Source organism: Ylistrum balloti, unplaced genomic scaffold, assembly GCF_031769215.1.
Source record: "Ylistrum balloti isolate Yb309-2 unplaced genomic scaffold, AGI_CSIRO_Ybal_v1 Utg370470, whole genome shotgun sequence".
Taxonomy (NCBI): Eukaryota; Metazoa; Mollusca; class Bivalvia; order Pectinida; family Pectinidae; genus Ylistrum; species Ylistrum balloti.
Window position 1 is genome coordinate 331,833 of NW_026782309.1, and position 124,969 is coordinate 456,801.

The window sequence follows — 124,969 nt, forward strand, 5'->3', positions numbered from 1 at the left end:
TCAGAAGTTTTTACCTGTAACGAGGACAGGTATACTGATGGGATGAGAAGGGAGGACATTGATAGAGGGTGAGAAGTTTTTACCTGTAACGAGGACAGGTGTACTGATGGGATGAGAAGGGAGGACATTGACAGAGGGTCAGAAGTTTTTACCTGTAACAAGGACAGGTATACTGATGGGATGAGAAGGGAGGACATTGACAGAGGGTGAGAAGTTTTTACCTGTAAGGACAGGTATACTGATGGGATGAGAAGGTAGGACATTGACAGAGGGCGAGAAGTTTTTACCTTTAACGTGGACAGGTATACTGATGGGGTTAGAATTTATGTTCTTGACGGAGGAAAATGACATTAGCAGAGGACAGATAAACTGAAGAAGTGAGAATTAATGACATTAACAGGACAAAATGATATGGCGGGAAATTATATCATCAGAGGTCTCAAATTTATGTAATCTTTGATCTTGAATACAAGGAAATTGATTTTAATAAATTTGCCAGCCTTCTAACTAAGCTAGTTATTGTATATTGGTTCTCTTACAGCCATGAACATAGGTAGAAGTTTAATCCATCACAACCCAAATAACTGTGGACATGATAATCTCAATTTAAATTTTTTAAAAATATTTATAAAAAATGTGACTACAGTGAAATTTATATGTACCAGTAAGTTAAATTGCCCTATCATACAGCAGTGTTTATACATAAAGATGGATACAAATAACCTGAGGATTACGGAAATGGAGTAGAACATGATATTCCACACAAGGAGCCTAGTGGTCTTGACGGTCACCAGAGATAAGCAATATTGAATATAAAGGTTAAAGGATAATCATGAAACAAATGATGACACTGAATATATAAAGTCACTGTCAAGACATGCATACCATCTAAACTCTCATCCTATACTTATAATTCTTACAAAGTTATAATAACTAACGTTATGCTCAAAAATGCTATTTTTTCTATGAAAATTATAATAAAGTCTTAAAACAAATTCCGCCCCAGGAAGGAATGCGAGACTTATTTTGGTAATTAAAGCACCTTAAGATGCTTCCATTCATGAAGAGCATTTGAATTAAACAAATTGTCTACCATATCAGAGCCGAAATTCACTATTTTGGTAAAGAGGTAAGTCAGGATTTTGGCCCTGCCCATCAGCCCCTGGAGGTCAGCAAGGATCAACATGGGCATACCATCAAGCCATCATACTTCACTCATAATTCTAAGTTTGAAATATTTCCAATGGAAAGTAAACAAATTATGCCCAAAAATCTAGTTTTCCTACATAAAACGTAGCAAGCTTTACCCCCTCCCAACGGGGATATGTGAACTTGGGCCATGAAATTCACTATTTTAGTTAAGCACTTTAAAGATGCTTCCATTCATGAAGAGTATTTAAAGAAGATTTTTGAAATCTAAGTCCTTTAGACACCGTTTGGCCCCGCCCCACAGGCCCCTGTGGAATGGGGACGGTATAATTCACAATATTGTTTCATCTTAGGCTAGGGAAAGTTTCTACAAAATTTCAATGATATCAGATCAGGGTTTTTTGAGAAGATGTCTAAAATGTTAAATTGTTTACGAACACATGACTGGTGCTCCAGTGGTGTCAAGACCTTTTGCATTAATATATGTATGCTGTTGCAACCAACTTGAATATGACAATAATCTGAGTTCAGACTATTCACAACTTCATGATGAACACAGATTGTGTCATTTGCATTCTTAACCACAGTGTACATAGGGGTGTACAGATTAACAATACAACATATAAGAAATGAGAAAAGTCAATAGCCCTGTTCATTTAACTTTATTATAGGTTTCTGTACATATACAAAAATGTTTTAGGTCAATATGATAATGTAATTTTATGATACAACGATGGTGATTTCTAGGACAAAATTGATGCTGGTCATCCAAAAAATAACATCACTTTATAAAATATTTATGAATGTATCAAATGCACAATAATCCAGGTGTTCTCTTGAGTATAAAATATTTCAGTATTAGTACAAACAGTGCTTTTTCACAACATAAATTACTACAGCACTTCTCACTTGTTCTGTTTTAACAGCACAAGATCCACATCTAAGGCCACAAAACATACATGTTAATTGTTCGCTGGTGAAGAAATATATGTGCACAAAATTGTGTGTATGTAATATTAAATTTCCTTCATTTCATCATTTTCTTAATTCTTTTATTTGAATTGTATAGATGCTGAAGTTTTTCCTCTTCTCACCACAATAATCTGAATAAACACTTTCCTGATTAAAACAAGGATTATCATTTGAAAAGGCATGAAATTTCAAATATTTGTTTTCTATTTATAATTTCTAAATACATGTATGCTTTCAAAGTCTTGAATCCTCAAAGCCTTAAGTGCATTCAATATATGCATAAATAATATGTCTATGTTTATATATGATGGAAATGCATTTTTAAATTAAGTATGAGGAAAGATGAAGACGAAATGATGGGGAAAAAATTAACATTTTTGTGTAGGAGTAGCTACATAATATATGTGTCATACAAAAATGTGATTGGAAATAATGACTGTCTATGAAAAGAAAGTCCTTCAGTTTCTCTAATACAATGATAGTTATATCCTAATCCAGATAAAACTTATAAACAAACAATTCTTTACATAATACAACCTTATTTACATTACTTCCAGGTATATACAGCATGTATAAAAATAGTGTTAAAATGTATGGAGGAATATGTGCTATACATTTATACAGTGAAACAGAAGTACATCTAGGATGTGTACCATGCATAAAATTATGAAATATTTATTCAATGAATATGTTGCTTGTACATGCACTTACACAGCACTTTCATTACCTTTCTGTTTAATTACAGAAACACCACTTACACCAGCCTATATATGTTACTATTGTATCTTCTAGAACTGTTTACAACTTCAACTTTGTGTTGATGACAACTTTTTAGATTTCATGACTTAACTCCTCTATATTTGCAACTTTATATAATCATTTACTTTTTACAGGGATATGCTTATCAGACTTCAGTTATGCTTTATTATAATTTCTTTTTTTTTCAATCTAGGTTATACTTTTCATAGTTATTTTTTACCGTATCAAAGAATAATGACTGAAGTTATGCAGAAACTGCCTTTCATTCAATTTCGTAAACAGTTTCAAAAACAGGGCCTTCTTGTATAATTTTAAACATTTTAGTTAAAAAACAAAATACATGTTAAGTATGCTGTAACATCCCTGCAGAACATCTGATGTTTAATATTATCACTTAAACACAACAGCCAGAACCATACAAACTATGATAAAAATCCTCTCTGTTTTAATACATATAGCTCATGTACAGGTGGACAGATTGGCTTGTGGACGCAATGATTCCATGTTAATATATCAAACTGATGAAGTGTCCATACATACAACAGTACTTAGTTACAACAGAGAAACACCAATACTGTCTTCATACTCTCATTCCAGATATGGTCTATGTAGTTACAACAGACCAACACCAGTACTGTCTTCATACTCTCATTCCAGATATGGTCTATGTAGTTACAACAGACCAACACCAGTACTGTCTTCATACTCTCATTCCAGATATGGTCTATGTAGTTACAACAGACCAACACCAGTACTGTCTTCATACTCTCATTCCAGATATGGTCTATGTAGTTACAACAGACCAACACCAGTACTGTCTTCATACTCTCATTCCAGATATGGTCTATGTAGTTACAACAGACCAACACAGTCTTCATACTCTCATTCCAGATATGGTCTATGTAGTTACAACAGACCAACACCAGTACTGTCTTCATACTCTCATTCCAGATATGGTCTATGTAGTTACAACAGACCAACACCAGTAATGTCTTCATACTCTCATTCCAGATATGGTCTATGTAGTTACAACAGACCAACACCAGTACTGTCTTCATACTCTCATTCCAGATATGGTCTATGTAGTTACAACAGACCAACACCAGTACTGTCTTCATACTCTCATTCCAGATATGGTCTATGTAGTTACAACAGACCAACACCAGTACTGTCTTCATACTCTCATTCCAGATATGGTCTATGTAGTTACAACAGACCAACACCAGTATGTCTTCATACTCTCATTCCAGATATGGTCTATGTAGTTACAACAGACCAACACCAGTAATGTCTTCATACTCTCATTCCAGATATGGTCTATGTAGTTACAACAGACCAACACCAGTACTGTCTTCATACTCTCATTCCAGATATGGTCTATGTAGTTACAACAGACCAACACCAGTACTGTCTTCATACTCTCATTCCAGATATGGTCTATGTAACATGCAAATATCAGAAGAATTGCAACCAAAAAAGTTGCTCTCTACTCTATGTTATTAAGTCACCTTTACAAGCTAATGTTGCTTGAGGTGAAATCATTACCAATATGTGTTATGGAAATCAAATAATTTCAATGTGAAATTGGACAGTGTTAGCAATGAGTATTTTTAAAAATATTTGCTTAAATCATTCTTAAGATTTTGAAAAATGCCACTACCTATTTTTTTAGCACAGGCATAAAATCCACCAGCATAGGAGTAAAGCTAGAGAAAATGTACACCCCAGCGATGAAGATAAATTACAAATGGTTTTGGTTTGGTCCTTGTGGCTATGGATAGCCTTCTACACTATGGTATCTATCCTATCAGTGTTCTAAAGTCTGTACAGTAGGTATGTACACCTCATACCACATCACTAACACTACTGCTATGGTGGACCATGGCAAGAATATGATTTTATCACAAATCCAGTGATAGCGTAATATCACTGTCATCACAATCGGCCAGACATTGTATAAAATAACTGAGAGCACATGTACTAAAGGTGCTCTAATTCACTCATTAAGAAATTCACAACTAACTACCAAAACTACCAAAACCTGACAAAAATAAGATGAGTGATTCATAATACAGTGTAACTAGAATTTCAAAATATTGTTAAGATCACAGTTATTAAATGTATACTGACTATGTATAAATACAGATTCTACAAACTCAAAAATCCTACAATGTATTTCATCCACAAGTTATCATCGTTCATTTTAAAATCAATCTTTCATCCACAAGTGTTATGACAATCTGTATGTAAAATGGTCATTTGTGTCCAACATCAATTTATAAACTAATTTAGATTGGAATCTCATTCCAATACACATCATCACAACCGCCACTAAATAAAGGTTACACAATAAAAAAGAAACCATCGGTGATGTATTTAGATCATCAGTTGGATGAAACACACTCTAGAAATTTAACTTAAAAAAAGGTTAGCAAATACTGGCTCTTAATCATAAACCATAGAAATTTCATGAATACATAGACATGTACTGATGATCACATTTTTATTACAACCAATGACAAAAGTAAAAATATCGATTGTTCAGTGAAAGACTTCTAGTTTCTCAAGTAATTTGTTCATTACCAGGTCAAAGGGTTCTTGAAAACATCTGAAAGATTGAGATTTTTTCTGATGATTCGTTGAAACATTAGAAAAATATACTGGTAATTCTATTTTCAAAACAGCCTTTGCAGAGAACGAAATATATATATTTCAACAACTAGATATACACTGCACTGTCGGAAATTTCCATAATATCACTTTTGATAACATTCAAAATGAAGAAAGAATATGAGGTTTAGTACATCTTGGTGCTGTATTTAAACATCTCTAACAATTTAATCTTTATCAGCCTGTTGATTTCATATTATGTACTGATTTTTTATCCACTATCAACTAGTACAATTTTACCCGATTTATTCAACATTCCCTAGTTTCAAAATTATCAAACACTTCTTGCATAGATTTTATATTTATGACAATACAAATCATCTCTGATATTGTGTATTTCAAGACATGGAAAATGCCATATATCAAAATCAATATAGTTTTTTTATTCAACCATCACTTTACCAATTGACCTGGTAAAATGTATTGATTTATCATGTGTACTTAAACACAGAGTACTTACGCACCCTTTTTATTCATCAATATATTTTGGACAGCTTTGTAAATTTTGCAATTGCAAATATTATAAAGATATAAGAAAACCATATCACAAGTTTCTCCATAGTATTCAGTGTAAGTGTAAATTCCAATGAGGCGTAGTAAAGATTTCTAGTCTCTTTGGGTAGTAACCTGGACACATTTAATATCTCACCATCCAACATATCAGTTTATTTAATATTATTGATATGTTTGTATACTTCATTACAAATGCATAGAGAAACTGGCTTCTATCACAAATACTTGTAAATAAATGTAACAGCATCTATTCAATTTCTGTCCTCAGTTTTGATAAAGAATACAAAAGCAATGTTTTGTTATAAATATAACTTCTGTTATGAGGTTATTTATATTTGTGGATGTATACTAAATCAATTCTTTCAAATCATACCTTTTCCATTTAAAGTTGAAATTCTTGGAAGAAACTATTTGGATTATTAAGTATCCTGTCACCGTAGCATGCTTCAATCTAAATAAGTTATAAAAATAAAGAAATTGGCCTGACCATCAAATCTAGCCAACTCTATACTGCAATCACATGTTGTCTGAGCCTATGATCTGAATCATGAATGCAACATTCTGGTGCTTATAGACTTGTCATCCCAATCTACAACCATAACAAAATAAACTGGCTATACTAGTGTATAGAAATATGAAGGGTTTTTTACAGACTTGATATGTTTAGGAGTATATATAGAGAAGTCTATCACAAGCCACTAGATAATTCACTAAAAAATTATAGGTCTTCTTTTCTAGCATCATCAAACCAAGCTGCCAGTTATGACTAAACACAAAAAACAAGGGGCTTGTTTTCGTATCTAGAACTCTTTCTGAACGCGAATGACTTATTTCTGTCCTAAGAGCTGTTTCTGTACCTAAACAAGTACACAATAAAACAAGAGGTTTTTTTCATACCCAGAACTGTTTTTGTACGCAAACAACTTATTTCTGTTCTAAGAGCTGTTTCTGTACTTAAACAAGTAAACGTAAGAAGACAAGACACTTGTTTTTGTACCAAGGACTGTTTCTCAATCCAGCCATGTGGTTTTGGAAAATCCACATCCTGTTACATCCACAAGAAGTGTGCCCTAATGATATCAACAAAATCTGCCAAAATAACTTTTCCTTTGGTCCTGTCACTTTATGTATCTTCACAGGTAAGTGATTATACCTGACAACACACCTAAATACCTGACAACTCTTAAAGCATCATTACCCTATTAAAAACCTATTTCCCTACAAATTCAGGGAACACCAAACAAAAAAGGAAGTTCTGTTGAAATTATCTATAATGGTATGTTGTGGCAGGATTACATATTTCATACTATATGTCATTTCTTTTTAAAGTGAACACTGCATGAACAGTAAATAGCTGAGGTTTTTTGTTTTGTTACAGCTAGTATATCTAGTTTCCAAAGAGTACTCAATTAAAGGACAATTATATTAAAACTGTGTCCAGTCACAGAATTCTACAGTTGGTACCTTTTAAGTAGATCACATATTATTCATTTCAAGTTACAGAATTCCTGAATACAAACATCCTAAAAATGATTGTTCTAGTTAAACAGTATGTTAACAGATATCCCTCCTTTCAAAAGCATTGTGACATATTTTGTTTAAAAAAATCAGATTTACCTCCCTTGGAGCAGGTAATCAAGATCCTACAGATATTTTATAGAAAATTCTTCAATAACCAAAGATTGTGTCTAAACTCCAGCTTATTCCCTATGCAATTGAATTTTCCTATGAACAATTCTCTTTTACAGATCCAACAGTTCAAATCAATCATAAGAGGAAATTTCTCAAAATTCCTGTCAATCAAAGGACGTGCAAGACCCTTGTATAGAGCAGGCAGTTCAACTCAACAGCACCTGCTTTCTTTGAGAGTCAATTTAAGTATACCGAGACTGAGTTGAAAGCACCTATAGGGCCTTCTACTTCCTGGCATAGTCTGTACCACATTGTGTACAGCAGATAGAAAAGATATCATTCACTGCAGACAACTGAGGCATTGTTCACTGTAGAAAGCCGAGTCATCCTTCACTGCAGATAGCGGAGGCATTGTTCACTGCAGAAAGCCGAGCCATCCTTCACTGCAGACAACTGAGGCGTTGTTCACTGCAGAAAGCCGAGTCATCCTTCACTGCAGATAGCTGAGGCATTGTTCACTGCAGAAAGCCGAGCCATCCTTCACTGCAGATAGCTGAGACATCATTCAATGTAGGAAGCCAAGTTTCCTTTGCTGCAAATCAAAAACCTATCCAGTTACTCATTATTGAGTATGCAATGGAGTTTTCCTTGAGGGCTTTTGTGTGAGAGCCAGCTAGTAGGACTCTCATAAGATGGTGAAGGCTTTGACAGTGCCCAGATTCTCTGTGTAGCCCCTCAGTAATTTTGATACTGCTTTCCTCCTTGATAGTTATTGTAGAACATCTGCTCGTCCCGTAGATCCAAGTTTCTCCTACCTAGGTATGGTGAACTCTGACCTATTGGACCATTGGCCATAGGAACCCCTTGGCTTGTGTACCTACCGCCCATTGGATTACTGGGATCTACAATGTAAAACAAGAACAATCAATGATTGTATGTCATGATCACATCTTTTTAATGAATCAGTTAAGTCATTCTCATTTTGTATGGAAGCCTCCAAATTTGTAACAGGAAAAAATAATAAATGAGTAAATTTTGAAAAAATAATATGATTTCAGAATTAAATAAAATCTAAGGTCCTAAGCATAGGGAACTTGAGGGAAAATAAAAATCATCACAACATAACAAATATTGTACACATTAACGAAATAGGAGAAGTGCCAAGTACTTAGGTAAGTTTCGCAAAGATCCCTTCAGCAGTTCTTTAGAAAAAGACCTGACAACTGGATGATTAGACCTACCAAAACTAGGAGGGAGCTTGCCCGTCCTCTTCACAAATAAACGGACTACAGGTCCGCCATTTTGGATGATATCAATGGCTTCAGAATGGGTCATACTCTCTGTTCTACAGTTATTAATCTCCAATATTTGATCGCCAACCTGAAAAATCAATTACTAATTTTAAATATTTTTCAATTGTTACTTAACAGAAATATTAATGATTTCATCAAAATACAATAAAACTAAATACATGAAACATTTAAAACATGTCTTATATCTATCATACACGAAACATTTAAAACATGTATTATATCTATCATAAAACATTTAAAACATGTCTTATATCATGAAACATTTAAAACATGTATTATATCTATCATACACAAAACATTTAAAACATGTATTATATATCATACACAAAACATTTAAAACATGTATTATATCTATCATACACAAAACATTTAAAACATGTATTATATCTATCAAGTATATTGATTAATATAAATGTAAAAATATGCAGACCTTATTTACAGGAAATGTTCATGGACGCTTTCTTGGTCATTTTGACACAAGACATTATGTTCAGGAGAAAAACTTTTAGTGGATATATCTTTACTCTAATAGCCAAATAAATTTTTCTCTGAAGTTTTAAATACTTGTTTATCAACAAACACATCCTGACAATGAACAAGTTATACAGTATCAACCAGAAGTCAAAAATACTTAATATTGTTTGATCACAACAACTTACCCTTAATCTTCCGTCTACATCTGCGGAACCTCCTTCTGCTATCCTCAATACAAACAATGGCATACTGTTAAACTCCCGTCCACCTCGGATTGAAAACCCAAATCCACGTGACCCCCGTGGGAGTTCCACTGTGTAGAGTTCCTCATCATCAGGACTCTGCATGATATCATCATAGAAAACGCAAGTCAACATACAGCAAAAATAACTTCATGTAACAGATAAACATTATTCTTGTAAAATACCCTACTTTATATTGAGATAATGAACAGCCACAACAAGCTTAACTAGTAATGAATAAATAAAACAACCACTTCCGGAACGTCTTGTATAGTAAACGACATTGTTATCACAGTCTACACCTCTCTGAATTTTTTTATCAGATTGAACGTACATGTTGATTAGGGAAGCTTCGTTGTCTTGCAAGTTCTTTCAACCTCTCAGCTGGGGGAGGGTTTCTGCAAATATAAAGATATGTTTGTAGTAGAAAAAATAGCAGTGGGTTTATTGACCTGTGAACAGCCAGGGTCAATTTGGGGTGGGAGTCTTCTTGCTAGCTGGTGGCTACCTATATGAACAATATAGAGGAGGCATGTCGCATGCCATCTAAAGTAAACATCAGATTTCCTCATCTGTAAATATGTTTTTGAAGCATTCATTAAATAAAACAAATAATGGCAGAAATTCTTTCTACTTTGTTTGAATGTTTACAGTCTGGTTATTTCAATATTCTTTGATTTGTCTATTTATTTATTTAATTTACCTTCGTAATTCATTTTCACCAACAGCAGGAAAGGCCATCGCATTTACCATTGAACCCTGTGAACTCTGAAAAGCAACAAATTTTAAATGAGTTTCGGTTCGCTTTAGTATCAATCAGAAATCATTTTTTACCTACCTATCTAGTTTAGATCAGAGAATGTAGTCGAATTACTCGTGGTCAGAGAATGTAGTCGAAGGACTTGTGATCAGAGAATGTAGTCGAAGGACTCGTGATCAGAGAATGTAGTCGAAGGACTCGTGATCAGAGAATGTAGTCGAAGGACTCGTGATCAGAGAATGTAGTCGAAGGACTCGTGATCAGAGAACATAACACAGAAATTCACTAGATCAGATTGCCTGTTAAGAATTAACAAAAACTTACTCTCTGTGATGTTGATGCTGTGCTGGAGGTATCATCTAAAACAAGAATAAAACAATTAAAACACTGAGGTAAGATCAATATGTTGCTCCAGATCCAAAAATCACTTTCTGAATTTTCTTAAGATTTAAATCTGTTTCAAAAGAATGAAAAGTCCTGCCAAATTACTCAATACCTTACTGTAACACGAGCTTTCAATAATGTAATTAATTACTCAATACCTTACTGTAACACGAGCTTTCAATAATGTAATTAATTACTCAATACCTTACTGTAACACGAGCTTTCAATAATGTAATTAATTACTCAATACCTTACTGTAACACGAGCTTTCAATAATGTAATTAATTACTCAATACCTTACTGTAACACGAGCTTTCAATAATGTAATTAATTACTCAATACCTTACTGTAACACGAGCTTTCAATAATGTAATTAATTACTCAATACCTTACTGTAACACGAGCTTTCAATAATGTAATTAATTACTCAATACCTTACTGTAACACGAGCTTTCAATAATGTAATTAATTACTCAATACCTTACTGTAACACGAGCTTTCAATAATGTAATTAATTACTCAATACCTTACTGTAACACGAGCTTTCAATAATGTAATTAATTACTCAATACCTTACTGTAACACGAGCTTTCAATAATGTAATTAATTACAGAAAAAGTTGAAGGACATACTTAACGTTTTTATTGTTTTATGTGTTGAATGGCTTTCTATAAATTAATCCTGTGGAGTCATAAAGGGACTATGACCTCAACAGTATCCAAAAGTCTCATTAGTCAGGATTACAAGGTTATGTAAATATCATGAGTTGTAGGGAACACTTCCCCTATACATACTTCAAAATGACTCTTTAATGTGGTGATCTTTACCTTGTGGTGACCCCACAGTGAGAGTGACCTTTAGACCAGCTTCCTTTATAATATTGACAATGTCCTCGTGGTGCATGTGTGAGATATCTACGTTGTTGACAGCCAGGATACGATCTCCAACATGTAGCTGACCACACCTCTCTGCAGGACTGTTTTCTAATATACGACCTGCAAAGACATTTAAAGAATATGTATCTGGCTCCTATGTCCTATTTTTACTTGAATAAGAATATGATGATGATGGTTGGATGTACAGATGAAAAAGTAGTAGGTTGTAAGTTGCTTCAACAGAATTTATCAAAAGAAAAATAAATGTTGTCTACGCAGATTTTTTCCATGCATTCAATTTCACTTTATGCCATATCTTGGATAGAAAAACAATCAAATACTGCATGATGTCTCACTTTGCACTAAATTTAATGTTTATTACTAAACATCTATTGAGAGCTGATATAGACTACAGTATACTTTGAAGTTTAGTATGTTACACTACATATAATATATCACAGATATCTATATGGATTGTTTTTTCATATCTACATTCATTCAATACAATCAGGAGGAGACAACTCAATGACCTTTGTTAATGAGTTCCCATTAACTACACTTCCAGATTACTACAAACTTCCTGTACATTTTTGTGAAAGTACAGGTAAACCATGCATTTCCCCAAATTGTTTTCCTCTATTCCCCATCTAAAATCTGTTTTGATACAGAGCCAACAATATTTAATAGAGAATCAAAAACGAATTAAAGTCAATATACCCTAAGTCTTATGATCTAGAAATAATTGTTTCATAGGGGATAACACTTCTTAATTCATCTCACAAATCTTTAATTTTGTCAACAAAAATATCACACATATTTATAAAAACATATATTCACAATAAGGGTAATGGTGCATTTTAAATGTGGTCTAAAGTTTGACAAAAAGCACAATTTAAAGTCATGTTTTGAGGACAGGTGCTAGTCATGTTAGAGACAGGGATTAGCCTGGGATGGTTGGAATAAATCATCAGAGTACAAAATTTTGTTAGGGCTGGTGTACAAGCTTGTGTTAGGGATGGTGTTTTGTGTTAGGGATTGTGTTGGGCTGGGAAGGATGGTATCATTTAAGACAAATGTACATCTCACACAGCCAAAACAAAACATGGTGGATTGACACTGTCCTGAGAAGAGATATATATTATATAGGAGACTATGTTTAATCTAGATAGATAATCTACATTCTATTATGGAAGTGAATAAAGAGTCTCTAAGTTACCAAGTATTACTTATATCATATTTAACAATTTGTGGAGATTAAAGCCAGTAATGAAATGGTTTTCATGTGGCAGCTAAGGACCTTTTACTGGTGGTCAGCATGTGGCAGCTAAGGACAGCCTTTTACTAATGGTCATCGTGTAGCAGCTAAGGACTTTTTTACTTGTGGTCATTGTGTGGCAGCTAAGAACTTTTTACTTGTGGTCATTATGTGGCAGCTAAGGACTTTTTACTTGTGGTCATTGTGTGGCAGTTAAGGACTTTTTACTTGTGGTCGTTATGTGGCAGCTAAGGACTTTTTACTTGTGATCATTGTGTGGCACCTATGGGCTTTTTACTTGTGATCATTGTGTGGCAGTTAAGGACTTTTTACTTGTGGTCGTTATGTGGCAGCTAAGGGCTATTTACTTGTGATCATTGTGTGGCAGTTAAGGACTTTTTACTTGTGGTCGTTATGTGGCAGCTAAGGACTTTTTACTTGTGATCATTGTGTGGCAGCTAAGGACTTTTTACTTGTGATCATTGTGTGGCACCTATGGGCTTTTTACTTGTGGTCGTTATGTGGCAGCTAAGGACTTTTTAATTGTGATCATTGTGTGGCACCTATGGGCTTTTTACTTGTGGTCATTATGTGGCAGCTAAGGACTTTTTACTTATGATCATTGTGTGGCAGCTAAGGACTTTTTACTTGTGATCATTGTGTGGCAGTTAAGACCCTTTTCCTGGTGGTCATCAACTGTTTGATTATTGATCTTTTACAGTTAAAAGTTTGATTATTACAGAATATTTACTCAGTTTTTATATATACATTTATAAATAGGCTATATTGTTCAGATTTACTCTCCCTACAAGTTTGATACTGTCTTCCCTATTTACTCAGTAGATCCAGTAAGAAATCTATACTGATCAGTGTTACTAGTGCCGACTATATCGTATAACATGCACAATACATTGTATATATTGTCACATTAGTTGTATACAGGTCAAATCTTGGTGTGTTGTTCAAAGCAAGATAAGATAATAGGTTCAAAGTTCATTATAAATTTCAAATAATTAATAAGTAATATATAAAGATCTTCACAACACATCAGAATTCAGATATGACATTTTGATACATTAAATTGTACTTTGTTTACAATTTCTAAAAAGGTATCTAGTTTATTCTCATGGTGATATACATGATATCTTATCAACATGTGTAAATGAGAAAATCCATTAAACCGAGATATAATAACAAGTTCAGTGTAGCTTAATTCAAGTTTCTGAATTCTGACGAGTAGTTAAGATATTCATTAATGACTTAGAAGGAAGTCATTGCTGTATTATTATCTGTGAGGTGTTGTAAATCTTATTTAGAATACAAGAAGTGTGATTTAAAATTAACAATTAAAAATAAAAAACATCTTAAAACATCAACGTAATACATATAATTAATCAAAAAGAATGAAAAATAAATCTCAAAAATCTACTTTTGGTGCCTCAACCCAATTAGCTTATCATGCCTTGAACAACAATGGTAGGTAATCTCTATTTACTTTTTATTGTAAGCCTGGGGATATCAAACCTAAGATATGATCAATGTCTTGCATTATAAGCTTTATTTTTTTGGTAACATACAAACATTTTTATGACATTCCAAGATAGATAATTATCCATGCTATAAAAGCTACTGATGCTAATTTGGTCTTCCATCACAATATAATAATGATACACCAATATCTCATATACCACTAGTAAATATGTAATTAGGATGACTGCAACCTGGAAATCTTTCAGTGATCACAAATGGATGGTACACAACATACAAATTCTACAATAAGCATGACACATTCCATAAACTGACCAATCAGGAAAGGTGTAACAAATCATATCAAGTATGAGGGATGCAGACAGTAAAATGAGCAATTTCTCACCAATCCATGGGTATTGATTTTTTCTATCTAACCAGTCCTTAACTACCCCTGTGTCTGAAATAATTAACCAATGAAAAGTCAGATGCATTCATACATGTAAAATTAATATAAAGACACAAGTCACCCATAATAGACCCAATTAACCAAAACAAACCCCTACAACACGATAACATCTAAATTTGTCCCTTAACTATTAAAACAAATACTTAATACCCTCCTCCAGCTACTGAACATGTGCCAAATCTGAGAGACCCTTTACATTTATGAGAAAGATTATAAAAAGTTTGATGAAAGAATAAGGAGTACAATTACAACAGTCAAGACTAAAAATGGGGTTTTCTGTATATCTTGATAGCAGCATCAGCATTTTATCTTACTGGTAAGACATAAACATTCTCATTCTAGCACATTCGGATTTCTGGTTAACATGCACAAATAAATGAGATACAATGATAGCAACAAGTCTTTATCACCAATATATCTTAACAGTCTTCATTACCAATATATCTTAACAGTCTTCATTACCAATATATCTTAACAGTCTTCATTACCAATATATCTTAACAGTCTTCATTACCAATATATCTTAACAGTCTTCATTACCAATATATCTTAACAGTCTTCATTACCAATATATATTAACAGTCTTCATTACCAATATATCTTAACAGCCTTTATCACCAAAATATCTTAATAGTCTTTATCACCAATATATCTTAACAGTCTTTATCACCAATATATCTTAACAGCCTTTATCACCAAAATATCTTAACAGTCTTCATTACCAATATATCTTAACAGTCTTCATTACCAATATATATTAACAGTCTTCATTACCAATATATCTTAACAGCCTTTATCACCAAAATATCTTAACAGCCTTTATTACCAAAATATCTTGTCTTTATCACTAACATATCTTAAAAGTCTTTATCACCAAAATATCTTAATGGTCTTTACCACAAACATATTTTAGCAAGTCTTTATCACCAAAATATCTTGAAAGTATCACCAACATATCTTTTGTGGTCGTAACTTTGTATTCAATTTTGCATCAAGATGATAGCTTACTGTACATGTATGCCAATGTAAGTAACAGAACAAAGACTTGCTACCGAGCATTATCCATTCATATCTTGACAAAACAAATTATATTTAGTAGTCAAGGTCTGCAATATCACCTGACACAGCAGCACATGGACCTATGCAGAATAAGACTATTGATTCTTTATAATGACCTTGCAGCTGTATTACATGTATCAAAAATGTGAAAACAATCTACCAATTCTGATGTTCATCAACAGCTACAATCCTTATAAATTTACATCATTTTAAACTTTAATTAAGATATCTTAATAATCATCATAAGATAAATAGATTCCTATAGATTTGCATATGCTTGGTTTTTTTTGTTTTGTCTTTTTTTTGTGTTTTGGTTTTTTTTGCTGGACTTTTTTTTCCTCATATAAGTAATTTCTGTTTTTGGGTTTTTTTTTTTTGTTTTTTTTTTGTTACCGAAAGACAAGGTAGTTACAATAGAATTGTCACCAGAAGACAACTGGTCCTAAACTTAGTTTCAAACACAACAAAGAATTGAAAAAGTATAATTCATTGTACATTCTAAAATCATAGTCAGACACCAGCAGCCATATTGAATTTTGGGTCAAAATGACATGTGAACATGTAACTTACACACAAAGTATAATGATCCATAAAAATCAAAGCATTTCTTATCGTAATACTTCAGATGCTAAACTCAAAGTTAACCATTGAATTCTTGAGCCAGATAATAATCGATACTCTAGCTTACAGCATGTTGAAAGAGAGAAAAAAACACCCTTTAGATTTATTAATATTGACAAGGGTACAAAATATTACAAGAGGCTAATGGGCTTTAATGGTCACCCCAATCCTAATTTAATATCTGAATTTGTTAAACCTTAGTTCTATAAGTAGTACAACCCATTAAACTTCAAATAGTTGTTGTTGCAAGGTAAACACTTTGTATAATTCAAGAACAAAAATCAAATATTTAGGCCGGAAAAGTGGAATAAAACTACCACCATCTCTACTGTAATGAGTAAAACATACAAAATGATATAAAATATTTTAGGATTTAAAATAAATACAAAAAGTCTGTAGTGTCATAAATGAAAGCAAATAAATAATACCAATGATAAGGTGCATAATCCGTGCAATGAAATTCAAAATACATTACAACAAACAAGTACAGGATCCGTCACAGTTTGTCCTTCAAACAGTAAAAATCGCCTATTATTCAAACAAAACTCTAAATTATAAACTTATAAAAAAAAATCATAAATTGAGCATTTTTCTCTAAAAAGCTTAGGTAACTGTGAATCATTCCAGTTAAGAAACAATTTCTGATATAAAAAAAAAAGACTTCTCCGAAATGTGGCATTTAGTATTGGTACATTCAGCAAATTAAATTTGGTTTTTCATTTAATTTTTCCTTTAATAGAGTTTATTTTTTCTTCTTTTTTTTTTCTAAGAAACCAATGGAATTTGAATAATACGCTTTGCATTTACACACCATGAAATTTGACCCCTAATTGACTGACCAACCCCCAGCCCCTCTACTGTGACGAACCCTGGCACCTGTGACAACCAAAACTATACCAAGCCTGTGAGTGACACGTACCGATGAACTCACCTATGGTGGACCCCGATTTGGTTACAGACGAAATTATTACAAAACCAAACCCTTCTGTTGGTCGTCGAGTAACTGTCACCTCATATGGATAGCTGTCAGCCACATTGCCATGGTGATCTCCTATGATTCCATAAAGAGAGAAATGAAGACTCCAAATTGAGACAAGAAAATCATGGCATTATTTTTCATTAAACTTTCTAATTATTTCTTATGATTTTGTGTAACATCAGTTTGAGAGAGTACTATGACATGGTAATTACATTTCACACAGCCAGTACCTACCACCGTGGGGGGCCATTTGTCTCCGTATACTCAAAGAAACACGCCCGCCAATCCCAGCTCGACTCATCAGTTGTACTACCTGGTGGTGAGAACAGTTCACCACACAGAAATTATCCACATGAGTAATTTCGTCACCAGTGCGTAATCTCCCGTCCACATCAGCCGACCCACCTGGCACAATGTGTCCAACTGACACCTGAGGAACGATAGATTGGAAAGTTACACTAAACAGCAAGAACCTCATATACCAAAAGATTCTCTAACATAGATCAATCATAAAAACAAGCAATCAAAGCACAAAACCAGCAAGAACTACTTATGGCTTGCTTTATATAAACCTAGTTTCATTTCATTGGTAAACAAGATGAGCAGTTTTAATCTATTTGTAATTCCCTCAATACCGACTGCAGCAAAACAAGAGCAGAATTTTCCTATAATTCCCTGTTGCTCTCCCATTCTATTTCAAAAACCATTCCAATAACAAATACAAACCAGATGATTTTTTAGAAAATTGCAAAATCAAGAAGGAACAAAAATAAGAATAGATTTTTCCAAAAAAAACCTTAAGATTAAATTTAATCTAGCACCAGGTTATTTTCAAATAAGACACAAAGGCTTAACATAGCTACTATTAAACTGGTAGAAACAAATATACATCTTTCTATTAATTTATACAACATCCCCATTATGTTAAGGCAAAATTTCACATATCAACTTCCATATCCTTTCAGTTAAAGGTTTGCACCTACCTGAGACCCTTCCTCTGTTCCACCGATAATTCTGAACCCAAATCCAGTTTCCTGGCGCTGCAGTGTTACAGTGGAAACCATGTAGCCACTATCATCATTAGGAAACCGCGGCGGTATTCGTGGTGATTGATTGAGAGATGCTTGACTGTTGAATGAGGAACTAGACTGCAGAAATTTCCTTGGTACTCTCATTAGATTACTAGGAGATGGCTCAACCTCCTCAAAAGAGGTACTCTGCCGTGGTGGGCGTCCTGCACCCATTCCAGAAGAGAAATTGTTCATGCCATTTCCAAATGGTCGATTGTCAAATGTGTCATGTAATCCATCACCTCTTCGTTGCACTGGTGGAGAACCTGGATAATCCACAGAACTGTGATGGCCCCACTGTGGCCTCTGGTAACCAGAGTAACCACCCTGTCTAGATGTCCCATTTATCCCCATTGAATTGTGATTTCTTGAACCATGCATTAAGAAGTCAAGGTTACCCCCATAGGTCATGCCTGGAAGTGGGGTTTTACTCCTCATATCCTGAGCAGTAGGAGTCTTAGGTCTATTTGTATCACTTCTGTAGTCTGATCCCTGTCTACTATTGAACATTTCAGGGCCAGGTGTCCGACTACGTAGCATACCCGGCTTTATCTGATCCCCGCGATCAAACCGGCTATCTCCACGGTCCCTTTCTTGATGACTATAGTTATTATTGTGCATAGTGTGATTTTGTCTTGAACCGTCTTGACGACTGTGTGGTCGTTGATGGTCGTTTCTCATCTGATCATATCTTGGTCCAGGTGGAGGCCTGGAGTTAAAATCATAGCTCCCAGAATTACTATAAAACTCAGAGGAGGATCGAGATTGATTTAGTTCCACACCCTGAGAACCAAAGTCTCGAGAACCATCATCATTTGATTGAACACGATTTTGCATTTCTGATAATGGATGGCGACTATCAACATTCGATTTATTTCGATTATCAATATTAGGTCCCATAGTCCTTGTGGGCGTTTTAGGCCGATTCTCATTCATTGACGGAGTCTTTGGTCGCCCATCATAATGAGTTGGTGTTTTAGGACGTGTTGAGGAATCCACATCATCTCTGTTTTCTGTAACATACACACAAAGATAAGGTTCCCTTCTGATATCAATGCTGCGTAAATTCAAACAAATGGGAGGTATTTTATCCATTATGTTAGGACAGATTAGCATCTAGTGATAACGAACATCAGTACTGTCACATCCAACTCCATGCTGATCTATATAAATGTACTGGTCAATGAGCCTTCTCAAATGCTTTCTTGACAGCATACAGGTGACATACATATGACAAACACAAAGCTACAGACAACAGGTCTGTCGGTGTCAGGTAAAAGTTGTTCACTCATCAAAAGATTGTCAGGTTTCTATACATTGTACAGCACACTGTTATAACCATTGTGATTAGTTCTGCAGAAGCAAAATTGATTTTAATTTTTTGCAGTTGCTGCTAGGATTTGTAGTACAGATACTCTAATGAAGCCTTCAGACTGCAGGATCAAATCTACATTTATCTACAAGTTCAAAGGTCAAGTTACATAGTTCTACCTGCTTGTAGGTTAAAACCTACAGATACAAAATGTATACCTTGGCTTTTATAAATATCTTACCTTTCTCTGAATGGTTTTCATCTCCACCAATCATATTTCTGTTATTTTTACCTAAGAAATGAAAAAAAAATGTTGTTAATGTCCTCATTTACCTTATTTTTTATTTTTATTTTCATGTGTATACATAAAAAAACAATGTCTACCATCCTTGAAGCTGACCTACAGCACAGCCTTATCACCTTACAAGAACAAGCACCTGCTATTGTGTACTGAAACGTGCCATACAAAGGGCATTATTGATTTTCTCCAATGACAAAAAGTCATTTTATTGATTTAGCTGACTTAACCATCAAAAGATTGCTGTTTGTGTGTTCATTTGTCATCAAGCTTACTGACAGCCTAGTCAACAAACATTAACAATATGTTTTTAGCAAATCATATTTATGTATCTTTATCCATATAGTTTCAATCCTTTACAAATCCTTTTGCTAGATTCCATTCAAATAAAATTCTGGTTTTATTCCTAATTCAACCATAAATAGGAGCACATTCAGAAAATTGAATACCTTAAAAACCTGTGTAATGTGCACATCTACTTAATGTGTGCAGGTACTTTTTGGGGCTTAAAATGGTAATGTGTGCACCCCAAAGTTCTGTCAACATCGTTCTCCGGGAGCCAAAAAATTGATCTCAGAATGTTCAAAATAACACATCAGACCAACGATCAATGAAGTCCAAAACTTGAAAGTATTCTCTTCAAAATTTGTTTTCATCTCATTTACTGACTTTTAATAACCTTCTGTTTAATTACAGCCAAATGTTTGTGCATCTTCTTTGTTTCTTTGACACGTCTTGCTGTCATTCACTTACCAATTATCCCTTATTTATCTTATGTACACATGCACTTGTCTTTACACTTGCCCTAATCAACAGTGTTCAGTGTTGAAATCACAGGTATAAGTTATTATCTACCTATTCATGACCAAACCAGGTAAATACAATCTCCCCAAGTCAACTATTATTTCATGTCTCGCTGTCACATCGAGTGCACGCCAGTTGACATAAATTGAGGCCCTAAATCTGTATATGTAAGCAATCAGTATACAGAGCACAGAATGGAATAACATGGAATGTGTTCTTTCAAAAGAAGAACAGTGTTTTATTACACATGTTGTAAGATAATCACACAAAGACTATTCCCTCTTAATCAGACAATATAAGCTTCGTAAGCATCAATAAGATCAATATTAATAAATAATGAATTAAATCCATAGTCCGACGACAAGTCTCAATCAACAATTCGCATTGATATGTCAACGCTAACTTCCACTAATACGAAAACAGACATGTGCTTAGGGCTTCTACTTCATCGGGATATCCAAAAAAAAAAATAAATTGAAAGCTGTCAATTTCTTAACAATTGAACATAAAAGTGTTTCAAAGATAATCAAATTACAATCAACATATTTTTCAATGTCCCAAACAGGGCACTGTCTTTGCATTCTGTTAGTTTTCTGTTTTTATTAACATATACAGTAATTATTTTATTTGTTATTTTTGTTCATAAATAAATCGTCAAATCCTTTTTAGTCAGTTTTGAGTACCAGATAATCCTGACAAACAATGATGGCAGCCTCAGTAAATCTTCGATTTTCCATGAAAAAAAACCCTTGAAGATTTTAACATTTGTTTTCTCAAAAAAAACTGTGCACATTACATAGATTTTTACAGTACAAGTTCCAAATATTGAAAAAATTATCAGAGATGAACAATGATTAAAATACGAAAGTACATTTAGAAGAAGTTAGCTATCTGACATTTCACAATGAACGCAATACAGGTAACTGTCTTTTTACCAAGTACTGCTACTGAATGTGTTGTTGAGCATCCCAGAAAGTTCAACATATATTTGGAAATTGCTAAATAAAAGTTCACAAGGCCTGTATCACTCATGTATCAATGCTTCATCTTACACACAACAACAGATTCCCAGGTTAAAAGTTCCAAGGAAACAGGGTTGAAATTTTATCTATAGTATAAAGGTGTATGCTGTGATAGGTGACAGTGTGGAATTCTCAATTATTTGATGTTATGAGCTTTGGGTTGAGTTGATGGGAGTAAACCCAAATCTCCGATTTTTGTATCATTATCATTATTGGCAACATTAACAGAACATGTGTTTCTTCATGATTTCTATAATATTTCCTCATCAATTATCAACCAGTAATATATGTGTATCCTGCAGACGTAAACACTACGTTAACATCAACTATTGTTGGTTGAAAATGATGTGACAAATCTTTAGACAATTTTGATAAATCAGTTTGAAACTTTACCTGACATATTGCTAGGGTCCCCTCCATTGCCAAAGAAGTAGGCTCCTGGTTGAGAATTTGGGAGACTGGAACCATCGTCTGGTGATCGGGTCTGTAAAGAACAAGTACTTGAAAATATACTGCTGTAGGGACTACCGCGTACAAAGTTTTAACAGTTTTAATCCGACAACATCAGTTTATCTTAAGATCTGTTCAGAGATTTTCAAGATTTAAATATGTCATGGACTTGAAACAGGACTTGTGTAACACAATATCTTCTACCCCACCCCCACACCCCCCCCCCCCCCCCCCCACCACACCCTACCTGTATAATAGCTTGCTCAGACTTTTATATGTTTGACCAGCTGATTGACTCTTCAATATCATTTATCAAAACAACTTTATCAAGGACAAATCAATTTATTTATTTCACTGAAGATTTCAATGACATACTTACAGGTTTCATAGGTTTTTTACTTTTCATAGGTAATCCTGAAAAATAAATAAATATATAATTTACACTCTGATCTTAATCCTCATATAACCTTTTACCAATTCCTGCTTAAAATGATGACAAACTTCAATGTACAGATGACTTTCATAAGCAGTTCTCTACAATCATCAAAACCTTGGTCACCACCAATCAGGCAGTAGGTCTAACTTTAATCTCACTTTGGACATCAGTTTTATAAATGGGTCTTTTCTTTCGATCCATTTTCACTTTGCTCAGTCGCCTCCAGGGTTTCAACAATTTAAGCCCCTAATAATTAACCCAAAACAGCTGAATAACCAATTATTCTTTATCTGGCTCTAAATTTTTTTTTTAATTCTGATTTTATTTTGAAAGCTGCTATTTACTTATGTTTTTATGCAATCTATGTATACCATGTAAGTAATAATTCTATATTCAACAAAAATAACCTTGACTTTAAAAACCTTGACCTTTGAATTCCTACATCAATATAATCTTCATTACAACAAATATGTTTATACAACTAAACAGCAAAAAATCAACATCAGATCTGTTTATACATATAAGTAAAGCAGGGTCATGAAAGTTAATTAATGTCAAACAGAATTAATATAATTCAAGATAACAATACCAATTAGTTATAAAGTAATAATATAAATTAGATCATGAGTTCCTAAGGCCAAAACACATAAACTTGACAGTGGAAGGATAAAAGAATTTCCTGATCAATTTTCAATGGAAAACAATCAAAGCTTTTCTTTTAAAGACAAAAAAGTGCAACTTAACAAAAAGGGTTCAGATATAAATATATATATATATATCACTTTCTTCAAATATCAACCTTTGGAGCAATACATATTAGTAGCAAATTACTTCACATTTTCATTTTAACAAACATTCTTCATTAATGTAAATTGAAGCTTACCTCCCCTTTGCACAATGATTTTTGTTTCCTGTCCTTGTGGACATTCCTTGAGAACACCTACAATTTCACTGTGTGACATGTCCTTCACATTAACACCATTAATTTCCTGTAGAATATCACCTTCCTGTAACGTCTTACATCGAGGTTTGTCCAAAATTTGTTTCACTTTTTGTCCAAAATGACTATCAGCAATCGTAAAACCAAAACCCATTTCCCCCCGCACAATATTCATTGATAATATTACTGGTCGAGAATTAAATGAAGTCAGCACATCTGGCGTAATATCACTGTTAAGATTACCACTGTTACTGTGTGTGAGAGCATCTGATGAATTATTATTTGTAGACCGTGTAAGGTCAGGCAGCGATTTTAAACTTTTGGCTGAGGTATTTAAATAATCAAAATCATTAGCTGAGGAATACGAGGGCGGAGCACTGCTCGTGGGCGTGTCGCCTTGAGGTAATGTCACAGCAACAGTCACAATGATCTCTGTATTAGGATCTTCTGGATCAAATGGTAGAGAGTACCCTCGGCAGATTTCTAAATCCACTTTCTGGTGTGGAGGAATGGTTTGGAACTGATTTACTATGTCTTGATGAGTGTATCCCAAAACATTGTTGCCATCAACATAAACTAGAACGTCCCCTGTAACACAACAATCACATTCAATATCGTAAGTCAATAGAATATCAATTAGGATCCAAAAAGGGTTTAAACACTAAACAATGTTATGAAAGTACAAACCTGATTTAACATCTTTATTACTGGTCAGTCATTTCCTCTCTCAGTTTTATAGTTATTAATCTTTATTACTGGTCAGTCATTTCCTCTCTCAGTTTGATAGTTATTAATCTTTATTACTGGTCAGTCATTTCCTCTCTCAGTTTGATAGTTATTAATCTTTATTACTGGTCAGTCATTTCCTCTCTCAGTTTGATAGTTATTAATCTTTATTACTGGTCAGTCATTTTCTCTCTCAGTTTGATAGTTATTAATCTTTATTACTGGTCAGTCATTTCCTCTCTCAGTTTGATAGTTATTAATCTTTATTACTGGTCAGTCATTTCCTCTCTCAGTTTGATAGTTATTAATCTTTATTTCTGGTCAGTCATTTCATCTCTCAGTTAAGATAATTATTTACCTAGTACTCTCTCAGTCAGATTTATAAAAACTTAATCTTTATTTCTGGTCAGTTATTCATGATCATTTTGACTCGTATCTAATTAATATTTCAAAGTCAACCAAATAAAAAGTAGCAACTCAGTTAACAAGTTTCTATCAAAAACTGTATCATTCTGATATTCAATGGACGAATTTGCATTTTATCTATTTTTTTGTGGGTGTTTAATCTTTATGCAATCCTTATTTTATGATTGTAGCCAGAATGAGGAAATGATTTTTGTATTTTTATCTACACACCTGTTTTGAGCACACCATCTTGATGGGCGGGACCATTCTCTACCACTTTCTTTATCTGTAGAAACTCTTCATCGGCACGGTCTCCTCCTATAATTGTAAAGCCTAACCCACGTATACTTTTCACTAAAGTGGTCTTCTTCATTTCACCCTTCAGTTCCGCTGGAATCTTTGTGAACCTCCGTTCTACAATTTCCAAAATTATATTTTGATTACCGTCATTTCATTAGTAATTTCACAACAATTTAAAGAAGGGATTTAAATCATAGCTGACAACAATATTATGGTATAGGTATGTTTTATTGAATTCATGAAGATAGAGAACATTGATGAAGATAGGGTTGATATAAACATCAGTATTGAAACTATGTACATCTCTATATCAACATTTTGAAGTTCTTGTTTCATGCAAAGAAAACTTCTATTGAAACACAGTTTACAAAAGAGGGTAGAAATAAATGCAGAGAATAGCAGAAAAGTCCTTGCCAAAAAAAAGACTGATTCAGCTAGCAGGATTTAGCAAATATTTTTAATCTCAACTCTAAATATGACACGCCTGTCATATGCAATGAGCTCTTAGTTGTGGCAGCCAAGTGTGCCAGTATAACATGGCATGGAGATATCTTAAAGGACAAATTCCTTGTAATTGTAAGTAGTTTTTATTTGAATATGGGCATATTATCTGGAATACTTTATCCTTCAGTCTAAGTACACACTACTGGCATAGTATATTTAAAGTGATATTGTTTGTGCACCTAGTATCTGAGTATGTACTGTATACCCGGAGACTTTCCCCAACATTTAAATTTTGGCATTTTCACCTTATAAGGCGAAGACAAATTTAAAAAACAAAACAAAATTTCACGCTCAAACACAAAATAAAGAATGTTGATATTCAACTCTATATAAGTGCAAGTTAAGTTTTTTCTGAGAAAATTGCTAGAAAATTGTAACAAGCTGATCAACCATTATGAATGTTGCCTGGCATATCACATCCAAACAACCAAATATTCCAATGATTATGATGAAGCATCTTTCTGATAAAAAAAGAAACAATAATATGTTGTGTCCCAGCATGAATTTTACACTGGGTGAAAAAGACCTCTTATTTTTCAACAGAGGTTGAAAGTTTCCAAGTATATAGGATTGCATGTGTTATTCAGTCACATGTCCTATAGATCATGTTAAACGATGGAAAACCTTAGTCTTAAATATGGAACATTACACTACACAAAGTAGGACTACAAAATCCTAAATCTAATTGATCTCTGCAATATAGATGTGACACAAACCACAATTCATGTGGATAGAGATCCTATGGTAATAGGACACTAATTACATGAGTATTCAGTATAAATGTGAAACTGACTGTAATGTAGGTAAAATACAGATCCTATGGATAATGTAAAATTAGATATATTTAACCTGTAAGTATTCAGTATAAATGTGAAACAGACTATAATGTAGGTATCACAAAATACAGATCCTATGGATAATGTAAAATTAGATTTGTTTAACCTGTAAGTATTCAGTATAAATGTGAAACAGACTATAATGTAGGTATCACAAAATACAGAACCTATGGATAATAAGACTAGATACACAAACTAATACTAAGGAATGATTAAGGACTGATAGCAGGACACACCTCTCCTCCTGCGCCCAGCTCCAGGGTGATGGCTGCTGTAGTCTGTAGGAAACAAGGAGAACAATCATGCTGGGTACCAGCTAGGCATGCACAGCCAAGATTCATCAAAACATTCAATCTGATTGGTCATACTTCACCAATTAGTATGATTTGATTCATAACCTGTTTAATAATTTAAATATCTATATTTTAATCTGTCAGACAAAATCAATATCTATTGCACAGCACGGCAACTGCTAGCTCTATCCTGATGCAGTGAATATCCAAATATTTATATAGATTTGCTAAGTTTTTGTAAATATTTTCCAAATTTCATTTCTAGTAAATGCTTTTCTATTCGGTGAATATTAAGGTCAGTAAACAAAAACTTGTTACTAACAGTTAAATTGTGATCCTTGTTACTAACAGTTAAATTTTAATCTGCGTTACAAAGAGTTAAATTTTAATCCTTGAGAACAACCATTTAGATTTTGATCCTTGAGAACAACCATTTAGATTTTGATCCTTGAGAACAACCATTTAGATTTTGATCCTTGTAACGATGAGTTCAGTTTTATTCCTTGTAACTAACAGTTTGAATTTAACCAAGTGTTCATTTTGATGGTTTTGATTGAATTAAATTTTCTTCATTAGCATGCCAATGGTAGTACAGTAAAACTCACACATGTGTTGAACACCCTTGAATAGAATACATCGGATAAGTCTAATGCTTTATTCGCTCCAAATTTTTTTCATCAGTAAATTAAACATGGATGATTTAACACTGTTGAGTCGAATACTGTGTTTATGTCAAACATATTTTGTGGTCCATCCCTTTTAAATTCTACCAAAATTTCCTTTTTTTGTATGGAACATTCAGGCATCACCTTGTCTCAGGTAAATATTTTCTGGCTTCGGTCCGAATGACCGAGTGTGATGAGTTAGCTATATCTTTGTTTTGTTTTATTCTATTTTACGTTTACAATCTGATGTTGTTGTATGTGTAAAGTTATGCTTCAGTGACGTTGCCACAGCCTTCAACTTTTCATAACACACCTCAGCGCTATCAATGTTATATCATTGTAGAATGTTCATAAGTATGTACTTATTGGGTTTTATTTTAAAATGTCGTTGATGGGACTCGCTATTCATAGATATAAATGTGAGTACAATATTTGTATTACTTTAGGTATCAAATTCACTAAGTTATGTGTATGAGAACTGATGCATACCATGTGTACTGCAAGTCAATGACAATTGTTTCACATTACATTTTTTGTTTCATATTCATACTTTGTAACTGTTTATTTAAAGAAAAGATATCATTAGTGTATAAAATTACAAAATACTTTTATTTCTTTTCTACTTATTATTATGGTCATGCCATGCTGTATCAGGTAAACAACCAACGAAAAGAGGGTCAATCTTTGATGTAAAACGTCTCTGTGCACAGAAACATAGCTAAGTTGAACCATCCGATAAATCAAATATTTCATTTGGTCCCATCAATTTCAACTTATCCTTGTTTTACTATACATGAATACATGAATTGGGGGATTCCATGGTCATTATAATACAGTAATCTGTTACAAACGTTGTGATGAATCTGTGGCCGAGTTTGTCAATGTTAAAGTACAACAAATGATAAGGACAGTCAGGCTATTTTCTCAATAATGATACAAACGATGTTATCCTCAGAATTTTTATATAATTATATGTAAGGATACAATTTTATCACGGTATGTGAAAGAAACCGAACAAGAAATTTAAAAAAAAAATTAAAGAAAAGCATTTTTGGACAGAAAATATATCATTAACAATTCAAATTCAAAATATTCTATTAAAACAATTTTTGTAAAAGGTCTGATGTACTTCAATATTTTGGAAATTATGGAAAAATTAGTAAAAAAGAATTTTTCAGAATTTAATACATAGTAATTGGTTTTGAATAATTTTCAAAACATGGATAACTTTAGATCAAATAGACTGTGCTGTTCAAACACCTGTTGGCTTAATTGATACTGAAGCAGAGCAATCCAGATGTAATATGCAGCGCTCCAAGCCCAGAGGGCTAGAGTGTAACATGCTGTCGAGATTAATCAATCACAGTCGACACAGTAATGTTCAAATACATATTGTATTATTAGCTAAGTCTACGTAGTCTGATTATATGGATAAACGCATATTCTCAAGAATAACCAGCACATTCTCAAACTTACAATTCTTGAAAATTAGTTATAGACATTTTGATAGTAAAGTTATTAAGTGACTAACATGTTGTAACTTATTATTTATTAGTTCTTTTTATTTTTCAGAATTAAAGACATGATCAAGATCAAGATTGCATTAATGTCTGTTTAACTGTAGCTCAGTCAAAAACCAAAAGCAAAAAGCAGGACCTCAGCAAACAGAAGTTAACAAGTCTGAGAAAAGACATTTTCAATGTCAGTCTCCATGCAGTCTCTTCATAAAACTGATTGATCCCCATAAATCACGTACATAATATTGACTAGTCCCTGTAAATCCCTGACATAATATTGACTAGTCCCTGTAAATCCCTGACATAATATTGACTAGTCCCTGTAAATCCCTGACATAATATTGACTAGTCCCTGTAAATCCCTGACATAATATTGACTAGTCCCTGTAAATCCCTGACATAATATTGACTAGTCCCCATAAATCCCTGACATAATATTGACTAGTCCCCATAAATCCTTGACATAATATTGACTAATCCCCATAAATCCTTGACATGATATAGTCTAGTCCCTAAAATCTGTGACATAAAATATTGACCTCCCGTAAGTGCATTATATTATTACAAATTCACAGTATCTTATCAAACCATCCACAAAAAGTCTTGGTAAATATTTTCCAATCACTACAAAACACAAGAGACAAAGAATCACAAGTTGACATAATATTGACTTATCTCCCCTGCTACAATCCCTGACATAATATTGACAGACTGATCCTGACTTTTCTTTGTGCGAGGTAGTGTGCTGTTTAAATCATTTCCTGTGAAAGATATATCATATTGGTAAAAAGATTTCCTTTAAGCAATCTGTTTTTATTTGAATTCAAACAACCTTGTTCCTAGTACCGTAAAAACCCACGTAATGTCCGCATCTGTGTAATGTCCGCACCCCTTTTTTGACACAAATATTGAAAAAAACTACCTTCCATGTAATGTCCGCGGGTAAAAAATATTGACTAGATTTCCCATAAATCCATGTCGCATTGTGACATAATATTGACTAATCCCCATAAATCCTTGACATGATATAGTCTAGTCCCTAAAATCTGTGACATAAAAAACATGACTTCTCCCCGTAAGTGCATTATATTATTACAAATTCACAGTATCTTATCAAACCATCCACAAAAAGTCTTGGTAAATATTTTCCAATCACTACAAAACACAAGAGATTATTTATTTTATGTAATATTCTTGTACATGTTATTTATTGTTATTTTGTAAATAAAATGTAGAATGAAAATGTGTTATTTTGTATATGCTCATGGGTATGCTTTTTCAATGGGGAAAGGGGAATAACTCTAACTTTATTCATGTGACAGAGTCAAACAAAATGGCTTCCTATTACGAAGGAAGACACAATACGAACCTGTAACGAAAAATTGGAAGGAATTAACCATGGAAACTATAATAAATAATCATAAATAATCATGTTTGGTTGAGGAAACATGTGAAAAAACCATAGAACGATAATATCAGGTATGCTTGGCTTTTAAGAACACAATTCAAGGAGATATATATGAATTGTCGGAAGGAAAAAAGTCATTTTCTATATCTCTGTAATGTCCGCACCCCCTTTTTTTGATTTTTTGAAAAAAATTCAAACAACCTTGTTTTACGGTAAGTAATAATATCAGTGATCACCTTTGAAAACTTCCAGAAATCTGTCACACAAGTAATTTGGTCAGGTTCCGTATATTGAAACCAATCAAATGACAGTGACCCTTCAATACTTTCACAAGGAAGCAGGAAAGATTATAGGTGTATGAGTGACACAACCCTTGGATTTAATATAAAGAATAAAATGTCTTCCTGTATTTATATCATATAAGCCCGTATCTGATATTAAGTTCATCTCTAATTAGTCCAAGAATGATTGAGCCCTTAACCTTCAGGTTTAAATCAAAGTTGACATAACCAGCAGTAGAGGTTTTCCAGATCATTATCACCTACTGTGGTACCATGTTGGAAGTACCACGCAGTTAGGTTTTCTGGTTTCTCATCACTGTGGTACTATGTTGGAGGTACCATGCAGTTAGGTGTTCAAGTTTCTCATCACTGTGGTACCATGTTGGAGGTACCATGCAGTTAGGTTTTCTAGTTTCTCATCACTGTGGTACTATGTTGTAGGTACCATGCAGTTAGGTTTTCTAGTTTCTCATCACTATGGTGCCATGTTGTAGGTACACGATAAACATCTTCTCAACTTCACATTTTTTAAAGAACACAGCAAATCTGCCTTTTTCTTCTTTGGAAACATTACCAGTGATAAAGCCAAAGGTAGGATAGCAAAGTTTTTTTTTCATTGAAACATTTCAAGGCTAAAAATCTACCGGTATTAAAAAGCTACAAATCTAGGGATATAACAAGGCTTCAAATCTAGGGATATTTTAAGGCTACAAATCTAGGGATATAACAAGGCTTCAAATCTAGGGATATTTCAAGGCTACAAATCTAGGGATATTTCATGGCTACAAATCTAGGGATATTTTAAGGCTAAAAATCTAGGGATATTTCATGGCTACAAATCTAGGGATATAACAAGGCTTCAAATCTAGGGATCTTTTAAGGCTACAAATCTAGGGATATTTCAAGGCTACAAATCTAGGGATATTTTAAGGCTAAAAATCAAGAGGATATTACAAGGCTAAAAATCTAGGATTTTTTAAGACTAAAAATCAAGGGATATTACAAGGCTTCAAATCTTGTACACATGCTTAAAAGACTTTATAAATTTTGGAATGTAAACTCAAATTAGGTAGTACTGATAAACTGTTTCTCATTGTAGAGAAATTATATTAATGATGTGTGTAAGCTTATTACCTTGTTGCTGTTTCTTAGCTGCAGCCACTGGGTTTTCATACTGTGTACGTCTGTTGACATGGCTGCAAAGACCAGAAAATGAATTTACAATACCTATCAAATATTGCACATATTCTTCTGTCAATAGAAACAGTTTCAATACACACACAGATTAGCAGAGTTTCTAATAAAAGTAAACAAAGAAGTTAATGTGGTTTTTTAAAATGTCTTTATATTCATCTGTGGCAGCACTGTACAAAAGAAGAATAAAATTTAAAACACAAACATAATCAATCCATGGTTCATGTACATATCCACTATGAGGTGTGAAACTGATCTTTCCAAGAGGTCAATCATATAATCACATCAAAACCTTTGTTATAAGATGATTTTTAAATTCCTCAGGTTCAATGTTTGTTATGAGAGGCTGTGGAGATATATGTTCTACAACACAAGGTTCTGATCTACACACCTATATCTCCAACACACCTGGAACCCTAGATAGACTTCTACAACATTAATAATTGACACCTTTACCAATGAAATTCCACATGGTATAGATTAGATACAGTAAACTAGGAAACTGATGCAATCAGCACGACAGACATTCCAATCAGTCTTCTTTGTTCTTTTCTATAGTATTTTTATATATAGAACCTGTTGCTGATGGAGGAATTCTCCTTTCATATTTTCATTGGTTCATATCTTTCCTATATGAGGAAAACCATAGAAAAACTACAGTACAAAATGTTTTATCATCTGAAATAAGACCCCAATAAAACTCAAAAATATCTTTTGTATCTTTTTGATATGATCGTTAACATATTTCTTAATTTGGATCATTATAAAGAAACATGTAGGCATCATATTGACAACAACAGACTTAGGATTTGTACTTTCAATACTTATCGATAATGATTTCATTCTGCTTGTAACCTTTAAAAAGCAATCAAGAGAGCCAAACCAAAAATCTGTCTAAATCTGTGCAGTAACTACAATTTTGGGCAATCAAGGTATAGAGGGAAACAAGATCAGGAGGTACACAGAGCTACAATAACACACTGATGTGTTTATATCACCACTTACTGGCTATCTATATAGCAGCAGTTGTGTGGTATACCTGCTCCCAATACTACACACCAACTGTTGTTTTGGCTGCCATCTCTAGTGCCAACATAGATAGCTCTAACTACCTTGTGATATAGACTACAATACATCACTTCTCAGTTGGCAGACCATCACACTAGGTGCCACTTAAGTTTCCTTTGCAGCATACCTGTACTCATCAGCAGTATATGTCTGTAGGCTATACAGTCTACAGCTCTATCAAAGATCAAAATCAATCTTGTTGACATGACTTGTAGTTTTTGTTGCAGAATGTTGTGTGATTTATTATTGGCTCTGATTGAGACTCAGGGTCTCTGTTGGGATTTTTCATTATGCCAAGGAAGCAATCAGAGCCCTTACGGAACTAATTAAGCACTTAACCGCATATTTACACTCAGACATCACGATGTCCTGATGACAGATTGTCTTCTCTTACAAAATGAGGTTCTGATGACAGATTGTCTCTTCTACAAAATTATGTCCTCATGACAATTTGTCTCCTCAGACAAAATGATGCCCTGATGACAACTTGTTTTCTCAGACAAAATGATGCTCTGATAAGAGAACATCTCCTCAGACAAAATGATGCCCTGATGACAATTTGTCTCCTCAGACAAAATGATGCCCTGATGACAATTTGTCTTCTCAGACAAAATGGTCAAGGTGTTAAGCACTTTGAACTGTAATAGTTTAAGGGAGTAATTAACATCAAACTTTTATCACATTCAATTACACCACAAGGAAATTAAAACTTTGTATACTACAGTGTTATCTGTCAGATATCTAGTGTCATTATGGTTCTAGATATATCCATTCCTTTCACTCATTCCTGACTATTCCCTCATTCTTAAGTTCAAACTTTAGACATGCAACTCTTCACATCACTGTTGTTGTATCTTTCAGTCCCCCTCTGTTCCTATAATATAGTCCATCCTTATCCGTTGGCTTAATTCTGTCCATCCTTAATACCTGCTGTCACAGTTCTGCTTCCTTTCAGGAAACCCTAATTCAGTCCACCCTCTGAGTATTGCCCTAGTTCAGTCCATCATTACATGATCCCTAATTCAGTCCATCCTCACTTGTCACAATTCAGTACCCCCTCTCCTATTGTCCTTATTTAGTCCATCCTTACCTGTTGCTCTAATTAAGTCCAACCTCACTTGATGCCTAATTCAGTCCACCCTCACCTGTTGCCTTAATTCTCTCCACCATCTACTGTTCTTCTAATTCAGCTAACCCTCTTGGAGACCCTTTTCCTTGTTTCCATGCCTGTAGCCCTATTTTAGTCCAACCTCATCAATACCAAATTAAGTCCACCCACACCAGTTGTTCTAATTAAGTCCACCCTCGCCTGTCATCTTTATACAGTCCATCATCACCTGTTTCCCTCATCCAGAAAATTCCCCCATTACATTCCAGTCATTTGGTTTAAAGAAAACCACCTTGAGGCAAGGAAATCACATCAATATATGTTTTTTACTAACCCCCCCCCCCCTCCCCAACATCGAAAGCTGTAATTCTTTTAATTAATATCCAAAAGAGCCCATTAGTAGACTGACAAAGGCAGATTTATCTCTGTATCCTTTTATCAAATTAACCAACATCTGTTCTTAATTAGTTAAAATATAAAGTACCTGTGTACTGAAATAGCTAGCTAGGCCATGGATTAATTAGGTGATGGATTGTACTTCAACCTAACAGTGCAAAAGGACAACTGGCTAGAGTAACAATAAATAGTATAGTTACAGGATATGTTATAGATACAGGATATGTTATAGTTACAGGATATGTTATAGTTACAGGATATGTTATAGATACAGGATATGTTATAGATACAGGATATGTTATAGATACAGGATATGTTATAGATACAGGATATGTTATAGTTACAGGATATGTTATAGTTACAGGATATGTTATAGTTACAGATATGTTATAGTTAAAGGATATGTTATATACAGGATATGTTATAGTTACAGGATATGTTATAGTTACAGGATATGTTATAGTTACAGGATATGTCATAGTTACAGGAGATGTCATAGTAACAGATGTTATAGTTACAGGATATGTTATAGATACAGGATATGTTATAGTTACAGGATATGTTATAGTTACAGGAGATGTCATAGTAACAGATGTTATAGTTACAGGAGATGTTATAGTTACAGGATATGTTATAGTTACAGGAGATGTCATAGTTACAGGAGATGTCATAGTAACAGATGTTAAAGTTACAGGAGATGTTATAGTTACAGGAGATGTTATAGTAACAGATGTTATAGTTACAGGAGATGTTATAGTTACAGGATATGTTATAGTTACAGGAGATGTTATAGTAACAGGAGTCAGGAGATATTATAGATACAGGAGTCAGAAGATGTTATAGTTACAGGAGTCAGGAGATGTTATAGTTACAGGAGTCAGGAGATGTTATAGTTACAGGAGATGTTATAGTAACAGGAGTCAGGAGATATTATAGATACAGGAGTCAGAAGATGTTATAGTTACAGGAGTCAGGAGATATTATAGATACAGGAGTCAGAAGATGTTATAGTTACAGGAGTCAGGAGATGTTATAGTTACAGGAGATGTTATAGTAACAGGAGTCAGGAGATGTTATAGTAACAGCAGATATCATAGAAATGTAACAGTTACCAGAGATGCTATAGGAAATGTTACACATGTATCAGAAGTAGAGCCAACACCGCTGCTTCTATATAGGTAGTGAATCAATGGGTCCTACAACTTTCACCTGGATACCCGAGGGTATACAGTGGATTGATTAGAAAGGGTGAGCTTAAATCAGGAAGGATCAATCTCAACAGGCTAAACATACTATCTCATACAAGATTGAAGAACCTGCCTCTAGCCTCTTGAGATTAATCCTTCCTGATTTAAGGAAATGTTATAGTTAAGGAAATATTAAAGTTACAGGAGATATCATAGTTACAGATATTACAGTTACGGGAGACATTATAGTTATCAGAAACGTTATGATTAATCTAGGAAATCCAATATTTAAGTATATCTCATCACACTTCTTTTTCTTATAATGTAAATCAGGGCCTCTGGAAATATAGTTCTGGATCCCAGTTGTTGACTAGCTAATTAGCTTACCACCAAATTCAGACAACTATTCTCTGTTCTCAATCATTGTATATGGGTATCATTGTTTGATAAATTTGCAGAAGTTGTTAGATGTGACCTTTGAACCTTTAACCTTGCCTGACGACCACATATGATATGATAAGGGATAGACCTTGATGTTTTGGTATTATGGGGGCAAATAGGAATCAAATCTGTTGAGAAGTTCACAAGATATGTGACAATGATGTGGAACAGACAGGATGGACGTCATATGCACTGCCTCCTCTCTGGATCATGTGGCAAGGACATAAAAAGAATTCTGTGCATTCTCAAAATCATTAAAATTTTGAATTATAATGAGAAAGATAAAAGATTACTTTTAAAACTTTCATTTCGAATATTATACACTGAAGGTTTGCAATACCTGAGCTATGGAAATACAAGAGATGCTTACACAATGTTGATACAAGAATTGTGATGATATTGCTACAGAGATTACAAAAGTTATCTATCACAAAGAACATCAGTGGTAGAAACGGTGATATTAGCCTAATACCTTCCTCCACTATTATACATGTGTGTTGAAACAAACAACATCAGCAGATTATATCAGGGACCAAGTTTTGGAGTTTTTATGCTGCTGACAAGTCACAGATGATAAAAAGATTTACTATTTTCACCATACGTAGATCATAAACTATTCAGGAGCCCATGTCACAGTCTGTACAGCACTTAATATAATATCTGATCACCAGTCTTGTATAATGATAAGTATCACTGATATAGTACAGAACACTTGGACCATTTAGTTATCCACACACAAAGCAAGTAAACTCTACAACGGAGATAGACTTGCAAATACTTTTTATGTACTGATATAACACAACTCATTATATGAAGAAGAAATTAATTACCGGTAGCTAGTTAGATGTCTACTTTGTTGATGTTATTTCATTTCTACAAATATTACATGTATATATAGATAAAAGACACTGCTAAAGTTCTACAGAGAAAAAAAAATTGTTTACTTACTCAATAAAATATGTTCCAAAATGTGGATCCTCAACTTTCTCCCATCCAAATGGCAATTCTGTAAAATACAAGATGGCGATTGGTTAGAGCTATATCTGAATCATGTAATCATGCCTTCTTTCTCGTACATGAACCATTCACACTTATTTACAAAACTGTAGGAAGCCTGTTTGTTTATATGCGCTACTGCTGACGAAGATGAGGCCAGCAGTACAGCCAGAATATATTGAGCATCTGCCCTCCCTCAGTCTCACCAGTAGGGGCATATAGTGTTAGTATGTGTATATATATGCATCAGTGTGCAGTTATCCTCAAATCAACCTACCCCGTGGCAGGTTAAGAATTCAATCAATCAATAGTTTATTCAATGTTTCTCTCATTAATGGCAGATGATTATAAAAAAAAAATTTATCAGACCATCATTTCCATTTTTAACAGAAATGAAATTGTTACGCATTTGAAGAAACATGCAACTCTGTCAATAAACAAAACATATCTTCATCTATATCATTACATGAAGGTCAAATGAAGACCTTAAAAACAGCCATGTAAAAATTCAATACCCATTCTGTAAAAGTTCCTAATAAATGTAATACCAGCTGTATAAATAACTACCATTTGTAACAAGAAAAGATCAGCTGTATTTATGTTATCTCCATTGCTTTTGGACAAAATAAGGGTTTTGTGTACATGTATCTAGCTAAAACTACACATCTCCCAGATGGTATCACCAAATCGTCTGTTGTTTTCTGCTGCCAGTTGGTCCAGAACCTGATTATGAGGTGTGGAGTTGAGAATGTGAGACCATTAGCGTTGGGAGTCAGACAAGAAGGGGGAGGACTGCAGGAAAATATATCTGGACTCGTAACTAAGGGGGGATCAACGAGACATTTCCAGCTAACGACACACTTCATTTCTGATATAATCATCTTTAAGACAAAAGAAAGGAGTAACACATTTTGGAATGCTTGTGTTTGTGAGCGAGTGACCTGATCTGTTCTGAAAGTTCCTCTGGGGGTCAAACTAAAGGAGCTAAACATCATATAACATATAAACAGCTGGGAACCCCTGAACGTACATCTGTTGACTTAACAAAGACATATCTTGGAGAGTCTCTACACATACAGTTGAACCCTGTTATATGTTTCAAATCAACACATTTTCAGCAATGACCAATTAAAAGTGGTGACAAAATTAAACATATTCACAAGCATACACAAAACATAAAAATGTTCTCGCTCACTTTTAGGACATTCACATTTTAAGGAAAATAAACTGAATTTATCATACGTGACAAAAGGAGGGGCAGGAGGGGAATGCTACATACTCATAAATGTAGAATTTCATCACAAGGTTTTGTTTTTGCATTTGTGATTCAGAACCCTTTGCGGCCAAAAGCACTCAAGCACACATAAACAATTGTGGAACATCAAAATTACATTGTTCCTAGTCATCAATGCCTTCTTGTGATTTTTTTAACATCATGAGCAATTTTCATTTCAATAAAATATCTCCGAAACTTGGAAAATATTCACTTTTTCATCTCTTCACCTCGCTATTACCTAACACTTCATTCATTCTATCACGATAGTTTATTCCCAATCTTAAATTTCAAATTTGGAATCCAATTTTAGACTGAGACTCCTTGTAGTAGCTGTTGGCTACCTCCATGAACAACATACAAGAGGCCCATCACAAGCCATCCAACACTATTGGGTTAAAAGTGTCTTGCCCAAGGACACAACCACAATATCACAGAACAGTTTGCTTTTCAACTTTTTAAGAAACACAAATCACTAAGGGTAAGGAAGCTTTGAACCACACACTTTGGATCTTCACAAGAGGTTGAATCGTTTCTCAGAATATTAATTCAAATGATTCAAAGTTTGATCACAGAAGTTTTCAAATTAAAGAATATGAAAAAGCAATAACCTATCATTGCTTAAGGCCAGTCTTCACCTTTCAATCAATCAAAGTGGTATTTCAAATTTACCAATATATAAATACAAAGAAGGCTTAAAAATAGAAATTCTGTTTAATTTTGAATAAAATAGTTTTTCAATATATCTGAGTGTCACTATGTAATTCTTGCACCATATCTACATTCTTATGATGCAAATTAACAGCCTTCCAAATCAATTACAACTATCTCGGATCATCATTACATCATAAATGTTAATTTCTTCAGTATTTTTTTCTGATTTTTAACATCCCATGATGTCTGCAAAACAATGACGTAAAATTTAAACACCACAGTACAAGGTAAGGACAGGAACTTTGTACCTTTTTCACAATGAATATTTACCCTAACAAAATAGAAAGAACACTATTTTAACTTAGACTAAAGGCTGTCTCTTAATATACACGAGCAACTTGGTAACATAAGACCTCTGTGTACTCTGCCAAAACACTAATTCAACAGCGTCTGTACCACGACAACATAATTTGGAGAGGGATCTAGTGTAATTATATAGATCAGTCACATTTCATAAACTCCACTACATGTACCACCCATTATACCTTAATTAATATCAAAAGAAAATTAGATAGAATTCATTCAAGCAAGTAATGACCCCTTGATAACTACAAAAATTTAATCCAAATAACTTCTAAACATTTAATTCACAGATTAAAGCAACGTAGACTTCCAAACAATATGAGGATCTAGGAAATGGTAAGATTTACTAATATCTTCTGAATGGAATACCATGGTAACTTTACTAAACCTTCTAATGAATGGAATACCATGGCAACTTTACTAAAATCTTCTGAATGGAATACCATGGTAACTTTACTAAACCTTCTAATGAATGGAATACCATGGTAACTTTACTAAACCTTCTAATGAATGGAATACCATGGTAACTTTACTAAACCTTCTGAATGGAATACCATGGTAACTTTACTAAACCTGCTGAATGGAATACCATGGTAACTTTACTAAACCTGCTGAATGGAATACCATGGTAACTTTACTAAACCTTCTAATGAATGGAATACTGTGGTGAAAAATTGACTAAAACCTTCTAATGAAGGAAATATGAGTGGCATTAAATTTAATAAAACCTTCTAATGAATGGAATACCATGGTAAAATATATTAACATCTTCTTAATGGAATATAGAATATATGTAGTGGAAGTGGAATACCATGGTAAAATTTACTAAAACCTTTTTAGTCTTCATAGAATTTTTCATAATTATGAAAAAATATGATTGTATAAAGGTGTAATGGCCTTCACAAATGGATTAATTTGCTCTCTATGTTTGATTTATATAGAAATCGAAGGTCCATTATCAGCATAAAAATTTCAACAAAGTTCAACAAAGAGCACTAGACAACTTCTGAAATACTGAGAACAAACAACAAGTGTGTAGCTACGTCAAAACTTCAATAGAGCCTGAAAATATAACTATATGAGAGAACAGCAAAGAAAGTATCAGAGACCTATCAGATTAAGATTGTGTGCGTCATACACATACTGCACATCTTATACAATTTTTAACCATCCAACAGGAATGGGATCAAACACATCTAAACTTCTATCAAAATGCACCATCACAAACAGGCTAGCTGAGACTCCAGTAACGATGGGTAAGTCTGGTTAACTTATAATGAAATGAAAACTCTAGAGACTTACAACAGATAAACAAGTCAGGTTAACTTATAATGAAATGAAAACTCTAGAGACTTACAACTGATAAACAAGTCAGGTTAACTTATAATGAAATGAAAACTCTAGAGACTTACAACTGATAAACAAGTCAGGTTAACTTATAATGAAATGAAAACTCTAGAGACTTACAACAGATAAACAAGTCAGGTTAACTTATAATGAAATGAACACTCCAGAGACTTACAACTGATAAACAAGTCTGGTAAACTTATAATGAAATGAAAACTTACAATGGGTACACAAGTCTGGTTAACTTATAATGAAATGAAAACTCCAGAGACTTACAACAGGTAACCACACCTATTTAACTTACAAATGGACTGAAAACTTCAGTGGTTTAATTAAGTGATGGGCAAAGGGTTACCAAACCTAAGTGATTGGCAAAGGTGCAACATGATTCCAGTTTCCTTACAAATGGAGACATTTAGTGATCAAAATTTAAAGAAAGTAAAGTTAACAGTAAACAACAAATGATGAAAAAAATAAAATTGGAACAAACAAAAATTTTGTATTTTTAGGCAGTCAGTTTTAAAGAAGCCTAGCCTTAAGTATATCTAATGACAGTTTCTATGTATAACACATAGCATGAGGTCAGAGGAAAGTTATACACCAGGAGGCTACAAGATGAGTAAGTGTAAAACAGGTGCAAGATTTCTATTAATTAAGTAACCAGATGTTACGTGAACTTGGAGCAATAGAGCACATATATAGAGTATACATGCTTCTGAATCAAAACACTTGGTTGCACTCTCTACATATCAGGGAATATCCCAAAAGATTCTACTTTTTGAGTGGAATTCTTTTCACATCAAGTCAACTTTTTAAACCTAAAGAATGGTCAGTTGTACATGTTTTGTTATAAAAGTTCAGTTCTCTATGGTTTTCATGCTTACAGGAGTAGGAAAAAACATTCAGAATTTTAAAAAAAAGTGACATAGTTAAGTGCAAAAAGTATGTGAATGCTTATGAAAAGCAGTGATATCATTGATGTGGTAATCTATGCAATATGGTCAAGTGCAGAAGCTGGGTAAACTTTGAGTCCAACAACTCCGGGTAACATTTAACAGAAAGGGTTGTAAGTACACTCTGAGCCGAGTCACTGACTGTAAGCCAGAAAGCTATGTAGCTTTGAGTGAATACTGGGCATACTTTCAGTCAAAGAAAGTTGGTAACTTTAAGTCAAAAAAGCTGAGTGACCATCAACTGATGCTGAAATATTTAATGGACTCTTGTACAGGCAAATGAATGATATTTACATTGTAACTTGTAGAGAGATTATTTGCCAAAATAAAGCAACAAATATTACTGAAGAAAACATAAAAAATTTACAGAAGAGTGTTCTGAAACAGAAAACTAGAAAATGTCTGTAAGACATACATGCCACTGCTGCCAAGTGAATCAGTATTCTATAAATTTATACAACCACTTTGATGTTGATATCGTTAACCATGCACTGAAAATTGACCTTTGCATAATTTTGACCAGACGATGCTAGGTGTTTTCAATGAATTGGGACATGATGCAATGCAGAAGACGGACATGGGCAATGCTATATATCCCCTTCCCCACCCCCTCCCCCCCACAAAAAAAAAATTATTAGGGGGAGGTGGGGGGGCACATGAAAATAAATAAAACAACATATATAATGTTGAAAAGTTATGACTTGAAATACAAAAGTCTGACTCTATAAGTCATATGATGACCACGTACTCCTCAAGCAGTATTTGTTAAACTGATAAGCAATTCTTGTACACTACTATCTTCAATGTAGTGTTTCAACTAATAGGGCATGATTTAAAACAAAACAGGAATTTACATCTAGATACACTGATATACTTGTGTCTACATCTAATTAGACTAGTTCTGAAACCAAAATGTTCCCTTGTTATCAGATACAACAGTATACTCAAGGCCATTGACACTGGTAGAAACACCAAGGATACATCTTCATCAACTTTTTAAAACAAACACATTCTATCTGGTACTCCTATTGACTTTCAGAGGTGATGGGCCAGTATATAGATAATAAATATACTTACTGTTGATGGACAAGTCAGTGTGGCCTTAAATAGCCCCAACCTTTCAACTTGTGAGCTCACAAAGCAAATTCAAAGTAAATCCAAGATGGAGGTTTGTGAAGATTCTGGGGATAATGAGGGGAGATACAGAGCTATCTGTGTATGTCAGATATAAATATTGCTGTGTAAAAACAGCTCGGATCTGTCAGTTTGTGTTAGTGGGGAGGGAGCCTGCCTACATCAACACAGAAAGGCCTGTATAGGTTCCTCGCAGCTTTACCAAGTAACCCAATCTAGAGCAACTAAGGATGGAAATGCTTGCTGTACCTCAGTAAAACAGACAATATTATGAACAAACCTGATATAGAATTACCACGATATTTAATGATCTAGATGGATTTTTCCTTTTGTACCTAATCTATAATCTATATTTACACATGCTAAACCTGACTGTATGTAACACCAAAATAACCAAGACGCTGCACTATATAAGATACACCTGTAACAAAACTAACTATTTGCGTGAGGAAGTGTATTGTACATGTTTCAGATTATGATACTCTCATGGCAAGGTGGGCTTCAGATTTCAATTACAACAGTCAGAGTCAGCACACAAGTTTCCAGTAAGCAGTTATCAAAGTCTTTTGTACACGTATAATGACAAAGGATATTAGCTTGATAGAAAGAAATATTTGAATATTCTTTTTCATATTCCATATGTTATGCAACTTTAAGAAGACAGTCGTTCAACACTCAGTGTACTGGTAAAGATTGACCAATACAGAACAAAAGCATGTCTGCAGTGGTTTTTTTTTTTTTTTTAATATGATGACCATAGCACTCAACTAGTTTAACAGAAAAGCTAGTATGACTAAATAAGATCAATTTCTAGATCCATTTCTCTGGCTTATGAACTTAGGTTTTAAAAATGCAAAAATAACAAAGAAAATGGTAAGATATGAAGACACATATATATCCTCTCATATTCTAAAACTCCGAAAGAAAGAATTGTTTTTAAAACATACAAATGACTTATTCAATAGAATAATCATCACAGCACATCAAAACATAAATTGTTTCACTATTCACAAATATACAAAAATAACCCTAAATCCACATCTGGTACAATGGTGGCCTGTGCTATTAGACCCAGAACAACAAGAAGTAGAGCTAAATGTTAATGAAATGTTGAATGATTCCTCATACAACAAATCTTTTTGTTGAAAGAACTTTTCTCTAGTGTGTCAACATTGTCATCATCATTCCTGAAGTACTTGTCGTCATTGTGGCTATTAAAATGTCTTTAGGACAATGTCATTGAACATTTAACTGTTATTTTATAATTACTACCACTGGACTGTGCTTTGATCTTTGTTGTTCCACACGCATGGGGTGTGAAACATACCTGGATAGGGGGGACATCAGGCCCTGAGCTGACATACTTGGATAGGGGGAACATCAGGCCCTGGCTGACATACTTGGATAGGGGGGACATCAGGCCCTGAGCTGACATACTTGGATAGGGGGGACATTAGACCCTGAGCTGACATACTTGGATAGGGGGGACATCAGGCCCTGAGCTGACATACATGGATAGGGGGGACATCAGGCCCTGAGCTCACATACTTGGATAGGGGGGACATCAGGCCCTGAGCTGACATACTTGGATAGGGGGAACATCAGGCCCTGAGCTGACATACTTGGATAGGGGGGACATCAGGCCCTGAGCTCACATACTTGGATAGGGGGGACATCAGGCCCTGAGCTCACATACTTGGATAGGGGGGACATCAGGCCCTGAGCTCACATACTTGGATAGGGGGGACATCAGGCCCTGAGCTCACATACTTGGATAGGGGGGACATCAGGCCCTGAGCTCACATACTTGGATAGGGGGGACATCAGGCCCTGAGCTGACATACTTGGATAGGGGGGACATCAGGCCCTGAGCTCACATACTTGGATAGGGGGGACATCAGGCCCTGAGCTCACATACTTGGATAGGGGGAACATCAGGCCCTGAGCTCACATACTTGGATAGGGGGGACATCAGGCCCTGAGCTCACATACTTGGATAGGGGGGACATCAGGCCCTGAGCTCACATACTTGGATAGGGGGGACATCAGGCCCTGAGCTCACATACTTGGATAGGGGGGACATCAGGCCCTGAGCTCACATACTTGGATAGGGGGGACATCAGGCCCTGAGCTCACATACTTGGATAGGGGGGACATCAGGCCCTGAGCTCACATACTTGGATAGGGGGGACATCAGGCCCTGAGCTGACAGTAGGCTAATTTATGTCATGTTGAATTATATAGGCATAGTTATATCTTGATGTTTTAGAGGACAAAAATCTCTTAAGGATAAAAACTTACTTAGTCAACAGAGAATGGATGGATTTAGCTATCTTCCAAACGTTGATAATTAATAATAGTTCAAATGAATATATTCAAATACCACCCTACCAAACCCATGCTCAAATATTTGAATGTTCGTTGACATTTAGACTCAGAATGTACAGATAAATAATATCTATACAGATATGTTCAACACACACTTGAATTGTCACAGGGAAACTGTGAAGCAATTAATATTACACTAGGTCAGTGATCCTGCAACATGTATATACCAAGATATTTCAGGGCCAAAAAAAAAGGAAATAATACTCTTCATGAAGGAACGTTCATGTAATATCTAGAAATACACTAACAAGTATTCTTTAGGATAAAGGATTTAGCTACTACTTAATTAAAACCATTTACACATGAAAGAATTGTATACATTTTAATAACCTGGATACTTCAATATAGAAATATGAAGCAAACTAATATTTTAAATACAATTTAATCACAAGTGAAGTGCTGTACTCCTCAAGGAAAACCATAAAACTATTGTAGAAATGTCAGTTCTTAAGTAAGTCTGTCAGAGTTAACTCCCTTGACAGCATTGAAGAATTAAAATTGCTCATCACTGCACGATGTATCTCCACATGAATATTAGAAACATATCTAAGAACATCAGAACACCAATTGCTTCCAAGAACAATAAACTCACAAAAGCAAGTTGTGCTTTCTTCTAACATTAAATTTAGTTTTTATGGCCATGGAACAAAGCTTTGTTATAAATATCTGTTCCTGTTTGACAATAATAAACACTGGAGTCCTAAAATCGGATACTTTGGAGTATACCTACATGAAACAAAGATGTGTACAATGAAGCCAAGTCTAGACAGCTGTTGGATCAAAAACTCTCTGTTATACATGTGTGTGTGTATATTAATGACTAAAAAAAATTCATATAAGCATGTTTTATTAATGAGAAGTATCAATTACCTCAAAAAGAAAGACCAACATATCTGTTTTTCCTGTACTCATTATTATATAAAAAAAAGGTAAAGCTTTTCAAATTGTAGTACCAAAACTAAACTTGGGATTACAAATTAAGCATCTATCTACCAATTTACAGGGCACAGGAAGAGATATGGTATAACGGCTCCATTCCACTTCAACACACACATGAAACAGGACTTTGTATCAGTAACATAATTGGAAAAGATATTATGAAGAATAATTTCTGAGCCCCAAGCGAGAAGATGAAGTCAGTTGCTAGAATCCACAGATGAACAATTTGATAGGTTTATGTACAATGAAGTTACCAAGCTTGTACAAATATCCATGACATTAATCAGCCAATATAAATCTCGCTGTAGTACCCTTGAGTTATCAGTGTTAAATTCACTGGCACATGTCACGCTTTTGCAAGAATTAAATTTTCTCTACAATATGCATATTTTATTTACAGACTGAAGTGTGTAGCTTAGAATATATGTCTATTTTATCTTTAAAATTGCACTACAAGTGTTGATGCATTGGTGGATTTTGCAGTTTCTGCTTAAAATATACGTAAAACAAAAAAAGTTTTGTTTTCATAACAGAATTACATGTAGGTCTTTCACTTAGGGTTCCTTTATTTACAAGCACTTCAGGTTTTTATATTAGTTTTTTATCTTTGTTTATCAAAAGATAAGTTGACCATCATCAAATTACAAACATTAGGAACAGAAAAACATACAAAAAAGTTTAATCTAATTCCAAACCTTGATTTTCACAATTTTCTTTCAGCAGGTGTGCTATCAAGTGTTATATAACAGAGGCAGCTATCACATAGACGTCATAACACATGTTAAGACAGATAACTTTCCTGACGTCATAGCACGTTACCTGATAAACTTAAACCTCAGATAAAGACCTTCATCACCACTAAACATGTCAGTGTCAAAGTTCAAGGTCAGAAATGGAACATGCTGCTTACAAAGATCATCCAAATTCACAGGAAATATAGATAGTATCATGAGAATGTTACAATTTATGGTCCGAGTAATTAAACATCACTATCTTCACACAAAAGTCGAGCAAGGCCTAAAACAAGATGAGTGAAGGTTATAGTTCATGTTTCATCCTATGTATTTCATCAAGATCTCCCCTGGAAGTATACAATTGCACTATGATTTTGATTATCAAATATTCAAAACAAGGTCAAAGTTCAAATATCTCACGTGAGCAGTATGTCACAAGCATAATTTGAATCAAACATGTTACCAAAAAAGAAAAACAAAAATAAGATAATAAAAGAACATGAAAACACAGGTACACCTTTAAAATATTTGAAAAATACTTACCTTTGCACTGCCGAAAGATGACCTGGCATTTGCAGTTCTTACTGAGATCCTTCTTATCACACTTATGTCCTTGACCTTGACCTTTGGTCAATGTATTGGTTTTAGGACTGTCTGATACGCTGAGAGCTGACGTACCCTTGGTTAGGGTGCCAGACTTCGACATGTCAAAAACACTTGTGTCTTTGGTCAGTGCACTGGATTTGGACATATCAGACACATTAGTGTCTCTGGTCAGAGTACTTGATTTGGACATATCAGACACATTGCTATTTATAGATGTTTTACTACTGGACAGGGTAGCGTTGGATACACCCTGTAGGAGCACCATATTGGCTTAGTGATGGTTTCGGCTACAACCCTCTGATCAGGAACTGTCATAAATATCCTCCTGCCTTTGTCTTTCCAATTACACATAAATACTATATTAATAAAGGTACAAATATGTCAGGTAAACATTTCTTCAGTCCAATTCATAACCATGTCACCAAAATCTCTATTTCTCTTATATATAATCCACCAAGCAATAGCAAGATTATCTTCTGCACACTAATTACTTAATCCAATGATAAATTAACAAGATTAGCAACACACACTAATCTTATAATCTACCGTTTGTAAATCCCTTATCACAAAATATGTTTAAAATACTACACTGCTAATGTACCACTGGTACACACAGTAAATCACACTGGGAGGTTCCCTCTCACCATCAACACAATTAATTTGAACTTGTACACCTATTAACTGTAACACAATCAATCATCATCACATTATAACACTACTGAGCCACAGTGGCCAGCTGTGGTGGCTATTATGTGACCCCAGGAGCCTGGAATCTGTGGCCCAGGGTCCTGGTGGCGAGAGTTTTTTGGTTCTGTGTATCTAACAGTGACTGTTAGGGAGCAAGTGTGACCAATTGCCCACCAATCATCCAGAACATCACTAACACATGTTGAGATAGGCCTATTGTTTCTGTCTGAGGTTGGATACGTTTGTTGTTTTACCTGAGTGATGAGTCTGATGAATACATTCCTAGTTACACAATACTGATGTTACACTCTGTAAATATTATTATAACAGCAGATCCATACATCACATGGGCCACAATGTTATTACAGTCACTGAGGATTTACTACACCTATTTATAGAGCACAGAATCCTTCACATTTAGGTCAGTTTTTGTTATTATCCAATCTTCAATCAACACAATATCATTTGCATTTGTTGAAATGAATTCCAAAATAAACACATCCAGGATGAAAGCTAACAGTAGCTATGTTGTCACCGATGAAATATCACTACCCAGGGAAGTACCTTTTAGTTTCTGTTTCACTAACAAGACAAAGAAGATCACATACTTATCTTGGTAAATTCCATAAAGCAGGGACATCAAGAAAACAGTCACCAACTATATCAAACCATACACTCCACGTCAAGTCCAATCAATGTAAAATCTCCAGGAATTTCTGAGCTATCTGACATTGTGTTCCATTTTATCATTCCTTGGTTCAGGTATTCAAAGGTCCAAATGTTCAGAGTAAAGAATTACACTCTCTGTGACAATTGATAGATTCACAGAAATCCCATGGTATCTGGAGATGATAAATGCTTCACGCAGTTTCGTGTTTTATCTTTCCATTAAGAATGTGAGAAAATATCAACAGATGTAATGACACAGGACTCCCCAGTAGCATTGGCATTGCTATAAGTTGTCCAGATGATGCTGAGCCTAAGGGGGAATGTGTGACTGGTGTCTACACCCCTCAGCTGTTGACTGGTGCTATGCTACAATAGCTCCTCCAGGGTAAGACTAGGTCGTAATGCTGCTGCACCCAGAGGTCATGCACCCCATCTGTCGATGACACTTGGAAGGTTTTTTTTGTTGTCTGAGCGTCAAGTGAGGAGACGTTGACAGACAGACATGTACTCTGCACAGTACTACAGCATGTGACATAACATCACTTCACCAGTCTATCTGTGATCAACAGCTGTGCCATAGATTCATATCCGATCATTTAAAAATAAATCTCTTTCCTCTCATAAGTCATCCAAGGACAAGGAAAAAACCTGATATTCTGAGTTATCAAATTACCCAAAATTATATCAGTGCTGCAGTATCCAATGTACAATTACAGAACATATGACTGAATGTGACATATGTTAAACTTCAGCTCCAATTTCAACAACTTCAAAAACTGAATGATTCAACATTATCAAGAAATGTTTTTCTGCCACTAGAGCTGTATGATATTTGTAATTAGAAAAATGCAAAAATGAAGCCAGTCAGTGCAATTAAATAAAACTCAGATTTTTGTTTTATCACAGAATCACATGTAAGTTTTTTTCCGAAGGGAATGAATTCACTGTCCAGTATAATCTCTAGGATACAATATTTTGCAGTCGTGCCACATTTATATATCCAATCACTTTTCAGCTATGAAGCTCCCCGAGAAATACCAATGCGACTAATGTTCCAGTTCGATGGACAATAATTCTGCTGCTCCTGTAGAAGTGACTAGTCATCAACACGTCCAGCTAATAAATTGAATGTATTTTCACCAATGATGAATACATATCCTGATAACCTAACCTCTACATGGTGTTTACATCGGTCTAGTTGATACGTCACAATGACCTTATCTGATACATGAAGGATAATACATTGATGAAGTTATTCTAAAACAGAATTCTGATGAAAATGTTATTTGTCTGATTAAGTTATTCCAACTGAAATCTCCAATTTCTTCCAATTTTTTTTTTCCTCAATGTCTCTCATCTACCAGTCTCTACTACATGTAGAAATTATTGAGTAACAAGAAGACACCCAGGACTATACAATCCATGTTATCTCTCATGTCTTTTACACAGAACTCTGACTGATAGTACTGGTACCGGTTTGTAACTCCTGGTAACAGAAGATGGTAAAGTCTATTTCACAAAATCCAAACAAGTTGATTTTACAGAATCCTGATTGTTAGTCCTTTAAAAGTAGAATTTCAAGAGCAGATAAATATAAACAATAGCTGATTTTGTAGAGTAAACAATGCCATCAAGTCTGCTTTACAGCAGGCTGTTTGATAATCTAATTCCCCTACAGTCCAGCAGTTCCTTGTCAGGGAGGAGTGGTGAGACTCTACACGATAACATTAGCACTAGACACCTCAGCTCTGTCAAAGGTCCAGCCCCTATCTCCAGCTTTCAGATACACAGAGAAAGTCTTCCCTCAGAAAGATCACATTTTACATTGTTCTTTGATGCAGGTCAACACCATGCCAAACTTCTCTCAGCATTAAACAGCCTACTTCGAAATAAAGAGATAAAACAGCTCTCTAGTTCTTTCAGCGGGTAAAAAAATGTAATTCTCTGCTCATGAAAATGCTTTCATTTCAAGGTCTGTTCATCATATATGAAGTATGAATGCCACTTTACAGACCAGATTGTGTATAAATGTGTAGAACAAGAAGTCTTGTGCTTAACTCCAAACAAAATCCGCTCCCGCTCCGTTTTCTTCTCTACACATTTTTTATATGTCGTTCATCACATTTGTAGCGTAAACATTTTTAAGTATCCATCACAAGCTTCTGATTTCCAGTATACAGTACATGGGTCACATGCAGTTTCAAGATTTAAACCTCTTCAGAGAAACGATATTGGCAAGCTGTAATGAGAATTAACCCTACTTGAGAAGTTACATACCCTCTCCAGACAAGGGTAGTACGCTAAGTGTCAATGACAAGGTCCTCTGCCATATAATCTGTTGCCGAGGGCCTTCTTGACTCCAGGTCAACGTATAGGGTGTTCAACACAAAGAAAGTCAATAAGGCAATGTGCTGTTTTACACATATTGGGATACTTTGGTACCACTTGAGTTTCGCAGTGGAGTACCCCAGAAGCTAGACAAACAGTGTGTCTCACTTTACAGTTTACTGGTTAACATGTGTATTGTGTATTCCTCCAAGTCTGAATAGTGTCCTCCGATACCAGCTGATTTTGACAAACATTCACGATCGATGAATTATTTAGATTCCGTACAAAGAAAACTTTTAGTATTTAAATTTCCTTTGTAATTTTCAGTCTTTGATAATTCTTTCATTGAAATATTCACTCTGTAATCTATGTTCAGTCTACATATGGCCAATATTGAAAGAGCATAACTTGCTGTTATAATTTGTTTCCAACAGGTATTGTACTTCATCAGCTTTGATGAAATCTTCCTTTGTAGAATTCCCAATCTATCAACAAGTATAAGATATATTACACACAGTTTAACATTGTTTCAAAATTAGCTAAATGGCTTCAGTTTTATATCACAAATTCAAAACACTTTTTGTTGCAATGTCCTTCGAGACAGGAAACACTTGTTGAATTAAAGATGACATGTATTCTGTGTATTTCCTCATCACCATGGTAACACAGGTGATACAAGTTAGGTAATCTATTCCTCAGAAGAGTGATATTAACACTGAGTAACTTCCCACTATCACTAACATTGACAGGTACAATGAAGGAGGTGTAAGGATATCACTCCCCTACTGCTCCAGCTAATTCTCCTCTAACTAGCTCTAGTTATCCTCTTAGCTAGCCATAAAGGACTGTCAAGGTGCCCTCGCAGTATCTACTGGTGTGTGACTGATACCATGTGAGACCGACTATGACAGGTGGGCTGCCTGATCCTAATCTTAAGACTCCCAACTATTTTCTTTTTTCTATTGTTACCCCAGCACATTCCAACAGAATCACAAGTTCACTTTTTCAATGTCATGATGAAAGAACAAAATTTTGTAAACTTCCTTAGATTTTTTTGTAAAACATTCGTATAATCCAACATATAATACGGACAGCCTTATACAGATTGCTGTTTGACTGCTCCCTATGAATCTGAGGAGTCTTTAAACACTTTCTGCACCAGCAGTATAACTGCTGCAATATATAGTCGATAAGATCACAAATACAGCCAGTTAGTCAAAATCCACCCCTTTAAAGTCACGTCTTCATCTCTTACACAATGTTTACGCTCCATTCTTCATCAGTCAAGCAGGCAATGTTTATCTCATTTGAATGTATACATAATGTCCCATTACATTGTATTACATATCTACCCGGAATCGATCGTTTTGCTAAACAATTAGTGCACAGGTGTATACAAATCCATAAAGTCTGCCATTAACTCCCAGGTAAATATACATAGGATTAAACTTACAGTACTACCTTACAAATTTGATAACACCTGTGGTGTGCTTGGTCGCGGTTGAGACTACAGGGATGTGTATTGGTCAGTTCTGATGTACATCAACATCAATATGTTACCTAGAACGCACTCTAACGTGTCATATTGATTTGATATACAATTAAGTTTGTCTATATTGGATTGTTGGACCGTCTGTATAAACATACAGTATAAAACACAAGTACATTATGTCCAAGTAATACTATAGGAATACAGGAGTAGTTTATATATGTCAATTAATGCTGTCTTTTTATCCATCTCAATTAATTAATCCAGCCCTCTATCGTTTACTGTTTCATCGAACACAGATGATAGTGTATTGGGTTTTATTTGGTATAAGAACACTCCTCTATATCAGAGGATAGATCTAGCTAATCAAACCAATATTTAACTATCTCTGGTTTCAACATTTTTTATCTCACAAGTACCTGTTTCACATGTGACTTTACAATTATACACAGATCACATATGAACATTTTTATCTAAATTGGATTAAACAAAATCTCTCATATTTCATAAACATGGCCCTTACTGTCATTGAACTCTGACTGACCAGTCCAAATATAAACTTTCTGCCAATAACTGACCAAAGGAATTATGGAACTTTTGATCTTTGACATGATCCTGCCTTTGGCATTTACATTATGGTCAAGACTTCTGGAACCAAATGTGCTAAATCCATCGCTCTGTTCTGGTTTTCTAGTCCTTTACTGTATAAACATTACCCTATCAAGTTCACAAATTATTCTCATAATCTCCCTCAGCTGTTTTCAATAAGGATCACCTATTGTACATCTGACCATCATTGGTTTCTGTTCAGAATAGTAATGTATATGTATTGGTATACCACCAACGAATCTGGTTCTTCTCCTTCAGTGCTTTAGGCAAACAAAATCCACCATCTGTATACTATAGTAAAGCATCAAATTGATATACAGTACTCCTTCTTCACTCGTGTCACATTCTAGGTAATCCTACTTTTTGAAGTACACATCATTTTAATCAACTCCTCATGTCTGATAAAGTAAAGTTAATTTCTTGTAAAGATAAAATAGTAATTTCTTCCCTATGGGAAATAATCCCCCATGGTATCAAGCAGTGCTGCAAATGTATGTTAAATGTCTATTACTAGATCCTGAATTCTGTATAGTTAGCCACCTGGAATTTAAAGGAAACAATTTTCTGCAAAATTGAAATTCCTGATCATTATTAGGAATGTTGACTCTGAAAACTGGGTCTTTTAAACCATTTGTGACAAATTATCTACCCTTTGGTGTGAATCTCTCCTTGTTGTTGGGAATACTAATCAACATTCCAGTTTTCAATACGTCTGATGATGAAGACTTTTTTTTGTGCTCTAGCACTGGTGCCTCGCCTTCACTATCATTACCAATCTTCATTCCATTAAATCGCCTTACACTGTAATAAGTCTGTGGTTGTAGTCACTGTTTCATCAGCTAGCCAGCATGCAAGGTTACAATTAGAGGTCACTTCATGCCGTACCTGACACCTCTGCAATATCGTAAATTAACACCTCGGTCCAGAACAAAAGATTCTATCCTTGTGATTGGTTCCTACACAGCAGTGAGACATTCCATTTGTTAATCACAGGTACCAATTGTGTCGTTACTATAAACCTGTCAGAAAAAACTCCCACTTACTAAGGACACCAACACTAACTCTAAACCAAATCACCACCTTTAGCAAAGTTGGTAATGAACACCTTCATGCATGCAGCAATATTCTCATGTGGACTAATATTGGGTATTAAACACAAGTCTTATATATGATGTATTTTGATATGAAATTGAGAGATAAGTTGCTTATTTTCCAATAAATGATCCTGTCCAATGATAGGTCATTTTACATATACCCTGCAGGCCTTATAAATATGTCATATGCTCAAGTTACTGTAATAATTTTATGACATTTTGTCTCTAAAGGTTTTCTAAAGTTATGTTTCATTTGTAAAGGGAGCAGGACTTACAGCACAGACAGCTGTCACTTGCTACTGACAAACAAGCCTGTTATTGATATCTGTAAAGGAGGAAAGGTAGCAGGACCTATGAGAATAAGATTATTCATATTTAATGGGAATGTTATTCTACTAGTCCAATACAGTAACAGCGGCAGCTGGACATTTGAATTTGAAACACTTAACACGCTTATACTCCACTTTAATTCCCTGTCACTTTTTCAGTGCTGTCAGTCAAGGTCGTTTTTTTCATAAAATGTGTTTTTTAAAATGTCTTATTCATCCAAAACTATATTCATCGAGAGACACTGGTTTACACATGGCTGTGCATTCTATCCTACTTGTAAAGTTCAACACATGTCTTAGATATTTATGTTCCTAAATCTACAATTTAAAAAGCTAAAAACTAATTGAACACAAAGAGATGTTGCCAAAATGTTAACTATCACTTTTTATTTTTAAGCTCTTGAATATAATGTAAACTAATACTTCCTTGAATATGTAACAATTTTTTTTAACATTTACTTGCATATTCTAGCTTGCTGTACATGAGACCCTATAAGCAGGAATGCTAACCTGCCATGCAGCTTACAGAATCTTGGATATTTGATACATATGACCCCTTTGTCCTTCAAAGTGGGTAAAGGTTATTCATTTGGTCACACTTTGTAGCCCTTCATCCCAGCTTGATACTGACTACATATCACTTCTCTCAGCATGTAGGGTCATGAAAATTGGGTTGTTATAATGCTTTTTGACATATTTCACCCCTCAACCTTGAAAGTAGGTTAATATCATTCATTTGAACAAACTTATAAGCCCTTCATCCAAGCATACTACATGTCCAATATCAGTGCCCTGGGCCTAGAGGTAAAGAGTACTACAGTGTTCATGTTTTGGAATAATTCACATAAAAATCTTTCTTTATACAAACAATTATATATAAACACAAAACCTCACCTTTAGTAACTTTTTTTATACGAACAACACTGAGGCTGTGGTGGATTTTATTTCGGATCTATAAACTATGACTGTTCAGCATCCTTTATTATACAACCTGTAACAATGTGATGTCAAGTCACCATTTCTATCTTTCACCATACACCAAACATAATGCACCTGTGAAGTCTCAAGTGCACTTCCAGTTTAGTACTAATTTTAGCTACATACAGACTCCGTGCTTCGGTGAAAGCCTATTACAAACGTTTAAAATCCATCTTCAGTCTTGAGTGACTATTAGTTTCAATAGATTCTGTAGTATATCACACTAATGTGTTTCTTTATCACAACATTCAGTCCTTACTGTAGCACTACAGCACCCATCTAACTTCATAACAAGGTAATTTTTAAATCAACATTCCTCATACATTGATAAATATAGTTCAATCAGGCGGTTGGATTTTCTGCCTCATGTCTGACTGTTGAATGTCTTTTAATTTTGGCAGCAGGTTATATTTGAAAAAGCCACCTTAATGAAATAAAGAGTTTTTGATAACTGTAAATTCACAAAGAAATCAAAAGACATCATAGTCAAAAGATTTGTATATCCACCTCATGGACAACTTAGAAATTTAATCACTCTGATACGATTACATCTAAAATGATAGATACTTTCAACTGTCACAAATTCACCAGAATTAGACATCAAGCACAAGTATGGTGAAAATGAGCTTATTTTTGGCATAAAGCATTACATTTATCATCAATAAAATGTACTGATAGGCCAATATATGTCTGGAAAAACAACACCACCATCATCTGTTCATATAACAATAAATTTGATATCCTTATTCAACAAAATCATTGAATAATTCAAAGTTCCATATTTATAATGTTTTCCTTGTATATAAGAATCAATGTTTGTGTGCGTTTCACCTGTTTGAACATCAATTCAGACTTGTGATCAATAAATAAGATCAAAGATGTGAAACAGGAAATTCTTGTATATCCAAGAGGCTAAAAGATTGAGACTTCAAATAAGAATGATTCAGTATTACTCTGACGAGAATGGAAATAGGAGAATTAACCCTGCTGTGACATCTATAACCAGTCTTCCATATCTCAGCCGTGACGATAGTAATGGATCCATTGACAAGTACCAATGGAGCAGCAACACCTAAATAGCTGTGTAACTCTGGATCAATACAGGTACAACTTTATCCACACAATAACCCGTACCAAACATGTCTGATTACAGGACAATACCAACTCTACCTATATAACAAATATAGCTCCACATTTCAATGTAGACTGACTTTTCAATAATGTGCTTCCTGTAATTGAAAATACCCAACAATAAATTAGGTTAGGCTATATAAAATGTTTGCTTAAATGCAAAAAAGAGACTTTCCCCTTGGTGTATAATCAATACTATAGATTTCTGAGTAATTATCATTTCACATGGCTAAAGCCTGATGTATACATTTGTTATACAGAAACAAGAGATATTCTGTATATCAGCACCATGTTGTACAATGGTTCAATACTGATACAATATTTAACTTAATAACATACATGTTCTTGATAAACCCCTGGTACTTTAAAAATGTGTCAGATTCTATTACACATAAATACAATTATAGAGAGAGTGTATAAAGTTCTATGAACATCGTTTAAATGAAGGGACAGGTGGCAAGTACTGCAAATCAGTTATATTTCATATGGGATTTATTTGCAAGTTAATATGCAAGAACAGACAATCGTAAGTTCAAATCCCTGACAACTTTTTGTACAAAAATACCCCAATGATATTCATCGTATTTCGGGTAACGCTATTGAACTCTTGCAAAGTCCATGTCTCTAATAACTCATCAATCACAAATTAATTTCTAGATCACCATTCATGTCTTCACAAATATGTCTGAAGAAGTAAGTTCATTAAATCAAGTGATTTACACTGTATTATCATCAGCACCCAACCTCATCAGACCCAACCTAACACGTAGCAGAGAGAGTCAATTTAAAATGTACTATGATCTCATCTACAAGAAGCCTATGAAAAAGTTGACTCAACAGTGATTCAGAGCCTTCCTCTCAGTTCAGACTTGATAATTCTAATTTATAAAACACATCAACTGGGTCGAGACATATCCAACATTTATCAGTGAGATTATATTCAAATTGATGCAACATGGAACACAAAGGCACTTGACATTTTAATTTTATCCAAAGAACATTTACCAAGACATCTGTATTCATAGCAAAGTTTAAATCTCAAATGTTTATTTAATTTTTTATATTCATGAAATGCTAACAAGTTTGTAAGTGTTTGGACTTGTGGGCTATCTTTATGTAAATCTTTCTTCCTCTTTGAATAAAAAATTCTAAATCCATATATTCTGAATTATACAAATGACTATGAAATGTGGTGAAGTCTTGTTCACACATCTGTTTTAACTCTCCAGACACAAAGGGTAATAGGTTGGAATCTTTCTTTGTCTCTTGGTGTTTACATCACAGACTATATCTAGACTGTTACAAGTGTGTACACGATACTGGGGTAATATTACAACCATCAGATAATCATAGACTTTTTTATCAGCACATCACAAATTTCTGTCTGTACATAAAAATATTAAGGTTGACCTACCATTTGAGCTCTAACTTCAGGAGCTGGGTCATAAAAGTGGCACACATTGGTAATTCATTTTCCTTATCTACACTTCATCAAAGATTTGAGAATAAAATAGAAATAAAAAATTGATTTAAAATGTATTTTCTCATTTATAGAAACTAAAATGGGAGAGATTGTAATGGGCATGGATATCTCAAATGAGGAAATTTCCAAAAATCATAAGGATTAAGAAGGCATAGTTCTAACTTTGTTTTCCTTGGAAATGAAACCTGGGTGAAGTGGTTTTATTACTGAAGCATGACAGACCCTTTTTGTAAGGGGAGATAATACCATGATAACACATCTCAATTCTCTCTGCAGCACACAACCATACAAACACAAAGGCAAACTTGTACCACACACAGCTGGATTATCAGTGCCCCTCCCTTACCACCACTCATAGCCTGACACAAGGATGTTGTCTGGTCAACAGAGAATCTATATCTTACTTTTCCATTTGACTGATATGACAAGCTGTAGTTATTCTTTACACAGAAAAGAGATAATCTTGATGCTTTCCACTGTGGCTAGATATCTATATTTTTGTGCAGAATCTACAACATAACAGTCCCTGTCCATACAATCCTTCTTCTCTCAAGAGGACTAAATGTTCAACTTTATGAGGAGACCATTTCTCTTCCTCACTGTCCTCAAAGCTACAAAAGTTACTTTTGCTCAACATCACTAAAGAATACTATCTTTCACACAATGTAGACCACTTTTGCCCTGTTCTGATAAGCATGGTGTCCAGTGACTAAGCCTATAACTAGAATACACCAAAGCTACAAAACTGTCAGAAATATGGCTCCTTACAGAAATCTTCAGGACATCTACCAGAGATGGAGCCAGCACATATCTTGGTAGTAGGAATTTTATCAGCAGGCATCTGACAAATTGAGGTACAATGAAGAACAGTGACTAAATCTCTGTCGATTCTGGTCAGAAAACATTTCATCAGTTCTGACCATGTTAATACAGTAGATATCCACAGGTTTTCCCTCCGCACAGGTTTTCAGCTAACTGGTAATATCATCCAAAAAATAAACAACTACAAACTGTAATTGGCCTTCATATTAACTGACAAATATGAGCAGATTTTGCAAATTTGAGCAACAATTACAAAGTTAAGTCAATAGTTTGAATTTCAACATAAAGAGTTTTTATCCGATACATTTGGGTAACAAAATATAGACAGCATATACAGAAACAAGCGATAAATCTAACTGTACACCTACTATCTTTTCAGTTCCTCCTTATAAATGTAGATATTGGAGTGTGACAAAAAATCAAAACCATGCCTCCACCAGGGATTGAACCGGCCACCTCCACCTTACCAGTCCGTAGCTCTTCTGATGGAGCAAAAAATGATATTCTATCTAGCATGAGGTTAGAAGGAGATTGAATCTGTATTCAATTAAAACCCACCACATCAGATAACGTCTCACGACAAACAGATACAAGACCAGGATCTACCACAGAAGATAACGTCTCACGACAAACAGATAGAAGATCAGGATCTACCACAGAAGATAACGTCTCACGACAAACAGATACAAGACCAGGATCTACCACAGAAGATAACATCTCACGACAAACAGATAGAAGATCAGGATCTACCACAGAAGATAACGTCTCACGACAAACAGATACAAGACCAGGATCTACCACAGAAGATAACGTCTCAGGACAAACAGATACAAGACCAGGATCTACCACAGAAGATAATGTCTCACGACAAACAGATAGAAGACCAGGATCTACCAAAGAAGATAACGTCTCACGACAAACAGATAGAAGATCAGGATCTACCACAGAAGATAACGTCTCACGACAAACAGATAGAAGATCAGGATCTACCACAGAAGATAACGTCTCACAACAAACAGATAGAAGACCAGGATCTACCACAGAAGATAATGTCTCACGACAAACAGATAGAACATCAGGATCTACCACAGAAGATAACGTCTCACGACAAACAGATAGAAGATCAGGATCTACCACAGAAGATAACGTCTCACGACAAACAGATAGAAGATCAGGATCTACCACAGAAGATAACGTCTCACGACAAACAGATACAAGACCAGGATCTACCACAGAAGATAACGTCTCACGACAAACAGATAGAACATCAGGATCTACCACAGAAGGTAACGTCTCACGACAAACAGATAGAACATCAGGATGATGGGGAAATCTTTCTGTACTGTTGGTCAGCTTATCATAATTGAACCTGTTTTATATGTGACCTGATCAGTACTGCATGAATACCATAGAAAACCAAAACTCTCCTTTCAAAGAAAAAAATTAAATTCCTTGGAGAAGTTTCAGTCAACGTTCTGTGCTGTCAATCTAGCAACATCTCATTTTATCTAAATAACAAACACATGCTGCCTTGTTCATAACATAAATAAAATTAAAACCAGAAAAAGAACATACTATCAGCATCACTGAACACTGTTATAAATATTGTGCATCAATATCTGCACCAACCAGCTTCCTGTCTCTATAGGCATCGACTCTAGTTAATACTTCAACAGTCAGCCTCGATATATCAACTTGTTGACATTCAGAAAACAAGATATGACTGCAAGAATCCATCACAAGATCAATGATAAAGCATGAAACAGATATTAGTAGCAAACAGAGCTTCACAATATCCATTGATCATAAAAAGCTTTCTCTATATTGCCATGTATATTTTCTTTCTTTATGCCAATACATAAACTATTGTCCATTCTGTCCAAGTTTATCCTTAATGCCCAAAGACCTTAGTTTCTCTTGGTATTTCCTTGACCCACATCCCGATGCACCATTAGGACATATGGGAATCAAGAAATCAATTACAGATTTAAAACTGTTTTCTTCAATTTAACATTAAATGTTGTTTATATTTAACACCTATCATTACTAAGATTGACAGCTATTTGTTAAAATATAAACATTTCATTTGTTTAAACTTTGAGATATGTTAACTTCCAAGCTTTAACACTGATAGTTATACCTTCGTGAGATCAATTATACATCCTGTGATTGACGAGTACTGTGTAGGCGGAAACATTCACAGGGGAGTTATCTGTAATGTCTGTAGGCATCGACACTAGTTTATAGACATACAAATTTTAATATCTGTGACCAAACCTACAACAGGACAACCCTGAAATATCATTCCTGCCAAATTTTAACAACTATATAGTACAAGATATTGTCATGGTATAAATTTTCAATGTAAAACTCCTCAAAATGTAACACAAATATATATATATTTACATACACAATTCATAAACTCCCTGTACAATCCTATATAACCAATCAATGCCTGTCGTACTGTAATATATCAATATCTACATACATAAATCTACCTTTATCTAATATCTTTAATCCTAAACTCCTGAATCAATTTAGATCACTTATCAAAATTTCAAATTTTAATCTGATTAAGATATGCTTATTTTCTATCTTTGAATGAATTATAAGTAAGTTTGAAATCTAATAAAGCATCAAATTGCTGAAATTGAAACTTTATTTTATTTCCTTCCTTATCACAGATTCGTATTTTGTTTCAGTGTATGGTTACTCTGAATGTGCCAGTTGTCTGTTGTATCTATTTGACACTTAACTACCAGTGTGTTAATTGAGGGTTATCTTTCCTACAGCTCATATTTCTGACATGATTATATTTCACTCAAATCTCTGCAAAATGTCATCTTCATCTTAAATAAACAAAACCTGAATGCAGACATGAAAAAGTATACACTGGCAATCTCAAGTCTGTAGTCTGAATGCAGACATGAAACAGTTTAAGGAAATACTCTACATTCAGGACCATCTCTTTTTTATCAAGACGATACCAAACACATGATGGTTCCTTGTGCAAATAACTAGCTTGTATAGGCAGTACATATATACAGGTGCAAGTTATATTTCTGAATTGAAAGATTTGCAGGTTTATCACCCTGTCGATGCCCGGCTGCGGGTCATTTTGAGGCATGGTGTTCTTGTAGTAACTTGTGGCTATCTCACTTGACAACATATGGGAGACCCGTCACATGCTATCCAGAGTAATTATACCTGGGGACAAAACCACAACAGCAGAAACAGATCTATTTCTCAGCTTCCTGAGAAACAAAAACCACCACCAAGAGTTCAAAGAAAGAAAGTAAAAAACAAAATTAATGTTATGAAACTACTTAATTGATCACAATAATTGCAAATTTGTTAACGTCAATATTATGAGATCATTTTGAAGCATGTGAAGAAATGATACTGAGGCAACAAATGTAGATAACAAGTACCTTGTCTGATGATGTACACAACATTCATGATTTCAATCTGTATCAACTCTGATCATAGCTCTAGGCAATGTGAAAAAATCAATGAAGCAGGCTCGTTATTTCTTAAAAATTAGTGATTCCCTGGACATCTTATTTCCTGGATAAAAAGGACTAAAGATATGAATTACATACTAAGAGCTCGTATTTAGTTTGTTGACATTTGAATTCGTGAATAGAGTACCAACAAAATCAATGAAAATCAATATCTCAAAAAAATGTTTACAATAAAGCATTAAAAGATATTTACAGAGAACAGTATTCATACTACAAATATTTCATTGGTGCAGGGAAGTGTGTAGCAGAGTAAATATTCACTGATGAACAGCAGTAAATATTGGTAATAACATGTCTCTTGTAAGCTAGCACTGAGACTCACTTTATGTTATTAAATATGTACTAGATATTTCTTAATAATTAAAGAAAAATTACTTATCTCAACATTGATGCGATTGATTACTTATATATTTAATCATAAGTACAAAATATTAAACCTTCTATACCACTATTACGTTAAATTGAAAATTCTAATATACAGCATACTGAGAGACTAAATACAGCTAACCATTTGCCTAAAACAAAAACTGAGTTACAGGTTGAAATACCATGGTATACATTGTGATATAAGGACGAATCTAACTCCAGACAAAAATAAACTGTTTCATGAGACAGCAAGGGAAAAAATGCACAGTAATAAGGTGATATAAACTGGACCAAAATGGACAGATGGAGAGGCCAGCGGTATACCAAAACAGAATATAAAAGTGGACCACATTCTGTCTATATACAAGAAACATGTCTACTTTATCTACCATTATTGTCAGTAAATGTGATCAAGTTGGAAATGTGATCAAAGGATGTTGATATAGATGGTAATCCTATCTTGTGAGGAAGTTAGTACAGTAATACAATCACAGCACATGTCTCACTGATAATGTAAACTTAGTGCTGGAATACCACAGAACAGCAAGGGAGATAATCTGTATTTATAGAATAAACAAACGGGTATCTTAAATATACAGATAACCAATTAACTCATTTCATACTCTATGAAAGGTGCTGGACCATTCACCAAACATGTCATCTGATATACTTCAGAAATCAACTGATTTACATCACTAATTTTCATTAATTACCTCAACTGAATTAAAATTCATCAATTTTTATCAATTAACTCAAAATAGTATTCTTCATCACTTAACTCATCTAATACACTTGATCAATAGGACAGCAGACAAGCTATTTCCCTTCTTTGAACCTCTTGTCTTGAAATTAAAAACAGATATTTCTTTTCAATATTCCATCTGATTTCAGGTGCATATGTATCTGAACGGTAAAAACCAAACATTTCAACTTCTAAAAATATCTCATATAGATTGAGTACTTCAATCTGGTAAATCTGAAACCTCAGATTCAAGGCATTGTCAATCTCCATTTATAGAAGCTTTTCGTGCCTAAAAATAGGACAAAAATGAAGAAGATAAGATTATCATCACATTTCAGGAGTTTCTCACTGGGATGATAACAATTAATTCTGACATCTGATACACTTCAGTAATAAAAGATGGAAAATGAAATAGTTAAAGAAATTCATGACAAAATATTGTGTTGATGAAAATGTTTAGAACAGCATATACAGTAGTATTTTATCTGGTACACTGTACAGAATTTCCATTTAACAGGAACAATGGCAGATATTTCTGAATATGAAAGGTTGAACAGATATAACACTGTATCTGGTTATACTATAAAGCGACCAGGGTACATGTGTATGCACTATATGAACTGTGTGATACTTAACAGTGATGAAATAAGGGGGAATAGATAGCGTGAATATGTCCGGGTATTGTGTACTGATATATAGGGTATGATTAAGCTTCTCCTTGACAGCATTAACTTTCAAACTATTATGTTTTCATAAAAGATTATGAAAAACCTAACAGTATTTTTCACTTTTTTTAATATTTTTGCTATTACATTAATGAAAGCAAATTCATCTTTTATTTCATAAAATATATAGTAAATTGTTAAAAAAATTTCATATTTCCAGTCAAATTTTGTACATTTTTAATCTAGGATATAATAAGCATATATTATCCGTTTGTATTCATATTTATAAGAAATCTGCATAAAAGCTTTGTCCTAAGGTAGACATGCAGCCATGAGTATATATTCACCTCTAGTAACTACTACTCGGAAAGTTGATCTCACTGAAAAGAATCCAGGGATATAATCACACTTAACTTGTATAACTGAGTTAAATAGTGCACCTGTGTTCTTAAGGAATCATTGTCATTATTGAAACATTAATCTAAAAAGTTCCTTTCAATTAAATTATTTTTAATGCTGAATAAATTTAATGGGAATGAGCACTTAAAGATAAAACAGTACATTTTACACAAGTGATCAGATATGGGTATGTATTCATTTCATATATTCACATCAATTTTAACTTCAAAATAATTTTCATTTAGCAATAAGCCAATATAGTTCTGACATACATCTTGGTATGAAATTATGCTGTATATTTCAATATGATATATCTAGCCCTTTAATATGTTACTGTGCAGTACATTTCAACATTAAATATTTAGCTTTTGTATATGTAATATTGTAGAATAATTCATAGGTTAGAGTTATAATGTACCATTATATAGAGTACATTAAGTATTTTCCCCATGAAATCCTCCTCATCATTATAATCTGGTGTGAAGGATACAACAGTTAGCTACTGGGATGATACATAGACACATCTAGTAGTACAACAAATAAACAGAGCACAATAACAGACAAGTGAATCACAATCAGATATAACCTAACAATGTGTTTTCCATAACAGAAAATGGCCTCACAGAAAGAGAAACCTGATACATGTACCATAACAAGCACTTGTGAATGAACAAATTTTTGAAGCCATGCGAAAAAATAAAACTATGAAAAACTAAAAATATCAAGGGTTTCATTTTGGGAGCTCTTATTGGGTATTTTCATTTGAAGTCCAAAATTCCAATTTCAATTTTCAAGTTTTTAATATTTTGTGATTTGTTTTGTTTGATGATGTCTTTTTTTCAGGAAATGAAGGTTGGAAAACAAAACCCTTGAAAATGTAAATACAACTACTGACCAGCTACAAAATCAAAAATTTTGAAAAAGAGAAAAAAAATGATGAAAAGAATAAAAAATTTGGTTCTTTCTCTGGTAGCCATTTGAGGATTTATCTGCTAATCCATGCCCTTACCTTCCGAGTCTATTTCTGTTGACTGGCCTATATTTGAGGAGAAAAGACAGATGTGAGGGCCAAGAATAGTTCAAGACAAACAGAGTAACCTCCCTTACACTACATTCAGAATACTCCTTAAGTCTGGAACAGTTGTCTCCCCTATTTCGTCAAAATTTGTACCTTAACAGTAGTGCATATACATTTGTATAAAATTTATTTATTTTCTTTTTCTATTCAGTTGTGAATACCAGATATCAGTGCTCGACTCACCTGTAAACAACTTGCTTCTTTAATTTACTTACATCTTTCCTAGTGATACCATATCACAACACTGACTGATATCAATGCAATACAATACCATATTCTTCACCAAAAATCACTTCAGGATCCTTGATGTCCTTTTATCATGTTTTACCAAACACTACTACTCAATTCTCAACATCAATTGATGTTTCTATGATGTTCCTAATGTGTTTTGCATTATTCTGAATTAACCTGCTTGTATATGACATTATATCAAAGATGACAAAATTTCTATATTGTAGTAATGAAATAGGTTTTCCAACCTTTGTTTGATGAAACGTTAAGGAAGAAGTTCAAACTATCATCATGATAAACAGAAAGTGGGAGCAATTGTTCTTGGAAGAGTTAAATGAACACAGCACAGAACAAAGGGAAACTACTTGTAAAAGTTTAGCAGCAGCACAAATGAACTAATGATAACATAGGACAAATAAATTGATGAAAACATAAATTAGTAAAATCAAACCAAATATATCAAACTTTAGATTCGCTATCAGAAATATGACTCTACATTTGTATGATCATAGCTACTAGCATATCTTTTTATAGCTAGGTTAAAGTTAGCAATTCACAATCCAACACTTAGTTACTTTCAGCTTGCTTACCATTGTCTGAGCATTCCTTCGCAGACTGTTTCTGTAGATGGGCTAACCTGGGGTCTAACCAGTGTGTGTTCTCTGTCTCATGGCTGTAAAACATCAAGAAAATGATTTTTCTTAAATAGCCCATTAAAGGACATTTAAAAATAAACAAAGTGGATAAATTATTAGTCTATTACCTAACATTAGTAAACAGAGGCTGTCTTTCAATAGTCAGAGCACAAAATCATTTCACTATATTGCAAACTCTTTCATGAAATTCTTTTCAAAACTCCTTGAGAACATTTCATGACAAAAGACATTGGTATTTCACAAATAAGTATATAATACATAATCTGCTAAATACTTCGATAAAATAGGAGATTTCAATATCAAGATCTGACTTTCTCCCTATTGTGGGCCTCTCCATCTTTTTCTAATATTTACAGACTCTATATTCATACATATTATCTCACTTCTGTAATTTAACCTCGAATCAATGTCAAGATCATTTAATCTTCCAGCTAAATCATCTACAGTCAAATATCAATGGTAGGTCTTACATTCTCAAATCTTATGACAAGGAATGCTTGATGGTCATCTATACACACGAAATATACCTTTAGGCCAAATAACATGACACTCCACAAAGCCTATTTTGGTAGAAATATTCCCTGTAACTATGAATGCCATACTACAAGTTTACTACCAGTCGAACAGCTGTACTCGTGTTACTTAGTGACCATTCCTTTTGATCAGATATTCCTTACAATATTAATTTGACAACTACATCACTGGTAATAAGCCCACCCATATACGACAATTTACTGTAAAAATGCCAGAAAATCAAAATCCCACGAAATGTACATTATATACCAGTACACGTGGAAATAACTTCAGACATGCTCTACAGTGACAGTATACTGCTGTGAAATAACAAAACCATGTTATGTCATTGTCCCTGTAATAAGCCCACCACCTGATTTTGTGTCAGAAATAATGTATTAATCCCCTGAGCTTATTGTAGAATAATTATGGAAAGTTCTTCTGAAAGTGTAGAATGATTATACCATGAAACCTGCTTAATATTATGTTCAATTTGTCAGGGGGAAATGTGATAATAAGCAGAATGTGACATTAACAGTTGACATGTGTTTTCTGGACATCTAAACCCAGAAGTTAATTTTCTGATGCACCAAACTGACTTGTTTCTAACAGATGTTTTTAGAAGACAAGAAATTTGTAATTTGATTTGTTTTTCCCATAAGAACAGTGATATTCCTTAACCTTTGTATATTCCTTGAAATATCTAAACTGCTATCAACAATTATCGTGAACGATCATGTCATATTCGTATGTGACACTACCTTGTCATCAGCTGACGTTTTGCCATATAATTTATTTATCCATTACTGTATAGGCTTCATAATGGATCATCACTGCTGGTATATATACAGGGTGTGTCTCTGCAACTTTTATAAAATGTATTCTGTAAATCGCAACTTGAGCATTGTCGATGAAAATTGCCAACAGAGTGTGAACTGTTCACCTTTGAAACGCCATGTTTGTTTGGCTGTTTAATTAGTGGTTAACTTTAATGACCAATCAGATGTTGTGAAAACGGTATTGGGAACACTCAGGTTTTTTATTATCTTACAATCACCTATCCAGTGCTTGCAAGAAAGATTTAAACAGCATCATTCTGATATTATGACCAATTGTATTTTCATACTCATTCTTTATAATACGTTATTTACCATGAACAAATTGTCAGAGAAAAATGATTATAAGCAAACATGTAAGTAGACTCATGAAGGTTTTAGGCCACGTTTGATAATTTTCTATTTTCAATTAGGCCTAATCCAGACTTCATTTCGCAAAATCAAAAGTTCAAATTGTTTATTTTAGCATCTTTAGTTTTGTATTGAAAATGTGTTCTCGCAAATATAAAATGACAACATTCATTACAACATTGAAATGCCACTGTTTGGTGTCCCATGGGTCATTGTAAAATATAAACAAAACAAATACAATTTATCATAAATTACAGTTTATGGCTGATTATTTTATGAAATGTCTTTGGGCAAAACAATCTTTGTTGTTTTGCAATTGATCCCGCTATGCATACTAAAGACTCATTTTGGCAAAAATCAAATTGCAGCACAATATTAATTTAGAACAAATGCAATGATGACTGTGTATTCACAATAACTCCTATATTCATGATATACAATTGCCACAAAATCTTTTGTCAACAAATGCTTAGATCATATAATCAATAAAATATGTACCATTATGATATTTATCACAAATCTGTTTTTTGTTTCAATAAAATCTACATCCCTTACGGTTACTATTATACATTACATTTTCAGTTGATCTACATAACATATTTTACTACTGTAATGAAGGAACTTCAGTCTTTAACAGAATCCTGATCCAGTACAATGAAATGAAAATCTCAAAATGTCAAAGGCAATTATGTCCCACCTAATCCTAACTTGTTGACTCTGAAAATATCCCATATCAACCGTCAAACATCCCTACCGAGTTTTTGTGTGGCAGCTATAGAATCTGACCAAATCACAGCTGGAGGCAAACACACTGCAGTAAACTTCAACAGATTACGGTGGTCCAAAATTGAAATCATGGCAAATATTTTTTTTAAAAACCCAAACAAACAATTTCAATATACATATCAAAAGAAGGAATAACCTTTAAAAACAAACCATTTTTGGTGTAGAACAGGTTTTACAAATATTAACCAAAGACATTTTCAAACAGTAGTATGCTCCTTTCCAAGTTTTTAAAATAGTTATCTTTCTTCAACATTTGCTCCATTTTAAAATGATCCATTTTTATTTCAAAGTGATGATATGTTGGTGTTTTGCTGTGGCTTTAACACATGGGAATGACATAAATCTGAGCTTGTCCTGTTGATTCTCCAACACTACAAGTTTCCCCTGGGAACATACACATCTGCTATGTAGATCAACTACTGGGTTTACTGGGATCTTTAACATGACCTCTTTCGTTTTCTACCGACTAAATGTCTGCTCAAACATTTAAACCCTGTTTTGGTTTTAGTATTAGTTGATTAATTAAGCAAATTAATTGAAATTCAGTAATTTATTTTTACTTCATTGTATATACTTAAGCATATGTATTCAACACATTGATAAACTTTAGTTTCCAGAAATACAAACTCCAAATATGAAAAAAATTAACTTAAATTTTCCCATATTTTTTCAATAAATGGTATGTTAAATAGGTTAAGATGTTTTTAATGTCCTAATAATTTTCACAGGTCACTATATGATGGCAATATTGATGGGGCAATCATTGGAATACACTGTAATTAACATTACATATTAATATCATGGGAACCCAAAATTTCATGGTCTTCCTACATTGGATAGAATGTTCTCACAAAATCCAATAAATGTAAATACTAAAACTTCATTTCAAATTTAATAAAAAGGAACAGTTAACTAATTTGTATGTCCTTAACTAATTCACAGACATGCAAATTAGAATCCCCTCAAACAAACACACAAATATAACCTCACACATACATACATTACTCAAAGAAAATTAATGATTTTGCATCAAATTTGCACAATGATTTAGATACTAGTACATGATCCTGTTGTTTTTAAGTGGGTGGATACCATCATAATTGTCATTGTAATAGATTTTGTATCTCAAATACATAAATAATATGTTTTGTATCATCAAAATGAAATATGTTTTTTATACAATACGTTAATTTATTTCACATGTTTTCTCATCAGATTACAGCTCTACTCCTGCTCTAAGCAAAGGGAACTGCTAAACTGTTTAGTTTACATCATAACACAAACTGAGAAGATGGTGGAATTAGGCAGTGTTAAACCCAAGAAAAGAACACAGCTACTATGAAAAATGTTGTTTAAACTAAATTTCATGAAAACTACAAGAGCGCCTAAATAGAACTACCAACAGATGTAGAATGTGTGCCAAAGGGATATTCCATACACACATGTACAAGTATACAATCAACCCTTTTTTATTCACTAATGGACAAAAATGCAATCTCATGATGTTATTTTAGACCCCTGGCTTCAGGCTTAATTTAAATCAATAACTTCTTCAACCAATTATCAGACATTTTCTTTACAAAAATACTGATCAAATCACCCATAATTCCTTTCAGAGGATGGAAACAAAAATGGAGAGCCATGAACAATTAAATTTTGCCTCAGGGAACGATCCCTCAAACATACCAAGATCAATTACTAAACAGTAAGAAAAAAAGGAATGTTTTAGGGTAAAAAGGAGCATAATATTCATACCAAACCCAAATAGTGCCTTGGTGATGAAATGTCTGAACTGTTTAAATTTAAATGTTTCTTCCATAAACAAAAGCTGAATACAACATCTTGCGGACATGAACAAAATTCCCAATATCAAACCATTACACACAGGCGATTAATCTTAATAGTCATTATCCCATATCTTTCTTCATTTAGAACAGACGCCCTTTAAAGTAATTCTCAGATAAGTAATTCTAATTACATCTCTGATCACATTGTTCAGCATGCCAAGAGATATGGAGCCATGTGATAGTCACACTCCTCAGAGAAGTTCGGTATTTACCACAATATTACATATATTCCACACTGAAAACCACACCCTGAAGTTTGTTATATGGCTCTATGTAAAAATAGAAATCTTTCAGGAATGAGATCATCAAAATGTTGCTGAGATCATAAGGATAATCAAATGTACAATCCTACTTTCTTATTTATGATTAAATCTACAGTAAAATTTAATCTAGCATCCAGTATTGTATTGTCTGTACCTGGTGACAACTATATAGGTAAATCTACCAACACAAGCTTCAGGCACTATATTGTATAGTCAGGGACAGAAATTCTCTAACTTGTCAGTATCAGATTAAATCAAAATTGTTTATGAATAAAATGTCTCTTTATTCGGCCATAGTGGATGGTTATGTTCCAATCACTCTCAAGCCAATGTAGATATATCGGATTTCAAATTAAATTTCACAAGATAACGTGTTTGTGCAATATCTACATGCTATACATGCTGTTTATATTGAGCTGTTTGATTGATTAAAACTACATCAACTGCTAGCATTGGAAAGCTTAGTATGATTAAATGGAAATTTTCATTTCAGTATATTAATGTATACTTACTCTATAAAATAAGGATGTCCTTCCTCTGTATAAGCCATTTCCCAGTTAGGAGGTAGCGGTCCAAGGTCACCAGAACTATGGGCCTTTTCCAATGACTTTTTCCGATGGGTCGGTCCTGGAGTTTCTTCGTTAAAGGGAACTGGAGATGACTTTGATGATCCATTGTCTGTGTTGCTTCGATTGCGCTTCCGTTTGCCATCAGAATAAGGGAGCTGTCCTGGACCAGTATTTCCTATGGAACCAGATCTCCGAATAGGTCCTGTGGGATCTTTGGGAGGTTTGGGTGTACCATAGTTATTACCTGAAACACACAATACTATAAGTGTACAATTTCATACTCTTACAATACCACAATATATTATCTGTAGAAAGTTTGTGAAGGGGAAACCAACAAAAAATTTTAACTCATAGCAGAGGGTGAGCGTAACTAAGAATTTTAACAGCAGCAGACATGGTTGAACTTGCCATGTATGGACTTCGGGTAGACCTCCAGTTGATTTGAATGGGAGGGTAGGTCAAACATGTGATTTTTTTTAGTGAAAACAATTTTCTATCTAATGATAGTTTGAACCCATTAAATTTCCAACCTTGTTTCAATTTGAATTGTTTAAACATATCATGAGACTGCATGTATAACTGATGATAAACATGTTGGGGTTACGATAATTGCTCCATACGACCTAAAAAACTGTAGGTAACAGACTATAAAAAACTATCTAAGTGATAAATAAAGCCAGATTATACACATTCAGTATTTTTCGACATTTAAGCCACAACATTTTTCCTCGTGAGTCAGGTGTGTAGCTTATATACCTGTGCTGCTAGCATGTTGACGAAAAGAAAAAAAAATGGGCAGGATGAAAAAAAGAAAATAAAAAAAACAGGAAGCATACCAGTAAACCTGTATGAGACGGTATACTCCTATTACATAAGGGGCTACTGGATGGCCATTTTATCATCTGTCATTATTGTGCCAACTGCGACTACACGGCACCTATCATAAGCTTCTCATCACTTAAAACCTCTATGGTAACATTCTTGGAGTAGAGACGGTACCCAGTTATTTTGTGAGTACCTGCCTGTCACATGTTTGTGACTGAAACCGAACATCTAGAACCATCATTTGCAATAGTATACATGATGATTTGAAGATTGAAATAAAAATAATGTGGATTTAATTAATCATACCTTTTAACATGAATCATAAAAATATGTTCTGTTTCGCAGTTACTTTGAAGCCATTGCAGAAGTTTACAATAGCCCTTTACATCCTGGGATCAAAAGGTCATTGGTTATAGGTCAAATTCTAGAATGACCGTCTTGCCTGTTTACGATATCAATGGCTTCGTGTAACTTACAATAAGAAATAATATGGGATTATGAGAATTTGGTCAGCATGCAAGGTTCTTCGTTAATATTTAACAGTACTGACACTGATAGAGAGATTGTTTAGTAAACCATATGTAACGTCAAGCCCCATATCTGTGCATGGACAATCTGTGAAGGCACCCAAGCTAATAAAACACAATATTTGTTATTTTACGGTTTTTGAACTACATCAATAAACTAAAGGTTTATCTGTGTATAATTCATTTGTAATTTATTAAATATTTCACCATCAATTTTGATAAATTGCCTTCCGTTGTCTCTTATATCAACAAACTTTGGTCAATGTTTACCACGCCGCAAGAACTGCATTCTGTTATGTGTCAATGGTATATCAAACTTCAACAACAGTGGTCACCATATCGTAAGAAAGTGTGCGGCTTATCAAATTTTAAAATCTGTAAAAATTGTGGCTTTGCGGCTTATATACTAGTGCAGCTTATAACCCAGAAAATATGGTACATGTCACGTAATTAGCATTTATTTAGTGATTTCTTTCACATCATCCCGTCATGTTGTGCTTGTGCCAGCTCTGAATCACAAGCAATTTATATGTAGACCACAGGACGTTGGCATGTATATTGTCAAAAATCAAGTTTCAATTAACTTCTATCCCAATGTATCAGTCAGGGATTTTCACAAACATTTACTCATGACACAAGTCTCATTCCACACAGCATGATATATGTCAACACTAACTTCTGCCAATACACAATCGCATTGTTTCTTTGTTGTGAGATCAAATATTATGAAGAAAAATATAAAACCTGTGATTTCTTCATAGTCAATTAACATGTACAGTAATTGTTTTAAAAGATAATCATATCATTATTTTTTTTTCTTCAGAAAATGCCATTACCCATCAGTACATTCCTGCCTTGCAAGAACCTTTTTAGACATTTGGTCATGATTTTGGGCAATGTTCACTCTTATTGTTCAAATTTTAATTCATTGTCACAAGTATAATTTTGTATGGACTGACCAGCAACGTGTAATGCTTAATTATTAGACATGAATTATATTTAAGTATTGACAAGTTTTATAAATTTGTGTCTTTATTAAATTACATCATGTTCAAATGCATGCCTGGTAAGATGGCTACATATCTATATGACAGTGAAGTTATATTATAAACCAATGGATTGTCCAATGCTAGTTCATTGTCCTGTGTTATAGTAAGTCCACCTTGTTATTGGCTCCAGCATATCCCTCCTTCTATTTAACTAAATTTGTTATCTATACCTGTCTTATACCACCTGATGCACAGGTTTAGTTTTACCTTTGATATACAATACATTCTAAATTCTATTTGAGGAGAAATAAAATTTCATAATTGCACTTTTTTACACCTTGTTAAAACCACACTGTTTCTCTAAATGTATAATTCATGAACTCTACACAAAACATGTCTGACATTATCTGAGGCACCTTCTACAACCCCAAGCTTTCCTTACCTGTAACATAAAAAACTAAAACCGACATGTTTCCAGAGAGCAAAGGTTTGTGAGAATCTTCCCTGCAGCAAGGAAAAACTCCCAAAAGCAGTTTGTAACATCTGACACAGAATCCTACATGTTAATGAAAATGTCTTCTACACAAAGTTCCTGATTGCAAAAAGGTAACGCTTTACATGATACTTTATCCTGTAGTAACACCTGTGTAGAACTAGTACATAACAACACTTTACAGAGACAGGTAATTGTCAAGTAGCAAAGAGGTAGGCTCTTCCCTGTCTTTCTTTCTCAAGTAATTAAAAAAATCTTTTTTGTGACCACAATGAGACTGAAAAACAATGAGACCCAATCCAAACGATCTATTCACCTCTACAAGATAGCTAGAATTTCAAGCTTTCATAGTGTCTAAGTTCTTTTTTACATTGTAAGTTTATTCATATAATTGAATATGTCAAAATGAAATGAATTATATCCTAAGTTAACATTGCAATTCTGCTTAAATCTAAGATGAAAAATCCAGTGATAAAAAAACACTTGAATAGAAACATTAATGCATGCTGTTTATGAAATTTCAACTTAAAGTTAACCAGACAGAGGTCCCATTGATAGTCAAAGTATAATACCAAACTGTTGTCAACTCAAAATAACAATATCAGTTACAATGGACATATTTACAAATCCACCCCAAGAAGTTTGTAAGGGTGCACGTATAGCCCTGAACCTCTAGCTTTCCTTTTGTCTTGTTTTATAGATATACACACAATATAGAGCATAAAAAGTACACTGAAGATATTCTCTCGTTATAATATTTTCTTCCAGTGTACATACAAACATAGCTGGAAGCTAGACATACAATGAAGAAGTGTGGTACCAGCCAAAGAAGTAAGTGTAACAACAGATTCGGTCAGGCTTGTGCACAGAGGCGTAAAAACCAGGACAAATTTTACACTCTAATCTACAACAGTTGAATATGTAAATATTTATTGTCAATTGTGGTTATACAGTACAAGTAAGCAAATATACAGCTAATGTCACATAAACATAAAGGAGATCATTGAACAAATGGAAACAATTGCATTTTTTTTATCTTGATGCATTATATTACATTAAAAATCTTTCTTGAAATATTACCTGGAGTGATAAATTCAGTAAGCAAATGGCCTACAGCAAATTAGCAATGGTATGTTTGATCCCAAACATGGGTCAACTTTTATCAAATCACCAAATAAGAGAATTTCTTTTATTTTCTTAAGCCTAAAACTGAAGTGAAGGGAACGCCTTATTTTTGTATGAAAAACCTGTTAAGATTCACTCTATTTTAAAAGACAGGTTGATATGTACTGTCTATCAGATTTCTCTATACTATGATCTAGCTTGTAGTAATTACTGGTTGAGAAAAGTTCTTTAAATGCAAATATAGGCAAGAGACTGAGGGACAACACATCACTGCATAAGTTCAGTGGTCCTTCTGCTCAGGTGAGCTAATAAAATCATTACAATTTCAATGACCTTGACAAGCTTGAAAATGTCATTACAGATTTACTAATCAAGCGTCTTTCTGTGGTTGGTGTACTTAAAGAATGTGTACATTTTCATGGCTGATAATGCAGCAGCTTTGACAAAGTTTTGTTGATTCAACATGGTGTAATAAGTGCACAAGAAACACCTTGAATTTATTCAAAATAATAACACTAATAACAAAATATACATAATGCATCATTACTGACCATACCACCATGAATGTTAATATGAGATTTCAAACATGGAAGTACCATATTTCATATTTCAAAACATCCCTCTCCGCTAATGAAGAAAGATTGACGAAAGGTTGGGAGGAGACTTATAATTTCCCTGAGCCTACTACTCTGAAATGATTGTACACTTTCTTGATTAACAATTGTAGATGATTTTGACAAAATAAGACACCAACATTTGTTGAAGAATTCCTCCATGTTGACAATGTTAAGAAACAATAACCACAAAAGAAAAATCAAGTTAACTCCTACATGTGGAGAATTGGTAAAGAATAATTAGATTGGTTGTGTCTACAACAAGTGTTAAGACTAACCCTCAACTCATACAGGTATCAATCAGAAGAGAGAAAGTGAGAAGTTCAGTCGTTGCTTTGCATCACAAAACAAAAGTAGAACACTTGCAATTGGTTCTTTAATTAGATATTCCTAGTAATGATGAAAGGTTTTTGCATGATATTGTGACCTAAAACATGGAGATGATAAAGGGATAAGACTGGGTGGGAGAGATTTATTTGTAGTCAAATAAAGCATATTTCGAATGATGTTTTAATATTTGAGAAAGACAAATGGATTCATCATGGATTAATTCACAAATACTATTCCTTATAATAGAATTCTTGTGAACTTTGTGGGAGTTCATAACAAAGCATGAAGTGGATTCTATCATAATTCATTAAACTGATGAACAACTATATAGCTATACAACATATGTATGGTCATTATAAATATTCATTTAAAGTAACACTGAGTTCTACTTACCATAATAATTACCACTTTCTAAGAGACTACCATTGCGCTCTAGTTCCTGGAACTCTTCTAATGAGAGGAAGGTATAGTCTACTCCGTTGACCTCCCCTGGTTTAGGAGGACGTGTAGTACCTAGTAAGAAACAAACATTATACGAATCAGAAATATAACTTCATTTGCCTTTAAAGCAATTGCAAAGCATGTTTTACACCTTATAATAATCAGTTATGTTGGCTCTGAATGGAAGCACAAGAGACTTTCTGTGGGGAAACCCACATTGTCAGGCAGGTGACCTCATACCTTTTCACATCCATTCTTGGAATCAAATCTCAGACACCTAGGTGAAAAAGGTGTTACCTATGTGCCACCAAATCAACCAATCAGATTGCATTTACTCATGAGTAAGCATGTGCATACACTGATGAATCAACAATCAAGAAATCCTTTTCAGCATCAATATTTAACGAAAAGACATTTGAATCTTCAATTCCTCATGATCAACATAATATAAGTTTGAACTTTTAAAGATCTACGTAATTCCTTCATAATCCTGTGAAATTATTTGAAATGAAATTTCACCAAGATTTACTTTTCAAGTACTACATTATATAATCACTTACAAGGGACGGTACGTAGATACAAGTTGTCTCTGATAGTTTGTTGGAGGTCGTGATCGACGGAGCCTTTCTGAAACCTTGTTGTCAAAAATTGTCGCAGGTCTCTTGGTAACATACCTGTAGTAAAACAGAGAGAAAATTTTGTGTTCAAACTTGTACTTTTTTTAAAAATAAAACACAAGAGTACATTTATACAGCATACACACATTTTTTCTACTTTTACACAGTTGAATATGTAAATATTTATTGTCAATTGTGGTTATACAGTACAAGTAAGCATGTATACAGCTAATGTCACATAAACTGCCAGAGCTGAAGAAGAAGGTTTGTAAGAGTCAGCAATGCACAATAATTGCACTGTTTTTAAAAATGTATATATCAATCACACACATTATGACACATTCAATGAAAAAAGAGTCATCATTTGATATGAGAATTTAAATAATCATTAAACAGCTCAAGTATTTTTCTTTTAAGCAAATAAATAACAACTAAAATGAAAAATTTGTCACTTGGTCATCATTTTTCCAAGAAATGGAAACAAATTAATAGATTTTATCTCAAGATCTAATCAGTATTGTTTGGATATGCATTTTTACATCATCACTGCCACCATCTTAACTCTTCACACTGGTGTAGAACAATTTTTTGTTACTTTAAGATATATATATAGTTCAATCTTCCCTCATGAATGGACATTGTCTCAGACCGTTTTTTTTAACTCTATTACATGATTGAGTGTCCAGCTTGACCAGAAGAATACATCCCTTAAAATGGCGTGATCCTAAGCATAAGCAAGAAGGAGGAGACAATGAATGAATCCTATAAGAACAATGGGTCAGGAGGGGAAAGAGTGATTACTGCCTCTGCATGTTCAGTCCCCTTATACGTAAGGGTACATATCACCATATACTACCTAGTGTACACATAGGGTCCATAAGGTCCATTATATAAATGACCTGATCATGATCTGACTCCTACATACAAAAAACAATAAACAGTACACACTTGTACATTGTTCTTTGTTGCATTAGGTAATTACCTGATCATGAGATGAGGAGGGTGGTAGGGGATATGTAGTCAACATCAGACAACAAATAGTACACAAGTGTCTTTGATCCCACCTCACACATTGAAAGGATGAGGATGGATCACACTCTATACAGGATTTGAGGAGATTTTAAGTCCAAGCTTTGTTTTGCTACATTTGTACTGTTGTGCAATTCAAATAAATATTCTTGTATCAGGATAGTATATACAGGGATTCATTAGCTCATGTCTAGAGACACTCAGCTACCTGGTATGTGTACCCAGCTGTCAATCATCATACATTAAAGGAGATCAACAACTTACATAGGTATCTGTTTATTGGAATGTAAATTCATACCAGTACAGTAAAGACCTGTACCTTTAGAAGGATATTGATATCATTCATCAATGTTTGCTCATTAGCTTTGCAACTGTCACTTAAACAAAACATAACAATATAATTATGCATTTACAAAATATGAAAGCAGGTGCAACAAAAAGAGATAACTTGCTACAGTGAGAATCATTTTAACATGAATTATGGAAAACTTTGACTATTTGAATTAAAGGTAACATTTTAAGATAAATTTGATTTTTTTGGTAACTTTCAAGTAGGAAAGTGAAGTGTTTAAAACATGATTTGTATAATTCATCTAACCCATAGACTGTGTCATTGTTTGATATGAGTCTTGAGACACAAAAAACAATAATTTCAACAAAATTTAAGAGTCAACATATTTAATTTGTGCAAAAGGATGCTGATGTAGTGATTTCATTTTTATTGGTTTAATCTTTCACTTTTATATCACCAACAAATTTTTAAACAAACTTGAAGATTTTAAATCATGTTTATTTCAACCAACTTTCATGCATTTCAGAAATATTTTTAGAGAATCATGTAAATTTCCAGAATCATATTAATTAATCCATTTGCTTGTATTGATATATTGGATCTTTGTGAAGAAATGTCATATGGATTCAGGGATTGTGCAGTTTTGTAATTCTAAAATTTGTCCTCTAGTTATTGAACACGTTCATTTCATTTTGTGAATTAGTTCCGTTCTGGATCTTCATATTGTTTTTAATATGTGTGGCAAAAACAAAAGGGTCTTCAATCTCTGATGAATATCAGGCAATTCACACCTATAACAAACTTCATTGATAACAAATTACCCATAGGTGTCTTAACAACATTTACATTTCAATGAAAACATCAATCACCAAAGACAATAATTATCAAACATATCAATTATATTTAATTCTGAAAAATAAGAAACAGAATGGATTTCATTTAATATCTGTGTTTTGAAATAGAAGATGAGTGTAAAGAGTACTTTTGAACAGTCCCTCTACCATACATCAATGAAATATACTAAATAAATGTACGCCACAGATAATCAACCATTTCAAAATGTCCTTGTTATGACCTAAAACAGACACTATTATACACTGGTGTGACCAGCAATGACAACGTGTAACAACAATAATAGTAATTTAAAGAAATGAACATCCAAACCTTATTTCATGACAGATATTTCAAGAATGTCAGATGCATTCAGTCTATTTTTAAAATCTATAGTGCTTCAATACACTGTGAAACACAAGTCCTGTTACGGGTCAGTAATTTCATTGTGATTGCTGGGGGTCCAATGTCGGAAACATAAACACACTATTACCGTTCAAAACAATTGCTAGTGTTTGCCGGTTTTAGACACAAAGAGAAATATACCAAAAATTGAATTTTTTCTACATCACATACACTCTTTCTATACTTACCAATCTTGACAGTTTTAATCATAACAGGTGCCCCATTTTGGCTAACTTGCTTGAGCCAGATGGTTGCATCTCTCAAAGTGTATCCTGCTATTTTCTGTCCTTGAATTTCCAACAAAATCTCGTCAACATGTAACCTACCACTATGATACGTCAACTGTTCGTGTGAAATGTCACTTATGCAGCAGAACTGCCCGTTATCCGCCCCGCCCGTGATAGTTACCCCCAGTCCCTCCTCTGGCACAGCGGATACCACCGTTTCTTGTATCCGCTGGCTCCAATGTTTGGACTCCTTTCGAGTTTTAGGAGCGACTGGAGGGGGCTGGTCATGTTGTGCATTAGGCCGCGACATGACGCTTCGAGTATATAGGAGCACTTTTCAGAAACTGCATTTGCTTGAAAGTTTTAAAACTTCACACAAATTATTAGCGACAAAATGCAAAGGACACCCGTCATACGAAGCCCATTGGAAAGTCGCCCACCTATCCGAGGTAGGATTAACAATCATACCGATATTCTTCCATGTATACCCATGCCGCTGCTTCCATGAATCATTATCCTCGCTATTTAAACCTCCATTGTGCAAATAAACATCACATTAGGGTAGTAATTGACGATAAATGTCGGTCTTCCGCCTTGGAATACTTTAAAACATTTGTACTACAACATTACCATTACGCATGCGCATGCGTCAATGCCGTAAACAAGATTGTTTTCATTTGATGTCGCAAAGAAAGCACCTGCTAAGATGTATGGTTGCTAAAGACAAAATAATCTTCACACACGATCATATTACACTTTTCTGTATATCAAAATATGATATCAATAATAAGAAATTATTCTAACACAGATTCAGGACACTATTTGTTCTTGTCACTTCATATAACTTGATAACTAATGTTATAACAATACCGGTTTTGAATAGCTATGTTACTATTCAAATCGCATTTTAAACGTTAAAAATTCAAACTGAACTTTTAATTACACCTAGGTATATATGTTTGACAATATGTCAAGCTTTTCAATGAATTGGACATTATACAATGTATACCAATAGTTCTGATTCATATCTTTTGCTTATAGATTTTAAGTTGCTCCATCAATATATGTATCGATGGACTTTATGTGATAATAATATGGTACTTTTAGAAATATTCTTTCATTTTTAATATTCCTTTCTTCAAGTTTTATTCGAATTACCAACATTTTGTTTCTATATGTAGTCGGACTGCAGATTTTATAAAGCATTCTGATGAAATACACCGCATTCGTCTCTCAAACTTGCAAACGAGCTTTCTTCTGGCATCTTGTTCAGATCTTTCTTAAGTTACATACATTTTCTGATCATTGCAAGATATGGTTTGAAATTAGAATGAAATTCATATCATAAAGAGTATTTTTTGCCCATGTAAAGACCTTTCACCATCGTAACATAGTCATCACATCACGGAACCATCTTCAAATAAACTTACACTTTTGAAATTCCCGTATGTCACCAAAGCCAATGTTATAAAATAATCAATAATCTTCTTACTTTCATACAAGTACATCCAACAATTTCAAATATTTTGTAATCTTTATTGGTAAACACTTGATACAAAGCGTCGTTTGCTTGCCCCATTTGAAGAGAGAGAGAGAGAGAGGGGGGGGGGACAGAGAGAGAGAGAGAGAGACCAAAAAAGTATTTCAAGATGGTTTATAAATCCTTTATCTTCTTGAATCTCACAATAAACGTAGAGTTCGAGGTTTTTATTTATTTTTGTTACTCTTCAAAATTATTTGTTAAAGTCATACGATGTTACAGTCGTAAGTATATTATCACTATGAAGTATACTGAATAGTTTTCAAATGAAATCTTTCATTCCAAAACAGAACGTCGACCTGGTTAAGGGAAAAGAGAGAGAGAACGGAAATGAATAAATCAATAAATCCTCCCCCTTATTGTCCTAACCCTATATATAAACCTATATTTGTACTACTATTTTTTCTTCGTTTTCATATACAAAAGAATTGGCTAACGTAATATAATTGTTTTTTCATAACAGAATATTTCTTTCGAAAGCCCGGAGTCATTTTAAAGGCGGGATCACCTTGTAACAGCTGGTGGTTAACTCACTGGACATCATGAGCGAGGCCCGTCGTATGATAGAACACAATCTTGACATCACAGAAAAGTCCGTGATCTAATGTAGTTTCCTCTGAGAAAAGCATAACGCGATATATAGGATTGATCTGCCGCTACTTCTCAGGGACTGGTTCAGAAACTCTCTTAGTTGTGTATACGACACTTTGAGCACGACATAAAATACGACATATCATCTATCAGTATAGACTGTCTCTGTATCATTATATCATGTGACACGTCATCTCTGTATCATTATATCATGTGACACGTCGTCTCTGTATCAATTTATCATGTTAAACCACGTCGTATCTGTATCAGTGTAGCGTGTGACACCTCGTCTCTGTATCAATATATCATGTGACACGTCGTCTCTGTATCAATATAGACTGTGACGTGCAGTTTCTGTCTCAGTATATCACTTGACACCTCGTCTCTGTAACAGCAAATTATGTGAAATGTCGTCTCCTTATCAGTTTATCACGTGACAGGTCGTCGCTGTATCAATATCACGTGACACGTCGTCTCTGCATAATTACTGACTGACGTGCAGTTTCTGTATCAGTATATCACGTGACACCTCGTCTGACTATCAATATATCATGTGAAAAGGTTGTCGCTGTATAAATATATATATATTTATATTTATATTTTGTATATCATGTGACATTTCGCTTTTCCATCAATATATCATATGACACGTCATCTCTGTATCGGTATATCACGTGACACGTCGTCTTTGTATCAGTATATCATGAGACAGGTAGGTTCTGTACCAGTATATCATGAGACAGGTAGTTTCTGTATCAGTATATCGTGTGACAGGTAGTTTCTGTATCAGTATATCGTGTGACAGGTAGTTTCTGTATCAGTATATCATGAGACATGTAGTTTCTGTATCAGTATATCATGAGACAGGTAGTTTCTGTATCAGTATATCATGAGACAGGTAGTTTCTGTATCAGTATATCATGAGACAGGTAGTTTCTGTATCAGTATATCGTGTGACATGTCGTCTCTGTGTCAGTATATCGTGTGACACGTCGTCTCTGTGTCAGTATATCGTGTGACACGTCGTCTCTTATCAGTATATCACGCGGCAGGTAGTTTCTGTATCAGTATATCATGAGACAGGTAGTTTCTGTATCAAGATATCATGAGACAGGTAGTTTCTGTATCAGTATATCATGAGACAGGTAGTTTCTGTATCAGTATATCGTGTGACATGTCGTCTCTATATCAGTATATCGTGTGGCATCGTCTCTGTATCAGTATATCGTGTGACACGTCGTTTCTGTACCAAAAGAAGCTGTGAGAAGTCGTCTTTGTATTGGTATAGACTGTGACACCCATCTCAAACATATTTATCTTCGTGGGTGCGAGGACATCAAACCGATGTCCTCATGGAAACGATACATGTCCTTATCCAGTGGCGTAGCGTCCGTGCATGCTTGCATGCTCAAGCATGCAAGAATAAAATTCGAGAAAACATGTTTTCTTTTTCTCGTTTATTAATCTAATCAAAATACCTTCAGCTGCCGCCCCTGCACCCCCAAGCATGCAATTGAATGAAGGCCTCGCTACGCCACTGTTATCAGTTACGGAGAAGAGAGAAGTCGAAGATATGATTTTACGGGCACTATTGTGATAGTAAGTTTGTTGATACATTAAAAGAAATATTTTTCTTGACATTCCATGGAGTTTCAGTGTGATTAAAGTGACCCCAGTTGTGGGGACATGCAAGAGTGTCCACACAACGTGGGTAAAATCGGAAAAATAAACATTTCCCCTTAACTACGGTTTTACCAGCCCAAGCCCCACCCCTCCCCCCCCCCCCCCCCCCCTCTCTCTCTCTCTCTCTCTCTCTCTCTCTCTCTCTCTCTCTCTCTCTCTCTCTCTCTCTCTGACTGAGACGTATTTGCTATTCCTTGAATTATTTTTGAAACAAGACTACGTAGAGTTTATAAATTCTTGATATTAGAACGAAATCACAGAGACACAACTGCAGCTATCAAATAACAAGCGATCGCATCGTTACATTGTATCCGTTCGAATAAATAATAGAGAGAAAACTTTGGTAAATATCAAATTCATCATCTGGAGAGATATCGTTTTCAATACGGTTTTTCAAGACATAGAGTTGTGTAGCCTTTTTTGCTTCTGTTGATTCATAAACGGTTACCGCGTCTACAAAAACATCAAGAAAATACCAACAGATAACCATAACCATAATCCAAACACACGGAGACTCATGGAAAAGGATAAGGAAAATAAGACCATGCGTTCCGGAAGAGTAAGCGTCTTCTGCTTCATCAACGACACCGCCACGTAAGTATTGATTAATCCAAATAAATAAACTAACTTCTCAAATGAGAACAAGGTGAAAAACAACGTAACCAACAGGCAAATTAACGAGCATCAAACACGTCCAGCGTCATATCAATAATGGAAAAAAGGCCTTGAATATAGGAGCAACTCTGATATGTAAAGACCAGAGGTTGGGGATGCAAGATTGTTGCTATCCAGAAATGGAAAATTCACAGTAGCGAAATTGAAACCATTGCGCTTATCTTACAGCTTGGTGAGAAGCTGTCCATGTTCGTTCAATTGTATCTAAAAAAAGATCGAGATAAACGGCTGACGGACAAAAAAACTGTCGTGTCCTTGATTTTCAATTCTAGTGGGTATATACTATAGAAGTGGTTAAGACATATCTTGTTATTTAATGGCAAGAAGTCATTAGTTTATATGAAAGTGAAAATAAATGACTTTGCTAGGTCTTTGCGACCTTCGAATGAAAACCAAAAAAAGTTAGTCAACAGAGGGGCCCAGTTAGTTCCCATAGGTTTAACAAGTGTCTGTTGGAAGATCTAACCACCAAACTCGACGAACATGTTGTCAACCAGAAACTCGATCATTTGTATGATTTCGTCCTCCGGATATTTCTTCTATAAATTTGACGTAGTTTCACGAAATACATATGTAACTTCGTTCAACTTTCTTGGAAAAGAAAGTTCTCCTAACTGGAGATCGAAGACGTTTTTTTCAGTTTAGGATAGGGTATGGTGGTGGACGGAACGGAAAACTTAAATGTTATTAAACAAGATGTTTTAGAAGAAAGTGTTGAAAATTGGTCAAAATCTCTTTGGAGTTTTTTAAGATCCACACATTATTAATTCTACTTACAAAACAATAACCAAAAACGTTATCAAACAACTGTTTGTTCTTAATGAGGTTTAACATCATTCCGCTATACAATTGGTCACCGTTGAAAGCACGTGAGAAAGTTAGAAAAGTCTTTGTCATAAATGTTAAAAACATTTTTTTTTAAATAAAAAAGGAGACGAAAAAAAAAGGATTAAACTATCGAGTTACTTATTCCCATTTTCAATTTGGCATCGAGTTCCGGAATCGTGAATTTGAAAATTTAACAGTTGTCAATTTGTGTTTAAATTATTTATAAAATATGAAATTAGATATTGAAATTCTCATTTCTAGTATTTCACACACAAGTTATTTTTTATCATGTCTAGAAATCCTGTAAAACAAGATAGTCAATACACAATACAAAATTCATCTACATTGTTTAAATGGAAGCTCACTACATGTGTCACGGTGAAAATCGTATTGACGCATATCAATGGTATGAAATGCATATTTAAGAGATATCATATACAGACATGAACAAAGACCACAGGATAAAGTTAAATCAATTTAATCTCATGAAAATGGCGTAACTTTTTAATATTAGGTCAGTATCAATGGCTTGATTACCTACCGTGAAATCTTTTATGTCCAATAAACCACACCAAACTATATACATGACGTAGTTAAATAAATTTCGATGGCATTATATCTGCGAGAAAATTGGTGTGTGACAACACACGTGGACCAGGCGTTGAGGCGCTATGGGAAAATAAACCACTGTGTAGGGATTAATATCAATGTTTTACATGTTATACCTGAATCATTGGAGTCATATATGGGTTTGACAGGTGTATATCTTAACTAAATGAAATATCTAAAACGGGACTACCGACAATCAAAAATATACATCGAGCCACTGCTCAGTGTTAAAGGGTGACCGAAAAGTGATAGCAAAAGAACTGTAGCACACCGGGCCTGTATTCTAACCAGGAACTCTGATAACAGTGCAGATACGGTAGTCCAAGGCTCCCATGATTTGTGTATGTTTTTAAATTAGAAATTAACAAGGAACGCCAGTTTATCATCATTAATCATCCGAGTTCAAATATAAATTATCATAGAGACACGAATTAGAATCTTCTAGTTAGAACTCGCGATAAAACTAACCAAAATGTCGGAACATTTTGACGTTTGTGTCAATTCCTATGCGTATAGGCGGTAGTCTGGTAATTAATGACAACAGGGAAGATGCGATCAGCATGAAAGAGTGAATGATTTCTTTTTGTTTGCTGGGTTAATCGCCCTCGTGGACAGTCAAGGTAAATTTGAGACAGGCTGGTAGCCACATCACTGAACAGCAGACGGGAGGACCGTCACATGTCATGCCATCTTGATCAGACACAACCGCGTATTCTGACCAAATGAGTGGAGGAAGTTTGGTCTGAGAAAAGGTGTTAGGTACTAGCTTTTTAGATGTGTAGAAGAGCTTGAGGAGGCTCGACAACAACGTTGATTGTAATATGAATCATCTTCGTAAGACCGTTGGTTTTGAGAAGACTTAGAACCCCAAACAACTAGGATTCAGGCAGTTTTGATTCTGATATGCAGATGTTGTCATTTATAATCGTTCCAGGTCCATTTCCAGGCGGTTGGTACATCTTACTTCGCATTAATGTTAGTTGGGTATTCGTCTCAATCAACGTTAACAGATAGTTAATTTCAAAAAGTTAGGTCTAGATACAAATTATCAGAAATCAGATCTTATGTATGTGTTATTTTTACCGGTGGTCAAAGTTGCTAGTTTGACTCACACCACACACCTGTACCAACTCTAAGGCAGTTTAACCCAATAAAGTGAGATCCGACAGAAATCGGATATCCTCAAAAATTACTACAACCTGGTATAGATACCAAAATCCTGACAAAAATGAAATAACATTGGGCCAAAAAAATTGTCGGTTCGCGCGATCTTTCCCAGCAAAATTACACCTTGAATATAAATGTATTTTCTTTCAATATACCTTATTTTTATAAACTAACTATAGAAGTGAGTGTCCCTTTTTTAAACTTGTTCAGAGGAGTTACATGATAGCACTGGTGACACAGAGCCCTACTTGATAGTGTAGATCAAGGCATTGTTATAACACCATGTCATCTCTTATGTTCAATGTATGTTCATGATGATAAAACTTTACAGATTAAACACAACAGCGACCATTGGGTTTTATATTTAATTTCGCTTTTTTGTTTGTTTGAAATTTTCTAGTATATATCTCATTTTAAATTTTGATATCGTCAATGGGCACCTGTATTTTCAGATCTGCCCGAGGCGAAAGCTTGGCACTATTAACTCTATCACCTGGTCGTTCCCGATGAAATTTTGATTCATACTCAAAAGGGCTTTACCAAAAACATCTTGGTGCTTTATTTTTCGTGGAAATCAATGTTTCATTTCTAATGCCATGTACTTTCACTTTTTTCCTACAGTTTCTAAAAATAGAGTAACACCATGTCTTTGTTTCCAGCAACAGTTTTGGCCACCAGGAAGGCTCGTGCAGTGAAACTGCAAACTACATAGCCGGCATACATAGTTCATGGGCAGGCTGTCGTTTGTAGTGAACAAAAAACATGAGCAGTTATAATTAACAAAACCAATTTTATTAAACTTAATAAAAAAGATATAATTTTTCGGTTTTTAGATATCACAGAACTTTGGTAAGTTGTCATATTGAAAATAAGAATGTTAATCTGGAAATGGCATTTTCTGATGTGAAACTGTAATCATTGACGAAGGACTTTAATAAAAATGGTTTCCGGCTTCCATCTGTTAACTTTTCATTAATATTACACGTGCATATTGAATCCTTTGCCATACGTTTCTTTACCAATCAATTGATGCCGGTGTCATGTAAAAACCGTCGTCCTGACGACCAAATCCCATTTCACACAGATGGACATTGTCCACTACCTGTGTTCCAAAGTCCACTTCAGCTTGACCCGAGTACAACCACGGTGATATGTACTTTTTACCAGTTGCCCTGGCAACAGGACGGGTGATTTTCATCACCGTCATATGAGGAACAAAGTCATGGTTGTCACGGATATCTATACCTTCTTCCTTTAAACACAATTTCAAATGTTCCACAAACTGATAAAATTCTGGAGGGCATTCAACTTTAGCATAGAGGACACGATTGAAGAACTGTTCGATACCTTTCATCACAATCGGTTTATCTTTAGGAACAATAGTCTCTAGCTCTGGTTTAATTTTTTTCATGGCTCGGACAGCATTTGCAACCTGTTCTGGTGTGTCGAGTCCCAGGGTGCACAGAGTGATATGGAGGGCGTTAGGAGGAATACAACATTCATGGTACTGTGGCTCATGTTCAAGGATGATATTTTGTATGTCTTCTGCAGTATTTCTGATATCTTCATTAGAAATTCTCAAGGCTACGAAGTGATTTGGCCTCATTTTGTCTCGCCAATATTTATCATATCCTTCTTCATCATCCGACATATTATCGTCTTCAAAATTATTTCCTTCTCCTGTTGGGTCTGCAGAGGCACCAAGAGAAACAGTAATACCATCATCACTATCACTATCGTCATCCTCCTCATCGTCATCATCGTCAACATCTTCCTTTCCATCTGCATTTGTTTTCGCTGCCTTTTCCTCTTCTTTACATTGCTTAATGACATCATAAACAGTAATTTTACTTCCTAAAGACCCGAAAACGTTGTCCAATCTGTCATTTTTATCCCAGATTTTTATGTCGCGATATTTGAAGTATTGAATCCTATGTTTGGGAATTGCTAGTACGGTGTAGTCTACAGAAGCAATGTCTTCCCAGCTGAAGGAATCAAAGTACTTTTCCTGAATTCCTGTGAACCTGTCAATATATCCAACAATAAATTCGTCCTGGGGCAGCTGTCCATCCCATTGTATACGTTTAATTACATCTTCTGCTGTTTTCATGGCTGCCTTTTTCACGTTTTCGGTTTCTTTTTCTTCTATCTGTTCCTTGCGTTTCTTCCGTTTTTGTTTTTCCCCACTTCCTTTAGTGTTATACCTATTTGTTTTCTTTGAATTGTTTTCTTGAATCCTTTCTTCTATAATGATTCCCTGATCTTCAAGCCACGTCTGAGCTTCAGCAGCAAGGACCAGTATGATCCCCGCTCCTTTCATCTGTTCCGCTCTCTCCTGAAGGTGATTCTGAAGGGAGGTAACCTCTTCTTCATCCAAAACTGCAGATTTGATCAAAATCCCTGGTGCGTCATTTGGATAGTTTGCTGTAAAATAAATAAATAAATAAAATTGTCAGTATAGGTAAATGCAAACAGGTCTGGTTATGAGTGTTACAGTGAGTAAAGGGAGATAAACAACACTATATTTCTGACAGAATTCATTTCCAATACAACTTTTCACACCTCAAGGTTTGTTTTTCTTTCAAACATTATTGGTGAAATATGAATGCATCTAGAGCTTCAATGTTGCATGTCAGTTTACCTGTCAGCTGGAATTTAATCACAAGGTCCTTGTCCTTTGGCACAAGAGTTACAATATGTCGGTGTTCGCCTATGTTGGTCAGCACGCGACACTGACCAGTAAAAGTTTGCTTCACTGTGTTAATTTCCAACTGCTGGACGTCACTGTTTTCCTCCACCTTCTGGGATGTCTCAGTAGTTTCAGAAGAACTTCCGGCTGCCGCCATATTCTTTGAAGACTCCGAACAAGACTCTAATGAACTAGATTCCAGGTTATCTGTAATAATAAATTGAAAATACAGGAGGATTCGATGGATATACCTCCCTGAATTGTAAAGACATTCTTATATTGTCTTGTCCGTACTGTTGTATAATTATTGCGATATGGCCTGCTTATTCTTACATTTGAGTTTATTAAGAAAACAGAGTATGTGTACGCATAGCTTAATTGGTATTTGTATAGTGTATATTTAATTAAAATAAGGGTATGCTTTGCACTATACATTACTGGATGGTCTGACTTACTTAAATTAGTTTTAACCTTAACCTTGGCTAAAGTGCACAAGAGATGATTCAATGAAAATTACTGACAATCGAATAATGAAAGTGACCGACATCATAAACAAGTCATAAACACTGGAGGTACATGTATTTTACCATATCAAATCGCTTTTTAAAATGTTTATTTTCCATTAAAAAGAATATGTTGGTCAGTTGAACTGCGAAGTTTATCGAGTAAAGCCTAGCCCTCAGTTGGGACGGATAGGCCATACGAGGTGAACCATTCAGGTACGAAGGGAGGTAACTCGTACGGCCCCAGCTGGAAGGTTGTGTCTTTTCCGTTTTCTCGTTAGTAACGTCTATAATATAATTTTCTACCTATCCGTAGGATGAAATATAAGCAGTTTTATCAGATATCACGCTTAACAACCCTGACTGAAATATTCACATATGGTACCATGCATGTTGTGATGGGCGGTTTCACCGGTTTGTTTACCCGTGGACTTCGTATCAAATCGTCATTATAAAATTGATGAATTACGTACCTGGAGTTGTCTCTGCTACAGTCTAAGAAGATGTCCGGACAGATCGGTCGTTTGCCCTCTTGTCTTTTGATTTACCGACCCCTCTCACACCCTGTTGGGACTACGTACGTTTATATACCCGAGCTTTCCCGTCGTTGTGCAATGCCCACGGTGTATCCTGTGACGACACGAACAAAAATAGAAAATATATAAATAGATAATCATCACGTGACTTTATTGGCCAATAGATTGTCAAGATTTTAATACACCGACACGGAATCCCCACTTTCATGTTTCCGTAAACATGTTACCTGGGATTAGAAGAATAGCATTTGAAAATATTCTGACATCAACCAAAGTCAATTGACGGATGAAATAAAATTTGAAATGGCCTTTCAAGGCAAAATAATGTTTATGTTAGGAAATCCTGGTTACAGGTAAATGTGTCAGTAGACAAATATTAAGACATTTTAAACTAAATAATTGGAAGTCTAAAATTTTAGTTTGCCAGGAAACATTCAAATATCGCAATGTTTTCTATTGAATTATACTATTGCCCATTTCCTTTTTTGGGAAACTGCACTACTTACATCAACACATGGAAGTAACAACCAAGGGATAAAGGAATACGGAAAACAACAAACAAACGAAAACCAGGAACGTATGGTAGAACTATTATAGGACTCTCATAACACAATATGGAAACAAAACAAACAAATAAACAAAAAAAAAATTAAAACATATTCCAAAGAAGGGAATATTGTTTGTATCAAAAAGGATATAAGGAAAAAGTTAAAAGAAAGAAAAAAAGAGAAACTCCAAACCATACTGATATTTATTATTTGATATAAATGTCGCGTAAACGTTTTACTTTGATGTACATGAAAGGATGTATCATATCAAGGTTATTAATATAGCGTTGAGATATATACATATAAGTAACAAATATATACATATAAGTAACAAAGACATACATATAAGTAACAAATATATACATATAAGTAACAAAGACATACATATAAGTAACAAATATATACATATTAGTAACAAATATATACACCCAAATCCATGTGCTTAGTCTCAATTTGTACTACGTTTGTTAATGGGTCACACTTAGCTTGTAAAACACATGTTTCGAATTATAACTATATTTTAAGGTGTGATATTGTGCACGTGGCCATGGGTCACGGTATGATCTAGGCGGATTGCAGAGCCTGTTCTCAGCGGCAGTCATTGGTACTTGTAATGAAACAGGAATACATCAGTGTTTATAACTTAGGTCGGGGTAAAGGAGACCTGGCCGGAGGTATCTATCTATAAGGTCGTAATTTGTCTTTATTTTGCATGAATGCAAACTTAGAATGGAAACTTAAATCTACAGACCTCCGAATAGAAATATTTCTTTTGTGGAAATGTAGTACTCACAGCATGACCTTCTCAGCAAAGGGCACATAACTCTTTGTAGGGCACTCTTGATAAATATAAACACAGACCAATAAAGATCGACGCCCAGCCTGGACAGAAATTAAAGATTCTGTTTATTATCATTGTAATGGTTATAGTGCAAAACTCTAGCAAATCATCCCTACCTCTTCATTATATATATGAAAATTGACCTATAAGTAATACAAGCACATATGTTACTTCAGAATTTCACTGACGTGTTACCCAGTCGACAAATTCAGATTTTGTGTGTTTATGTTGACGGTTGTCTGAAAAAAAAAATAAAACACCTGTTTTTCCCTATGTGCTATTTTAAGTGTTTGATAATAGTTAGAATATTATTATTACCCCCGTTGTATTTTTGAGAACGTTACATTATTTGGTATCGACATATATTTATACAGCCGGCGTCGTCAATTAAATGTAGGACACTTGATCAATCATAAAAAACAATCTTTAACAAACGACGAGAAAGTAACAAGAAAAGGATTGTATATCAGATCAATGATTTCTACATGTGTTTCACCAACAGTTTTATCTCAATGTCAATAGATTCTAAACCAGTCATGTTACATGCACGGTGGGCGGTAACTGAAAATGACGGCCTAATGTTTATGTCTTGTTCATGTAAATTAAACCATTGCCCCCAACCTCGCGAGAGTTTACTTTTTGGTTAGTGTTATCATCGATATTTTTTACTGTTAATCCAGATTTTCGATTATCCATCGTCAATCCAGTGATGTCCAGTGATTATTATCGTCAATCCAGTGATTATCAGTGATGTTGTTTATCGTCAATCCAGTGATTATCAGTGATGTTGTTTATCATTAACCCAGTGATTATCCATAATGAAGTTTATCGTTAATCCTTGGATTATCCATGACGAAGTTTATCGTAATCCTTGGATTATCCGTGATGTTGTTTATAGTTAGTCCTTGGATTATCCGTGATGTTGTTTATAGTTAATCCTTGGATTATCCGTGATGTTGTTTATAGTTAGTCCTTGGATTATCCGTGATGTTGTTTATAGTTAATCCTTGGATTATCCGTGATGTTGTTTATAGCTAATCCATGGATTATCCGTGATGTCTTTTATAGTTAATCCTTGGATTATCCGTGATGTTGTTTATAGTTAATCCTTGGATTATCCATGACGAAGTTTATCGTAATCCTTGGATTATCCGTGATGTTGTTTATAGTTAGTCCTTGGATTATCCGTGATGTTGTTTATAGTTAGTCCTTGGATTATCCGTGATGTTGTTTATAGTTAATCCTTGGATTATCCGTGATGTTGTTTATAGTTAATCCTTGGATTATCCGTGATGTCGTTTATAGTTAATCCTTGGATTATCCGTGATGTCTTTTATAGTTAATCCTTGGATTATCCGTGATGTTGTTTATAGTTAATCCTTGGATTATCCGTGATGTTGTTTATAGTTAATCCTTGGATTATCCGTGATGTTGTTTATAGTTAATCCTTGGATTATCCGTGATGTCTTTTATAGTTAATCCTTGGATTATCCGTGATGTTGTTTATAGTTAATCCTTGGATTATCCGTGATGTTGTTTATAGTTAATCCTTGGATTATCCGTGATGTTGTTTATAGTTAATCCTTGGATTATCCGTGATGTTGTTTATAGTTAATCCTTGGATTATCCGTGATGTTGTTTATAGCTAATCCTTTGATTATCCGTGATGTCGTTTATAGCTAATCCTTGGATTATCCTTGATGTTGTTTTTTAGCTAATCCTTGGATTATCCATGACGTTGTTTATAGTTTCCTAAATTTTATTCTCGATGACCACCCTCTGTGTGTATGTTTTTATGTTTTGTGAACCTATCAATGTCAGTCATCGTGTTGTTAACTGCTACCTTTGATTAATGTTGGCTTTATGTCGGTGTATTTACCTAGTCTCGACAGCTGTGACAAAACAGGTACGACCTGGTCAGATATATCAACCTACCAAGGTCTTCAGATCAAAGAATTTTTCTTATTTATCAACCTGACTCAGACTGACCAGCCTATCGTTTTATGAACACCAAACGATCGTAAGCGTCCAGAATGTGCATTTTCAAAAATATAAATAGGTATATATACAATGTATGTCAGTCGGGGTGGGGGTAGAAAGGGTACCTAGGGGCAGTTGGGAAAACAACTTAGACGTTTTAAGCGAAAACGGTTGGTTTTTTATGCTACCGTTGAGTTATTCACAAGAGAGGTATGGAAGGATGCAACATACCTGTGATTACTATGTTATAACACTTTAAAAGATACGTTAACAATGACAAAAGTTTTAGTGTGATCTGCCCACTGACCACTGTGTCTTATAGCCATACATTGGTCCAGACATTTTGTGGTCATCTCGACTCGAATACATATATACACGTGAAATATAGCGTTTTTTCCCCGTCAAGCTGTCGTAAAATCGTTATATTTTTCTTTTCATAGTGTGACGCCGGTATTTCAAGGTGCGACATTCTACCTGCGCCGTATATCCTACCTGTATATAATTTAACACACCAGCACGGCTACATAGGTATGATGTGGCGTTAACTAGTTTTACTTATTTTACGGATTCTGGTGTCCGGTCTGTTTGTTTATCTTCGGTGTTGTACCATTCCGGGCCTGAGGAGGGACGGACGGTAGTTATGGAGAAAGTGTTGTGGTGTTATCTGGGGACGTATCGGTGATCCGTGGCTGGTGTAGAAATACTTAGCTGTGTACGTAAAACTTTACATTCTTCAACCTGCCGACTCTCCACGCATTATCTCTGTATACATACGTACATATATACACGGCGACCTCCGGTCATGGAAATTCTTTTCTTTAAACACAAGATTACATTGCTACGCGTGATTACTCTTTTGAGTGCCATGGAATATACTATTTGAATTTAATCACGGAAAAGGTTTTATTTTACTCGGAAAATGACGAGTGCCTATATTACACAACTATTTCACTGAGGACGGGTAAGTTTTAATCGCTCTCAGAGAGGCGGTCAAGTTGGTGTAACGCTGACACTTGAAGGTACACATCGATACAGTAGGGTACTCGTACCTTAGTCCTAATATTACTACAGGGTATCTTTTCTGATTTCTATCATTTGGACAGGAAGGAGTGCAGACTCATAAAGGAACGATATCTTTATGGAGTTCTATAAGTGTAATGACTAAATAGGACCCACTCTACCTAATTGCCACACGGACAGGATTATTATACATTAATCACCGAGACCTGGACTGATATGATAATTAGTATATTTAGTAAGGCAAGTACATTTAGTATATAATTATCAGAGACGTTAATTACTGTACTGCAATACGGAGGTGTATGTTACAACGCCACACTAACAGCACATGGCGAACACGGATGCTGCATGATTACAATAGCCAGGAATGTTGGATTGCCCAAATTGCATCCACGCTTCGTCACATTACGTATCCTACGAGAAAGCTTTACACTGGCGAGAACGTAATAAGCACAATGTCTTATAGTCATCCTATTTGATAGCAGACGTGCAGCTAACAGGGAGTCTGTGTGTGCGCCAGTAGCTGTAGGAATCTCGGGCACGTAGTCCTCAGAGGTGGTACAAACGTCAACACGGAAATGATACTGGAAGACTGACAAGTGTCATTGACGAAAGATGTACTTTAGTGATGTGTCATTGCAAAGGCATCTTTAAATGTTTGTTTTTGGTTATGATATGATACGTTCAAAGAGGAAACTATTCGTCAGACTGTTGAACAACGGACACGTCTCAATACGTTAGTGCCTTTCTGAAACCCAGATACGTGTCAACGAGGAAGTTATTAACGGTAAGACAACTGTCAGCGGACAACTGGGTTTAGGTGAAACACGGAAGGACATGTGTCAACTAACAACTATCGAACGGAGAACCACGTATCAATAAGTGTTTAATGAGAAGACATACTGAAAGTGAAGTCTTTAAAATTAATAGCAAGCAGATTACATGACGTACTTTGATGTTCTAGATGGATGCAGTCTGTCTTGATTAACAAACATTAATTAACCAAAGTGTCATCGGTGGAAACTAGGAAATAGCCATTCTGTTGTAATTGGTAAATATGACAAACGTGTTATCCCAACAGAATTCTCTATATAGATGTCGATATCTTATCGAAATCTGACTCGAATTTTAACAATGGTTTCTCTGAGCAGGAATAGGTAATATCCCGAAGGATTCGAGCCATATGTCGGTCAACAGTTCCAGTGGAATTTAAATTCATAAACGTTAACCTTTGATTGATTGTTATTGACAAATATTGATCCAAAACCTGTGCAGCAGAAAAGTAAGTGCCGAGTATCACCATGAAAAAATACTTTTGGCCATCAGCTTCTTCTGTTGCCATGGATAACGGACGACAAAGGGCCCATTCCGCGTCGTCATTGAAGTCGCTGAGTTTGTATGCCCCCGGACAGAAATGGTCCAATCGACAAGCCCGGAGTACCCCGGAACTCCGACTCTACATGCAACAGTCTATGTTAAGCGGCCTCAACACGACTGTCCCCCAAAGTCTGGTCCCACAAGACTTCAACTCATGCCACAAACCCAGGAAAAAGTGTCGCCATGACCGACAGTCGTGTCGAGGTTTCTGCCACGAATGTTGTACCTTGAAGTTATTCCTCGTCATCCTTCAGTTACTTGTGGGGGCGACAATTTCTGGGGCGGCATTTTATCTTTATTTCTTTTCTACAAAATCCTTGAAGATCAGAGAAACTTCCTTCTGGGCAGGAATTCCGGTAAGTTAACATGTTTTATCTGTAAACACGTGGTCACGGTCATCTGTTTCTAAATTTGGACGACTGGTCTATAGATGCGTCAAAGGTTAATTAAGATAGTGGGGAAGTTGTTAAAGAAATTCATAGTACAATTTAAACACCGTAAACTAATAAAGTGTACGACGTACTGACCAATTTCGGTATTATCCAATTTTATGACAAGGTTTGGTTCATGACTTCAACATTATCTGCATTAGTTAGAACTACACGAGATTACAAGGTATAATAACACAAAACATTTTACACAGATAGACCTGACGACTCCGCAACACGTTTCAAACTGGGCTTATATACCTTAGGGTGAAAGATTGGCAGTAATTACTTTGAAGTCACATATATCAGAATATCTGGTGTTTAGGTAGCTGTTATTTTATACCACTTCCCGAACCGTACTGATTCTGTTTCCTTCGTTGAGTTGATATCTTTACATGGCTGTCGGGTATCAGTGCGGGGCTACAGGAGTCGAGTTCTGTAACATGTCATTACAAAAAACAGCCCAATTCAACACGTACCATTTGTTTAGTCTGATTGCTGAGGTTAACAGCTAAATCTAACGTATATAGTATTCCTACACCCCGGGAATTTCCACTTATTCAATTTGGCTTGTTATCCTGGTACCGGGTACACTTTCCATGTATGGGCGAGGCTAGTCCACGTTTACAAGTGTTACCGGATGGTGGTGATAATGCAATAAGATTTCACTATTTACTCTCTCACGCTAACATCAGTGATTCAAAAATCAACTTGATATCTCGTCTTATATTCGAAACTTGTTTTAAGGACCTCAAATTATTAATTGAAATTGAGGAATTAATCATTAATGGAACTGGTTGTGTAACCAATACAATTCTAACACGCCCGATAGTTATCGCTTGTCACGATACAATCTCCACGGCACCATTTGTTCGCCCCACCCTGGAAGTCTCGAGTGCATCATCTGGCCGTCAACTGGTTCGGTCTACCATTTTGGTTGTTGGATGATATTTTTGTTTTTCATCACGACACCGTGCGGTGGATACTTGTCACAGGCGATTGTTTTTCCTAGTAATTGATACATTTCGACAAAACACAAACATACCCAAGTCTCGCAGTGGTGTTTTGTGCGACTGTTTTGCCTTGTATATATATGTCGTGTGAAAAACATAGATCGGTGCCACATGTGAAGCTATTTCCCTGTGCGGGTGATACATCTTTTAGACTACTACTTTACAACCAGCTCTACAAAGCAGTTGACGCATCGCCGCCCATGAAAAATGATAGTACCGGTATATGAAATCCCACACGTGTCATACAACTAGCATACCTCAGTTTGAAGGTCATGGAGATGGACGCCGATTGACCTTCAGGAAGTGCAAATGTAATGGACAAGTTCGTCACCGGAAATTGCCACTTCCGGACAAACACATCCGGTTATATCGTGAAGATCGTTTTTAGATGGTGGGATAACATTGAACTCGCTGTACCACGATATAGGGTAATATTTCAAGCGCACATACCGTAAAATAGTTATCGGTCGTTTTTCAGTCACTTCAGAGCCGGGGATAGATTGAAGTGTTTAAAAACATTGGAGACTATAGAAATAATTCCTGTGGTCAGGACAACGACTGGCCAAAACCGTATTGTAGATAAGCTAAATTAATCTCTGCTCCATCGTACCCCTCGGCCGTTACAATCCGCAGTGACGACAATTCAAAAGTTAGGCGCACAGGTCGCTATATCGTTAATATCTTCTGTTTTATCGACATCATTTGATAAAAAACCACCTTATTTTCATATATTTCAGGATCTACACTTTGTGTATTGCTAAAATATTGAAGTTTTCGCTTACTGCTTGGCTTATCGTTTTAGAAAGCGTTGTTTAGACTGGTGACGTGATCTGTTCTGGTAGACAATGCAATCTGATTGTAAAATATTTGCATGTAAGGTGAATTGATACCTGTTGTATTAGACTACAAATAATTTGTGAGTTCTTTTATATAAGATCTAAAGTAGAAAGTAAAAGTTTACTAACATTATTTAAATTAAGGCGTTATGTTATACACGTTCTCTGACCTCTGAAGAGCTGAAAGTAGATAGGGCAGTGGAGAAGCAGCACTAGGCTATAATAAAGTGATAAAACTTGTAATTACTCTGTCAGGTGTACAATAAATTAGCGATATAGATAAGCCAAGAAATGGGGCGTAAAGCACCCATGTGTGGACCCCGTACACGGACCTCGTGTGTGGATCCCGTACACGGACATGTCGCTCCAAGCGATTTAACGGATGGGTATACGATGTTAATTCCAACAGAATTTACAATGGACGTCACTGCTTTAAGACCAGGAGTTATAGATTTCCAGACGGAACAACTTGTACATCAGGTCTGATTCTTCACGGTCTGATGTTTTAAGTCCGTCATTAATATCGGATTAAGGATCTTCCGGAATAATGAACAGACTTTCGAACCGACTTTCAATTTAGATAAACACATCATATGATGGAGTCCTTGGCTGGCAAGCCGTTATCAAGATCGAGGCCATGTAAAAAAATTAAAAACTGTTGTGATGTGATTTAGAACTATGTAAAATCGTAAAGTATATTTTTGATCATCAGATATACAAAAAATATATCTAGTATTTATCTTTTCTTCACCTGTAAAATTTTCTCCGTAATCCCAGAGTTAATCGGCCCCCATATATTTGTTGATAGAACGTATATGTGGCGTCTTTAAACCATCACAAGAAAATTTAAACTCGCATATCAATGTTAAAAGAGACAACCTTGTCTAATGAAATCTTTCTAATCAACAGTTCACTTAAACTGGTGTTTTAACTGATTCAGATTGCACGTCAGACGATTGGAAGAGGGCCAGTATAGTTATCACGATGTTGTGGACGAAACTCGTCAGCTCTGGTCCTGTAACTAGACAGAAATTACTTTTCTGTGTTTCCCATAGCCGTTCATTATTAACCTTTGATGGATACCGACGTCATCTTTACTTATTCATTATTAAATCCGGATTTTGGTTTATCAGATTTTCTAAGCAGAACAAAAATGATTATGAATGGATAGATTTTGTAACACTAAATTCGTTATAAAAACACATATTCATCTATCGACCCTGTATCAAATGTATTTATCTTTGCTACTCGTTTATACACATCAAAATGTGGAAAGTTAACATCGTAATCACAATTGAAGTTATCTTTATATTGTATCTTGTTTTCTATGTATAGATAATTCTATTCCATTTTCCAAGACTATCTTGTGGTAAGCCCCGCCCCCTCCCTGTTCAATCTTACGTCCAACCTAAGGAATGCTCAAATTTCAGAACTTTTGAAGTACCATTGATTTCCAATTCTGATGGGTATATATACGATGAACACTGTAAATACAATTCTTTGTATAGAAAGACAGGTCATCATTAATGTATCTAAAAGTAATATTGACTTGACTTTGTCGTGTTTTTGATAAACTCTCCGATATTATATCTTCCGAATATGCCTTTTTTGTAAGAAGATTTAGCCACCAAATTCGATCGTTTCAAGATTTCGACCACAAATTGTTGACCACAAACTTCTGATACGATAAACATCGGGACGATATTACTGTCAACATCAAGGACAGTTTATCTCGACATGGGGACGATATTACTGTCAACATCTGGGGCTGTTTATTTCGACATGGGGACGATATTACTGTCAACATCAGGGACCGTTTATCTCGACATGGGGACAATATTACTGTCAACATCTGGGACTGTTTATCTCGACATGGGGACGATATTACTGTCAACATCAGGGACCGTTTATCTCGACATGGGGACGATATTACTGTCAACATCTGGGACTGTTTATCTCGACATGGGGACGATATTACTGTCAACATCTGGGACTGTTTATCTCGACATGGGGACGATATTACTGTCAACATCAGGGACCGTTTATCTCGACATGGGGACGATATTATTGTCAACATCTGGGACTGTTTATCTCGACATGGGGACAATATTACTGTCAACATCTGGGACTGTTTATCTCGACATGGGGACGATGTTACTGTCAACATCTGGGACTGTTTATCTCGACAATGCAGCTGATATTTACCAATACCGACAATATGAATACTCCGGTAACTTTTTAACAAACTCAGGGATGTTAAAATTCGTTCTTTTATATAATAACGTCATCACGTATAATAGAAACATTCTTAGAGTACACACACCAGATTGTGTTCGGAAATGTACTAATTACGTGACTGTACCGATGGAAGCTGATGAAATATGACAAGTCGGCTCGGTATGAAAATAAGTTAAATTACACCGTTTAGGTCACATTTCTGTCTCAGCTTTCTACTGAAAATATCCTGGATATTCCTTGTTGCAACAACGTTCTTCATGTTTCATTTTTTTTTTCATGTGTGTATCTTTTCAGAGTCTTACGTACCATTAAACAAGTATTATCGGTACCCATAAAGTCGCTTGACAGGAACCAGGCATAATATATATTAACAAGTTTCTACAACTATTTCATTATTTATATTGGTAATTATCCCTCTTTGTGTCCTACATATGTAAACTACTGAACTGTCGCTCCGACTTTACTAGACTGCACAACTCGATTGACCTTTGACCTCGCATGTGGTACCATTTTGCTAGCAATATAACCTGGTTCAGTTACAAAGTATGTCGTTTTGCTTATAAAAACTAGCAAGATATTCAATAAGTTTATCCATATTTAAATAAAAGCAGACCTTACTTAACCAAGCGTGAACATTGTGGTAACGAAACCTGTCTGAATTTATTTACATAACTGGCCACTGACGCCATGTAGGATTTTGTTTCCTAAATATTTATGATTGCATGCTCTGTAAAATACAAAGCTGCCTTTTATTTCTGAAACGTATATATTGTATCTGATATACAAGGCGTAACCACTACCAGCACGTGACTGACTCAAGGTCACCAGCAGATCACAATAGTTATAATTAAATTTGAATAATAAAGTGGAAAATTGACATGATAATAACGCCACTGTGGTGGTGACCTGACAAGGTGGTGTGATACGGTGGCAGTAGAGTTGATGAGCTAATGAAGTCACTGTGGTGGTGACCTGACAAGGTTTTGTGATACGGTAGCAGTAGATTTGATGAGATAATGAAGTAGCTGTGATGGTGACTTGACGAATTGGTGTGATACGGTGGCAGTACAGTTGATGAGATACTGAAGTCACTGTGATGGTGACTTGACAAGGTGGTGTGATACGGTGGCAGTAGAGTTGATGAGATAATGAAGTTACTGTGATGGTGACTTGACAAGGTGGTGTGATACGGTAGCAGTAGATTTGATGAGATAATGAAGTCACTGTGATGGTGACTTGACGAATTGGTGTGATACGGTGGCAGTAGAGGTGATGAGATAATGAAGTTACTGTGATGGTGACTTAACAAGGTTTTGTGATACGGTAGCAGTAGAGTTGATGAGATACTGAAGTCACTGTGGTGATGACTTAACAAGGTTGTGTGATACGGTAGCAGTAGAGTTGATGAGATACTGAAGTCACTGTGATGGTGACTTGACAAGGTGGTGTGATACGGTGGCAGTACAGTTGATGGGATTATGAAGTCACTGTGGTGGTGACTTGACAATGTGGTGTGATACGGTAGCAGACCATTTGTTAAGTTCGCATAATATCTCTTCTTGGTTGTCTCTTTGCCTGCTTAAACAACACTGTTTTTCATCAGGGAATACACTGTGACCTTCACCTTTCGAACATAACCTTAAACTTGTGTCGATAGCAGATCTTGCTTATCTGTGAAAAACGATGTGTAAAATGAGCTAGCTATCTAAAAAAAACGACAAAACACAAACAACGTCTATTGTCACCTTCCCGGTTCAGTTTGGGAAATCTCGAGATTTTATTTGATAGTACTGGTATTCATTATCCCAAGCTTATGATATAACTTTCATCTTAAGTCAACTGACCATGTAACTTCTGATGTCCCTGAACTTGTAATTTAATTATTGAAATGACAAAATATAGCAATGGTTTCGAATTTGTTGTTCACTAGATTCGGTAAGGACTTACAACTACCAGTTTCAAAACTTATAAAACTTTTTGATATTAGAAAATTGATAATATGTCTTAAAACGACGATCATAGATTCGAGTCAATAACGAATCTGAACATAAGGGCGACTTGGGAAGCCTACTACCAGAATTCACAATGTGTGATCCTGATACGATATAATCTCAGAACCACTCGTCCCACACCCAGCCTTTGTTGTCTTTATTCTCGAGTTTAATGGTGATGAATACAGTTTGGTATTGACTGAAAAGAAACAGATACTGACGGTGGAAATAAAAACCGTTGTCGTGACTTAAGAAAGACAATTTAGTCAGCATTGTTTAAATGATTTCTCGTCGTGCTGGCCAAATAATTATCATAAACAAATCGTGTAAGAACAACTGATGAAAAAACTACACGGGAAAGTTCCACCGCCAAGTTTATATGTATATCAGGTTCAAACAGCAATATACCGTTCATTGATGTTGGTAATTAGTATTGATGTGAACAGCCTGGACACGGTCTCTGTGTACTTTGATGTGATAGCGTTGTAATGGCAGTAATTACGTGTGGTACCTAATGAGACTTTGATACCTAGTGGCATGTATAATACTTATTTTATGTCTGAATGGTTCTGACGATCCTGTGAGTTCCGATGTGTTCCGAATGATGAATTGGAAATAGAAGATGTCATTAAGCCTGCGAGCTTTATTTCCACGTCATTTCCAGTTAAATGGGAACATAAAGGGAATGCTAATTTAATACGAAACTAATGATGGAAAAACATAGCATAAACATGTTCTTTTTCTGTGTACGAGAATTTCCCGTCGCTAATGGTATACAATTATGGCACGTAGAAGCGATTGGGTAAGGAAACCCTATTGAGTAAGGAAACCCTAGTTCTCTGCATATTCTAGGCACTCTTATAGTTTGTTGTTAAAATGATACATTATTACATTATAGAAGAGCTGTAAAGTGTCTATTTTCATTTTGTCTTGGTGATAGATGCACTAGGACAATAGTCGAGAAGGCATGGCTTAAATAAGTCTCCTGTGTTGACTTCCGTTTTGTTTTGACATTGTCGATAGATGTACAGTACAAGGAACGATAGTCGTGAAATTATGTGTTTGGTGTTGACTTTCACTTTTTTTTGCTGTCAAAAGAGATATGGTTCAATGGATGATAATCGTGAAAACAGTTTCAAGTTAGCGTTGTGTCCTTGTTTTGGGTTCAGTCGAATTGCATATCCTTCGCAGAGAGCCGAGTATATCCAAGTTTATTCTAATCCTGCATTCGACATCTCGCACCAATGCATTGCAATACTTGAGATGCCCCGTTTATTTTGAAGAAAGCACACTCATAACAATTACAATCCTGTCATACACTTTTTTAAAACATCTCAATTTTCATTTGCTTTTGGTATCTTTAAGCAGTGTAATGAGCATACCTACCCTCCGTTAATCACAAAACTTCTCTCTCCTGTGTCACGGTTTTAATGGATGTGTTCTAACGGAGATACGGATATCTATTGTACAGCCTATTATTACGCTGGCACCTGGAGGTAGGATAACTCTGGGATCAAACTCCTATTTCTTTACTACGTAATATGTATATTCTCACAGTAATTACTTTGTACTGATGGTTTTTGACACAGCTCTAAGTGTGCCAACAATACTGTCTGAAGTTGAACTGAAGTTAGTGAAGATGGAACATCTATAGGTACGTCTTGAAAGAACAGAGCGGACAGCGGAAGGTTATACATTTACCACGGAAGGTTAATGTCTGACACGTATCATCAACATGATTGATGTCGTCATGAATTATTAAATATGACCCCATGAACGACATTGTCTGAATGTGTTCACGGGTCACATGGTGTGTTCATCAGTTATGACGATCCATATAAATCTTCAGTAAACTGATGGCCCTGTATGCGTACATGTACACAGAAACACTGTGAAATAGATTAAAGAATGTAGGTAATTATTGATGGTCTCTTCAACGTATATAATGTATATACAGGCGTGTGTAAATGAAAGGTACTGCTATTTAAACTATTCTTCTTTAGCTTAGACCTACTGTCATAAGATATGGATTCATGGAGTTTTCTGAAACGTTTCAGGATTTTATTTTGTAATTTTCATCGTATAATCTGACCATTTCACTGTAGCGATGTGAACGAACAAATTGACTTCAACCAGTTGTCGCTGTTCAGGTTTTAAGCTCACACTTGGTACATTCGAAAAGCAGCACGGTTTAGAATACACACATGTACTTAACATTGTTGTAAACTTATCTGACACAGTAAAATTATGAAATTTATTGAATAACTGTATCTTCTAATCTAGATTTTGACTTTTCTTGCGATCATTTTCGATTTTTCTAAGTCGACCCCTAGGCTTCGGAAGCTTCATCTGTATGATATAGTGTCGCTGACGAGCCCTAGAAGGACCAAACAGCTGTATGATGCAGTGTCACTGACGAGTCCTAGAAGGACCAAACAGCTGTATGATGTATATCGCTGACGAGTTCTAGAAGGACGAAACATCTGTATGATGCAGTGTCGCTGACGAGTCCTAGAAGGACGAAACACCCGTATGATGTATTGTCGCTGACGAGTCCTAGAAGGACGAAACATCTGTATGATGCAGTGTCGCTGACGAGTCCTAGCAGGACGAAACACCTGTATGATGCAGTGTGGCTGACGAGTCCTAGCAGGACGAAACACCTGTATGATGCAGTGTCGCTGACGAGTCCTAGCAGGACGAAACACCTGTATGATGCAGTGTCGCTGACGAGTTCTAGAAGAACGAAACACCTATATGATGCAGTTTAATTCATTATTTGACTCTGCTTTCACTAATTGAAAGGTGCTAATCGCTTGTGAGTCTTTTGTTACAGTCTTTGTTGTATTAGTTCTATAACATTAGCTTTGAGATAATTCGGTGCGGATTTTTTTAGAAATCATTTGACCCATTGAACTCTCATCAGTACACGTATCACGATCCTGACATTTCTACAAAACTGACACTGCAATACAGCGGGTTGGTAACACCAGCTGTTCTCGCTGCGTGCTAAGTATACACGATATATTGATATAATGGCCTTTTGTTATGAACAGACTGACGACTGAGGTACAACAGAAGATCAGTAGATATGTACAACACAATAACACCACAGAGGTCCATTTACAACTGTCCGAAGGTCTCTAGATTTATCTGTCTATAGAAATGTCAGGGCTGACGAGTCGTTGCAGTCCAACCGACACCTCAAAGCTGGCAAATCTACAGCTCCTACAGGGGCTATACACAGCTGATGAACCTCCCCCCCCCTCAACCCTGCTCTTGCGGATACGGAAGAATATAATTACAATTATAACTGAAAAAAGTAATTTGATCTAACATAAGCACTAATGATGTACATTGCAGTGTATTTTTAAAAAAAATTTGATCAAAGTCATAATAAGGAAAGTCATCAGACCTACATCAATGTTATATTTAAAATCTACTTCCGATCTGTAAATACCGGATTTACAAGGCGTGACAATGCTAGACAGGTGGCCGAGATAAAGTTGATATAAACCCCTAAACTTGTTGGAATTCTCTAAGGCTTTGTCGTTTTAATATTCCACTAGTTTGGTATCAGCTATAAAGAAGTTGTGATTTCTCGTAACATCTGTTACGTCAAGATTTCATGCGATTTAATCTGTTTCAATTAGTAACTTATCTTGTATCTAAAAATACAGTAATATAAAAACTTCTTTTTTTCTATCAAAGATGGGTTTAAGAGTACTGAAATTATTCCGCCTCCTCGTATACAATAGGTCGTGTGTTTTTTCAAAATCTAGAAACTCTTCACTTTGTTTTTTTCTCATGATTTATCTCTCATAGCGTCAAAGGTTACACTGTGTGCGATAACACATGCATTGCGATATATGCACGTGAGTAAGGGTGTGGTAAGAAAGCCCTCAGTGTTGATATATTATTACCCGTCCCTGGACGTGCACGATCAGGCGGGAATCCCTGAAGGAGTAGGTATTGATACTGGTATCACAAATAACCTGAGCATTCTGTGAATCTCGACGGCAACCAACTTTACGAAGGGTGGACGTTTTCTGTCGACGGCAATTACTATACTCCATTAAAATTGTTAGATATAATAATAGACACTCGCACTCAGTCGTATATTGTTAATCATATTCATGTGAAGGCCTCTGGGGCGTACTCATTTTATGATTATCGTTCAAATTAAAAATATATATTATTTGGAGTTTACCTTTCAAAGGTAGTGTTTCTTGCTACATTTCAACCATGCCGCCATTTTTCGCGCATATTTCATTTCCAATTTATCATTTGGTGTGTACCTTTACATATATCATCGTTTCCTGTGTATCTTTAAAAACTGTCACCGTTTCTTGTGTACCTTTAAAACTGTCACCGTTTCTTAAGTACCTTTAAAACTGTCACCGTTTCTCGTTTACCTTTAAAAACTGTCACCGTTTCTTGTTTACCTTTGAAACTGTCACCGTTTCTTGTACACTTTTTTATTTTACCGTTGGTTGTTATGTATATATATATTTTTTACATAGATGCTCTCCTGAGTTCTTTTAACAACTGTGTCACAATTTCTTATGCATCATTCAGGTGTGTTATCCCGTTGATCTTTTAAAAATAGATACTTCAGACTGTATGGCTCAGTAAGCTTACATACAATGTAACGTCTTTGTGTGAAAATGAAGAGAGATCACGGAATTAGATACACATGTATTAAAAAGTCCGTGGCAGAAAGTAGTATATGTCCTCTATCACAGAAAACATCTACCTTAATTTCCATACCACATCAGGAAGAGACTACATGCATCCTTACACATCCATATCATAGTGTGGACAAAGTAACAAACATCCTTAAGTCTCATTATCTGAGTAAGGACATCTACAGGACTAGGTAGCATACATCCTTAAGTCGCATTATCTGAGTAAGGACATCGACAGGACTAGGTAACATACATCCTTAAGTCTCATTATCTGAGTAAGGACATCTACAGGACTAGGTAGCATACATCCTTAAGTCTCATTATCTGGGTAAGGACATCTACAGGACTAGGTAGCATACATCCTTAAGTCTCATTATCTGAGTAAGGACATCTACAGGAAAAGCTTCCACGTCACATAAAAATGATAACAAATAAAACATTTAAAGAGGAAATTTTACCTGTTTATTTTGTTTAGAAACGTATCCTGGTAAGTTACCAAGATATACAAAAGCATGCTGCCTGACGCACGGTGCCCACTCCTTGTCTTGACCTTTCGGATTACCTCGATCCTTCTATCTCCTCTATCTCCCGTATCTCCTCCGAACGGCTTCAGCCATCACTCACAGTAACAGAGGCGAGCAGGATACATGTCGACTTTAAATGAAGTTTGAAGATAAAACACACAAATTAACTAGGAATCACGATTCATTAAAGGAATACTTTCTGAAGCTTGTAACCCCAAACATAGGATCTCTCAGTAGCGGCTTCCAAAAGAGGATGTGTGAATTAGATAGTGTTGATAAAACGATGAGTAGAAATATATTGAATTAATTTAGCACCAACACGATCACTGTTATAGTACAATTTAAATTTATATTGAGTCTTCGGAATCACAGACTTCCGTAATTCTATAATTGATACGAAAAGATGATCTTTAATGTTTATAGTAAGCGTCTAATGTTCCCCGGAGTCCAATATTCGTAATATCCAATATGGCGTCGATCCAATATTTCGAAAGTCCACTGTTCCGGAGATCCAATATTCCGGAGATCCAACATTCCGGAGATCCAATATTTCGAGGGTCCAATATTTCGAAAGTCCACTGTTCCGCAGATCCAATATTCCAAAGGTCCAATATTCTGGAGATCCACTATTTCGAAGGTCCAATGTTCCGCAGTCCGACATTCCGAAGGTCAAATTTTCCGTTGATCCAATGTTTCGGAGTTACATATTCCGAAGAGATATTATCGTATATAACTATACCAATACTGGCAGAGGATAATGCTATCTCTTGCATTCATTTCAACGACGTATTACCCTGAATTACCGGTGTTAAATCGGATAATCGATTGGTGCATCGGACAGATTAGGGTCTAACCATGTAGAGTTCGATGTTTGGGATCACCTGCACGACCACACAGCTTTCACTTGAATTAACAAGAATTACACAATAAAAACTCGATATTATTAAATAGATATATTGAGGTAAAGGTCCTTGTTTTAAACAACTGGTTTAATGATTCTGTTATTGGTTATTTATTTCCGATAATTTACTGTTTCAGTTGTTCCTGGCTGGTGTTCTGGGGATATATCACTGTGCCAATGACTACGAGAATTACATAGGCAGCACAAAACATTTTATACTCAAGGTGAGTTACTTAAATACAAAAACATTTTATACTCAAGGTGAGTTACTTAAATACAAAACATTTTATACTGAAGGTGAGTTACTTAATACAAAAACATTTTGTACTCAAGTTGAGTAACGTAAATACAAAACATTTTATACTCAAGGTGAGTTACTTAAATACAAAACATTTCATACTCAAGGTGAGTAACCAAAATACAAAACATTTTAAACTCAAATTGAGTAACCTAAATACAAAACATTTTAAACTCAAGGTGAGTTACTTAAATACCAATCATTGTATACTCAAGGTGAGTAATCTAAATACCAATCTTTGTATACTCAAGGTGAGTAACCTAAATACAAAACATTTTATACTCAAGTTGGGTAACGTAAATACAAAACATTTTATACTCAAGTTGGGTAACGTAAATACAAAACATTTTATACTCAAGTTGGGTAACGTAAATACAAAACATTTTATACTCAAGGTGAGTAACCTAAATACCAATCATTGTATACTCAGAGTGAGTTACTTAAATACAAAACATTTTATACTGAAGGTGAGTAACCTAAATACAAAACATTTTATACTGAAGGTGAGTAACATAAATACAAAACATTTCATACTCAATGTGAGTAACATAAATACAAAACATTTTATACTCAAGGTAAATTTAGCATATTATGTACATGATTTGGGATGCTTATCACCAGAGTCGACCACCTTTCTTTACCAATGTAACAGTGAAACTGGGGATGTATAACGTCTTTAGAAATGTTTAAGACCTACAACGAAGATATCAGAGTAACAAAAATACTTGGAGACATTTTCAAATTATTTTAAAGAATACTATTATAATCGTTTATCTTGGAAGATTTATTAGATGATCTTCAGGGGAGGTAAATCCGGTAGCTTGTAATACGTCTCAAATCAGAGTATACCGACAGGTATGTAAGTAATGAAAATAGTTTCAAATGTCTTGGCTGTCTGATGCATACACTTGTTTATAGTATAACAACTTTAAATTCTAGTTAAATATTGACTGATACTGATCTGTATTTTGATGAAATATTCATGTTCAAAGCACAGGTATGAAAATCTAATCTTGTCGATCTTGGCGAGTGGTATCTGATTCCTGACGTTTCGTGTTCATTTATTTATTACGAAAATCGGAGGGGGTCCGTAACTGCTCCCGGGTTTTAATTTTCTGATCTGATACAATTTCAACTCTTCATTTAATCAATTATTTTTTTGATTTATTAATCAATTAGATCGAATTCGCAGTGAGAAGATAATTTATAGAGCAAAGTATCTAATGAAACTCGCTGAACAATTCTGTATGAAGAATTAAAACTGAAGCTGAAGATGACTACTTGACATTCTAAATGATTTCAATAAAAACACTTCAATTATGTTGGAAACTTTCTTAACAAAAATAGCTAGTATACATCTCATATGTTTTGTGACAAATATCTGAATATACATATATCTACCAAATGAAATTTCTCTGGCATCAAAATGTTATTGGACGCTAAACGAATTTTCTTTGGATTTATGGCATAAAAACTGCACAAAACTTCAACTGATTGCAATACCATGGTGCGCTTCAGTATGCCCTAGTAATCTGTTATACGTTTGATATCAACCTAACTAAATATTCCGTTACCAAAAACATTACTGGGTTGTACATCCCGGCATTCCATAGCATCCATTCCAGCCGATCGCTGTAAAATCCCTTGCCACAGAAGCAGCCAATTTGTTTTATAATGGTGGTATTCTATGGATCGGGAAGGGACTCGCTCCTTAACTCAAGGTTATCAAGGGCTTGCTAGGTTACTATGGCAGAAGTGTTCAGGGAGGTGGAAACACATTGTGATGATTTTAGCGATATAAGCGACGGTTTATTTTTTTTAGATTGCCGTCTGGATGTCTTCTGTCTAATCTGTTCCAGTTTCCCAGTAACATTGATAGTATATAGAATGCATTTCTGATGAAGTATTACTTAAATGTTTATGTCAAGTACGCTTATCACTGCATGTTAATAGTGCCAATGTTTTGGAATACATGCTTACTAAGTTTCGATAAATTTTCAGAAATTCGTTTAACAAGACCATAAATATTAAATCCGCATTCTGTAAACTCTGTCAGACTGGTTTTTTCCCTTGGAAACCATTCAATCTAAGGGGAAAACTCGATAGGTTTTGGCGGAAGCGGAAGTGATCCATGCCATGCTACTATAATGAGAGTGGAAAAATCCGATATGGTTAGAGTGGGATTCCAACCAATCTCTACCCGAGTTGTTGTTCCTTAACAGTCACAATACAAAGCTATCGGGTAAACTGGCTTGCATGTCAATACTTTTTTCTACTCTCTGCTAAATTTCGCTTCGCAAACACAGCGAGCGCACCCTAGTGGAGAAAAATTGAAACTAAGGCAGATAACCCTGTCTATGATATCAAGGTACCGTGATGCACTCTGGGAGAGATACATCCGGAACCTCAGAAATGTACACGGCTGCTCTTTTTTAGAGTCATTTACTGGTATTTGCAAACAGTGAAAATTGCATTTACCTATATATACATACAAATTATTTCAAAAGGAGTTCATGTAAGGTAAATAAATCAGTGACAGTGATGCGCCAAGTTTACTGTGCAAGGGTTCATGGGGTTAAGATTCTAAGCTGCTACCTCTAGTTTAACTGCCTGGTTATCGACATCTCATAGCCAAAAACTGAATTATGGTATCTTCGAGCAACAATAAAATTGTATAAATCAAACTTAAATAGTTCCTTCATACTGTGTAATCGTCATCTAAACACATATCATTTCAATGTTACATTCGGTTGTGTGGTGCAGCGGACCGAAACCAGAAAGGTCATTTACAACATCTACTATATTGCTGTGTCGTATTCTAGGGCTTCAGATATGTGTAGTACCGGAATAATCTAGATCTTAGGTTGGTGTTATCGTTCAGGTCACTTTCGTTGTCTCGTATTCTATATATTTGCTTTGTTTATGATAAGTCTCCATGCTATATTGACGAGAACTAAGTGTTTTTATCATGGTGTCTCTTGGCGTGTCTTGGCGGTGGTTGAAACTTCGTGAACAATACCGTGTTAATCTATATCAAACCGGTTCTCACCTATATCATTTCATCTCTTTGGCACAACGGTATCTCTTTTGCTCACACCACTATTACACCACAACTTTAAATTCATTTGATACATATTTTATTGGAAATGCCCACAAAATGGTTGTCACGCGTGTTTTTAATATGTCCGTATCAAACCTCTTTGCTACTCTTTTTATTGCAGCAATTTTAATTGCCCAGAACTTGTGTTTTATTTCTTATATCGTTGCTTTTGACGTGTTGTTGTCTTTCTTTTTATTCCCTTGTTCTTCCAGTTCCCGTTCCCGTTAAGTTGTTCTGTTTTCAGTCATCTGTTCAGTGCGGATGCCTTTCATATACAAATGTTGTCCCCTTTGTTGTCATTATTTTGTTGTCTGCTTGGTTCCTCTTGTTTTAAGTTGCGGTTCTTTTGGTAAAGGTTTTTATTTGTCCTTTATTTCCTCCAGTGATTTGCTGATTTCTTCTCTCGTTCCTTTCTTTTTACTATTGCTCTAGTCCCTACAAGTTCTACGCAGCTGTTTAGCCCTGTTGACCTTGAGTTTTGACTTTGGAATCTTTTAAAAAAATCAATTAACCGAAATACGTCTTGATATGTATACCAACTCTGGACGGTTTTCACTAAGTATTAAAGAACATTACATTTTCTCCTGAATAATTTAAGTGCTATCTAATATGATGTGATATTGCTGTTTCAGGCCGCCTGCTTCTTGCTGTCTTTGGTCTGTATATTCATTTGTCTGGTAGCCAGCACATTTCCCGTCATCCACATCGCCAGGCTGTACACCTTCAAACATTGTGAAAATCAAGCCAATGACTGCCTCTGCTACGAATCACATGACCAGTCGTCACGCCAATTTACATATAAGGAGTTGGGGAATTGTGACCTGTTATTCTGTGTGATAAAGATCCTGTTGATAGTTGAAAGCTCTGCATGTATTCTCGGTAGTATTATATCTTTTTGGTACGTTATACTTCTGTGGCGATCCAAATATGGCGGGATTTATTCAGGGATCCGTTATTCGTCGACGTCAAACGGGCACGTGCAAAGAGGCGTGGTGTAACGATACATGATAATACTTATATGGAAAAGACATTCCTTTAGATACGCTGTGCATTCTCAATTTTCATTAATATATTTTTCGAGAAAGTATACATGTTTTGAAATGTTCATATATACACCAATCACCAGTATTATCTGTACAAGGTACCCATCACTAGAAAGTACTGTGTTTGGATATAGGTCAACCGGAAACGGAAACCGTTATACCATTACAATGGAGATGTTTCATGTGGATAGAAGAAAAAAATAGAATATTGCATGATTAAAGACATTCAAGAATAGAGAAATTCCCAATAACACTTAAACTGTGTTCCTGAGTATTTGGAAAAAGGATATTCCGAATACCAGGACAAACAAACTGCATCCAGAACTTGGATAATTAGAATTCAAATATCTAGTGTATCATAATACTCAGCCATAGATCGTAGATTGAACCATCTTGACTGGTCACAACACACCCTCGAAGATGCTATCCTCTGTGGTGTTAGTTCTGTGATCGGCAGCCTGTATTTGATTGTCTAATTACCATGCGCACATGTCTTAAATTATCTACGATATTAATGCCCCACATGTTCACTTACTATAATTTCTGTCTATCGGTAACCATATTTTAATGTTCAACATTGTGCAATATGTATAATTAAAGTAACTTCTTATCAACTTTCTTTTCATTGAATGTCTGTGACTTAGATGATTATAGAGTTAGTATGGATTTGTTTTTAAATCGAAAAGATTGTTGTTAAAATCGGCATGAATGGATTTTGGGTTTTAGTCTTGTAATTGATAAGCTACCGTTTGTGAACCACATCGATAAAATATTTTGTCTAAATTCTATGAAATCAATGACCAACACAGTAATATGCCATGTTGACATATGTTCACTGTAAATCCTTCAACCTCTGTCTTCTTATCGCATCGATTGGCTAATTTCTTTTTCCGTTGTGTGCATTGTTTAACGCTAATTTAATGCCAAGAAAACTCGCCGTTTAGAATCGAAAGGTTAATATGCAATTTTACGGTGAAACTGACTCTTTGTCCGTTTGTTGCAGTAGGAGAGTGTTGTTACTAAGTCTTTAAACGTTTTTCCATGTAGACAGCGACCGTTAGGGGAATCGATATTTAACAGTAAGATTTCTCTCTGCTAAATGCACTTTTTCATAGAAATGAGTCGTGACAGGTCAGTTGATAGAATATCGAACATTGCAACCTGCGATGAAGATCTTAGGTGTGCGGTTCCATCACTACCAAAGGCATTTTCAGCTTTACAGGAAGACGAGATCATGGACCGTTTTGTCCCATTCTCGGCTCCATCAGCTGCCAAGCATCAGATATGTAACCGAGAAAGAGACATTTGACTTTCCAAACGGCTTGTTTCTTTTTCTATGTAACATAGATGAAAATAGCAACAAGACCGCAATAATATGACGTCACCAGGACTCCTAATTTCTTACTGAATGATTTACCAATTAGTCTTCATCGATATACGTGTTCTATTGGCAGTTCTCGTGTACTCACCTCCCCAGACGCATAGAAGACAAAATGACACAATTTGTGATAATTCTAGCACCAACCAGTACCCCAATGTTCTAAGCATCATGTTTTCGACTGTCAGCCATCAATCTTTCAGGTCGATCAAATAACAAAACAACGCGTGCAGATTTCGTATTAAGTTGCTCAACAGACATGCATGTCAGTAAGCCTCCTATGTTTTGCATGTGCAAACATGTAAACAAGTTCATTGTGGACGATTTGACTCTATCAAGTACAATCTGGCAGAAAAAGGGCAACTGGATACACACGAAGATAATATACCTAATTGTAATGGGTTTGGATCTATAGTCAGGACGAAAACAGCACAAACAAACTAGTTCGAACATATAGCCAGGACGAAAACAACACATACAAACTAGTTCGAACATATAGTCAGGACGAAAACAGCACATACAAACTAGTTCGAACATATAGCCAGGATGAAAACAGTAGAATTCCGGGTCTACATGTTGATCGTATACAACGTATGTATGTTTGTGGTTTAGAAATACGGATACACGTATGTATATGAAAAATGACTTGTGAAACACGACCATGTTCATGTTCTGTGTACACAAAGTAAGGTGACACGTGAGCTACTGTTGCGATGTCGGGAAGATTTACATGTGTTATGTATAAATGTGAATACGACGACGGATTCTGTTCAGAAATATAATGACTTTTCAACATGAATCACGGGGGCTAAACAGCCCACATTCTGGATTTTATTACTAGATATTTCAATTCAGAAGAAAACTTCATACGAAAATACATAGCAACCATACGATAAAATGATGTTGTATGGTCGAGTATTTGATTATATTTGGCCAAAGGCGTTTTAAGAAATATCCCTGAGTTTTTTATGATGACACAAAAAATACTTTATTTTTCAATAATAGAACAAGAGACACTCGTATACTATACTGAAGTGTTGTGCTTATATCAGAAAAAAGGATAAAATGGCTTTCGTCTCGAAAAATAATTGATAAAGGGTTTAGTCAGAGAGAGAAATTAAAAAGATTTCAGTCAGGGATCGAAATTGATAAAGAATTCAGTCAGGGATAGAAGTTGATAAAGCTTTTAATCAGTGAGAGAAATTGATAAAGGTTTTAGTGTGGGACAGAAATTTGATGAATATTTTAGTCAAGGGTTTAGTCAGTTTTAGAAATGGATAAATGTTTTGATTATGGCCAGAAATGGATATAGGTTTCAGAGTGGGTCGGAAATGGATAAGTGTTTTAGTAAGAAATGGATAAAGGTCTCAGTAATGATCGAAATTGGTAAAGTTTCAGTCTGGACAGAAATTAATAAGGGTTTCAGTCTGGGACAGAAATTGATAAAGTGATGGCTTTTGAGAAATGGATAATTTATTCAGAAATGTAAACAAAGCTTTGAGTCAGGATAATAGAAATATAAAGGCTTCATTAGTTTGGTATTGGAACAAAATAAAATATTTAAGGCCGAGAAAGGCAATAGTATTGAGTATTGTGTCATTGTAATACTTGAAAGTTCTTTGAAGTGTCGACTTTATATTAAAGTACACATAAGTAAATCAAATAAGTATTTGTGTTATATTTACACTGATCCTTTTATATCTAAATATACATCGATCGTAGTCTCGTTAAAGGGTAAGAGTTGGAACGAGCTGCAGATTATGTGTTACAGCAAGAAACATATTAATAGTACGAGAAACTGGATTCTAGCAAGCCACTTATTAATCATAAAAAAGAATGTCTGTTTAAGCCTTAAAGACATGTTGTTTATATCAATCTATAAAACTGTCGGGCAACGCGAACATATGGCGTTTTGTTTTAATATTACTTCATAAAAATACACGGCGCCATGTTACACTGAATCAAACAGACTCGGGATGCAGACCGGCAGGGGTTGGGCGAGGAAGGCTGGGAGGGGTAGATTGTGGGAGCAGTTGAGGAAAGTATTGAAAAGAGTTAAGAGCGAAGAAGAATGAGTGTGCGAGTGGTGAAGTAGAGGGGAGAGAAAAATAAATAAATGAACAAGTGATGGAGGAGAGAGAAGGGATAAGATCGAGTGATTGAATGGGAATTGAAACAGGTGCGCTAACGAGAATAAAAATATTTTGAAGGTAAAATCCTTGAAGGCAGTTGTGAGGTTAGAAGAGGAATCACGTTTAGATGATCAGTAAGGAGAGAAAGTATTGGAGAGAAAGAAGAGTCCAATAAAAAATGACAAGTACCTATACATTGGTATCAAATATTGCATTAGACATGATTATATAGTAAGTGGTATCATCAGAACCAAACTATTGATGATAAGCTTAATTTAATACTATAGACAAAATTTAATAGATAAATCAGGGTAATGACGGTAGTTTAAATAAACACAATTAATTTATACATAAATGTTAAGCTGACCAAGTTTAAAAGATAAGATGGAAACACAGAGAGGTTACTGGACAATATCAAAACTCGCTGGAAGAAAACCTCTTCCCAAAGCCGCCACTTAATAAATTAAAAGACAGCATGATATTGTATTACATCAGTCCTATCTAATTGCTATAATAACGTTTTACATTTGTCCTATATAATTGCTATGACAACGTATTACATAAGTCCTATCTAAATGCTGTGATAACGTTAATATCAGTCCTATATAATTGCTATGATAACGTATTACATTAGTCCTATAGAATTGCTATGATAACGTATTACATCAGTCCTATATAATTGCTATGATAACGTATTACATCAGTCCTATATAATTGCTATGATAACGTATTACATCAGTTCTATCTAATTGCTATGATAACGTATTACATCAGTTCTATCTAATTGCTATGATAACGTATTACATCAGTCCTATCTAATTGCTATGATAACGTATTACATCAGTCCTATCTAATTGCTATGATAACGTATTACATCAGTCCTATCTAATTGCTATGATAACGTATTACATCAGTCCTATATAATTGCTATGATAACGTATTACATCAGTTCTATCTAATTGCTATGATAACGTATTACATCAGTTCTATCTAATTGCTATGATAACGTATTACATCAGTCCTATCTAATTGCTATGATAACGTATTACATCAGTCCTATCTAATTGCTATGATAACGTATTACATCAGTCCTATCTAATTGCTATGATAACGTATTACATCAGTCCTATCTAATTGCTATGATAACGTATTACATCAGTCCTATCTAATTGATATGACACGATCATCAGTCTATAAACGATTAACCAAACTGAGAAAAAAACGCCATAGAAATGTGAAAATCCAACATTATATCAACACATACGTCACAAATTGCTGATCACTAATACAGTACAACTGTTGATACGAAACGGACAGTATCGTCTTTTTATGCAAAACATACAAGAACACTATTCAAAAATTATATTTTCCCGCAAAAGACGGTGTTCGGTCACAATATATCCACGGAAAAGAAATTTCGATTGTCTAATTGAAGAGGAGCCTTAGTTAATAATTACATTAATCTCTTTTTACTGCTAATACAGACACGGGTAAAACAAGGAAGGATCTCTTTTATATGTAAAGAGTAATGCGTGCCGTCTCCCAATGTAGTATAAATACGTCCGTGTTTACTTTCCCAGTGTATGCAATACTGTATTTACCACTGATTTTATTATCTAACTTTTTCTTATTTAGTGTCTCTGCTCAGGTTCCGAACCTCAGATTCAAGGTAGGAAAAAAAATAGATCTGGCATCCCAAGATCCGAGTTACTTCATAAAGTTCATGTTCATAATGTAAAAATATATGACATACATTTATTTTTGACGTAAACGCGTGTACCTTAATTTCTACATGGATTGCCTCCCTTGTAACCTTTGATCGGTTGTCATTTAACAAATACAACGCATTTATTTCTATATGAAAGTAAAGTGGAAATATAGGGGTTAGTGACCTCATATCCTCCACCTATTTAAACCTCTTAAGTTTCATAAAATTATGTTTAGTAACAAGCATTTGTCTGATAATAAGCCCATGTCCAGTAATAAGCCAATAAATGACAATAAGCACATGTTTGATATTAAGTCCTTGTCTTGTAATAAGTCCATGTCTAGTAACAAGTCTGGTAATAAGTCCAAGTCTGTTTTAAGACAATGTCCGGTATTAAGCCCAGGTCTGGAAATAAGTCCATTATCTGGTATTAAGCCCATGTCTGGTATGAAGCCCACGTCTGGTAATAAGTCCAATTTCTGTTAATAAGCCCCTGTGTTGTATGTAATAAACTTATCCATACCAAATTCTTATTCAGAATATGTAGTAAGCCCAGATATACACAAAGAAATGTAGCTGTGCTTTTTTATTTCATTTTAACACACATACTATATTATGTCATAGAATTGCATTGAATGCTGAAATCACATTATACACATTTTGATATACTCATGAAAGCAAAACACGGATTTTCACTAAAGGCTACAGGTATACATACACATAGGTAAGTACATGCATATCAAAGTTGTCAACTAAATTTCCATCAAAATAATCACAATTTGCCCTCCTCGTGACATCAATAGTACTTCATACAATAAATCGCCAGCTGGACTACATTGAGTTTTTTTATAATAAGGAAGTTTTACCTGTAAGTTATAAATTAATTGTTGAAAAATTAAGTGTCTAACAATAATGAGGAGATTGCACACAGGGGCATGGCACATGATCTTCACCTCCATCTCTATATAATGAAGATAAAATGAATAGTAGAGTATGGAATTGGTGTCTGGTCCCTGTGGTGTGGGAAGTATGATGTACATGTATACACTATAAATATTGATTTCCAGTGTCGTCAACTCAAATTATTGAGCTGGATATTTCTTTGTTTGTTTGCTGGGTTTACTGCCTTGGGTCATTCTGAGGCAAGGCCTCCTTGTAGTAGCTGGTTACTCCCTCACTGAACAACAAACAGGAGGCCTGTTGCTGTATAAAGAACTTTGGATAAAATGTCTTACCCAAGGACACAACAATGTCTACACAGACCACAGCATTGCTCAGTTTGCTGAGAAACACAAACCACCACTGAGAGGGAGTGTTGAACCATGCACCTCTAATCTACATCCGAGGAAGCACAGACAAACCTTAACTGAGTTAATGTAACTTCTAAAAGTGAAATGAAAAAGATCTGCATTCCACTTATGATATGTAATGGCCTAAACAGATAGATACATGTATATCATAGAAAAGTAGATGTATAAATATTATGTATTTATGTACATTCATAACCATAGATGTGCACATGCATACTATATCATGACTGTATACATGTACAAGGAATTATAAGTTAACATGAGACAGATCAGTTCCTCCTCTTTTGGTCATTTTTAATTGTTTATACACAAATAAGCTATCTTTACATACTGCCATGTAGTATTAATTTCTCAAGTCCATCTACCTTACTCACTGTAATCTATGTCTAACTGGTGAACTCCTAACAGAAATTAGAAGACTTCCCTCGATTCTCTATGAAGATCCTTCTCTGAGTAGAGAGATTAACATTTTGGTACAGAGATTTTCATCCCATTTCATGTTGAAGATTGTCCATGAATACGGACTTGTTTAAGATATTAATTCTAGGTGTACTTATCTTTAGACCTAAGAATATTACGTTCATAGATTCCTAACAAGCTAAGAACTATAAACAACAAACTAAAATCTATAGGGCTTGTTTGCTCATTCAGAGAAACACTCAGCAGAATAAGTCACCTTGACACAAACCTTACGTCAGTTAATAGTTTATCCAAATAATTGTTAATTAACCAGCTTACCTTTATCATTCAGGCATTTGTTACTGACTCAGTCTAAGAAATTGTTTTAGATTCTGTTTTCTGTTAATGCCCAATCTACTAATGTGACTCAAACTACTGATAGTGACTCAAAACTACAGATAGCGACTCAAACTACTGATAGCGACTCAAACTACTGATAGTGATTCAAAACTACTGTTGGTGACTCAAGATAATGTGAGTTACTCAATCTTCTGCGAGTGGCTCAATCTCCTGTGAGTGACTCAAAGTTTTGTTTGAGAATTGATCTACTTGACTTAGGTTATTGACTCTACATACAGCGTGATTTGATAAATTGGTAGTGTCTCCTTTTGGCAACTCTATTGGTAAAGACAGTCAACTATAAGTGACTCAGTGTTCTGTTAGTGACTCTGTTGTTAGTGACTCTGTTTATTGTAAGTTATTTGGAAGTGACAGGGTTATAACCTTTGTACAGTTTAACATTGAGATGACATAAATGAGAAACAATGCATTAATATTGATACAGATTTGACACTCTGGAAAATTGAAGCAGAAATACTGATATCAACTTTTAACTCTTAAACAAGGAATGTAATATAATATACCCAACATAATCAATGTTATCGTAAACTATATCTTATACATAATGACAATAAATATCAAATTAGGAATATCTGACGATAAATTGAATGGTTTTTTCCTCTTTAGTAGAAAAAATCAACAGCTCTCTCCTTACAGAAAACAATAGAATAATTGCTTCTGTTGGTTAATCACAAATGAAGACACATATGCAACATAAATATAAAAACATACACATCATACATACATAAATACTCACACATAACTTAATCACACATATTCCTTGGTATAAATTGCAGATGTACTAAACAGGACAAACAAGTTACTGTAATAATTGCAGAAAACAAAACATTGATCATATTGATATATTCTACAACCTGTCAATGACACAACAAAGTATACAATAATTCTGGTCGTAATAATTTCATATGTAAAGACAATATTCAAAGCAGTTTTTCAACCAAAATATTCCAAATAAATCAATTGTCATCAAACCAGACCCATGCGTACATCCATTCACATAAGTGTATTCACTCAATCCACTGCTGATAGAGACAAATTCATGCAGTGTTCTTACTGGGAATTCTACATGGATGTATGGCTAACAAGATCATTCTACAAGGAGTGCATTATACATTTTGTATTTAATAAATAAAACAAACATCAGTTAGAATGACAAAAAAAAATCAACATTCATTAAAAAGTTCCCTATAATTATTTAGTGAACAAAAACCAACTTTTAGTCAGATTAAAATATTTGTTATTAAGCATGTTTACATGAACAATATCATAAACTCATGAAATCAGATTTCAGGTAATATTGTTTTTGATTTATCTTGACATATTGGAGAAAGAATTAATCTGATATTCTGAATATCATCATAATAATTCGTCAGATTTGAAAAAATATGTTCAACTAGTTTAAGAATTAAACTTCTCCAAAATTTATGTGTCCAGTAGTCTTAGCATGTAGTTGAGCATCAGCCTGACCTGTAAGCTGCTTCTGACATATCAAACATTTCAGTGTGAATGATGAAACATCTGTGAATTGACGCGACGCTTTGGCTTCATCTGCTATTTCCATGGCCTGAGCTAGGATTGAAGCATCCTTTGTGGAGAAGATGGTTGTTACAGTTTCTCCTGGAATTAACGGTTCGAGAACAAGCGGATCATAATGAATCCCATCATAGATAACAAGAATTCTTTCTGGATAATTCTGATCTTCACCGAATCGATCGATTCTACCACTCTGAGTATCTACAACATCTATTTCTACACCATAGTATTTAGACAGGATAGCAATCTCTATACCTCCACCCCAGGACTCCTTATCCATGATCCATTTGCAATAGTTTGAATTAGACCTGCCGAGAAATGCTTCATTAAATGTTTCAGGATCACTAAGAACTACACCTGCTATCAACTCTCTCATCATTGGTGAACAGGATAAATCCAGCTCTCCATCATTCATTAATGAGTAAATACTGGTAAACAGACAGGAATTGTTAGCTGGCACAACCTTCCTCATCAACATGCCTTGCCTTTGTAGGCTTTGTGACTGGAGAACATTGTCAATTCGTTTCTGCTTATTTTCAAATTCAAGACTTTGATCCTCTTCTACAATGATAGTATCACCTGACCTGAAGGGTAGACAGGTCAATAATTTGTTTTCATCACTTAATTCAACAACTTTAGGAGGATATCCTGTCCTTATCTTGATCCAGTCTCTTTTGATTTTGGTAAGTTCTGATATCTTGGTTATCATTTCACCTACGCTGGATGACAAGGTGAGACCTGTTAGTGCATGCTGGCCAGTCTTGGATGTACATCGAAGATGGAGTGCCTTTGTCGTCATGTTTCTGTAATACAGCAACAACAGAAGATTGGAATAAATGTAATGTATCTAGGTTAGAAATTAAACATTAAAATTAATTAGAAAGTTTCCTTTACATTCAAAATGTAAATGCTCAAATAGGGATATAAGTGACAAAATTAAAATTTAATGATGCTAGAAAATATCTATAAAACAGGAATGCCTCTGCTCTTATGCAAACCTGGATCTAATCAGGAACAGAACATGATATCTTTTCTGATGCTGTGGGGTAAATATGATGGCTGAGAGAAATGAGATGACCTTGCAATGGGATGAACATGGATTTCAAAAGTATATGCCCCTCTATGCCAATCCCTCCCTCTTCAAAAAAATGGCAAGAGCATAAAAAGTAATTCCAACATTTTGTTTTTAATGGGCAGTATATTTACACATATAGCTCCTAATGCAACCTAAAGATGGATGCCTGTATAAGGTTGTTTTGTCCTAACAATCTGTTTGAAATCTGTGATCATATCAACTTATTGTCTGTACGATTTATGTCATGATTATATTATTAATGTTGTGGCTTGTTATAACATGTGTCAAGATCTTACAACAGATTCAAGTGAACTGGTCTATGATTATCTGTCTATAAATAAAACTGGTCCGATTTGTTCTGATGTTAACCACTGGTAAATTTAAACTAACTTTTGAGAAAACTTCATAAAGATGTATATATATATATATGGAATGGACGTTGGTGGTGGTGGGAGGGGGTTGTCTGGACTACATTTACATTAGACATCGATACAATGCATGCAATACTAACTGTTACATCGTATATATAACTGTCT

The 124,969-nt window shown here is 34.9% G+C and overlaps 4 protein-coding genes across 4 annotated transcripts; 1 reads left to right on the forward strand and 3 right to left on the reverse strand.

Moving 5' to 3' along the window:
• Window positions 1–4,117: 4,117 nt before the first annotated feature.
• Window positions 4,118–81,141, reverse strand: LOC132555323 (membrane-associated guanylate kinase, WW and PDZ domain-containing protein 2-like). Its single transcript, XM_060219679.1, has 25 exons — window positions 80,793–81,141; window positions 77,991–78,104; window positions 77,383–77,502; window positions 72,030–72,330; window positions 66,841–66,938; window positions 48,893–48,910; window positions 37,203–37,260; window positions 31,995–32,056; window positions 29,843–29,932; window positions 25,288–25,470; window positions 23,869–24,513; window positions 22,929–22,963; window positions 22,493–22,583; window positions 20,217–20,267; window positions 18,577–19,676; window positions 17,828–18,023; window positions 17,534–17,665; window positions 14,872–14,925; window positions 11,696–11,863; window positions 10,809–10,843; window positions 10,428–10,492; window positions 10,059–10,122; window positions 9,668–9,823; window positions 8,937–9,075; window positions 4,118–8,597 (listed from the first exon to the last, which is right to left on the reverse strand). Exons 1-25 carry the CDS (start codon window positions 81,139–81,141, stop codon window positions 8,431–8,433), a joined length of 4,491 nt encoding a protein of 1,496 aa, XP_060075662.1. The 3' UTR covers window positions 4,118–8,430.
• A 7,612-nt stretch (window positions 81,142–88,753) lies between these two features.
• On the reverse strand, window positions 88,754–91,715 carry LOC132555308 (leukocyte receptor cluster member 9-like). Its single transcript, XM_060219665.1, has 3 exons — window positions 91,590–91,715; window positions 90,566–90,820; window positions 88,754–90,348 (listed from the first exon to the last, which is right to left on the reverse strand). Exons 2-3 carry the CDS (start codon window positions 90,768–90,770, stop codon window positions 88,940–88,942), a joined length of 1,614 nt encoding a protein of 537 aa, XP_060075648.1. The 5' UTR covers window positions 90,771–90,820; window positions 91,590–91,715; the 3' UTR covers window positions 88,754–88,939.
• Window positions 91,716–95,667: 3,952 nt separating this feature from the next.
• Window positions 95,668–115,092, forward strand: LOC132555301 (uncharacterized). The gene is made up of 3 exons (XM_060219657.1): window positions 95,668–97,774; window positions 110,175–110,261; window positions 114,068–115,092. The coding sequence occupies exons 1-3, from the start codon at window positions 97,343–97,345 to the stop codon at window positions 114,431–114,433; spliced, it is 885 nt and encodes a 294-aa protein (XP_060075640.1). The 5' UTR covers window positions 95,668–97,342; the 3' UTR covers window positions 114,434–115,092.
• A 7,987-nt stretch (window positions 115,093–123,079) lies between these two features.
• LOC132555314 (ubiquitin thioesterase OTU1-like) lies at window positions 123,080–124,157 on the reverse strand. Its single transcript, XM_060219671.1, has one exon. The coding sequence runs from the start codon at window positions 124,155–124,157 to the stop codon at window positions 123,231–123,233; it is 927 nt and encodes a 308-aa protein (XP_060075654.1). The 3' UTR covers window positions 123,080–123,230.
• Between the last annotated feature and the right edge of the window lie 812 nt (window positions 124,158–124,969).

Coding starts and splice junctions, on each gene's coding strand:
- LOC132555301 (XM_060219657.1), top strand. CDS start 97,343: ATGAAAAAATACTTTTGGCCATCAGCTTCTTCTGTTGCCATGGATAAC. Junction 97,775..110,174: donor CCTTCTGGGCAGGAATTCCG/GTAAGTTAACAT, acceptor TTACTGTTTCAG/TTGTTCCTGGCTGGTGTTCT. Junction 110,262..114,067: donor CAAAACATTTTATACTCAAG/GTGAGTTACTTA, acceptor TTGCTGTTTCAG/GCCGCCTGCTTCTTGCTGTC.
- LOC132555323 (XM_060219679.1), bottom strand. CDS start 81,141: ATGTCGCGGCCTAATGCACAACATGACCAGCCCCCTCCAGTCGCTCCT. Junction 66,939..72,029: donor GGACATCCTTATTTTATAGA/GTAAGTATACAT, acceptor GATGTTTTACAG/CCATGAGACAGAGAACACAC. Junction 32,057..37,202: donor TTTGGAACATATTTTATTGA/GTAAGTAAACAA, acceptor TGGTCTTTGCAG/CCATGTCAACAGACGTACAC.
- LOC132555308 (XM_060219665.1), bottom strand. CDS start 90,770: ATGGCGGCAGCCGGAAGTTCTTCTGAAACTACTGAGACATCCCAGAAG. Junction 90,349..90,565: donor GATTAAATTCCAGCTGACAG/GTAAACTGACAT, acceptor TTTATTTTACAG/CAAACTATCCAAATGACGCA.
- LOC132555314 (XM_060219671.1), bottom strand. CDS start 124,157: ATGACGACAAAGGCACTCCATCTTCGATGTACATCCAAGACTGGCCAG.